The sequence below is a fragment of the Chenopodium quinoa genome, unplaced genomic scaffold (genome assembly GCF_001683475.1).
Source record: "Chenopodium quinoa cultivar QQ74 unplaced genomic scaffold, ASM168347v1, whole genome shotgun sequence".
In the NCBI taxonomy this organism is placed as follows: Eukaryota; Viridiplantae; Streptophyta; class Magnoliopsida; order Caryophyllales; family Amaranthaceae; genus Chenopodium; species Chenopodium quinoa.
In genome coordinates, this window is record NW_018742204.1 from 20,537,495 (window position 1) to 20,656,032 (window position 118,538).

General features: G+C 34.8%; 5 protein-coding genes and 1 long non-coding RNA gene across 9 annotated transcripts; 4 read left to right on the forward strand and 2 right to left on the reverse strand.

The window, feature by feature from the left end:
- Positions 1-7,531: 7,531 nt before the first annotated feature.
- On the reverse strand, positions 7,532-9,216 carry LOC110722475 (homeobox-leucine zipper protein HAT22-like). The gene is made up of 3 exons (XM_021901747.1): positions 8,652-9,216; positions 8,387-8,466; positions 7,532-8,283 (listed from the first exon to the last, which is right to left on the reverse strand). Exons 1-3 carry the CDS (start codon positions 9,096-9,098, stop codon positions 7,953-7,955), a joined length of 858 nt encoding a protein of 285 aa, XP_021757439.1. The 5' UTR covers positions 9,099-9,216; the 3' UTR covers positions 7,532-7,952.
- Positions 9,217-30,024: 20,808 nt separating this feature from the next.
- LOC110722482 lies at positions 30,025-34,668 on the forward strand. 3 transcript variants are annotated; one of them, XR_002511613.1, is made up of 5 exons: positions 30,025-30,227; positions 30,500-30,583; positions 30,929-31,002; positions 31,106-32,563; positions 34,365-34,668. It is a non-coding gene; the product is annotated as an uncharacterized LOC110722482 (long non-coding RNA). The 3 variants fall into 3 exon arrangements; XR_002511612.1 differs by having other exon boundaries at positions 34,372-34,668; XR_002511611.1 differs by having other exon boundaries at positions 30,032-30,227; positions 31,106-34,668.
- Positions 34,669-47,626: 12,958 nt separating this feature from the next.
- On the forward strand, positions 47,627-53,724 carry LOC110722493 (lysosomal Pro-X carboxypeptidase-like). The gene is made up of 10 exons (XM_021901762.1): positions 47,627-48,180; positions 49,208-49,394; positions 49,543-49,676; positions 49,773-49,885; positions 49,985-50,108; positions 51,309-51,458; positions 51,611-51,766; positions 52,759-52,838; positions 52,920-52,969; positions 53,220-53,724. The coding sequence occupies exons 1-10, from the start codon at positions 47,830-47,832 to the stop codon at positions 53,357-53,359; spliced, it is 1,485 nt and encodes a 494-aa protein (XP_021757454.1). The 5' UTR covers positions 47,627-47,829; the 3' UTR covers positions 53,360-53,724.
- A 1,385-nt stretch (positions 53,725-55,109) lies between these two features.
- Positions 55,110-62,487, forward strand: LOC110722501 (protein CROWDED NUCLEI 4-like). Of its 2 annotated transcripts, none has more exons than XM_021901777.1 (9): positions 55,110-55,828; positions 57,245-57,454; positions 57,539-57,792; positions 58,715-58,985; positions 59,083-59,166; positions 59,272-61,064; positions 61,256-61,490; positions 61,796-61,991; positions 62,108-62,487. In XM_021901777.1, the coding sequence occupies exons 1-8, from the start codon at positions 55,595-55,597 to the stop codon at positions 61,913-61,915; spliced, it is 3,201 nt and encodes a 1,066-aa protein (XP_021757469.1). In that variant the 5' UTR covers positions 55,110-55,594; the 3' UTR covers positions 61,916-61,991; positions 62,108-62,487. The 2 variants fall into 2 exon arrangements, with proteins under 2 accessions (XP_021757469.1, XP_021757465.1); XM_021901773.1 differs by having other exon boundaries at positions 55,119-55,828; positions 61,208-61,490.
- Positions 62,488-72,180: 9,693 nt separating this feature from the next.
- On the forward strand, positions 72,181-88,530 carry LOC110722530 (branched-chain amino acid aminotransferase 2, chloroplastic-like). The gene is made up of 10 exons (XM_021901801.1): positions 72,181-72,527; positions 72,759-72,844; positions 78,081-78,255; positions 82,586-82,762; positions 82,877-83,008; positions 83,099-83,197; positions 83,552-83,668; positions 84,595-84,690; positions 86,047-86,159; positions 88,228-88,530. The coding sequence occupies exons 1-10, from the start codon at positions 72,384-72,386 to the stop codon at positions 88,343-88,345; spliced, it is 1,257 nt and encodes a 418-aa protein (XP_021757493.1). The 5' UTR covers positions 72,181-72,383; the 3' UTR covers positions 88,346-88,530.
- A 445-nt stretch (positions 88,531-88,975) lies between these two features.
- On the reverse strand, positions 88,976-97,285 carry LOC110722522 (cytochrome P450 90B1-like). The gene is made up of 8 exons (XM_021901794.1): positions 96,735-97,285; positions 96,106-96,430; positions 95,821-95,973; positions 95,230-95,487; positions 95,040-95,132; positions 94,507-94,585; positions 94,233-94,342; positions 88,976-89,697 (listed from the first exon to the last, which is right to left on the reverse strand). Exons 1-8 carry the CDS (start codon positions 96,935-96,937, stop codon positions 89,434-89,436), a joined length of 1,485 nt encoding a protein of 494 aa, XP_021757486.1. The 5' UTR covers positions 96,938-97,285; the 3' UTR covers positions 88,976-89,433.
- Between the last annotated feature and the right edge of the window lie 21,253 nt (positions 97,286-118,538).

Sequence of the window (118,538 nt, forward strand, 5' to 3'; positions counted from 1 at the left end):
AGACTTGGTACAGGGGGATTCAGGAACGGTAATTGTTCCATCAAGAAATTCATACTTCCTTCTAGCTTCTAAAGCAGTCCGAATATCGGCCGCCCATTCATCATAATTATCACCGTTGAGCCGAGTTGGAGTGATATAGTCACCGGGTCTATCCTGAGGGCCGAGATAATAAGGTGAGTTTGTTCTATTTTAGGAGGTGGCGGCGGCGGCGGCGGTGTTTGATCACCGGCCATGATTTAAAAAAAAATTAAAATTGAAACCTTGCTCTTGATACCATGAAGAAATAGAAAGAAATAGAAAGATAATTGTTTGCCTTCTCATTAATCATCTTGGGAAATATATAGAGATACAATTCCAAGTCCTAGTATCATAAGATATCTTAGGATCTTTGGAAAAATAGAAAAGATAAATATAAGAAAAATATTCTAAATATTCTACCAAATCACAAAGATATGATATTATCTCAATACATCACCACAACTCTTTTTTTAAAAAAATAAAATAAAAAAATATAAATAATTACTCGTCGTATGTTCGCACCTTGTTAGACATCAACCCATTATATTCTCTCTAATTTGTCACACCTTCCTCCTACTTTCTACGGATTGCATCGCCCTTTTTTTGGGTGGTTTCTCTGTTGGTTCTTCCTACCACCAATAATATTTTCTCCATTCTTCAATTTATATAATCCGCCAATTTTTTAAAAAATTTATTTAGTACGTGTTTGGTCCAATTTTAATATTACGATAATAGCTTTATTCCGTTAAATGTTATGTGCAACTTTAGAATATTTTATAAGGAGTATCTCACAAACAATACCCCAAAATTAGGTAGACTCGGTAGTACTTAAGATATTTTATTACACGGTGCATAATTATTGTAAGAGAATACGAACAAAGTTAACGTATTTTGAATAATGAAATACGAATATTAACATAATTTCAAAATACATATAGAAGATAATGTTTAAACACTAATTAATACATCTTTTCAACCACATACTTAGGGCCTGTTCATATTTACTGAACTGAACTGAACTGATTTGAGCTGAACTGAACTGAACTGAATTGATTGGAGCTGAATTGAACTGAAAAATTAAAATGCATAAAACTGAACTGAACTGAACTGATTAGAGCTAAACTAAACTGAACTAAACTGATTGGAGCTGAACTGAACTGAACTGAACTGAACTGAAAATAAGTAAATATGAACAGGTCCTTATAATTAAGTATTTTAAAGATATATAGTCAAAACGTTTTTGGTAGAGACCGTAAAAGGCACCAAAAATGATTAAGTGTCCATTGAACAAAAAACTAAAATTAGATGGATAAAGACTTTAGGGTGTGTTATCTTTGCTTTAACTTATAACTTGATATACTAGCTCCCTTCGTCTCAAATTACTCGCAATGGTTTGACTTTTTTCACTATTCACACATCTTCCTTTGACCATCGCTTTTTAACTATTATACGAAAGGCAATGTAATCATGTAAGATGTTGTTGGATCTATTTTAATGTATACTCCGTAGCTTCTTAATATAAAATTTTATAACTTATTTAAATATATAATAAAAGATATCAATGGTCAAACATGTGCATCGATAAGCATGTCCGGTAAAAATATTACAACTAAACTGGGACAAAGGGAGTAGTCAATCAACCTCTGACTTTCATCTCGTAAATATACATAATTGGACATAATAAGCCCTGAAAACTATTTTAAGATTCGTAATAATGTGTAATTTATTGATATGTGATTTTCATTTAAAAAAAATTATTTATAAATATTTACTACTAAAAATAGCACATAAAATTATAAGGAATGTTCAAAACTTAATTTTTTTCTTCTGTGTTTTATTTTTTCAGATCTGAAATAAATAAAATGAAGGTGAATTAAACACAGTCTAAATATGGATAGAAGGATTTTTTTTTTTAAAGAAAGCAAGAAAATGAAGTTCAATATTATAAACAGAAGCAGCAAAAAAAAAAATCACACTAACACTTATGGTTTGTTCTATTCACTTTATTTTAGGTGTAATAAGTTTAGATAATTTAAGTCAAAGTTCAAATTGATCCAGTTCAGGAAAGATAATTTTTAATAAGGATTACAAAATAAAATTAAAATAAGTTTTAGTAACGCCTAATAAGTTCAAATAATTAAGTTTAGATATATAGTGAAAATTTGGTGAATAGATTACACCCTGGCCTTATATAGCACATTATTATTCCTAATAGAAAAATACAAGGCATTTCAAACGTATTACCATTATCGGCATTATGTATGTTTTTAAACGTAACGAGGGGTATATAATTAACTTTTTATATGCATAAACAAATTATATCATGAATTTAGAGCAGTATGTATCGTTGAATGGTCAAATAATACTATTGAATATTTAGTTGTATTTCCTTTGTTTCATAATAACAATCCCGTTTGGTTTTAATATATACTATTCATAAGATGGAAAATATTATTCTCAATATATAAAACATAACCCAGTTGTAAGGTTTACATCTTCCCAACCTTGAGGTTGTGTAATCAAACCATATTAGAGGTATTTGGGTGGGATTCATTTATCACCCCCAGCTCCCAAAGTACCTAGCTGCTCGGGGAAGACTTGTGAGAGGTTTCGACTCGATAGGACTCTTCGATCTCATTACCAAAAAAAATATGGATTTTATTTGATTCATCTCAATGAGTAAGTTTTTATTTTATTTATTTTTTTTTTTTTTGAAATGAATCTTAATGAGTAGTTTGTTAAAAAAAAAAATTATTAATTGTTTTTTATGAACATGAAATTAAAATATGTACATTCATTAGAACCATAGCACGTATATAGTCAAATGGAAATTAAAGATCATTGTGAAAGACTAAAACGGAGGTATCATGTTTGTTGTGGTATTATAGGTCTGATCCGATTTATTGAAAACAACTGAACTGAACTAAATTAATTGGACTGAACTGAACATAATTGTTTATTATGAGATAAAGAAATTAGAAACCAGACTAAATTGAAGTAAAAACAAGCTGAACAGAACAAGCTCTATATACACCATAAGTGGTACTTAAAATAAAATGGCATTCTAGGTATAATTACGGAGTACTTAATTAGAGTGTGCTCTTTACTATTCTTTTATTCACGTGATGGTAAGATCCACATCATTTTTTTTTCTCAATATTCCATATACTTTGCGCTGCTAACCTGCATTGTAATTTGTAAATATCCACAGATTGAATCTCATCAGACGTGTACCAAGTGTGAAGAACCCGTAAAACACGGTTGAAACATTTTATTACCGAATTAATTGTCAAATGTATTTCATGTTGACATGATCTCTTGACTACTACTCTCAGTACCATCCCAAATTCTCATTGATTTACCAATAAACTTTCCTTAAATTGTTCTTTTATTTCCTTCATTCATCAAGACAAAATCTGGTTATTAGACATGGTAGTCTAATGTAGTCTATTTATAATAGGGTTAGGGTCAAATATATAGGGTTCTTAATGGACATGATTTTTAATAGACAGGACTGTTATTGGGTAGGAATATGATCAATTTAGGGCTAAAATGTACTGTTTATCCAATTTAATACATAAAGAAATTAGACAATGTAAAAATAAAAATTATAAACATAATTTCGTATTCATATGTACTTAGCGCCTGTTCTGATTTACTAAACTGAGCTAAAGTGATTGGAGTCGAACTGAATTGTTTATGATAGAAGCAAATTAGGAACTGAATTGAACTGAACTGATTGGAGCTGAACTGAAATGAACTGAACTTAAGCTGAAGAGAGCAGACCCTTAGTTATGACTTTGTCCAATATTTATTTTAATTGATGATTTGCTAGCCCGCTAATTATTGACCGACCAGTGACCTACATCGGCATTGGTCTTATAAATTGCAATCCCTTTTAACTCAATACGCAGCAATCCTAACCCGACCCTCCCAATAACCAGGGGTAATCAAGACCCTACTAGGAAGATAAATCTTTTACTTTTACAACAAACTTTTTTTTTTTAGGATACTTACAAAATACTATGTATTTATTACTCAGCAATTCCTAGGTAATTAATTATTGACCATACTGTTATTTTTTTAAAAAAAAGTTATTGACCTTACTGTTGATTAATGAGAAGAATCATAGTTTTTTTTTTTTTTTTTTTTAAAATTTTTTTTTTATTTATTTATAGAGAACCATAAGGGTGGGGGTGAGAATCGATCTCAAAATATACTCTTATAATCGGAAGGAAAACTCTAACCATTTGAGCTATTCCTCATTCTCATAGATTTCTTATTTTATTAGTAATCCATATATTGTAGAAAATCATATTGAAAAGTTATAAATCTTAATGATATATCTTGTATGTACTCTAAATATATTACAAAGTAAATTATACTCGTATTGTTTCTATATAATACAATCATCGATTATAGCAAATCATTCAATAAACCATACTTCGGTAATTGATATTGCTCTAATAAATAATTACATATAAATTGATTTTATGGAGCTAGATTGAGATGGATTGAAAATAGTTACAATAACGGGTGCGGAAAAATTTGATTTGAATTGAATCGAATTAATATGAAAATTGAGAAGTTCACTATAAAGCCATGTTCACTTCAACTTGAATAAAAACTCCGTAATATTCAGTAAAAATAATTTCAGTTCAGCAAAAATAAGTTCAGTTGATCAGTAAAATAAAGTTCCCATTTCAATTTAAAAAAAAAATTAGTTCAGTAAAATTCAGTAACTTTATAAAAGAAATACAACAGAAAATCAGAAGAAAAAAAATAAAAAAAATAATTTTCGTTCAGCAAAATTAATTTCAGTTTCTGGTTAAATAGTTGAAGTTCACCAAAAATAGTTGAAGTTCACCAAAAATAATTTCAATTTAGCAACTAAAATCTTTTATGAAACTTATGCATGTTAAACATAATCCAATTTTTGCATCAAATAAATGACTGTATGAGTATAAAAAAAACTTTTTTTTACTTCTATTTCACTACTTCAATTTGTTATTTGTGTCTTGTCAAAATTTGATAACTTTGTTCTTTATAAATAAGACTCCGTTCACTTCATCGTATTTTTGTTGAACATAAATTATTGTATGTTTACTGATTTTTACTGAATTAAAATTATTTTACCGAATCAAAATTACTTTTGCTAAACTGAAATTATTTTTGCTGAATATTATTTTTGTAAGTTGTAATGAACGGGCCTAACATAGTGAAATAGGATTGTGTTATGTTTTCTTTTGCCGTGATGTGTAATTGGAATGACAACTTCTGCTTATTAGAGTACTATTTGTAACACAGTGAAGTAGCGTAAGTGGTTGGGATTAATAGGAGATTAAAAATATTTGTGAAAGTGTGATTAATTAAAGAGATATTGTACTAGTTAATAAAGTGAAAAAGATATATGCAGCTTTAAGAGCTGTATATAAGAACTTAAAAGTGAAAATAATTGACAATAAATAAACATGTAAATTGTCGATAAATTTCTAACTTAATACGGAGTACTAAAAAAAGGAAGTATATTAAATGCTGCATTTAGCATTATCCTTAATAGAATAATAACGGATACTTATCAAATAAAATAATATTATAATTATTATAAAGCACATAAAAAAGAAAATTATTGCGATTATATAATATGAAACGAAAAAAATACTACTCCGTTTCATATTATTTGCAACGATTAGACATTTTTCCCCAATACTTTATGTTAAATCGTTGCAAATAATATACTACCTCCGTTACAGGTTATGTGTAACGATTAGACATTTTTTCACTCCACTTTATGTCAAATCGTTGCACATAACCTGTAACGGAGGTAATAAAACGGAAGTAATACATGAGTGCAAATAGGAAACCTTGAATATTTTATTGACCGACATCTTATTGGCAGACAGTATAACAAGTTGGTCGCACTTCTGAATCATTTTTGGAACAACAAACCATTTGATTCAGACTTCTTAGGAACCCCGAGTGCCGTGATGTTTGTGTCGTGATTGCAAATTCTTGTTGTTTTTTCGTACACCGGCTATTCTAGTTCATATTCATTCATTCTTCTTTTATTTTGAACCTTTTTTCCATGGTAGCAACGCTAATTAGATTATATACACAGTACACACGGGTATAAATGAAGCTAAGGCCTAAGGGCAGTACATTTGTGTACCTGTAAGTATATTTCATAATGTAATTGATTGTACGTGTGGAAGACCATTACATTATGATAAATAAAAAACTAAATAATTTTTATTTTATCTTAGGGTCTGTTCTGATTGACTAAACTAAATTGAACTGAACTTATTGGAAGTGAACTAAATTAAACTAAACTGAACTGAATATTTTACGAGAGAAGGAAATTAAGAATTGAATTGAACTGAATATTTTACGAGAGAAGCAAATTAAAAACTGAACTTAACTAAATATTTTATGAGAACATAAAATAAAGAACTGAATTGAACTTATTAAAGCTGAACTAAACTAAAAATAATCTGAAGAGAACAAACCCTTACACCAGAATTAGTAAATTTGTGTACTTTTAGTGTATAGTGGATATCGTGCATTTGTGTTAATTTTTAAAAGTATGGTAAAAGTATTCCTTTTAATTTAGTAGAGTGACATATAAACAATTCAAACAAGCAACTTGTCTATGATATATGTACTTTGGGTAAAGATATTTCTAAACACTATTCATCGTTATCAAAAGAATTCTTGTTTTTCGGCCAGGAAGTAATATTAACATGTATATCTACGTAGACAAAATCAAAGTTTTTGAAAACCCTATGGTAGTTATCGTTAAAATAACTATCATTATGCTAATTTTTTATTGATTTATTATTAATTTATTTTTATGTCAAAATTAATCATAAATGTTTTTAAATTTTTATTTATTTATTTATTCATAATTAATTTATGATTTTTTCTATTTAAGTAATAATAAAAACTAAATTTGTAATTAATTAGGACAATTATAAAAAAAATCAAAATTAATAAATAAATTTTAATAATTAGATAAATGATTTAATATTAAAAAATCATCAAATTCAGCCAATAAAAATTAGTATAATGACGATCTTTTTTAACGATGACTACTATAAGAATTTTTAAAATTTTCATACCATGCCATTTTTTCGTAATTTTTTGAGCATGCAAAAGCGTAATTTTTCATCTATAAAGTTTTGGTGTAGTATTTAAAATTTGGGATCGAATTACGACACTTCCTTTTGTGCAATAGACACCTGTGAAAAGAAACTTAACAATTATAGAGTTGTTGGTCTTGAGGATCTAAAGAAGCTATTCTATGACGATGGAGACACAACGGTATGTACGTCAGAATCTAGCCAAACTGATTAGAAGTTGGAAGAAATTGAGATGTCAACAAAACAAACTTAGCCTCAAACTAAAGAAATAAAAGAACATAGTCGTTTCAACTACGACAATGATACAATTAATTATCGACAATCATCATAACAAACAACCATAATAATAATAATAATAATAACAATAATAATACTTTTATGATATAATATATATTATCGTCATGCAATATTTACAAAGATAAATACCAACAGACCCAACATCTGGATCAGTAAATTCTATTTCTGGAAATAAAAAAAATAAAATAAGGCTAAAATTTTTACACTACACCTTTTTTCTTCATTTTATTTTTTTTTTTGAATTTTCTTCTTTTTTTCCTATCTCGTTTTGAAACAAAAAAAAAATGAAAAAAAAAACCAAAAAACAAACAAACAAAATTATAATCCGGGACCGAGAAAAAGATCGGTCCACGGCAACCCACCCGGTGTGTTCACCTAATTAAACTTAGTTTTCCTATAACATAAAAATAAAACTAATTAAGATATAATATAAACCACTAAATAAATAATCTAAAACCTTGATTAATTAATTAATTAATATAATTTTTTGGAGAAATACTAATCAACAAGAAGAGGACGGATTTGTTGCTGAGGGTAAAAATGGGATTTACTAGGACAAAGAGTAAAAGCAGTCTTAGAAGCAGGCGTAGAATTAGTGGTAGGTGTCCCAGGAATTGTAGGGACACCAACACTCACACCGGCACCAATTTTTTCACAAGAAGGGCACATCGTCAGCGTTGCTGCTGGTAGGTGCATGTAAAATGGCTGTCCTAACTTCAATGCTTTTAGTTCTTGTAACTCTTTTTGAAGCCTTCTATTCTCATCTGTTAGTGTTTCACAGCATTTCTTTAGATACTCGCAGTCAACCTCTGTCTGCTTAAGTTTGGTCCTGCACGTTTCCGTAATAATAATGGATCGTATCAGCAAGGTCACTCTGCCACTTACAATACGTAATTATGATGGGTAATGAAAATTGAAAAATAAGTGCTTACCTTGCCCTACGGTTCTGGAACCAGACCTCGACCTGGCGCGGTCGTAGGTTCAATCGATCCGCTAAGGCCTGCTTTTGCTTCTGTAACAAAATTGAAAGAATAAAAATAAGTTCTAATTCAATTAATTTAAATCAAGAAAAAAAAAAAAAGTTGTTAGAAACGCTAATAGTTTGTAACAGGGGTAACCTGTTACGATTTACAGATTTTTTTTAGCGTTTAACAGGAAGGATTTTTAGAGACGAAAAGTTGTGAAATAAATAATTACCGAATTGAGGGTGCTCTGTTGCTTGAAACTCTCTTCAAGAAGAGCGGATTGATCTTTAGTAAGACGGAGTTTTTTCCTAGGAGTATTAGTGGGACCACAACCATCCTCTTCTTCATCACTAATTCTAGAAGATCCACGCTCAAGTTCCAAATCGTCAGAACTAGCAGACTCTCTCTCCCTCTTAACTGACACAACGTTAGAGAGAGAAGACGCCACGCTAACACTGCATGGCGGCTCTTGATCAACAAATACCTTCCTTTCAACGGCCGCCACTGCCGTCGTCGTCTGATACGTTTCGCCCAATAGGCTGAGCGTCAGGGACGGTTCGTGATCACACGACTTCGTCCCTGGCCCCAGTATCGGGTTCTTCGTCTTAGCAGAAGAAATAGATGAGAATCCTAATCCCAGAGTAAGAGTTTGTTCTTGATTATCTGAAGGGGAAACCATTTTAATTTTGTAGAGAGAGAAAATGAAGTGTGTTTTTTTTGTTTAAGAGAGAGAAAGTGGAGAAGTTGAGGAGGAAAAATGGAGGTGAAGAATGCTAAATAAGAAGACTTGGTGTGGGGGCGGATTGGGGTGGGTGGGTGGCTGTGATTAATAATACTATCAGTGAGGATTTTTTTTAATATTAAATATAGGTAAATATAAATATAAATATATAATGAAACTTTATAAATTAGTTTGGGATTTTTAAGGAGTAGACGAATCTGGTTCTTTATCTCTCTTACATAGGTTGACCATTTGAAACATGAGGCCCACCTTACCTTTTACCATCATTATTAATATACCAAACAAAACCATGAATACCCAACTCTAAAATTAAAATTAAAACAAGGAAGAAAATACAAATTACGAGTACCAAATTTTATACTGTACTCCATTTATTATCTTGTACTCCGTAATTGCAACAATCTACTACGGAGTCATAAGGTGATAAGGATTGCACCTTTTAGCTTTGAAATTAGGGGTTTAAGCTTCACTAGACTATTAGAGACATTGTACGAGTAGGGATCTCTTATATTTCCCCCACTTTCATAATCACTAACCCGCTTCACCAAAATAATAATCACTAACCTACAAATACCAGACTAAAAAACAGTGAGTATTGAGATATAACATATTTGTTTTTATTATACTTATTTGTAAATAGAGATGTAATAATATAAAAGCTAAAATGTTGCGATTAAAAGAAAAAAGAGGAAGCATTTTGTATTTCTTTGCCAAAAATAAGTACTCGAATGAACATTAAAATGCATATAAACTGGTATGTACATACGTGGATTGGATGGTTCACAAATCACATGGCGGTGGGAAAAACATCATGAGCAAGAGGTTGATTCGTCAGCTCATGAGTCTAGCTTTTTGTCTACCCTCTTAACATTTGGAAATTTACCAGTAAATTTTTTCATGTGTGTGTGTCCACTTTTTTTTTTGTTTTTTTGTTTTGGTATTTTTTCATGAATGCGTATTTTTTTAGGACTACGATTATTTATACACGACTGTATGCAATAGTTTGAGACATTTATTGTTATTTAATAACGTGAAATTCTTCATGTTCGATCTCAATTTATTAAATGAACCAACTTATTGATGATGTTATTGTAGGATCCCATAAGGAGTTTGTTTTCTTCGTACTAGTACTCCGTAGAAGGTGATTTTTATGTTTTACACTTGCATGAGAGTTTGTTTACTCATTTATGTTGATATATATACTCCGTATATAAAATAGTATTTCCTCCGTTTTTTTATTACTTGTAACACTTTCATAAAATGAAAATGTCATAATACTTACAACACAGTATAAATGGAAAATTTTTTGTTGAAAAGTTGTACTATTTCTCTTATTTAAGCACATGACCCACTAAATTATAATCCAAAAAACCTCTCACACTGTTTTAAAGTGTATTACATCATGTGAACCTCTCTTTTCTTAAATAGCGTAAAAAAGTGTGTGTTGTAACTATTAAAAAATGGAGATAGTATTAGGGTTTGTTCCAATTTATTGGAAACAACTAAATTGAACTGAATAAAGCTGAAATGAATTGTTTATGAGAGAAGAAAATTAAGAACTGAACTGATGAACTAATTAGAGTTGAATTAAAGTGAACTGAACTAAAATTAAGTTGAACAGAATAGGCCCTAAACGCCAAACGATTGAGTTTCACATTTGAAAATAGTACAATTGGCGATTAATTTTAGGAATTGAAAATTGTTTTTGATTGTAGGAATTGAAAATTGTTGAAAGTAAAATAAATTAGAGATAGTGAGATTTGTCAAGCAATGATTCAGTATGATGTTTAGTTCTTTGCTTACTCGTATTATTTAGTAACATGCTATATATGAAATGGATTTCGAAATCAATTATATATCTTTGGCTATTTTGATTAAATTGCTTTATTACCTTTTGTAACCTCTTCCTTAAACCATGTGCAAGGAGCTAGATATATGTTGCCGGCATTTTGAAATAGTACATACAATATAAGTATTACAAATTTACAATTAAAAAATAAAAGTAATTTCATTTCTTCCTTGATGGAGTTGACTCATTGTCCATATTCCATTTTATTTCACAGACATCTATTAATCATGAAAAACATACCTTCAACATGCTAAGAAAAAAGAGTCTTAAACCACTTGCAAGTTGCACATGCTATTATATACTAAGTACTACATGATGAGTGTGATAAATAAATGTTAGACCATCATCAATGTCATAATATAAGTATTTGAAACGTAAGAAGTAATACTAATCATAGAAATACTTAACTTGTAGATAAAAATAAACAAACAAAGAAAAAAAATATAGATTTTCCAAATCTAAAGAATTACCCTAGGCCACCGCCTTTTCACTATTTAGACCAAAATTAATGGGTTTTGTTTGTGCAAGTAGTAGTTAAGATAAGAGTAGTACTTAGTTTGTTCTACAATGTTATCAATTATATCCACGAAAACTTTTGCCTTTTTATGTTTGGATTTTGCCATGACTTTGTCCCTCATAAGGATTTTTTGTGATCTTTGCTTTTTGCCATAAACAGGGGCATTAATTGAGACTCCATGTTTCTTATGTTACATTAATAATTATTTTGACGATTTTGCTCTTTTGTGGGGTTTTATTATGTACTAGTGTTGATAGCTAGTTGTACTATACTTGATACATATAGGTGTCTTTAATGTGAGTACTTCAAACATTATATTGGTTGTATGATTCAATTATTTTGGGTGGTTTAATCTTATTATTTGCTATTGCTATTATTCTTCTTTATTGTTTAATACATGTTAAATTAAGTGGTTGTGTGGTAAGAAAACAATTTGGTAGTTATATGTAGTGACTATCTCTCTTAGCATGCTAATCCCTACCTCATGATACAATTATCAAGATATGATTAAGGCCCTGTTCTCTTCACCTTAAAAAAATAATATTAAGTAAAAATAATCTCAGTTCAGTAAAAATAAGTTCTGTTCAGTAAAATTAATTTCAATTCAGTAAAAATAATTTCAGTTCAGTAAAAATAATTTCAGTTCAGTAAAAATAATTTCAGTTCACTAAAATTCAGTTTTCTTAAAGAAGAATATCAGTAAAAATAATTTCAGTTCAGTAAAAATAATTTAAGTTCAATAAAATTAATTTCAGTTCAGTAAAATTAAGTTCAGTTCAGTAAAAATAATTTCAGTTCAGCAAAATTAAGGTGAATCAAACAGGGCCTAATTCAATGATTTGATTAAAAAGATCGAATTGAATCATAAAAAGTGAATATATAGCATGTTTATACAATATTAATGTCACATCGCTATGACAATTTTACAAGAAGGTCTTGTAACATATCGACATTTTGACTTCACATTAGCTGGCTTAATTAATTACTAAAAAACTTAATAATTAATTATGTAAAAATTCAATTCATTAATTTTGATCAAAATTTTAATAATTGGGTACATATCAATTATGCAAATCCACTAATAATTGGTCCACTCATAAGATGATTGTCAAGCCCTCACTCAAGGGCACCTACACAATGATCATAGAAGCTATGGGCAATTGGGCACTTGTATAGGTTATGTACTCACCTCTTGAGGAATGAGATCTAGCTAGTATATATGCATCACCATTAAAAATAGAACATTGTAGAGTCAAACATACACTTTGTAAAAATTTATTTATTTATTTTTGTATAAAAAAAAGGATTATCCTATCCCACTATATATATAGAATTACTAGACTACATATAAAATAAATGGCATAATAATTAGGTTACAGGAATTCAAGGTTAAGATCAAATGCTGGGGCCATAACATTATAAGAGTAGTGGGATCGGACAATGCCCACAAGTTTGTTGTCCACTTTATGAATGACAAACCACATGAACTGTCTCCCACACTTTAATTTGCTTGCTTTGTTCTTAAGAAGTTACAATAACCCTAATTTAAGTGGGTTCAATCCTATCTTTGCTTTCGTTATACTACTAGACTATTTGCCTAGCCTTGCCTAACTTTTTTATTCAATGCTTCAACTTCTCCTATTGGTTCATTTTTAGTATGTGTCTTTTTTCTTGGTACATTTGAGGTCCTTTTGCTAATAATTGATAGAAATCATTTTGATGTTAGATTCTACTAAGATTTTAAATATATGTGTATGTCACTCCACCATATTTATGTAATAATAAATGTTTTATTTATATATTTTCTTTGCTTCATCAAGATGTATTCTTACCGTGTATTTACCTTTTTGATAGAAAAGTGAAAAGTGTTTAATTTGAAAAATGAGTGCTATTAAATAGATAAAGTGGACTCATATGGTAGGATAAACTAAAAAGGAAGGTAAAAGGGGAAATTTTCTTTGTCATCTAAGGGATTAAAGTATATACATAAACATCTATGTGAAACATCATTAAATAAATTAAAAGGTAAAGCATTATCATGAAACGGAAAGAGTAAAAGAATACTTCTATAACATAAATTATAAAGTACTATGTATGACATTTACTATACTGGTACCACTAAAAAAAAAATTAACTCTGTGTTTTTTTTAAATTTTTTTTTTTTACAAATTATAGGTGAGATTTACTAAGCATTTTTTTTAATTCATGTATTAAGAGATTCAACCGAAAATGATTTCATCAAAATTCAACAAAAGACCTATTAATTTAAGAATACATTCACCAATTAATTTAATTGACATTCACAAGAAATTTTTTTTTGTATCATGGTAATGGATGTGCATCAATACACTACCAAGATGTTAAACCAATGGGTTGTTTGCGTTTACTATCTACCATGTAACAAAAGCAAAAAGTGACTGAAAATTATTTTATTTTGAAATAAAAAGGTATGCAGTAGAAAAAAAAATTATAGGTAAAAGAAACGATGGTGAGATTCAACTTCCAAACAGTGTATGTATTGTAATAACAATAATAAATAAATAAACAAACAAACAAATAATAATAAATTAATAATAATAATAATAATAATATGAATGAATTGATGCCAAGAATAGGATTCATTTGGATCTTTGCTTAACTAGAAAGTTTGATTAAAAGTGGGGCCAATTAGCTTTAATTTGTTATCTTCCCTCCTAAAAATTCAACAACAAATTAAATAATGCAGTGTCGGCTGTGTGCCTGATGATGATAATGATGAGAAGTTAGGTCACCAACACTACATGATAACCTAAATTATGTGCTATTTCTTTTTATTATCATAAATCAACAAAATCATGAGTAATGTGATTGTGATCTTTCAAAATTTATGACTAATCTTGCATAAATATATAAATGACTAATTATAATCGTAGAGATCCAATCAGATGCTAAAGTGATCAACGAGTCATCTATGAATATGCAAATGCACTTTCCACAACCTAAGTGTATGTATTGTATTATCCCTTTTAATTTTGTTTCCAAAAGAATATGCTTACCTTTATTTTTTATTTTTTTTTTTACTTTTGAGAAATTGTCTCTAGCTAATCTATTGCATTTATAATTAACCGGCAATCAAGTCATACAATAATAAAGTGTGGCCCTTTGGACCAAATTATTGCTCATTCAATGACAAACATGCTATCATGAATATGATGAGGAAGAGTGAATGAAAGTAATGTATAACCTTTTCTTTTCACTTATTTTCTTTTCATTTTTTCAATCAAAATAAGATGTTCAAAGGAGATTTTACTAGCGAATAATTTGGTTTGGTCTCATCTCAATTGATTTATGCTTAAATAAATTTCATTTTGACCTAATTATTATATTGATGTACAAAAAAAAATTATTGATCTAGTGAGATCTTTTTAGATTTGGTTAAACATTTACTTTCCAAACATATTTTATGTACTAATTTGTTCTTTATTATAATGCAATTATAGATATGTGTAAAATATTTATTAAACGAAAATTAGAACTTCATGTAAGAACTTTGGGTGGTTTAACCTAATTCAGAAATGTAAACTTAAAACAAGTTTTAAAATATGATGAAAAGACATGTCTATAATCTTATTGTGAAGAAAGATAAAACCTCTTGCGAACCAAGAAGAGAGATCATCTAGTTGCTAACTAATTAAATGGCTAGACCCTACACCCTGATCACACACAAATTTCCATGGAAAGGGACCAAGGCTTAACAATTTGACCATATCGGATCTAGCTTTATGGTAATGAACCCATTCTCACCTTGGACACGGTTTGACTGGCCTGACTATAAAAAACTTGTTTTCGAGCTTTATTGTATAGACCATCAAATTCACTACTTCTCTCATTTCTTTTAACCTATGTTGTTATTATTAATATGAATAAAAAATAGAGGGAATATTGTAAGAAATTAAAATTAAAATTGGTCATGATCTCAAAGAATAATGCTAGCATAATCCGAACAAAAAATTATACGGAATATTAATCATGATTAAAGTGATGTTAATTATTTATAATTATTAGTACAAATTTGATATCAAAATTGACCTACACTCCAATTATGAAATTCTCGACTTTAGAATTGTCAACTCCGAGGAAATTTAGGAAATCATTGATTAGGCATGAGATGATTATACAATCTTTACATGACCATAGAATAATATAATAATATTATTATAATATAATAATAACAAAATACAATAATGATGGATTGCTCCAAGGTCCTTGACTAAAAGGAGGGAGTCCTAGGGAACGAATAAATTCCATGATAAGTAAAGAAATAATAAAACTATATATTATAAAATAAAAACTATATAATATACATGGATCTATAATATTATGGTGATATGGCGTGCATGCGGAGGATGATGATAATAACAGAATATTATTATTATGTTGGGGTAGGTATTGTTCCAACTTTACGAGGCCATCAAACAATTATTGACTATTATGTTTGTCGAATCATTATTAATATTATTTGACATAGTCTCGGATAACACAACAAACAGTCAGCAAGACAATCAATAGTAATTATTATTATAATAATATGAAGATTTTATTATTTTAATTATTAATCAAACTTAATTATTGTTTAATTATCAAATTTGGAGATCAAAAAAGATTATGATTTTATATTATTTGATCAACACCTACTTAGATTTATGTTTCCTAGTTTATACGAAAATTTCAAAGTCCATTCGGGTAGGCCTTTAGGCAATCAATTAAGTTGATAGCTTAAGACCGTTGAAGGTTGATGAAATTGGAAATGACTATTACCTTTGACTTGTAGGAAATTCCATAAATTGACGAAATTGATATGGAAAGAGGGAATTTTAATTTGCTTGTCAAGATAGGTATATTATTATGTTTTATTTATTGCATTTTAATTTGTTGCAAATTAACGTAATTATCATTATCGACTTGCATACAACATAAAGTAACAATTTTTTTCTCCTTTAAAGTAAGCACGACTTAAATAAGTTTAATTTAGCCAATTAATATTAATTGAACAAGTGTACTCATTTAATTATAAACTAATATACAATATGAAATTATTTATTTCAAAATATGTGGGCAGAGTAATTAAATTATAATTTTATTTTTAAAAAGTTTGATCGAATTAGTTTTCAATATATAATGATAGTCATATATAGATTAATTTTAATGAAATAATAAAATAAAACCCAAGTAGGACTTTAAACTCAAGACAAATATGACTAAAAAATTCAAGTCCCTAAGCTAATTAAGAGTAGAATTTTTATTTTCCCATCACATAAATCATATCAAAAACAAAATAAAATAACTGAATCCAAATCCTTATCAAGATTTGAATATATAGTATGGTCGTATGGATAGTACCATAGCATATGGTTGGAATTCAAATCTTAATATTTACTCTTCTAGAAAGAATATATTATAATATAGCGACTTTAAAATAAAATACTAGGTATCCTTTACCTAATCAAAGGTACGTTGTATCATTAGTGACGAATGACGGCTATCCTCCAATCGATAATTCATCCATATTAGATGGAATACTCGTGTTGCTTGGAAATTTTGCAACCTGTCAACAAAGCACATGAGTGTAGACTTATTTATTTTGACGCTTTCTCATCTAATAACTATTTACAAGTATTCTTCAATTTTATTAATTTTTTAATATTTTTAATTTAAATTTTTTTTTTTTGATAAAATCTTTTAACCATAAATTAATTAATAATACGGAGTATCAAAAATATATACAAGTATTATTGTAATGCATTTGTGTTATATTAAAAGTACGGACAAGAATTAATACCAAAAAAAAAGGATAAGAAAACGTCAAAAATTACTTTTCACGAGGGAAAAACATGATTAACAAGAGAAGATAATGAAGAAAAAATTATTTGTTACTGTATAATTAAAGAGAAACAAGTAGTATGTATTTTATCATATACAAACCATTAAATTTAATACTAGTCCACATAAACTGATTGATGTTTTTAATATTTTTATTTACGACTATAAGGTTTAGGTGTACATTAATTCCTTCAAAATGATTGGCGTAGTACTCCGTAGTAGTTAAGGCCGTACCAATTGTAAGAATTGTGTAAATTGGAATTGACTTTGACGCACTTGGATTTGGTCAAAGGATATATGCCTTCAAAATGATGATTTGCAATAATTACTGACACTAGTCCAATTAGGTGCTGATTTGCTGAATAATCTAATTCTACCAAATTTGTATATACTGTACTTTAATTGAATAATTCAATTTGTATTTCTTTATATAATTTCTTTTTATTTATTTATTTATTTTTATTTTTTTACATTTCCGCGTAACCCATAGTAGAAGCAAGGACACCTAGAAAGATAATAATTTCAATATGGTGGTTCTTATGTCAATACCCACTCTAATCTGCCACCTTAAGAACACAACAAATTTTAAGATAATTTTATTTACAAATTCCATTGAATTAATGTCTTCCTCACTGCATAAATTTTGCAATAATTAGACTTATTCACACTCTTATTTGACCAGTATTATGATTTATATGTTCAAACAAATATGATCGTGTAACTTTATATAGCCTTTAATTATTGAAAATTAAAGATCTTAGTAGTTAAAGTTATGTATTATAAAACATAATATAATATTAGTATATTACACTTATAATTATTACTTTGTTCAAATATTAAAGGATCATACACAGGATGATTATTTCTTAAATTGGGATAGAAGAATATAAGAAATTGAATTTCTCTTTTAGAGCTGATGTTAATTTTTTTTTTAATGACATAATATGATTATTAGTAACAAATAATCCAGGACCACAATAAAGACGTTTTGCTAGTTGCGTAGCATTTTTCTCATTAAATGATGGGATGGTATAGGCCTATTGGTTGTTAGTACATTATGATTCTAAAAAATAAAGGAGTTGTATTATTCTTATCTATTACTTGTACAATAGTACGTTTCTTTCTCTAAATTTTTATGAACACAAAATTTAAATCAAATTAGACAAATTAATTAAAGAGTAATGTGTATAATACTCCCCCTTAGTAAATCAATTAGACAAATTAATTGAAGTGTAATGCGTATAATACTCCCCCTTAGTATGACATGCGTACGTAGAAACTATCAAAATCGGTATTTTTTAATCTCGTGATCGAATACATTTTTCATGTCTTATCGGAAGGTATTCAATGATTTTATAAATATATAATTAATGATTTTAATTTTACTTTCATTTTCAAAGCCAGGCCATTAATAATCATGAAGAACATCTTTGGATTAGAGTGATACTTTGATAATGTTTTAATTCCCTTTGATGTAACCTTTCTTTACTAAAATTGTGAATGCAATTTTATCTTCATACATTGCTGATTAGACTATTGCGATTGCAACCTTAATTGTCAAATTCAATTTGCATATATATGTTGAATCATTTATCATAACCACACATATATGTTTTATTTTGTCAATTAGTAGGTAAAAATATAAGACTTCCTTTTTTTGATGATATAGCCATCAACGTTTGCTCAAATTTGTCTACATTATTTTGATCTAATTACAATATCTTTACATGTGAACTATTGTACGTAGTTATGTACCTAAGCACATAAACTGACAAAGATGCAAAAATTGGCCATGTACTGCTTTGCATCAAAGCACTAAGTATGACACTTTGATGCCAGTAATATTACTCCGTATATCATACAAGTATGTATAACTTGATCGCTGAATATACAAACACCATGTGTAGATGACATTTAATTTGAAGAAAAAGGTCTAAAATTCTTCCTTTCTATGCACTTATTAGATAAAATCTTCAAGGTTACACTATACCTTTTTTTTTTTCTTTTTAATTCTCTCTACGTAATCTCTACGTATAGATTTATAAGCGGCAGAATTGAAACAAAGGGAGTATTTTATTATTCTATATCATTTATTCATGTCAATGATTGAAATTATTTTCCCATCAAATTATCGGCTATAATCATCCTCAATTCCTCATTCATATATTTATTGTCAGAATTTAAGTAAGACAGGACAATAAGATTGTTGTACAAGTTACAACAACTGTTGTGTCCCACTGTCCCATTTTTATTAAGAGAGGCCTAAATAATTAAGGAGTATTCTAATTTCTAAGACAATGTCGATCATAATAATTCCGTACATTGTAGATGATTATATTTTAACTTACTCTATCTCACAATATTTTTGTTATTAATATTGTTCTACATTTCTGTTTTCTTGCTTCTTTGAGTGTAATCGTTGAAATTATTTATATTTCTCAAAAAGTAGAGAGTCCCAACTCTGATCCCACCAATTATTGGTATGATGACATTTGAATATTTTTTGATAGGTGATGAGGTAAGTTGGTTGGCATATGATTATGGAGCGTAGAATTTGGCAATGATAGAGGATTTAGATCAATCAAAGTATAATTTTAAAAGTTAAATAACCATTACTTTATTCGTCTCTTTAAATTTGTCCTCTTATTATTATTATATTATTATTATTTTAGTGTTTGTAAGTAAATAATTACGAGTCTTTAATTAATTCATTACTTTACTCTCACATTCACTATTTTGAATTTAATTTTTTATTACCGTAATTAACAATTCTACACAGTTAAAATTTAGTACAACGACTATACTCTAATACGATAAATAAAAAGCAACAAAGAGAGTAATAACGTGAAGTAAGAATATAAGATAAGGTTTATCAACCCACCATCCTTTTTATTCCCCTTTCTCCTCCTAATTAGTAGCTAGATTGATTTTGTCCCCTTTACCCCACACCCAATCTTTACGGCCAGCCGACCATATTGTTTACTTTGTATGTATATGAATTTATTACTTACATTAATAATAAATCATCATGGTCTTATTATAACACCACTAAATATGGAAGAACAATTGTTGGGTCACACACTACATACTGTAGAAGTGCTTTAGCAATATAAATATATTTCATTGGATTGTATTTTACTACTTCAATTAGAGCGCGTTGTAGAATTTAGTCAAAACTCTAAACTAGCAATAATAGTGTGAATGCAATCTTTTTATGCCTACGAATCATTCAATTTTAAGCAGATAATGATTTTTAGTTTGTACTAGATTAAGCTCATCATTTGGTATAACTTACAATAATGGACTACTGTGGTATTTATTTATTTGCTTACTTATGTAGGTGTGTGCAAGTTAAGCTACGGAGTAGATGGGTTAGATTTGGATCGGATTATAGCATATGATATGCATCCACGAATTTATTTGAATTGGCGGTTTTTGAGTTTATTTAAAATTGATTTTTTAATTTCTTTTATAATACGTGTCGCATGCATAAATATTAAATATAAAGCATTTTTATTTAAAGTAGTTTAAACTTTAAATGTTACTCCCTGTGTTTCATAATATTAGTCCGATATGAAATCAATTACATAAAATAAGAAAAAAAAAATATATTTGGAATATAACATTAAAGTACAACATAATTCATAATTAATTTACCTTATTTCACTTTTTTGATTTTTTATTAGGAAAGCACAAGTCATAATTGCATAATTTAAGGTAAAAATTTCCTTACTTGGAGTCATGTCATCAATCCACAACCAATTAATTCCAAAAAAATCAAGTTATAAATGAAATATATTCAATATATGGGTAGATCTTTTTTAAACGCCCAAAATAGTATATGGGACTAACATTATGAAACGAAGGGAGTACTAACTTAGAATATATACCTATTGGGCTATTGAAGTTAAAATCTTACTCCGTATATATGAAAAAATGAATCTTGGTCACTTGCCTCGCTATTAGCTTAAGTAGTTGATTTGATATCATTCACATTTAGATAATCTTTTGTGAAAAATGAAAATCAGTTTAAAAATTAAATCTTTTTAGATGAATAGTTTGATTTTTGTATAGTTGTCAGTTTTGTAAATAAACAATTGTACGTATACATTTAGAATTTTTATGTGTCAATATGCTCTACCCTTTATTACCTATCAAAAAATTGAGTAAAAGATTATATTCCATTGATTTCATATTGTTGTTCATACTCTCTATACTGAGGATGTTTTTCTAATTAAAAATAAAAAAGAAAGATTTAACACATGTGTTTTAGAAAATTCTTCATATATTGTGATATTTGTGAATCTAATGTACCCTAAAAGAGGATGGATTGACAGAAAACAAACAACTGTACGTCCTGGGTTATTAGTAATAACATATATACGGTGGTATCATATACCATGTATGATTAATTGATTATGCATTCAAATTTTGCATTCCTATCTTCTTTCTATTTAACAGCAATAACAAAATTCATATACTTATTGGAAAATTGGAATCAATTCATAGAATACGCACTCCAAGATATTCTTTTATATGCAATTTTTTAACGGAGTATTTTTTAATTAGAATTGAAAATGTACTCCTACCAGAAAATGTAAAATGGATATAATCAATTTTACTTTGAGTAAGATACAAATCAATCACGTATTTCAGTAAAAGAAAGAAAAAAAAAAAAGAAAAAAAAGGCCATTTCTTATATACAACAAACCTTACCTTGTGTAACACACAAACAAAGCTACTCTGTATATTTTAATATTTATGTTTATGTAATGTAATTGCACCAAGATGAATGTTATGATTGTGCTAAAATTTGCAAAGTACAACCATTTATATATATGCACCATATTAAAAATCAAAGTTTTATTAGCTAAGAGCATTGTAATAATTAATAAAGTTATCAGCTCATTTTTTTTCGAGGAATTGGGGTAGAGATAAGTAGGTAGCTACCAATTAACTTACCGTAGTATTAAAAGTTACCGTCAAACAGAACCTATAATCCTAAGATACGTTCTATGAGTAGGGCTTGCCATGTACCTTCCTAAATAAAACTTGATCGATCGTTCCATACAAGTCAAAACCCCACTATACTATATTACGACTGGCTACCCAACAAGGCCACAATTAAGAAAGGCCCACGACCACGAGGCAGTCCCACAGTACATTAGGGGAAACAATGATTAGATAAACAAGAATTAGGAGAGACATCAGACATGTTCATCTGACGTACAAACAAACCACGACGAATTTATTTGACCAGGTACACCGATTTTATTTTAATTAAATAATCTTTTATCATAATTACCTCGGCTTTTATTTTGGACTCACTTATTATTTACGAGGTCAATCCAAAAAACTCTTACGATTTATTACTACTTATACACAAGTTAAACATTATCACGTAAGATTTTATTAGATATTTTCAACATGTAATATCTTATAGGTGAGTAAAATAGAAAATCCAGAGTAAAACCCTGTTATTTTGAGCTTATGAGCAGAATATAATAGTTTTCAGCGAAACAGAACAGAACAAACCACAACAGTTCAAAAGGACAGAGCCTAACCGAATATATAACGATCAATATAAAATTTTCAATATTATATTATGTAGTGATAGTGTTACGGTTCTTGAAATTAGGTGCAATGAATATATAATATGATCATGATCATATATTATATACAGTGAAAAAAATATGATCATATGATATGTGCATGGTTCCAATATGGGGGGCTCTTATTTTTTGGCCCCTTGAATGGGTGGCATACGGTTATGGCAATTATATGCTTAGTTAGTTGGATCACACCAAAGTATTCACATGCAATACTGGTGGAGGGGCTCTTAAAATCATGGCACCCCATTTTTTAATGTTCACTAATTTATATAATGTAGTCTATCTACTTCATATGTTTGTGACTTTGAGTCATGATCACACTTTCCTTCCATTAGGTTACGTGGCTATTACCATATTATTGGGACGTATATTTCATATTAATTGTCTTATTAAGGGTACGGTGTTAGATAAGGTTTCTTTTTAGAAATAATGGAAGTGTTTGGAAACTTGTCCATTTTTATAGTCGGTAAAATGTACTCAAACGGTTTTGAAGTGTATGCATCCAATATATTTTACACGAATTTTTAGTATTGATTGGCTGGATTTGATGGGTTGGTAAAATTGTCATTCAACTTGTTAATGAGGAGAAAGGAAAATACGTAGTAATAAAACTTGGGGACTATATATTAAGAACATAGATAATATTTTTAGGTACACTTATTTGCTTATAGAAAAATAAAAAAAAAATTAAGATCGGTATTACTCAAGTTGATGAGCGAATTGAATTGAACCAATCAGAAAATAAACATAATTATCATTGATTAATACTTCTCTAGTTTATGTGTCCCATTATTTGTTAGTTATTCCGATCCATATATAATATCCATGTAGTAAATTTGACTACGCGAAAAAAACTATAATGTACAACAGACAAACACTAGAAAAATCATCAACTTAATTTGCATAGACCAATCACAAAAATCATGCTATTAGTACGTCTCCATTAGAATTTATGTTCACTCCTTTGTAACTTTATGAAGAGGAGAGGGCAACCGGCCACCAACCCAGGGATGTTGTGGACTCCTACACAGCGCCACCACGGCCACACTCCGATCCTCCACGTACATTTCATATGTGTTGCTTAGCTTTTAGGTTGCAATAAAGTACATAAATGATGCATAGCCATCAAAGTATAGGTTGTAGGCAAAGTGTAGGACATTCCTCATAATCAAGATCAACAACTATCTATTCTAGTTTAATTTTTCTGATAGTAGAATTTTAAAATAAGACAGACATGATAATCTGATCAATCCACCACTGTCTACATTTAACCCTAACACTTTGAATAAAGTTGCCCTCCTCTTGGCTCATACATGTAGGACAATTGTGCAACGTAACGTAGGCTTTGCCACAACATTTAACTTGGTATTAAATTGAAGAATGATTGAATGAACCTAATTATTATGCATCGATCAATTTTTTTCTATCATAATTTAATCAGTTGTTTGGAAATAATAATTACACCGGTAGTCCCACGACCCACGATTTTAAATACTCCGGTAAGACTTACCCTTGTTCTCGTTGTTTGAGCTTTTATTAAGGATTTGACTTGTTCGAGCTTTGTTCACAAACATGCTCGCTTGCATTTTAAGTTTAAGCTAGAGGGCTTGAACGAACTTGATAAGTAGACGAGCCGTAATTCAGCATTAAAAACATGATTTCTTTCAAGTTTTAATTAATGCATTCACTATATTTTATACATAGTATAAAAGTTTTAATCTCTAGGAAAAAAAAAATGGCACGGTTCGGACTTGCAGAGTTTATTTTTATGCCTTTATAGGATGAAATATTTATTAAATTTCATAAATATGTACGAGTAAAAAAATATATAAATATACTTTTTAATATAATAGAGATTTTTCAAGCTTTAACCGAGTTATAATCGAGCATGAGCAACTGAGCAAGCTTAAAAACAAACTTAAAATTGCTGTTTACGAACATTGTCGAGCTGAACATGATATTGTACGAGCTTTATTCATTTATTTGACAAGCTTAAAATTTTTGTTCAACCTTGTTTGTTACTATAACAAATAACTGATAAGTTTTGACCGAACTTGTTCGTGAATGTATTAGGTCATTACTCCTGAGAAATAGACCAATAGTCCAATAGTTAGGCATGGAGGTTTACCAGCGACCACAAAGCAGGAAAGGTCGGAAGTAATGGCGCAGATTAAGGAGAGAGAATGTCGGCAGGTTCATTAAACTAAATGAGACGGTTTCCTACTTTCCTGCAATCATGCTTTAGCCTTTACCATAATTTGCCAGAATTGTGAAAGATTCAGCTTCAGTGTGAAATGTTTCTTACTCCATACTTTCTTTCCTTTTCAAACTCTTCCATGAGTTCCATCAAGTACACAACGTGTTAAGTTGATTTCTATGCATAAATATGATTATTATTTTTACATTTTAAATGTTGAAATTATTATAAAAAAATAAATAAAAATATTGTACATCGTATTTTAAACTATTCCATACTTTTTTTTTTTTTCCTTTGAACTAGTTTTATCGATCAACTTTCAAGAATAGTTTTGCCTCAAAAAAAAAAAAAAAAAGAGTTAAGTTATTGAAAATAAATTGGGCCTAAACAACGCATATCACGCTGTACACTAACGTGGACATAATTGTTACAAAGTTACAAGATAGCCCAGTTACAATAAAGCTATTAGTGTGGGCTTATCTAGCCATAGATATTGGGCCTTTTCGGGGTCCATTCATTTACACTTTGAAGTGTTTTTTCTGGTATTAAAACCAATCTTCCAAACTTCCCGAGTCCCAGCCCCGTTCCTGGAAATTTTTGGGCCCTAGGCATAATATAAGAAAAGGGACCCCTTAAATACGTAAACAAATTTTTTTATACGCAATAACTTTAAATAAAAGAATGACTTATATTATTTGAATAGTATGTCTCCATACACAAAACTAGAGTAATAATTTTGCATAATGTTTGGGTAATTGAATAAATATGAAATAGACAAACGGTGTAATTGAAAATTTTAATATTTTGGAGCAAATACTCATAGAATCCAGAAGATTAGAAGAAGAAGTGAAGAGGTTATATTGCATTGTCATCTCCACCTAATTGATATCTAAGTAATTTAATGTTAATTGCTAACTAAATGCAGTAATTATCCTTTTAAATAGTAGCTTTTTTCTAATGAGTTAAAACTACAGAGTAAAATTCTACAACTATACAATTTGATTTTTTTTTGGACCCCTTTCTGGCGTGGGCCCTAGGCGCTCGTACTCGAGGCCTACCCCCTCCGGACCGGCCCTACTGGCGAGTCCCATACCAAAGTTAGGTATGAATTCAATTGTTGGGATGGAATTATGTCTAATATACTTGGGAGTTGGGACTCCATCATACAGATTCATAATTACTCCAGTACCGGATTATAAGATTTAGATGTAAATACAATACCTGTTAAGGTCGTGCATGTTCTGTTCACCTAATTTTCACTTATTTCAAGTTGAAAAGGCTAAGTTAATAAAAAAAATGAGTTTTGATAAGAGATAATCAAGTTCAAATTACAACTAAAATAAGTTCAGGTAAGATAAGTTTAGGTAAGAGAAAAGCATGTGAATAGAAGTATCCCTAAAAGAAGACCATTGTTAATTTGTTATCATTAGGGATGTGGAATGGGTCATTGGGCATGAGGGTAGCATTGTAAGTTAAGAGATATCATGGGGCCATGAAGGCAACAACATAGTAGGGTTGCCCATGCGTAATACTAAATGAGTACCGTGAGGGGTCTAAACACAACGTTTTATTTTATTTTTTATTTTTTTAAAAAAATAGCAAAATAATACGAGTGTAGTGTTTAAATCATATGTCCATACTATATAAGGATTAATATAAAAATAACACAATGTTTTGCAAAACATTATATATTAGCAAAATAACATAAGGTTCAATCCAAAATAACACAATGTTATTATTTAAGCAAACTAAAATGACATAGAGCTTAATTATATAAAAATATAACACAATTTTTAAGTAGAATGGAAATTAAGTTAAACACAAGGTGATTCAAAATAACAAAGGTTTAATATTAATAAAATAAGGTAGAATATTTGTATTAAAATAATCAAAATATATTAGCAACAAACAACATCTAAAATTTGAAAATTGACAAGTTTTATGTAAAATAAATAAAATCGCATAAAGTTTAAGTTTAAAAAAAAATACAATAATAATGCAATATACTACCTCCGTTCCACTTTACTAGCAACTTTGATGATGATTGCGGAGGCCGAGGCAAAACTTTTAAGGGGTGAATTAGAAAAAGTAAGAGTATATAATTAGGAGAGTAAAATTGGAGGGAATTGTTGTGGTCCTTTTTTTGACTTTAGGAACCTAGTGTACTTTTGTGAATTTAGTGGGAAATTTCCACCCTTATTTCCTACCAGTGTAAGAAAGTAGTGGGAAAATTTTGTTCCCACTTTGTATCCCTCCCAAAATTTCCCTAAATTTCAAACTTTTTACCAAATTCCCCCAAAATTCAAATTTAGCAATTCAATTCAAACAAAATGCCCTATATAAAAGCTGGGCATCTCTTCCAGTTCCCCATTTTCAAAAGATCAGTTTCAAGGGAATTGGGGAGGGGGAAGGGGGAGGATAAATTCAAGTACGATACACGAGAAATTAGTTTAGTAAATCCAAAACACAGGCAGCCCTAGCAAATTACAACCATCTAAATCTAGATTAGTTAAATCCTAATTCCTAAAGTTGTGTTAGTAGATGCAGCTTCATTAATTACTGGAATAGGCTCTGTTGAAGACCTTCCAAAAACCACCAGCCGCCACTTCATCACCAAAAAACAATCCTGAAAAATAAAAAAGGGAAGGGACTCATGGAAGAGTTCATAGATGAACTAATGGACGAGTTTATTCAACAGCAGCAGCTCATGGAAGATGAATTAAATGAAGAACAATTCATCCATGAAGAGTATCAATGGTCGTCAGATTCAGATCAGGAACAAGACCAACAAAATGAAGATGATGATGCAGATGGATATGATGCAGATGATGATGCAAACCAAGAATTGCAACAGAACTATGTCAGAGCAAGCAGAGAGATGACAGTAGAACATAAAAGAGCAATTGTTGATGAGATTATGTTGCACATGGAGGGGGACTCACTACCAAGAGGCTTAGCCAATTTAGCAAGAAAACCTTAAGTGCACAAATCCACAACAACAAGGTGGTTTCAGGTAATAAAACACTCTCTAGCACAAGGTATTGTTGTTGATGTCAATACAAAAAAATTAGGCAGGACAGGACGCAAAGCAAAAGAATACACAGATGAGTTCATGACTTCAGTACCATTGTACAAAAGAACAACTGAAAAGGGATATGCTGCTGCACTTAAAATTCCCAAAACAGCATTGCATAGGCTTAGGCAGCAAGGCAGGCTCAGAACACACACAAGCACAAATCACCCAGCATTGACAGAGAAGCACAAAGTGTCAAGACTAAAATGGGTTTTAAGTCTGATTCACCCTATACCAGCTCTAGGGGACCCAACATTCACTGATTTGCAACAATGGATACATTTAGATGAGAAATGGTTCTACATTAATCCGGAAACAAGAACCTTTTACCTACTGACTACAGAAGAAGATCCATACAGGGCACAGCAATCAAGGAGGTTCAAGATCAAAGCAATGTTTATGGGAATGATAGGGAAGCCTCAATCACTTCCTCCCTCGTCATGCCTTCCGTCAAAAGATTAGATTTGATGCGTTTAGCGCCGGAGGAAGGCCCCTCTTCACGGTCGTGGGACTCTGGTGGCTTAACCACCTTAGAAACCTCCAAATCTACTGGGGTAGACTCCCCTGTAGCAGATCCGGTAGCAGACACCTCTACCTCAGTCACTGGAGAGCCAGAAACCCCAACAGCAACCACGAAACCCTCAGCCTTAGGAACCACCTCAGATGGTGGTTCATCACGGGCTGCAGCCTCAAAGACCACCACCTTCGGCGTCTCCTCCTCATCGCTGACATACTCAGCGAATTTTGCCCCCCCGGATCCGCTTCCTCGCAATCGCAGAAGCATGGCGACCAGGTTTCATGTTACCCGTTCCACGCTGGGGCTTGTAGGTGACGTACGCTCCCAGATCGGCTGCTAGAAGCACTAGATTCTAGGGTTTCATGGCAAGTTAGTTCTAGGTTTTTGTCGGTAGGAGAAGCCATTGAAGGATTTCACAAGTTGAAACAGAGAAAGGATGAAGAGAGGAACTCAGAAACAACAAACTAAAGAAGAGAGACAAAGAAAGAGGGAGGATGGTAATCTGCGAGTGAGGATTGGAGTGAGAAAATAAGAACTAGGGTTTGTGTGGGAGGGATTTATTCTGGAGAATTCTCCAATAAATGAACTCCACCCAATTCATCTGGTGAATTGAATGAGGAGCATTTAATTGAGGTAGTTAGGGAGTTGTTGAATTTGAAGGGTTGGGGTATAATTTTGGTGGGAATGATTTATTTAATTAATCAGTTTTGCTGTGTAATAAGATAAGGTTAGTAGTTTAATAAAGTTGAATTAAAAAAAAAGTAAGGGTGAAATGGTAAATTTGCCTTTAAAAATTTACTAAAAAGGGAAAGAAATGGGAAAGTTGTAAGTAATGTGGACCAGCCCAAAAAGAAAATAGTTACAAGTAAAATGGACCGGAGGTAGTATATTTTTCAAAAAAGATTAAAACAAAACGTGCTGATATCATCAATCCCTTAAAGTGTCCTACGTGTCAAGCTATCATTAAAATTTTTCCCTCCAAATTATTTATTTAAATTTTTTTTGCCCTTTCCTTTTACTTGTTAGATTTTAGGATTAAGTAGGTTTAAAACTAAGAATCACTAGTAGTAAAATACAAAAAGGCACCGAGCCATGGCCACCGATTTTTAAAAAACCGATGGGAAAAAAATGGGCGGGACTAGGCTTTTTATAATTGCCACCGGTTCAAACCGAACCGGTGGCATATGTTTTTAAGGCCACCTGTTCAAAACACGTGGCAATAATAAAAAACAAATTCGCCCCTCTATTTTCTTTCTCTTTCCGCGTTCTCAGCTCTTTCTCTTTCCTCTATCTCGCGTTCTCTCTTTCCTCTCTCCACCGTGCCGTCGTCCATTCCTCCCGCTTCCCTCTATTCATGTCCTAGCAACGGCGGCAGTGGCGCTAGGAGCTGATACAAACCCACCTCTCGTCGTTTCCCCCTCGCGAAATGATTTTCCCTGAAGGTTCGTGCGTTTTTCTTCTTTTCTCTGTAAATAATTTCATTATTTCGTGTTTTTTGAGTTTTCATTTTTGTCAAATTTACAATTTCATGTTTTCGAAAACCAAGGGTTTTATGGATTTCGATTTAATTCAATATTACTCCATAGAAATTGTTGAATTCCTTTCTCAATTACATGCAGCTTCGCAATTACTGAATTTTGACAACATTTCATTGTCAGATTTCTTAACACCATATAGATCTGTGTTTTTGTGCTTTTAAATTACTGATGTGCAGTGGAGCGAACCTGGGTACGGGATTTAACTCGGGTATTGAGGCCATGTGAAGGTTGGGTATGGTAATGAGTTTGATGACGATGAGGTAAAGGATGTTTCTTAATAATTTTTCTGCATTTTCGTGATAATCTGACCCTAATTACAGAAAAAATTGAACTTGATATGGGGCTTATCGATTTTGTCTTTGATCATGTATATTTATATAGGTTTGTTATCGTGAGATTTGATTTATATTTGTGATCAATGTTGAATTTTGGTTTGTCTATAAATCACTGAATTCTTAAGAAATAGATATGTAGGAACTCAATTTTGGTCGAACAATTTAAATTTGAAGTACTGTTTTTTGCTCGTGAGATCTGTCAATATTTTGTGTGTATAGTATTCGTTTGATTGTTATCTAATGGATTCATCCAAAACTCGAAATTATTAGGTGTTGAGCTTTTGTCTGACTCATACCCCTACAAGGAACTCTTCAATGGATGCCTTTGGGACGTAGATGGAAAGGTATGAATCTGTACAAATCTTTTCATTTCTTGCAAGTTTGTGAATTATGGTTTTCTGGGCTTGCAACTAATTGATGTGGTATTATGTGTTTATCTACTTGCAGTGGACTGTTAAAGGTGGTGTTGATGTCAACATTAGTGCCAACCCTTATGCTGAAAAATGGGTAAACGTCTCAAGGAATAAATAGTAATGTCTAAGGGGGTTGTATGAAGATATGTTGAATTCACTCAGATGTTACCAAGCTAAGGATTCTGTTCTGAATTTTAAATCTGCTGTTAATGTTCCTCTGTTGTCTCTGAATGAGGCTTTGTTTTGTTTGAAATCCTAAATCTGATGCAAGGTCTAAGGGGGTTGTTTTGTTTGAAATAATGATGATGATTTTGCTACTTGGATTTGAAAAAGATCTCGAAAAGATGCAATGTTTTATTGTTTTGGTTGTAATGATGATTTTGCAGCTCGAATTAGATAATATATCAATAGTTGTTGTCGTTAGCTACTTTTTTTCGGGAGCTATATATAGAGTGAGAGGGTGGGAGGTGGAGGTTTGGCTTCTACTTGAATTTTTTTCAAACTGATGAATATTGCACTTGTACATTAGCAGTATATGGAATGAAGTGCTCAAATGTGTTATGAGTCTCTTTCAACATTCTGTCAATTTGGGCCCTGTGATGTCTCTTGAATCTTTATTGCTCATAATGTGCAGTGGACATGTTTAGTTCTGCTTTGAAAAATTGAGTCTGCATGTCTAGCACCAGGTCTCCTTGTTTATTGGCTATTTAAAGATGTGTAGTGGCTGTCCCTTCCAGCCTTCCTGCTTTTTACATAAGAAATCATGAAATTTCTTTTGCCTTTTGTTTAGTTGTTTGTGCATGGATGGAGTTGCTAGTTACTTTCAATATCTAATCTCTTTGAAAGTGCACACCTGTCTTCTGCCCTTTTAATGCATAAATCCTAATGATCTGATGTACAGAATTTATCTTATGCATTATGCATATTTTATTTTTAATTATTTTACCCTCAGCTTGTAGATCCTAATGTTTTTAATTACTTTTACAAAATGCATATCCTTGACCTCTTTGAATTTTGATTAATAATTTACTTATCTTATGTTGAAGTTCCTGAGATTTGGTCACATTTCCTTTTCTTTGTATATATCTTAGACATGGCTAAATTAGACCTTTCTAGACTACCTTTGAGATGATTTCAATCATATTTTAGAACAAAGTTAATGATAGGTAAATTTAGAGAAGTTAAGTCCATTGAAATAGATTTTTAAAATCAAAAGTTAACATATATGTAGATGTATGCTTAGAGTATACAAATAGATCTTCCAGTTTCTTTTTTTTTTTTTTTTTTTTTTTTTTTGAATAATGATTTTCCAGTTTCTAATTTCATGTTTTTGATAATTTCTTAGGCTTTTTGTTTGTTGCTCTGATACTCCGTATCTTGCTTAGGGAAGTATCAATTATTGACAAGTATACTTTTCACACAGGTCAGAAAAAGACTTGGATTTTATGCTTGCTTCATTTAGCGATCACCAAATTTAATATCACTTCTGAAGGTACCTTAGTGGCTGTATATGTGTCATATTAGTGGTTTTGTATGGATTTATTTCGTGAAATTAATCAGTTTGAACCTTTATAATTATTGATTGTTGCCTCTTTGATTGTTTAAGTTGTTATTATTATGATATTTGGATGAAAAATCTCGATATTTGATGTTGTTTTGTCAATTTGTTGATATAATTTATGTGGGAAAATTTGTCCAGAGCTTATTATTAAATTTTGTATCTTTGATTGTTTTAGTTGCTATTAATTGATATTTAGATGAATTAGGAGTCGATTTTAGGAGACGATAAAGTTGGAGTGTTAGGTAATGAAATGCTTAATATGGAAAGTATTTTCTTGTTATTTTTCTCCATAATTCACGATTTGATGAATTCTCATTTATATTCTATGTTTTAGAAATATGGGATTCTAAAACTTTTTGTTTTGAGTTTGCAAGCATAGCTGCTGTTTGGGACTGAAATTATGCTGTTGATCGACTTGGTCCCCTGCAACCGACTTGAGTTCATTCGGGTTGTGGTGTTTTTTTGTGTGTTTGGTCTTGAGGATATAGATATTTTCTTCTCTTCCCATTCATGTACTCCTGCCATTCAGTGTGTCAGGTTTATAGTTCTGTATATTTAGGTGTTTGCGATTGCTTGTTTGATCAGTGGTTTTGGTGCGCGGTGCTTCATGATTGTAGCTTTTCAATCATTCTACAAAAAAGTAGATTTCATTAGCATGTGTCGTTGTAGCATGTTATTAAATTTGTATCTTTGATTGTTATAGTTGCTATTAAATTTGTATCTTTGATTTTTGTAGGTTCTATTAATTGAAATTTCACAATTAATCCTGCTTTTTTTTCGTATTCTATATCTTGATGCAAGTTTTTGGTGTTTTGATTATAAAATTTGTGGATGAAAGGATTTGGGTGTTACATATTCTGTCGAATTTAGCTGGTTTTGTTTTATTTTAGGCTTAAAGATTGTTGCTTTTTAATATGATCTGGATCATGTTTATTTTGCCTTACTTCGAGTATTTGATTGGTTATATATGGTTGAATTTGCTTTTTATTGGAAATATTCTGTGGTGCTAATTGTAAGGGGTCAAAATCAAATTAGTTTTCTGATAATTTTGACATTTGATGATGATATTTTTGTATTCTGCTGTTGTGATTGATTCTTTGTTATTATGCATTATTATTGATGCTGCTGCGATATGCCTATGTGGTGTGATTGTGAGATTTGATTATTTCTAAATACAATGCTGATGTGATGTGCCTATGTGGTGCCGATGTGTCTTATGTTTCTTAATTTTGAGTTTTGGTGAAAGAAGGGATCCTTAAGTATGATATGCATTTCTCTTGGTGCACTTGTGTTAATTGCTAATTTAAGCTACTTGCTTTTACTGCCCTTGCTGCCTGGTTTTGATATTATGATATATATATATATATATATACATTTAATTATGTGCTACAAATACTTGGCACTTTAAAAGAGATAAAGCACTCCCTCATGAGCATGTTTGAATTTGAGGTGCCAGCTTTTTATTCCCTTTCCTTTTTTTTTTTTGGTTTTTGTGTTGACTAGACAGTCATTTAAGTTCATAATAATGGAGTTTCCCAATCTAGGACAAGAAAAGGAGGGTGGGGTGAACCATATGAATGTAGAGAGTAAAATTTCAGTTTGTGTGTGTAAATTCTACTTAGCTGTGTTTATTGCAATATGCATGCATTCTGTATCATGCTACCTTTATTGTGAGTGTGGTGTAGTAAGGACTGTATACGAAGTATATATTAAGATCTGTTGCTTGAACAAGCTTGCAGGTCCACAAAGAGGGACAATTGCATTTATCGCTTGATTGGAGTGGTGGAGCATTCTAGATCAATGTCAGAGGAGGTGACAAAAGAGAAAATATACGAAGACTATTGGAAGATTTTATCTATACGCAAGGTTGCTGCTGCCTCGTAAGGCTGCTGCAGCTGCTGCCTCGCCAAGGCTGTTTCATTGGTGTGACTTTGCTTGTATTTAACAGTGACTAGTATTTTTTTTAAGTTTTTTGGACCAAAATTGTAATATTATAGCCTTTTTTAATGAAAATATGTAAGTATATATATATGTTAGTGTTTATATATCATTTTATGTGAAAAAAAAATAATTATTTTTTGGGCCATTTTTGCCACCGGTTTTGAACAGAACCGGTGCCAAAAATCCCTTTAAAAAAAGCGGGAATGGGTTTTTGCCACCGGTTAACTTGTGGCCATAATAAATATTACCACCGGTTAACCGGTGGCAATAATCATTTTTGCCACCGGTTTTGAACCGGTGGCCTTTCTTGGGGTTATTGCCACCCCCCAAATGACCACCGGTTCAGAACCGGTGGCTTAGGGGGGTTTTGAACCGGTGGCTAAGTGGTTTTTTTTCCTAGTGAATACGAAACTTGACTTTGGCATCAGTATTGTTGTATACTCATTACTATTTTTGAATCTTTTCAATGTACAACAATATTAGAGATTGATAGCTAATTATATACATTTTTTAAGCTTCCACTCTGAACATATAAGCTCAATGAAACCTTAAATATATTTTGTCTAACCATCATTTTAGAAAATTTTACATAACATTGTAGTAAATATTATTATAATGCAACAATAAATATAAACATTATAAAAAAAAAGGACTACGTACATGTTTATTTAATATTTATATACCAAATTTTAAAGCCAAGTTATTTTAAATTGATATCAATAACAAAATATATAAAAGAAATATAGAAAGATTACTTATCAACACTATACTAGTTATAAATAAAAGCACAATGTTTAGAAAAATAGCCTAATAATGGGTCATTTAGAGGTTCAAATGGACTCTGAATAGGCTCAAACTTAAGGGACCATTGTAGTTTGGGCTGAGAAACACGATGGTGATGTCGTATTTTCTAGAGTGAATTTTCTAGACGAGACGAAGACTCAAAAATTAAAATATGAGTTTGTATATTATAGTGTAGTGCCCTCCACAGAGTTTTAGAGTGCTTCGGAAGACACTAAAGTGTTCTTGTGTGAAATATTTTTAAATTAAGATGTTTAGAGGAATGATATTTATACTACATATATTATGATGAAACTGTGTAGAAACCTCCTTGTATAGATAACTTCTATAGAAGTAAGAATAATCTAAAAAAAAAAATTATGTGTAGAAGCCTCCATTAAAGAAATTAGGAGATGTTAGTTGTTTAGGGTAATTTTACCCCGCCACGTGGTCCAATCAGAGGACGACACGTGTCAGCCTCAAGATGGCCCAAGTGGACCAATCTCTGCTTGACACTTGTCGCTCTAGAAAATAAGGGAAAAAAGGGCGGCCTTCAGGCCCAAATCCCGAGAAGCCGCAAAGCGGCGCAGCCCACCATTGATTAGGGTACAGTGACCTAATCAGGGGCACAAATCCCAAAGACCCTATAAATAGGGAGATGACCCTCTTTTTGGGGACACGTTTTGATTATTTATTACACATTTACTCTTTGATAGAGACATCCTGAGCTTGGAATCTGAGTAGATCCCTACCTTAATTTCCGCACCTTTTTTTCTCCCTTCAAGTTCCTAACTTGTGCGTCGGAGGCGGAGCACCACCCATCTGGTGTCTCCGTTTGTTTTGCAGGTACAGCTCACCCCGAACCAGTCTTCGTGTTGTAACTCTCCCGAGGGACAAAAACACCCAAAACATTTGGCGTCCTCTGTGGGGAGAGTACCTCGAAGATGGTTCAAGAGTCTGTACCACCCCCTAACCGTCTGGGTGAAGACCCAGAAGTCTTGACAGACTATGAGGATGAAGATCCTCAGGTCGAAACCTTTACAGCTGAAGACGGCTCTCTCAGAATCAAGCGCATCCGGCCCAGAGAGACTCTGGAGCGGGGTGCCTCCCAGGCGGGTGCAAGTAGACCCCCTGGGCAGCCGGAAGGGGAAACCCAAACGACAGCTGGATCAACGCTTGTCACCCGGGACGAGCTCATGAGATTCATGACAAGTTTCAAGGGTGAAATTAAAGAACTGATCACCCAGAGCCGGGTTGGCCCAAGTAGAGGTCAGTCGGCCAAGAAGACTCCTCTGGAAAAGGGAAAGTCATTCAAGAATCGGCAGCCCACTCCTCATCCAAAGGAGAAGGCAGCCGGGACCACTGATTGGTCCAAAATTCTTCTCCACAAGGGGAATAACAATAACTCCCGCCGGACTCAACAGCCGATGAGAAGTAAAAAATCAACTCTTGATGCCCGGGAGATCATTAATCGGAAGAGAAACCAGTCGCTGTCTGAGTCGACTTCAAAGTCGAACTTTCCAGACAGCTTCAACAACACCTCTCCCGGGAATGCATCTTCCTTGCATGAGAGTCAGACAGGCGGTAATACCGTCCATTCTGGCCCTCACATGATTGGAGCTGTACCGTATGTGCCTACCCAGGCTTACGGACAGTATCCTCCTCACTTTATGCAGCTGGCTCTCTTTGGAGGTCAGGCGGCATGTCCAAATGTCCATCCATTGGGCTGGAAGCTTCGTCTGCTACGCCTGGGTGAACAACCTTCTGCGTTCACCCGGGAGATAACCGAGGCGGCTCAGCCGACCAAGGTTAAGAATGTGTTGGTTGGTACCTATGACGGTACCACCAATCCAGAAGACCACCTCATGGCTTACACCAACCTCATGTATCTGCAGGGGTTGGATGATGCCACTTGGTGTCGGTGCTTCCCGGCTACACTGAAGGGCATTGCCCAACAGTGGTTTGGCAACTTGCCGGCTCGGTCCATCGATAGTTTCAGGAAGCTCGCCTTCCTGTTTGCTTCCAACTTCTCAATGAACATCCCTGCTAAGAAAACAAGCCTTGATTTGAGCACTGTGAAGCAGGGAGAGAGAGAAGGGCTGCGCTCATATGTCAGGCGGTTCAATCTGATCAAAATTCAGATTCAAGGACTGTCTGACGAGGTAGCTTTTACAGACTTCTTCAAGGGTCTGAGAGACGGGTCGACCTTCAAGTTTGACCTAGTCAGAAAAGGAGCTTTCACCTTACAGGCGGCCCTGAGGGAGGCGAAAAGCTACATCCAGGCTACCGACCTCTGCTCGCCTGGTAGCCAGTCGGACTCTAAGAAGTCCGACAAACCGAAAGACAGCCAGTCTGCTCAACCGGCCAAAAATAAAGAAGAGAGCAAGAAAAGAAATCTGGGCGGTTAATGACTCTGACCAGCCGTCCCAGAAGAAAAAGAAAGAGTTTAAACCGTACGTCCCCAAGGATGAGTTTAACAAAGACTACAACTCCATCCTCATGGAGGTAAAGGACTGACTGTCCATTGAGAAGCCGAATCCTATGAAGAGTTCTGTCCAGTCACGGAACAAAAATAAATTATGTCAGTTCCCTGAGGAGGTCGGCCATGATACCAACGACTGCTTCAGTCTTCAACGGGCGTTGGACCGTCTAGCTGACAAAGGGCTGTTGAAGTCCTACATTTCTAAGTCCCCAGCCGGGGCAAAAAAGAAAAACAAGGGTCAGTCCTCCAAGACTACCCCCCAGCCTGCTACTAGCTCGGATACCGACAAGGAGCCGGTCTACACAATAGCATGCGGGTTTTCCTGCGGTGGCCCTACCATTCGGGGCACCAAGAGCCATCTTCGAAAGATGGACAAGGATGATGACGAGCAGGCGTTTGCAAGCACCTCCTTCCCAGACGTCTTGATTACTGAGAAGGATAGGGGCAGCGTCCGCCGTCCGCATGATGACCCGGTTGTCATTAAATGTAAGGTTGCCAACCAGCTGGTTGGAAGGATCCTTATTGACACCGGCAGCTCATTTGACATCATCAGCCTCCGGTGCCTGCAAAAGCTGAAATACAATGTCAGCAACATGCATCCGGTCACCCACCCCTTGGTTGGTTTTGGGGGTGGGATGGTCTACCCAGCTGGAAGAATTGACTTGCCCATCCGGCTGGGAGAGAAAGGCCAGGGACGACATATTGTCGTCAGATTCTTGGTCGTTGAGGAGTTGACTGCCTACAACATTATCCTTGGCCGGCCAACCCTCAACGTAGCCAAGGCAATAATCATCCCGTCTCTGATGCTCATCAAATATGAGAAGGATGACGGCTCTGTTGGTTCCTTGAATGGGGATCAGAAGACGGCCCGGGAGTGCTATCTCTCAGCCGTCAGGGGCACTGTGGCCCCAGGCGATCAGGAACCAATTGACCTTGACAATGTCAAGGATGCCGATCCAGCACTTGCCCCACCAGCAGCCGGAAAGAAAAGAAAGGCACCTCTGCTGGTGGAGGTGAAGAAGGAGAAAAAATAGCAATCACTGACCGGTGAACGGTCAGATGAGCTCCGTCCCCAACCGGCTAGTGAAAGCATTAATCTCGTTCTGGATGACAGCCGCCCGGAACGTACTGTAAAGGTTGGGACGGTCGCTCATGCTACTTTGGGTGCAGACTTGCACCTTCTGCTGAAGGAATTCAAAGACATTTTTGCCTTCGAAGTGGAAGAGATGCCGGGCGTCAGCTCGAATCTTGCCGTCCACAAGCTCGTCGTGGATCCTAAAAAGAAGCCCATCCGGCAAAAGAAAAGAAACCACGGTGAGGAAAAAAGTCAGGCGGCAGCTGCCGAAGTCAAAAAGCTGCTAGACGCCAGGTTCATCCGGCCTTGTAATTTTCCCGACTGGATGGCCAATGTGGTCCTTGTTAAGAAACCGAATGGGACCTGGCGCATGTGTGTTGATTACACAGACCTTAACAAGGCGTGTCCAAAGGACAGTTACCCGCTTCCAAAGATCGACAGTCTGGTCGATTCTACAGCCGATCACGCCTTGATGAGCTTCATGGATGCATACTCCGGCTTCCATCAGATACCCCTGTGGAAGAAAGATCAAGAGAAGACGGCCTTCGTCACTGATTAGGGGTTATTATGTTATACGGTGATGTCGTTTGGCTTGAAAAATGCGCCTGCCACTTTCCAACGGATGATTAATATGGTCTTCATTAATCAGATTGGGAGGAATGTGGAGGCGTGCATTGATGATATGATAGTCAAATCAAAGCTCTAGACGGATCACCTTGCTGATCTCCGAGAAACGTTCACCACCCTCAGGCGGCATAAGGTTATGTTAAATCCTAAGAAATGTGTCTTTGGTGTTGAGTCTGGGAAGTTTCTCGGATTCCTGATTGATCAAAGGGGGATAGAGGCTAACCCTGAAAAGATACAGGCGGTGATAGACATGAAGTCACCCCGTTCTGTCAAGGAAGTGCAGAGACTCACCGGCTGTTTGGCCGCCCTGGGGAGGTTCCTCAGCCGGTCAGGCGACAAGTGCCTCTACTTCTTGCAAGCAATCAGGAAGAAGACCAGATTTGAATGGGGGGATGATACTGAGACGACACTCCAGAGGTTGAAAGAGCACTTACATTCTCTACCTAGGTTGGTCAGTCCTTTACCTAGGGAGACGTTGTACATGTACTTAGCCGTCTCAGATCATGCCCTCAGTGTCGTTCTCCTTGCTGAGCGAGACGGCGTGCAACTCTCGGTTTACTTCATTAGCCATGTTCTTAAAAATGCTGAACTCCGGTATCCCATGGTTGAAAAATTTGGCCTTGCTCTGTATATGGCTTTCAAAAAATTGAAGCCCTACTTTCTGGCACATCCGGTAGTGATTTACACCGACCAGCCACTCAAGCGGCCAATGTCTACCTTGGACTCATCCGGGAGAATGTTGAAATGGGCTATTGAAATGCAAAGTCTTGAAATCACTTACGAACCAAGAAAGGCAGTGAAAGGTCAGGCGTTTGCCGACTTCATTGTTCAAATGACCCGTCCGGTGGCTCCGGATAATCTTGATCAAGTTTGGAAAGTGTATGTAGACGGGAGCTCTACAAAGAACGGCTGTGGTGCAGGCGTAATCTACGAGTCTCCTAAAGGGGACAGATTTGAGTATGCACTACGCTTCAAATTTTAGGCCTCTAACAATGAGGCAGAATATGAAGCCCTGCTAGCCGGCATTCGCATGTGTAAGGCGGCAGGGGCCATGAAAATTGACGCCTACTCTGATTCGCAATTGGTTGTTAGCCAGTATAAGGGAAGCTACGAGGCTACTCATCCGGCTATGATTAAATATCTTCAGGCAGTCAAAGAAGAGACCAAGGCACTTGAGGAATTCCGGCTGAAGCAGGTGCCTAGGTCGGAAAACAACCAGGCGGATGCATTGTCAAAGCTGGCATCTTCCGCCTGCCATGATACGCCTCGGTCAGTCTTTTGGGAAGTTCTTGAAAAGAGAAGCATCTATGAGGATCCCGTTGGAATTCTGGACCGAAGCTCTACCTGGATGGATGGCATCCGGGCCTATCTCTCAGACGGCACACTTCCTGATTCGCCACAGGAAGCAGCCGTCCTAAAAAAGCGAGCTGCAAGATTCGAGTTGAAAAATGGAGAACTCTTCAAGGCGGGGTTTCTGAAGCCTTTGTTGAAGTGTGTCACCCCAGAAAAGGGGAAAGAAGTTCTCGAAGACTTGCACTCGGGATTTTGCGCATCTCACATAGGCGGCAAGGCCCTAGCCGTCAGAGCCAAACGACACTATTTTTGGCCCACTCTTGAGGCAGACGCCAAGGAGTTGGTAAAGAAATGTGACAAGTGCCAAAAATTTGGTAAACTCATTTACCGTTCAGCTACTGATCTGACGGCCATCCACAGCCCAATCCCGTTTGCAAAATGGGGCATGGACATTCTAGGTCCTTACACGCCTGCTCCAGGCGGAAAACGCTACATCTTAGTGGCTGTGATTATTTCACTAAGTGGGTAGAAGCTGAGGCGGTTAAAAACATCAAAACCTCAGACGTGATTTCCTTCATCTGGAAAAACATTATCACCCGGTATGGGGTACCTATGTCTATGATGTTTGATAATGGTCCTCAGTTCGAGACGCCTCAGCTAAAAACTTGGTTGAGAGATCAGGGGATCTCAAGCTATTTTGCATCCGTTGGCCGGCCCCAATCAAACGGCCAAGTTGAAGCCTTCAATAAACTCATCTCAGACGGCATTAAGAAGTAAATAGAAAGAGTCGGTGGCTTATGGGCAGAAGAGTTAATCCATGTCCTATGGGCCATCCGGACAACAGCAAAGGGGGCAACCGGTGAAACCTCATTTCTCATGGTTTACGGTGCTGAAGTCGTCTTGCCCATCGAACATTACGAGCCGACTTTTAGAGTCATGCTATATGATGAAGAGGCAAACTAGGAAGCAATGCGCCTGGCATTGGATTCACTCCCAGAACGCAGAGGCAATGCCGCCTTGCGTCATGAGATTTACCGTCTGAGAATGACGAGAGCCTACAACAAAAAAGTACACAAGCGTCCTTTGAAAGTTGACGACTTAGTGTTACGAAAAATGGAGGCAACCGGTAGGGCCAATGAGCTGGGGAAGCTAACCCCAAATTGGGAAGGCCCCTACCGGATCTCTGAAGAAGTAAGGGACGAAACCTACCGCCTGGAAACTCCAGAAGGCAGGCGCCTGCCTAGAACTTGGAATGTAGACAATCTAAAAAAGTACTACTTCTGAGAATGTAAACTTTTTGTAAACAGTGAGTCAATTAATGAAGATTCAGACTTTGTTTGCAAAATTGAGTTATCGTTTGATTATCCATCCGGGTAATATCCATTTACCTAACTAAGTTCGATACTTAGTGAAGGTTTCATTTGTTTGACCGCCTGGGTAATACTCGGATCTCTTGTTTATTTAAGTTTAATACTTTGTTTATTCAACTGCTTGACTATCCGCCTGGGTAATACTCAGACGGATTCTCCATTTATCTAACTAAGTTTGATACTTAGTATGATCAAATATTTTCCTGTCCGTCTGGGTAATACCCAGACAGACTCGTTTGCTTAAAAAACTGAGTTCGATACTTAGTGTAAATTCAATACTTTGACTAAAAACTAAGCACAAAAACGTTTAGTGGCTATACAACCGATCCCAAACAAGACCAGAGGCAAAATGGCCGGATGGTTGCTCATTTTATAAAATCGCCTATCCCAACATGGACAAAAGCGTCCGGTGACACCCCTCCGGGTGAAATCGTCGCAGAGAACAGACTATTTGTCGGTTCTACGTACCCATGCAGACGACAAAGATTGAACGACCTAATTGGTCAACTCATATCCGTCTGACCAAAATGACCTGTGAAGAATGATCAAGTGGCCGAATACCGGATGCCATGGGGCATTAGTCGGTCACCGGCTGAAGTTTTCACTTAGGTTATCTATTCCAAAATTTCACTTCCCACACCAATTGGGGCAAAAGTTGTTCAATGGCTATGAAATCTCTACATAGACGGACAAACGTCGTCTGTGTAGTGACTGGAACGCTTGTCGGTGTACGGCTGTGCATTTGGTTTGGGGAAATCACTATTGTGATTAATTGACTTGCAAACATATCATGCTCTTTACAGCATCAGACGTTTTCAAGTCAATCAACCAACTCCACTTGAAACCAACCACACAGCCGTCCAGGGGCAAGGACAGCCGGACTATTGATTAGTTGGGCAAAAATGAAAAATTGCCGCATGCTTTTGATAAGTTAGGAAAAAATGAAAAATTAAAATTTTCACAAAAGAAAAATTCAGATGCAAAATGATCAAAACCGACTCAGTCGGTGCATTTAATAAAGTCAACCCAACCAAACGGTTGTAGTGGATTAAAATGTTAACCGGACCCCGTCCGGAAGAAAGAAATTGTTAATTAACACGGCTCCACAGCCGGTAAATACAAGGATACTCGGCACGCAGGCCGAAAAAAGCAAGTTTTGGCATACAACCGCTGAATAAAAGAAAAAATAAAAAAGCAGAGATTGGCACACTGCCGCTGAATGGTCACTTCTGGCCTGCAGACGGTGCCTCCTGGTCTTCCTTCTCCTCATCATCTGAGGGTATCTCCTGTGCTTCACTAGGACCAGGAAGCTCAGGCGAAGGCGGCTCGTTGACCCAAGATTCGAAAGAGGCAGGCTCTGGCTCACCTTGTTCCCTCAAGTACACCACGTCCTCGGCGTACCTGTGAGCCAGTGCCCAGACGCCATAATCCACGTTCGGATACAGGGCAGCCCAGGCGATCTTCATCCGGGCGTCATTGTCAGCGTCACTCTCAGCAACAAGGCGGTTTTGCTCCGCCTCCAGGGTTGCTGCAAAGTTTATCTGAGCCTGAGCAGTCTCCTTCTACAGCCTCTGAACCTTGGTCTTCAGTTTGGTTTTCTCTTCGGAAACACCTTTAAGTGTGCCAAGGTCCGTCTGGGCCTTCTTGAGCGCCTCACCAGCCTTTTTGGCGCTCTCGTCCGCCTTCCTTTGGGCCTCCTCCGCCTCCTTCTTAGCCGTCTCAGCATCCGACGTCCGCTGATTGGCCGTCTTCAGATCTGACTCCAGCTGCTAGATTCTAGACGCCTGTGTCATAATTATTGCTTTAGTTTCAAGTTCATTTACGATAGTCGAGTGTAAAGCAATATTATCAGCGTCTACGGCAGACTTCTTGGCCCTTTTTACCTCTTCCCGTTTGCGGGAATAAGGACGTTTGAGCCTGTCTACCCGCAGCATGGCCTGTAAAAAGTCAGGCGGTATAAGTATTGCAGGCGGGATAAAACACTTGGAAAAAAAAAATTGAATTGACAAGTTTCTTACCTCATCCAGAAGGGATAGAATGCGTTCAAGATTGAACGTCTCTATCCCAGGGATATTGTCCTTATCCCTCTTCCGGACGGCTTCCAACATGGCCTTGGCATGCTTCTGGACGTCTGGCCAGCGGGGAGATTGATCCGCACCACAATCAATACGTGATGAGTGCGAGACTAAGGCGACACCTGTTGGTTGTCGGCCGTCTGAAGATGACGTCTATTGAGAATGGGATTTCACCCGTAAAGGCCACCCCAGCTCAAGCGGAGATTCAAAAGGGTTCTTACCTTCAGAGCCAGCCAAGCGGGAACCGCTTACAGGCGTGGTGAACACCGCGGCTGCTGATAAGGGCTTGACAAGATCAAGGCATAGGTTGCCGCCTACCTTCTCGAGTCGCCCCGCTATCCGCATCAGCTGATACCCGACTGAGGCACCAGGAGTTGATGCAGAGGTGGATTTTTTGATTTTGTTGAGAACGGCACGGTTCTCCTCCCTAGCCCGTTTGAGTTGTTTCTCAAACGACTTTCCAACCTCACGTCCCTGCAAAAATAACCAAAGTTAAGGATTAGCATCCAGGAAAAATGATTTTAAAGGATCAATTTGTGAAAGGGTCAGGCGTGTGATACCTTGGCCTTGACCTCAGCCGCAGCCTTCTCCGCAAGATCTTTGCGGATGGTTGCAGAAGACCGTTTGGGAGTTTTCTCCGACTGCAACATGTTTAATGCTTCTTCTGCAAAAAGAAAGAAATTGGTTAATATCATAAATCAAATTCGATATAAAAATACTACAGACGGATATAAACTCAGGCGCATACGTTTTGTAAACATGTGCCCTAGCCCGCAGGCGGCTAGGAAACACTCATATCTGAACCAGGCGCTCTTGGGGATCCAGTTCTTGGGAACTTTTATTGTTTCCCCGGTTGACAGAGTTGCGTCTGTGAGGCCGAAAAAGTCTGCCTCAATTATCTTGTTAAAATCTTCCTTTGGGATCCGGGGAAGAGCGCACTTCCTGCCCAACAAGTCGGGCTTCTTATTGTACAGGCGGAATTCATAATTTTCCCGTCTGGTTGGGGCTGACATCAGGTAGAACCTGTGCTTCCAGCCATCGAACTTCGAGACCTTGTCCAAGGTCATCATATATTGAGGCTGCGTGGTTAGAGTGTACCACGCCCTCCAGCCGCCTGGGCTTCTACTAAGATAGTGCATAGTAGCAAAAGCCTCCCAGCTGGGGTTAATCCCCTGAAACTCGCAGGCGACAACATACCCCATAATGTTTGTCCAAGAGTTGGGGGTAAGTTTCCAGATTCCGAGGCCGTAGCCTCTCAAAATTGCCTTCACCGCCTGGTGAAGGGGAAAGCGGAGACCAGCCTTGAACGCCGCCTCATAACAGCCAAAATAGCTGTTAGCGTTCTGTTCATCGTTCTCCCAGGCGATGGTGCCATTCTCAGGCGGCACCCGGATTCTATACCCGTCTCCTAGCGGGTGTATTTGGGTAAAATTCTTTAAGTTCTCCTCCATTTGGATCCGGTCTTTGGAGGAGACGTGGATGTTGAAGGGATCATCCTTCTCGTTCCACTTTTTCCTTTCTTCCTCCTCGCTATCCGGAAGCGGGGGTAAGTCGTCACTACTCTCAGAGGTAGAGGCGGAGCTGTCGTTCTCCGTCTCCTCCTCACTTTGATTCAAGGGGGCAGAGGTGGCCTCGTCGCCGCCTTGGTCGCATTCCTCCAAGAAGGAATCAGCAGGAGTTGAAGGGGCGCGCGGAGGGGATCTCTCTAGAGCCGTCTGGTTTCCCTGACCAGACGTTTCTCCCTCAGGCGTTTGGCCGCCTGAGCCTTCGCTCTTGTAATTTGGATCAGTTTCCGTCTGCTTTATCCGAGCCATTGTGTCCTGCACAGACACGTAACTGGTCGGAATTTGAGGCAAAGGGTGGTCCCAACACCCCGAGACGGCACTCCCAGTCCTAGACTCAGCCGTCCCTGGTGACCGGATGGACTCTAACCTAGGTTGTGCCGTGTGTGTTGGTGATGCATCCATTTATTGCAAGAAATATGTACAAGCGGTGAAAAAAGAAAAAGAGCTGAAAGAGGCAGAGACGGTACCTTTTGAAGAGATATTTGAAACTAGGCGGGTCCGGCTGGGTCTGTGGAAGACGAGCTTTCTTGCTTGCGCCTGACTCAAACGGGTGACGTCTACTCTCTCAAAGTTCTCTCTAGAAATTTTTTTGTAAACGTACCAAAATTATGAGGGTAAACGACTATATATAGAGGGTAAAAACGGGGGCATTTCCGTAATTTACCCGGAAGGTGAAAGGTTACTCTTTAATGGTAAAATTACCGCCAATCGGAGCGTGACACATGTCACAAATGCCACGTGGCGTGCCACGTCACATCTGTGAGGGGAAAATGTTTAGGGTAATTTTACCCCGCCACGTGGTCCAATCAGAGGACGACACGTGTCAGCCTCAGGATGGCCCAAAGTGGACCAATCTCTGCTTGACACGTGTCGCTCTAGAAAATAAGGGAAAAAAGGGCGGCCTTCAGGCCCAAATCCCGAGAAGCCGCAAAGCGGCGCAGCCCACCATTGATTAGGGTACAGTGACCTAATCAGGGGCACAAATCCCAAAGACCCTATAAATAGGGAGATGACCCTCTTTTTTGGGACACGTTTTGATTATTTATTACACATTTACTCTTTGATAGAGACATCCTGAGCTTGGAATCCGAGTAGATCCCTACCTAAATTTCCGCACCTTTTTTCTCCCTTCAAGTTCTTAACTTGTGCGTCGGAGGCGGAGCACCACCCATCTGGTGTCTCCGTTTGTTTTGCAGGTACAGCTCACCCCGGACCAGTCTTCGTGTTGTAACTCTCCCGAGGGACAAAAACACCCAAAACATTTGGCGTCGTCTGTGGGGAGAGTACCTCGAAGATGGTTCAAGAGTCTGTACCACCCCCTAACCGTCTGGGTGAAGACCCAGAAGTCTTGACAGACTATGAGGATGAGGATCCTCAGGTCGAAACCTTTACAGCTGAAGACGACTCTCTCAGAATCAAGCGCATCCGGCCCAGAGAGACTCTGGAGCGGGGTGCCTCCCAGGCGGGTGCAAGTAGACCCCCTGGGCAGCCGGAAGGGGAAACCCAAACGGCAGCTGGATCAGCGCTTGTCACCCGGGACGAGCTTATGAGATTCATGACAAGTTTCAAGGGTGAAATTAAAGAACTGATCACCCAGAGCCGGGTTGGCCCAAGTAGAGGTCAGTCGACCAAGAAGACTCCTCTGGAAAAGGGAAAGTCAGTCAAGAATCGGCAGCCCACTCCTCATCCAAAGGAGAAGGCAGCCGGGACCATTGATTGGTCCAAAATTCTTCTCCACAAGGAGAATAACAATAACTTCCGCCGGACTCAACAACCGGTGAGAAGTAAAAAATCAACTCTTGATACCCGTCAAAATATTTCCAATGACAAAAAAGGATTCTACCAATAACTAAGGAAGTTGCTTAACGCTTCTTTCTTTATTTAGACATTGACCTCACCCAAACTTTTTACCTTTCTATAAATAACTCCATCATCAACCACTATAAAAACCCCACCACCACCGCACCAACCACCCCAACACTACCAAAAATGGCAACTTTCCGACAACACTTCATCCTTCTCCTCCTCCTCTGTATCATCACTTTCACTCAATCAGCTCCCCTGTTCTTGGGAAAATATGCCGAAAAACCCAATAAATTATCATCATACGAATATAAAACCCAGTATTTTACTCAACAACTTGATCATTTTAGTTTCCAAGATTCTGGGAAATTTTCACAACGTTATCTAATTAATATTGATAACTGGGTTGGAGCTCAGCGTAAAGGTCCCATCTTTATGTATTGTGGTAATGAAGGTGATATTGAATGGTTTGCTTCTAATTCTGGGTTTATTTGGGAAATTGCCCCTCGTTTTGGTGCCATGCTTCTCTTCCCTGAAGTATTTTCTTTCTCCTTTGACTTATCTATTTATGATTTTGACTATTTTGTGTAGTGATGAATTGGAATTAGTTGTTATTAATTCTTGGTTTTGAATTTGTTTTCTCTACCTAACTGTTGGGTTAAATTTGGATTTTTGTCGTTTTTGTTGGATAATGATATATTTAATAAATTGATAATAGTATTATTTTGCCTGCATATATCATGTTCTTAATATTGAATTGTAATTCTTGATGATGAAATCAACAAAATGAAGTAGCATTACTATTTCTGGTCCATATTATTTATCCTCACTTGTAATGTTGAAGTATTACTAGTAATTGACAATTTACAGTACTGATGTAAGTTATTTCGTAGTTGTGAGACTTGAATACCAATGCAATAGTGATAATCGCTACTTTAGGAAAGTACGGAGTAGTAAAAGACACATGCTCGTTCCTTTCAAATTTAGTCGTCACATTTTTAGTTAAACATAGCACTGTCAACATGATTATTGAATTTCGGATGAGGGAAATCTGTAGTCGTTATTGGAAACTCATAAATGTTTGCATGTAGAATGACACAAACACTTGTGACCATGTCTTGAATCATTCATATGTCGTATGAGATCATACAAAACAAGAGTTAAATTGAGGTTAAATATAGGCAGAACATGATTCTTTATGTCTTTAATTTGAGTTGATTTTTAAAAATTTTACTGCTCTTCCTGTTGCATATCAAATTCGGATTGATAATTACTAAGTAGCTCCTTGGCTTGTAACACAAATTAGATTCTTTTGCACATATGTGTCTTATATATTGTTGCCATGTATTATGTCAAAATGTTCAAGGAATTGGAGGTTTTGATCAAAGACTAGCTGTACTTGCTTACTTATGAGTTCGTAATTCTGTATGAACAGTCTTCCCAGGTTGAAGCAGATAATCGTATTCTTTATGATTGAAAATTGCATAAAAATATGTACTGATGTTCTTTTCTGAAGATTGATGTGATCAGTGTTAATCAATGATTGAAACTTTATATATGGCAGCATCGTTATTATGGAGAATCAATGCCTTATGGAAGCAAAGAGGAAGCATATAGAAATAGCTCTACCTTATCATATCTCACAGCAGAACAAGCAATTGCTGATTATGCTGTGTTGCTCCGGGAACTAAAGCAAAATTTGTCTGCTGAGGGTTGTCCTGTGGTATTGTTTGGTGGATCTTATGGAGGAAGTACGATGCTGGTCCCTTTCTTTTCTCTAAATTTGCATTAGTTTTCTGTGTTTTAGTTAGAATTTCAACAATTTACTTCTAGTGTCGGCCAAAACATAAAAGTTAGGCATTTATTATACTTACATTTATATATGAATGAATGTAACAGTGTTAGCTGCATGGATGAGGCTCAAGTATCCACATCTCACAGTTGGTGCTCTTGCTTCTTCAGCACCAATACTTCAATTTGAAGATATTGTGCCACCGGAGACATTTTATAACATAGTCTCCAACGATTTTAGAGTCCGTACTCTGTAGCCATTTCCTCTCTCAATATTTAGGTTATTAGGTACTTAATAGCATGAACCTTATGTTTGATGCAATTTACTCTCTCTACAGCGTGAAAGTATGAACTGTTTCAATACAATAAAGGAGTCATGGGGTGAGTTGCAATCTATGGGTGAGAATGCAGATGGCCTAAACCAGCTTACCAAAACATTCCATCTTTGTGGGTAATACAAGTTTTTTTTTTTTTGAATGTCCTTATCCACTTATAGAGATAAACTTTAGTTCTTTGCTTATTCGTGTTCTACTTATGTAATCTGAAATAGGGCACTGAAGACCAGTCAAGATCTTTCTGACTGGTTATCATCAGCCTATAGTTATCTAGCCATGGTAGATTACCCTTATCCTTCAGACTTCTTGATGCCTTTGCCTGGACATCCAATAAGAGAGGTTAGTCGGCTGCATTCTCTCTCTCTCTCTCTCTCTCTCTCTCTCTCTCTCTCTATCTCTATCTCTATCTCTATCTCTCCATTATGTAGCCCATTTTCTTCATGTCTTCAAAAGTTCAACTTATAGCTCGGAATTTTCTTATATTTTGAGATTATCTAAACTGCTTACTGACATAGGAATCTGTCTTTCATGTTCAAGGTAAGCTGTAATTTAATATTTCTGTTAATTTCCAACTTAATCAGTTCCATTTTTGAACCTCTAAGATTTTGCCAACCCAATGTGACAACAATTAATGTGGTCCTGAGCACCAAGTCTCTGAAGTGTTACTTGCTGATCAGTGGCTATTAGTAGTATTTTTACTTAAAATAGACACTCATTGCTTTTGATGAAAATATGTTATCTTTGAACTTTAAGAAATATATTGACAAATTAGATAGTCCTTCACTTTTTTTACTTTGGGGCAGAAAATTTTAAGCACTATAAATGCTAGCTAATTTAATGCAGGAATTTTGTGATGTTAGTTCTGACTTTTGTTGATGGACCACTGATGTGTATAATCTATGCATGTATGCTATTACCCATATTAGGCTAAAAGCCTTTTACTCAACTAGATAAAAGAAATTCCTTAATTTGTTTGGACTGAGGATGATATAGGGTTCTGACAAATATTTTGGTCCTATTATGTGTGTAGTGTGGGATGTTTGCTTTGTCTTCTACTTGGTTTTAATGACTTAAATCCTAAATTTCTGCTTAGTTTTACATGCAAGTGCGCTTAGCAGTATTTCTACTCCGTAAGTGACTTCCATGAAATCCTTTTGATTTTGTGCTTAGTTTTACATGCAAGTGCACTTGGCAGTATTTCTACTCCGTATTTGACTTCCATGAAATCCTTTTAGTAATAACTAAGAACAAGAGCAACCATCACCTAGTATGCATCCTGCTGCTGGCATGTCCAAATGTATGAAGCTCCTAATTGTCAATAACTCAATATAGTCAGACATCTGTTTCTGAGAGAAACATTTTCAAATTGTGAGCATAAATCTGGTAATCGCTTAGCAGTATACCTTCTCTCTTTCAATTTATATGAAGGCTTGACATGAAATTTCTATTGCTTTGTGAGCATACATCTGGTAATCGCTTATGCTTGACATGCTTGTAATAGTTGCTGCAGTAATTTACTTGTAATATTTTGCTTCTTAGGTTTGCAAAGGGATAGACAGTGCTGCTGATGGTACCAGTGTTCTAGATCGCATATTTTATGGAGTAAGTGTTTATTATAACTACACTGGGGCTGTTGACTGCTTCAAACTGGATGATGATCCTCATGGAATGAGTGGTTGGCAATGGCAGGTGCTGAATCCTCTTATACTTTGTACTTTTTATAAGAAAAATTGCAAGAGAGGGAAAATTAGTTAATGAAATAAAAAGTTCAAACGATGTTCAATCAGGCATAATGTGCAATCAATACATATATAAATTATCAGTGTGCTTCCTGTTTGTAGGCGTGTACAGAAATGGTAATGCCAATGTCTAGCAATCCTGAAAAAAGCATGTTTCCTATATTTAGCTTCAATAAAACTTATGAGGAAGAACGCTGCATGAGATCATATGGAGTCAAGCCACGATTCAGATGGATTACTACAGAATTTGGTGGACATGTAAGATTCCTTTTGATCTCTCTATGACTGCAAAATATATACTACCTCCGTTACAGGTTATGTGCAACGATTAGACATTTTCCCTCTCAGCTTTATGTCAAATCATTGCACATAACTTGTAACGGAGGTAGATTTTTTCAATGTACAAATCTTATGTCAAGTGTATTGGTTATGATTCCTTACATCTTTACGGAGGAACTGTTCATATCCCACTTCTTCAGAGATATTATATGCATATGTACCCCTTTTCAAATGCATTTCTTTATGTACTCCCTTGTAGAGGGGAAAAATGGGTGGGTGTGGACTCAAGTCTCAACTCAAAGAAAAATATAGACAGTTTCTTAAAATGGAAATAGGGCAAGTAAATTAGGATACCACAAAATGGAACATGGGGCAATTAAAATGGAATAGAGGTAGTATTTGATCTTGTTTGCAAGTTTAGATTCTGGAAAGGCTTTGGTCTGACTAGTACAAGTTAACACAAGTTATAGCATTTTAAGCTTGTTTAACACAATTTAGTATGGATAAGTTGGTTCTTTGCCATGTTAAGTTCTGCGTTCTTCTATTTATAAACAGGACTGTAAGCTAAACAACTAGCTGACTGAGCTGAGTGGACATATTTGTGAGTACTATTACTATTTTTTATTTATGTTAACTGATAGTTTCTAGCCACCCTACCAAACAGTGTCTGATATACGTAGTATGTTTGATTGATTGGTATATTTATTACATTGTCACTAACTAACAAGTTCTGCTGCTACAAATGGCTTTTTTGGAAAACAAAATTTGTTTTTGTAACTGCTTCAAGGACTTGATGGAATTGAAATGGAAATCAATACTCAATTAATTATATTTAAATTGATGTGTATTGTTGCCTTCATAGTATTTCTTGTGCTGGTGAATCATTGCTTTTATTATATGGCATGGTAGCTTCATGTGGCTCAGTGGCTGTATATGAATCTTAAGTGATGCCTGTTATTCACATTGTGAAGGATTTTAAGACTACCTGGAAAAACAGTGGGAGTAACATAATTTTTTCAAATGGACTATTGGATCCGTGGAGTGGTGGCAGGTAAGACCAATACAGTTTACGTGAACATAAGTTTCTCGACATTTTCCAATCTGATGATCATTATTCTCAACTCCCCTTCAGCGTTCTGCAAAATGTCTCAGAATCACTGATTGCCCTTGTTACAGAAGAAGGTAGCATGTTTCCTTTGTATTCTACTCGTAATTAATTACTTTCACCTTTTGAGACTTGCATTGTAGATTAGTTACATTATTATAGCTGTGTTTTGTCTAATGAATTTTCTGAGTTTCAGCAATACAGTCTAAATGAACATGATTTTTACTGATATCACCTATGTCTGCTGATGCTCAACACATAGATTTATAGTTTATCTTGGTTCTGTATAAGTAATCTTACTCTTATCATATTTAAATTGTGTATCAGGTGCACATCACCTAGATTTGCGAGCTTCAACTCCAAATGATCCTGATTGGCTGGTCCAACAAAGGACATCTGAGATTCGATTGATTAAAAGTTGGATTGATGACTACAACCAAGGGAAGGGCTCTGCTTTCAGTATCTAATTATTGTAGGATTCACATAACATCCTGAAAAAAGACTCACACCACTTTAACACGTACCAGTTCTTTCTCTTGGCTTCTGTCACACTCGTAACATAGTACTTCGTATGATGTATTAGTAATTCATGCTTTGTAAAAAGCACTGAATACATATTTGCCTCCAGAATCCAGATATACAACGTCTTGGACATTCTAATGATTGTTGATTGATGTATCAGTATACTGTGAATGTTCTAGAGACTTTGTCAAGAATTGTTTGTGATTAGTGATAATGTCATAAATGTACAAGCTTGTTAAACAAGCATCTAATTACTTTAACATATTGACAAACTTTTTAGTAACTGAATACAAGTTTATGCTAAATGCTATATTGGAAGTGTGGTGAGCCAAGCCTTTATTTTAAAACCAAAGACTCTTCTTTAGTCTGAAGCCTGAAAGACCTAATGACCTTATAGTACTACTACAACAGATTTCAACTAAATTCGTTTTGCAACTTGAATTTTGCATAAAGTGATTGTATCTATACAATGAAAGTCCCCCGAATCTAAAGATTTTTGCCCTGTTCGGCAAAACCAGTGATAGCGGTGATAGAGTAGTTGGTAGGTTTAAGAGTAGAGAGTAGCTGCCGATTATTAGTGGGTATGATTTAATTGTCAAAACAACGATTGATGGTACTCCGTATTTATTAGTGGGTATGAATATTTGAAAATTCTACCGTAAATGACACATACCGTTATGTACCACTAAAGCAACGTACCTTAATGTACCTTTAATAAATTTAATTAAATACGTAGTATGTTATTTTGCAATTTTTTAACACAGGTTGACTTTAGCTAAGATAATGAATTGCATTAATTCTTTGACTAGTGATTTAAGGATCTTATTTTTTTTTATCACGTCTTTCCATCCAAAATAAACAATGTATTGCACATCATGTAATATAGACTTTACTGACAATTTTTTTTCCTGATAGTGTTTTATTTTGTTCAAAACGCTAAACACTGTTCTATCTGGTGTTAGATATATATGTCCCATACTCTCATTAGTCCCATGTATTCTTGATCATATGCACTAACAAGGCAATAAAAATGTAGAATGTCAACTAGTATCCCAACTCTAATCTCTCATCTCTCCTAAATAATAGCCTCAATTATTGAGATTTTTAAAATGACTTATTGGCTTGTTTGGCATTGTTTTTTGTTTTCAGTTTTCAGTTTTTTTGAAAACAAAAAATCAAAAACAGGAAACAAGAAAAAGTTGTTTTCACTTTTCTGTTGTAAGATTTCAAAATTAGCATGATTTTAATAAGTTTGACTAATTTTTTATTCATTATATGACATATATCATACACTTTTAAAATACAAAAAACCAAAAAACTAAAAACTGCAAGGTAATTTCTTCCTTGATTCCTTAAATTTTTTTTTTAATTGATTTTATGTCATACATCCTAATTTCTTTACAAAAATCATATATTTTTTTTAAGACTACAAAAAAATTTATTTTATTTTTATTTTTTTTTTACAAAAATCATATTTTGGATCGCACCTAAAAAAAAAAAAATTTATTTCTTACATTTCCATGCATAAATATAAAATCTAAATTTGAAAGTCGTTATGCATATGGGCTCACAATAAGCAAATTGATTTGTTATACTAGTACTCCATAACAAGGAAGTAAATTAAAATTCAAAATGACCAAAAATATACCGAGAGAGAAAAGAAAAATATTGCCTAAAAAAAAAAAAAGAGAGAGAGAGAGAGAGAGAGAGAAAAGGCAAATTCCAGATCACTCTCCATAAGTATACAACAAAGTTTCCAAAACCAGGTTAAATTAAATTCACAATACCTGGACATAAAATAATCCTTTCTAATAATTAATTAATTACTCCATATAATTCAAGTCAACACTTTTTAATTATTACCCACTAAACCCTCCGCTAATCCCATTCAAATCATTTCAAAAATCAAATTATCCCACCACTAAACATGTTTACATGTTCCAAAAGGCGGGGTTAAATAAAAATCAAAAACACCCTCCCCTAATACGACGCCGTTTTCTCCTCTACCCTAAAACTAAACCCAAGAAAAAGCAAAACCATTCTCTCTCTCCTCCCTGTTCAAAATCATCATCATCTTCTTCAATAAAGTAAAGAAAAACACTCAGGAGAGAGAAACTTCTAGAGAGAGAAACTCAAGTAGTATAGTAGAAGGAATCTTTTCTAGGGTTTGGAATTTTTCAATGGCGAGTCCCCGGATTCCGGCGACTCCTTCGCCGGTCAATTTGAGGGCGATTACTATTACGCCGGGATCAAGGATTCTAGATGTTTCTTCTCCGGCGACTAATGGCCGGAATTCTGCTTTTTCCGATGAAGGGATCTGGAAGCGTCTTCGTGATTCTGGGTTTGATGAAGATTCTATTCGTCGTCGTGATAAAGCTGCTCTTATCGCTTATATAGCCAAACTTGAAGCTGAGGTTTGCCACTTTTTTTTTAATATAATTAATTTTGTTATTAATATTTTGTCGGTCCAATTTATTAATTTTTTGCTAAGTGCTAGAGTTAGTATTTGAATGTGCTAATTCTGACCCTTTTTTTTTTTGGATTTTTTTTGTAATTTTTGGATCTGGGTTATGTTATATGTTATCAAATGTTTGGTAGGAAGAAGTTCTGATTTTTAATTTAATTATTTACTCGTATTAATTGGTTGAGTAAATTTTGGTATGAGAATCTTGTTACTTGGGTTGCATGCCAACTTTAAAATTGGACATTTTGAATATTTGTGTTTCATAAAACTTTAATGTGTTATCGAGTCCAATTTTCTTCCTCTAGATTATTTCTGGGTTGGTGAGTTTTTGCAAGGTTTATGTTCCGGGTTATGTAGTTATTGTTGAGTGTATGTCGAATAACGAGTTTTTGAGGTAGTATCAACCGAGCCATCCCATTCTTTTAAATTACTTACTCCGTCCCTAAATGATAGGTTGCATTGATTGAAAGCCATTTTTATGAAATTTATAGGAATTTCATAATTATCCGTCTTTTTGGGTATCTTTACCTTGCCACAAGCTAAACTTAACAAACTATCTAATATTAGAAAGTGGAATATTAATTTGTAACTATCTAAATGAAAATTGTGGTCTATTACTTCATTACTTGTTGGGAGGGAATATTTCAATTGAAAAACTATTAAGAAAATTAGATATTACTAATTTCCAATGAAGTCATTTATTAAAAGATTTGACTAGTTAGTAGTTATGCAGCGACATTTGTTAAATACCAATAGTATGAATGAAGATAAATATAGAGAATGTGTTTAGGAGGGAATTTTAGGACAGTAACTATGTTTTATTGGCTCGTATTCTTTTTCTTGAGAATTTGAACTTGTTACACTTGAGTTATTGAGAGGAAACCTAGCGAGATAGACCAGGAGAGAGTAGTTATCCGGCCCATATATCATGAAGCGTAGGCAACATGATCGACTGTTAACTCCAATGATCCAATCTATGATGTTATGAGTTGGAATTGAAAACGCTATAATTTCAATGTGCTAATTTTTTACCATTGTACCTATTGAGAGAAATCATAATTTACACTGTGATGCCAAGTTAAAGGCTTAATCCAATATAGAGTGAATAGCTTGACGAAGAAATTCCTCCTGTTCATTGAAGACTAAAACCATATCTGTGATAAAGGATTGAAAGAGAAATCAATTTAATTAGAGCTTCAAATTAGTAAAGTTGATAAACTGGTGATGCTGATCAGAGGAATATAGGGCATGGTTAGAAGATGACAGCTATATAAGGAACAGGAAACTTATGTGGCTGGTAGCATTCTGTTAAATTTCTGTTTTATTTTATATGTTTAGAAGGCCTGATATGAGCAACTCCATTTAGGTTTATGAGCTTCAACACAACATGGGCCTTCTTATTTTGGAAAAGAAGGATTATGCTTCTAAGCATGACGAAGTTAGATTATCTGCGGATTCAGCTGAAGTAAATCATATGCGCAATCAAGCTGCATTATCATCGGCTTTAGCTGAAGCAAAGAGGCGAGAAGATAACCTCAAGAAGGCATTGGGAGTGGAAAAGGAATGCGTGGCAAATGTAAGTTTGTCACTTCTATTGTTTTCCTGTTTTCCTGTATATACTAATTCATATGCTAAAAAGGCTCTATCATCCTCCCTGCAGATTGAAAAAGCCTTGCATGAAATGCGCACTGAATGTGCTGAAGTGAAGGTTGCAGCAGAGAGTAAAATTGCTGAAGCTCACAGTATGTTTGAAGATGCTCAGAGAAAGTATGCTGAGGCTGAGGCAAAGCTACACTCTGCTGAATCTTTGCGAGATGAAGCAAGACGTAGTGAACGAGCTGCAGGAAGAAAACTTCAGGAGGTTGAATCTCGTGAAGATGATCTTCGCCGTAGAATGGCAGCTTTTAAATCTGAGTAAGGCCTTTTGTTTTTTTAAAAAATTTATTACCATTTTGCCTATAAGTATTACTACACAAATTTACCGTCTTCCCTAAATTCATTTTGGTTCCGCAATATGAATTCCTGTAGGCTATTATTTGGAAAAGAAAGTCGTTCAACTTGAAGTAATGTTTGATAGTATACCTAGTTCTGTATGTGAGGATCTGTCCCAAAGTCCGTGCTTTTTCTGAATGAAAACATTCTGCCATCACTATACCTCCTATCATGATCATCATAATAAAATGTGTTACTTAAAGTCTTGTATCCTAGATTCCTAATTATTTTTTAATTACTCAAAACTAGTGGAGTTTACCTTTAGGAAAATCCAGCGATATTATCTACCTTCTTCATTTTTACTTAATTGTCCTGGTTTCAAATTTAGTATTAAATCAGGTTGGCTGCATTTATGGTTCGTTTATATTCTGTACATTAATGCACAATTCAACTACTATTTTATTGCTACTTGCAACAGATGTTAATATAGAGAGAATACTAAAATAGTAACATTAAATGTAAAACTGTTAAGAAAAGTATATTGTTGGTTCTTGTTTTATGCTAAGTAGGCCTTGAGGTTCAGACCTTTTTTTTCGTGCAAGTATATATATTTAGATTTTTTTTTGTTGGTTTATGAACTGCCTTAAAGGAGCTCCTCTTTTTAAAGGGTGTTCATGAGAGTGTGGCTTGTGTAGGTTTGGGATATACGCTTTTTCCCATACTTTGCCAGCCTTGCCTCTAAACTTTGTTTAGGAAAAAAAAAAGTGTATTATGCTTAAAGTTTACCTGCAATGTACTTCGTATGTACGAGTTAGCTCTTATTCATATCTATAGGGAGTAGCTCATCTTTTGAGCTGTCTTTTGTGGAGAAGCAACTGAAAGTTCTGTCATATTTCTATGCTAGTTGTGATGCCAAGGAGAAAGAAATTATGCATGAAAGGCAATCACTGGTGGAGAGGCAGAAAGTTGTAAGTGAATCACAGAATAAGCTGCTTGATGGTCAAGCTTTGCTAAATCAGAGGGAAGCTGATATCCGTGGTAGGTCCCAAGCACTGAGAAGGACTGAGAAAGAGCTGGAGGATCAGAAAGAGAATATTGCTGCCGAATGGAAGAAATTAATGGAGCAAAAGTCCAGTTTGGAGCTAAATGCAGTTTCCCTTTCTGAACGAGAGAAGGTCATTGCATTTTTTTGACTGTTTGCCTTGTGTTTAATTATACTTGTATTATTGATTTAGTGGGCTATATGTTATTCATAGTTTTCTGTGCTTGCAGGCTGTCATTGAAAAGGAGGTATTATTAAACAAGAAAGAGCAAGATATGCTTATTTCACTAGAAAACCTTGCAAGCAAGGAACAGGTAATTTGCTGTCTTCCTATTGGTTTTGCTGTTGTTGAGATTAGTATGTAAAATTCAACAGTGAGATGCATTTCATCTGATGAGGTTGGTATTTGTATCCTGCAGATTGAAGTCCAAAAACTCATTGCTAAACAGGAGATTGATTTGAGACAAAGAAAGGAGGAATTTGAAGCAGAGTTGGTGGTGAAACAGAAACTGGCTGAAGAAGATATTGAGACAAAAAGGAGGGCCTGGGAGTTGCGTGAGTTGGATCTTAAGCAGCGGGAGGATATTATTTTAGAGAAGGAGCAAGATTTGGAGGTGCAAGCAAGGGTGATAGCTGATAAGGGTAAAGATTTAACGGAGAAGATAAGAGTTCTGGAAGAGAAGGAGAGTATTCTTCACAACTCTGAGAATGAGGTTGAGATAATGAAAAATTCTTTACTAAAAGAGAGGGAAGAGATTGATAATGCAAAGATTGACCTTGAGAAGTCTCTGCTTGATTTAGAAGAGAAGAAAAATCATATAGCTGATGCGGAAAAAAGTTTGGATCTCATGAAGAGTGAATCAAGTGAGCTTCTCATTTTAGAAACAAAACTGAAAGAGGAGATCGATTCAATCAGAGCTCAGAATCTGCAACTTGAGGCTGAAGCTGAGAGATTGAAGGTCGAGAAGGCAAAATTCGAGACGGAGTGGGAGGTTATTGATGAAAAGAGGGAGGAACTTCGAAGGGAAGAAGAACGCATAGCTGGGGAGAGACTGGTGATCTCCAAGTTTCTCAAAGATGAACGTGATAGCCTAAATTTGGAGAAAGAGGCTTTGCGTGAGCAATACAAACGGGATCTAGAATCACTTTCTCTTGATCGAGAAGCATTCCGGTGCGAGAGTCAGCGAGAACGTTCTGAGTGGTTCACCAAATTTCAGCAAGAACGTGCAGATTTCTTGCTGGAGGTTGAATGTCAGAAGAGAGAGTTGGAGGATTGTATCAATAAAAGGCGTGGAGATATTGAAAGCTACTTAAAAGAGAAGGAGAGTGCCTTTGAAGAAGAGAAAAAGAGAGAGCTTCAGTATATTAGGTCTTTGAAGGAAGATCTGATTATGGAACAAGAACGTGTTGCTTTAGCGTTGAAGAAGCTTGAAGCTGAGAAGTTAGAAATCAAATTGGACCGCGAGCAGAGAGACAAGGCTTGGGTAGAGATACAGAGTCTGATTGAAGAGCTTCAGATGCAACGACTTAAACTAAAGGAGCAGAGGGAATTGCTGCATGCAGATAGGGAAGAGATATCTTCTCAGATGGAACAACTTAAGAAACTAGAGGATGTGAAAGTCGATAGTGATAGACTTGTTGTGTCTCCCAGAAAGCAAATCTGTGCAGAGTCAACCCCTGAAGTACGTTTACGCATTCCTTCTATGGAGCCAAATCAGAAAGTCACAGCTGTGGAAGATGGGCAAGATACTGGGGGTGATTCACCACCTAGCTCTACTGTTTCCTGGTTGAAAAAATGTGCTACGTTGATATTCAAACCTTCACCTGACCATGTTCCATTGAAGCACAGGGAATCATCTTTGAACATGGAGTGTGAGGAAAGAAACTCAGGAATTTCAGCAAAAGAATTAATGAGCACTGATGACAAATCACAACAGGGAGTGCCTACAGAAAGTGCAGACCAGACTCCTAGAACTGCTTCAGAAGAGCCAAAAGTGATTCATGAAGTTCCTTCTGTGGATGAAGGTTTAACAGATCTGGAAGCAACAAAAGATGTGCATGAAAGCTCTGTCCCTCCTGCAGCAAGTGCTGGGCGAAAAAGAAGAGTTGATGACTCTGTTCCTGGAAAAAATGCTGTGCTTTTGAATGATGCGAAAGCTAATAAGAAGAGGCGGCAGCATCTTTCTGATGCTCCTGACAGTAATCCTCATTGGTATATGCTCTTTGCCATTTTAGCTACTTTCCCTTTAAAGGAACAGAAATTTTCTTGTAAAACCTACTTTATTTTATAGATTTTGTTTGTTAAATGATAGTTAGATGCTGATTATGTTATAAAATTTTGCCTTCTATATATAGTATGGAATTCAAGCAACCAAGTGCTGTTAATGATCAATTCATCATCAGTTCGTCGACACAATATACAAGTAAAGAGAATGAAGTTGAAGAAGGTGAAAAAAATTCTGAAGTCTCCCCAGAAATGACTGAATCTGGCAAATCTTATCATCACGCCAAGCAAATTGACTGTGATAAATCTGTACTGGTAGAGAATGAAGCATTCAGGTGTGTCATTCAGAAGCAAACTGTGGTACAGGAAGTCCTTATAATGGAGGATGTTGGAGAGGCAAAGCAGGTTCATGAGGTAACTCAAATTTAATTTGTGCAATTTTTGCTCATCATTCATTACTTGAGCAGATAATTGCTTTTTGTGTTCAAGAAATTCACTGCGTATTTGACTATTTGGCATCCATCTGTAGTAGCTTTGAGACATTTGTCTGTATAAAAAAAGCAATGCAATGCCTTCTATTTTCTGTTTCTAGTTGTATTTCTTTAGTGTGGACATTTTTACCTTGCTTTTTGCTACATTGCTTTGTTGGCTATTGAAAAGTAAAACAGAGTAAAAAAGTTACTAATTGCTTGATGGCTTTGGTGCCCTTTGTCATGCAGGAGGAAGATGCTACTGAGATAACAGAGCTTGAGAAGGAGGATCCTTCAAACGCCAAATTAGATAGTTCAGAAATTGTGCCGGAGAGAAGAACAAGGTCAAAGTCCAAGCAGAAATCATGAGCAGTTGGTTCTATCAACTGCTCCTGTGGTTATGCTCAAGTCTTCTGTGTTCTGGATGGCGGCATTTACATGCACAGTATGTGTCTTTTCTTTTCTGGTTCAAATGACTATTCCCTTTGTGTTTACATGCATTTACAAGGTATGATTTTACTCTATGTTATATATCTATTAAATTACAATTTTCGTTGACAGGTTTTAATTTGGAGCATGCTCAATCTAAGGGGTTGGGTGAGCTCTTTTGACCTAGGTCTGCAGTAATCTCGCTTGTGAGTTGACATATACATGTAAATGACTTAGATAATAGTGTGATTCAGGGTGTATTTAGTAGATTCTTGATATGATGTCTCGTATAGAGTGTTGGGACTTGTGTTACCATATGATTGGCAGGGTTGTTCAACCAATCGATTGTCAGAGCGTTTGTGCTGTGTAGTGGTGTGTATCAGGGAGCTTTTTTTTGCTGCCCTGCGGCTATGTTAGCTTCGGAGTATATTATTGGTTTTGGAAATGTTCATAACTAACGGATCATTTTTACTGAATGGTAATTTCAATCAAAATCTTGAGATTTTATGACATCTTCAATTCTTTGATGTCATTGGTTCATTTTAGTGTAGATATCATAAATTTTCACTCTAGCTTACATTTCCTTCCTGTATTTTGTTATCTATTTTTGGCTTTCTTTCGTTTCTATTTTTTAAGACGATTGACAGTTGCTGTATCACTACAAGTCTACAACCGTATACTGTCTAAGAAACTCAAAAGTAGAACCAGAGTTGCTATTTAGAACACTTGCCTAGTACAAAGCTACTACGTGCAGTGGCAAAGAAAATAAATGTCAAGACCAAATATTTTACGTGTAATTGATTGGATAGATTTGTCAATGCCAGCTCGTATGGAAGGTAGGAATTCAGAAAGGAATAGGAGAGGAGGAGAGGGGGTGCTTATGATGCAAGTTAAGTTCACGTTTGGGTAATTTGACTCAACCTGCTAATGTTTTGAGTCCGAGTTGATTCCCGTTTATAGGGTTGAGTTTGACTGAGTTGATCTCAGTCAAGTTTTGATAGAGTAAATCTTGAGTAACCTGCAATTTATCCCATCTGTTTTTTTTTTTTTTTTTTTTTTGTGGTGAGGAAAGGGCTCACTTGGATAGAATCTCTTTTAGGTTTTTTCGGCCCGGGTTATAACACTTTGGAAGTGGGGGAAAAGGCTAAGAGAATTTCCACCTCAAAGTGCCTCTTGTGAGTTAGATCCCACAACCTCATGCTGAGATACAAATATTGCTACTAGAAATTGGGGTTTGAATCAGACTATTAATAAGGTTAAATTACACATAATTTTTCTCACTAGTTTTCTTGTCTCAAAAGTACATCTAAATTTATGCTTTCTCTGGGCACTACTCTGTATTTATGTAAGTTATTTGTCACTTCTTTTTGTTTTGTCAGATTTGTTTAAGTTAATTAATTGAAAATTTGCAAATTGAATCATTTTTTAAAAATTGCAAATTACAGTCCAAAAGTTGTTATAAATCGTAAATTGCAATCTAATTCAAAATTTTCATCGGTTTGCGTGTTGATAAATGTTCGATTAAGGTTTTAGCGGTCGTTTTAGCTCTTAAGGGTCCAAATCAAGTTCGGAATGGGCAAAAAATTAACGTAAATGTCTTGTATTTACAGTAAAATGGCCCCTAAAACCTTAACTGGATATTTTTCGACATGTAAACCGATGAAAAAATTGAATTGAGCTGCAATTTATAAGATTTTTTGGGTTGTAATTTACAATTTTTTTAAATGAATGTTATTTATAAAATACAAACTTTAAATGGCTACGATTGGCAAATTTTCCTTAATTAACTAAGAAAAGTCATAAAATTAAAGTTTTTTATCCTCTCTCACTCTTTATACAAACTTGTAACTCGCTTGCTCTTAGAGCTGTCAATTCGGGTAAACGGGTTAGGTTTGGGTCAGGTAAGAGTGAGTTGGTCAGCTCGGGTCGGGTCAATTCAGATTAATTCCTTAACCTATCCAGGTCAGGTTTGGGTTGGGTCATGCTTCTTATCGGGTTTAGGTCGGGTATAGGTCGGGTTACATTCGGGTCGGGTGAACAATAGGTCAAGTCATATTCGGAGTCCGGTGTCGAAAAGCCTTGAGAATTTAGAAAATAAATCTCAGAGTCATATAATGTCATTTGGAACCATATATGATCATTATATGTTGTCATAAATGTTCGTGGTAGGCTTGACTGCTTGAGTTAATGAAATCGTTGCAAGTTGTAAATCGGTAAATTGGTCGTTTAAAGGCAAATTTGATGGTTCCACCCACCCAATTGGACTCCCGGAAGGTATTAGGGACTAAGGTAAACATTTCGGAAATTTTTATTTCCAGGCGAAAAAAAGTTAAAAAATTCCAAAATTGAAGTCTAATTTTCACGCTTTTTTAGAAATTTTGGAGGTTTCGGGCCCAATGTCGAAAAGTTTAGAAATTTTAGGGATTACGTTTCGGGGTCATATAATGTCGCTTAGAACCATATTTGATCATTATTTGTTGTCATAAATGTTCATTGTAGCAGGCTATGAAATCGATGTAAGTTGTAAACCGGTAACTCGGTTGTTTAAAGGCAAATTGGATGGTTACACCTAGCCAGGTGGACTCCCAGATGGTATTAGGGACCATTGTAAACATTATAGCAATTTTTAAATCCGGGCGAAAAAAAAGTCAAAAAATTCCAAAATTGAAGTCTAATATCCACGCATTTTTGCGAAATTTTGGAGATTTCGGGGCCCGGTGTCGAAAGTCTTGAAATTCTAGAGGATAAATCTCTGGGTCATATAATGCCGTTTGGAACCATATATGATCATTACATGTTGTCATAATTGTTCGTGGTAGGCTTGAGTTAATGAAGTCAATGCAAGTTGTAAATCGGTAAATTGGTTGTTTAAAGGCAAACTGGATGGTTCCACCCACCTAATTGGACTCCCGGAGGGTATTAGGGTCCATGGTTAACATTTAGACAATTTTTATTGTCGGGCGAAAAAAAGTTAAAAAATCCAAGCTTGAAGTCTAATATCCACGCTTTTTGAGAAATTTTGGGGATTTCAGGGCCCGATGTTTCTCTTGAAATTTTAGGAAATACATCTCGGGGTCATATAATGTCATTTAGAACCATATATGATCATTATTTATTGTCATAAGTGTTTGTGGTAGGCTTGAGTTAATGAAATCGGTGCAAGTTGTAAATATGTAAATTGGTCGTTTAAAGGCAAATTGGATGGTTCCACCCATCCAATTGGACTCCCGAGGGGGTATTAGGGTATATGGTTAACATTTCAGGAATTTTAAATTGTAGGCGAAAAAAAAGTGAAAAAATTCCAAAATTAAACACACGCATTTTGCGAAATTTTGGTGGTTTCGGAACCCGGTGTCGAAAAGTCTTAAAGTTCTATGGGATATATCTTGGGGTCATATAATGTCGTTTGGAACCATTTTTAATCATTATATGTTGTCATAAATTTTCATGGTAGGCTTGAGTTAATGAAATCAGTGCAAGTTGTAAACCGGTAAATAGCTATTTAAAGGCAAATTGGATAGTTCAACCCACCCAATTATACTCCCGGAGGATATTAGGGACCATAGTAAAAATTTTGGCAATTTTTATTTCCGAGCGAAAATAATTCAAAAAATTCCAAAATTAAAGGCTAATTATCCACGCTTTTAGAGAAATTTTGGAGGTTTCAGGGCCCAGTGTCGAAAATCCTAGAGATTTTAAGAGATACATTTCAGGGCCATATAATGCCGTTTGGAATCATATTAATCATTATATGTTGTCATAAATGTTCGTGGTAGGCTTGAGTTAATGAAATCGGTGCAGGTTGTAAACCGGTAAATTGGTCTTTTAAAGGCAAATTGGATGGTACCACCCACCCAATTGGACTCTAAGAGGGTATTAGAGACCATGATAAACATTTAGGTAATTTTTATTTGCAGGCGAAAAAAAGTCAAAAAATTCAAAAATTGAAAGCTAATATCCACCTTTTTGAGAAATTTTGGAGTCTTCGGGATCCGGTGCCTAAAAGTCTCGAAATCCTAGGGAATACATCTCAGGGTCATATAATGTCGTTTGGAACCATATGTGATCATTGTTTTTGTCATAAATGTTCGTAGTAGGCTTGAGTTAATGAAATCGGTGCAAGTTGTAAACCGGTAAATTGGTCGTTTAAAGGCAAATTGAATGGTTTCATCCACCCAATTGGACTCCTGGAGGGTATTAGGGATTAGGGTACATTTTGGCAATTTTTATTTCCAAGCGAAAAAAGTCAAAAAATTCCAAAATTGAAGGCTAATTCTACGCTTTTTGAGAAATTTCGAAGGTTTCGGGGTCCGGTGTTGAAAAGAAATGAGATTTTAGGGGATACATCTCGGGGTCATATAATGCCGTTAGAAACCATAAATGACCATTATATGTTTTCATAAATGTTCGTGGTAGGCTTGAGTTAATGAAATTAGTGCAAGTTGTAAACCGGTAAATTGGTCGTTTAAAGACATATGGATGGTTCCACCCAGCCAATTGGACTCCCGAAAGGTATTAAGGACCATGGTAAAAATTTCGGCAATTTTTATTTCTGGACGAAAAAACAGTCAAAAAATTCAAAAAGTTAAGGCTAATATCCACGTTTTTAAAGAAATTTTGGAGGTTTTGGGACCAGGTGTCGAAAAGACGTGAGATTTTAGGGAATACATCTCGGGGTTATATGACGTCGTTTGGAACCATATATGATAATTATATGTTGTCATAAATGTTCGTGGTAGGCTTGAGTTAATGAAATCGGTGCAAGTTATAAATCGGTAAATTGGACGTTTAAAGGCAAATTGTATGGTTCCACCCACCCAATTGGACTACCAGAGGGTATTAGGGACCATGTTAAACATTTCGCCAATTTTTATTTTCAGGCGAAAAAGTCAAAAAATTCCAAAATTGAAGGTTAATATCCACGTTTTTTGAGAAATTTTTTAGGTTTCGGGGCCGATGTCGAAAAGCTTTGATATTTTAGAGAATACATCTCAGGGTCATATAATAGTGTTTTAAACCACAAATGATCATTATATGCTGTCAAAAATGTTCGTGGTACGCTTGAGTTAATGAAATCGGTGCAACTTATAAACCGGTAAATTCGCCATTTAAAGGCAAATTGGATGGTTCCACCCACCTAATTAGACTCCCAGAGGGTATTAGGGACCATGGTAAAAATTTCGGCAATTTTTATTTATAAGCTAAAAAAGTTTTTTAAAAATCCAAAATTTAAGGCTGAAATTTTAGAGGTTTTGAGGTCCGGTGTCGAAAATCCTTGAGATTTTAGGGAATAATCTAGTGGTTATATAATGTCGTTTTGAACCACACATGATCATTATATGTTGTCATAAATGTTCGTGTTAGACTTGAGTTAAGGAAATTGGTGCAATTTGTAAACTAGTCAATTGATCGTTTATAGGCAAATTGGATGGTTCCACCCAGCTAATTGAATTATCGGAGGGTATTAGGGACCGTGGTAAACATTTCGGCGAAAGAAAGTCAAAAAATTCCAAAATTGAAGGCTAATATCCACGTTTTTTGAGAAATTTAGGATGTTTCGAGGCCCGGTGTCGAAAAGGTTTGCGATGTTGGGAATAAATCTCGGGGTCATATATATATGCCGTTTGGAACCATATATGATCATTATATGTTGTCATAAATGTTTGTGGTAACCTTGAGTTAATTAAATCGGTGCAAGATGTAAATCGGTTAATTGGTCGTTTAAAGGCAAATTGGATGATTCCACCCACTTAATATGACTCCCGGAGGTTATTAGAGACCATTGTAAACATTTCGGAAATTTTTATTTACAGGCGAAAAAAAGTCGTAAAATTCCAAACTTAAATGCTAATGTCCACGCTTTATTAAAATTTTTGGAGGTTTCGGAGCCTGGAGTCGAAAAGCCTTGATATTTTTGGGGATACATCTCAGAGTCATATAATGTCGTTTGGAACCATATATGATCATTATATGTTGTAATAAATGTTTGTAGTAGGCTTGAGTTAATGAAATCGGTGCAAATTGTAAACCGGTAAATTGACCGTTTAAGGCAAGTTGGATGGTTCCACCCACCCAATTGGAATCTCGATGGATACTAGGGAACATGGTAAACATTTCGAAACTTTTTATTTCAAGGTGAAAAAAATTCAAAAAAAATTCCAAAATTGAAGACTAATCCACGCATTTTGCGAAATTGTGAAGGTTTCAGGGCTTGGTGTTGAAAACTCTTAAAATTCTAGGGAATAAATCTCGGGGTCATATAATGTCGTTTGGAACCATATAAGATCATTATAAGATGTCATCAATGTTCGTGGTAGGCTTGAGTTAATGAAATCGGTGTAAGATATAAATCGGTAAATTGGCCGTTTAAAGGCAAGTTGGATGGTTCCACCCACCCAATTGGAATCCCGAAGGGTATTAGGGACTATGGTAAACATTTTGACAATTTTTATTTTCGAGCCAAAAAAAAGTCGAAAAATTCAAAAATTAAAGACTAATATCCACGCATTTTGCGAAATTTTGAAGGTTTCGGGGCTTAGTGTTGAAAAGTCTTGAAACTATATGGAATACACCTTGGGTCCATATATAATGCCATTTAGAACCATATATGATCATTTTATGTTGTCAATTTGTCATCAATGTTCGTGGTAGGCTTGAGTTAATGAAATCGGTGCAAGTTGTAAACCGGTATATTGGCCATTTAATGGAAAATTGGATGGTTCCACCAAGCCAATTGAACTTCCGGAGGGTATAAGGGACCATGGTAAAAATTTTGGCAATTTTTATTTGTGGGCGAAAAAAGTCAAAAAATAAATAAAATTATAGACTAATATCCACGCATTTTGCGAAATTTTGAAGGTTTCGGAGCTCAGGGTCGAAAAGTCTTGAAATTTTAGGAAATACATCTCGAGGTCATATAATGCCGTTTGGAACCATATATGATCATTATATGTTGTCATTAATGTTCGTGGTAGGCTTGAATTAATGAAATCTGTGCAAGTTGTAAACCGGTAAATTGGCTTTTTAAAGGCAAATTAGATGGTTTCACCCACCCAATTGGACTCCCGGAGGGTATTAGAGACCATGATAAACATTTCGACATTTTGCCGGCGAAAAAAGTCATAAAATTCAAAATATAAAAGCTAATATCAACGCTTTTTGAGAAATTTTTGAGGTTTCGGGGCCCGTTGTCGAAAAGCCTTGAGATTTTAGGGGATATATCTCAGGGTCATATAATGCCGTTTGGAACCATAAATAATTATTAAATGTTGTCATAAATGTTCGTGGCAGGCTTGAATTAATGAAATCGGTGAGAGTTGTAAATCGGTAAATAGGTCGTTTAAAGTCAAATTGGATAGTTCCACCTACCCAATTGGACTCTCAGTGGGTATTAGGGACTTGGGTAAACATTTCGATAATTTTTATTTCCAGGCGAAAAAAAAGTCAAAAAATTCAAAAATTGAAGGCTAATTATCAACGCTTTTTGAGAAATTTTGGAGTTTTCGAGGCCGGTGTCTAAAAGTTTTGTAATTATAGAGAGTACATCTCAGGGTCATATAATGTCGTTTGGAACCATATATGATCATTATTTTTTGTCATAAATATTCGTGGTAGGCTTGAGTTAATGAAATCAGTGCAGGTTGTAAATCGGTAAATTGGTCGTTTAAAGGCAAATTGGATGGTTCCACCAAGCCAATTGAACTCCCTGAGGGTATTAGGGACTATGGTAAACATTTTGGCAATTTTTATTTCCTAGAGAAATAAAGTAAAAAAATTCCAAAATTAAAGACTAATGTCCACGCATTTTGCGAAATTTTGAAGGTTTTGGGGCTCGATGTTGAAAATTCTTCAAGCTATAGGGAATACATCTCGGGGTCATATAGTACTATTTGGATCCATATGGGATCATTATATATTGTCATAAATGTTTGTGGTAGGCTTGAGTTAATGAAATCGGTGCAAGTAGTAAACTGATAAATTGGTCGTTTAAAGGCAAATTGGATGGTTTCACCCAGACAATTGGACTCCCGGAGGGTATTAGGGACCATGGTAAACATTTCGGCAATTTTTATTTTCGGGTAAAAATCAAAAAATTCCAAAATTGAAGGCTAATATCCACGCTTTTTGAGAAACTTTGGAGGTTTTGGGTAGAGATGTCAATTCAGGTAAACGGTTTGGGTTTAGGTCGGTAATAGTAAGTCGGGTCAATTCAGATTAATTCCATAACCTATGCGGGTCGGGTTTGGGTTGTGTCATGCTTTAGTCGGGTCACATTAGGTCATACTTCTTTTCGGGTTTGGGTCAGGTTTAGGTCGGTTATATTCAGGTCGGGTGCACAATAGGTCAGGTTTAATTCGGGCTTTCACGGGTTAAAACGGTTTAGGGTAATTCTCGGGTTCGATTCGGGTTCGGTTCAAGTCAATAATTTGTGAGTTAGAATTAGGTCGGGTCATTCTTGGGTTTGAGTTGGGTTTGGTTCAAGTCAATAATTTGCGGGTTATAATCAAGTCGAGTCATTTTCAAGTCGGGTCATTCTCGGGTTCAAGTCGGGTTTGGTTCAAGTCAATAGTGGGTTATAATCAGGTTGGGTCATTTCCAAGTCGGGTCATTCTCGGATTCAATTCGGGTTATGTTCAAATCAATAATTTGCAGGTTACAATCAGGTCGGGTCATTTCCAAATCAGGTTATATTTGGGTTCAACTAACTATAAATAGATAATTATCATTTTTATCAATCTAATTATTCCCTTTGACTATAATATATATATATATATATATATATATATATATATATATATATATATACTAGGGAACTATAGTCTATAATTTAGGAAGCTAATTATCTCCTTTGACAATACAACAAATATATACTATATTTAATTCTTAAATTTGAGGATGATGCTTCTTTCTTTTGCTGGCTTGGACCTACTTGGTCTCTCTAGACAAAATGCTTTGATCAACAATAATAAGGTGGTCTAAATTGCATTTAAGGTGATTTGAATTCGGGTCAGGAACAATTTCAGTTGAATTTAGATCGGGTCAATAATAGGTCGTGTTGATTTCGAGTCGGGTTAGTAACAGATCGGGTTGAATTTTTTGGTCAGGTTAGTAATAGGTCTGGTAAAATTCGGGTCGGGTCAATAACAAGTCAGGTTGAATTTGGGTCAAGTTAATAAGAAGTCGGGTTGATTTCGGGTCGGGTTTTAAATAGGTTGGGTTAAATTCGGGTCGGGTTGAATTTAGGTCAGGTTTGTAACAAGTCGGGTTAAATTTAGGTTTTGACGGGTTAAAACGGGTTTGGGTCAATTTTGGTTCAAGTTTGGTTCTGTTCAGGTCAATAATTTACAGGTTAAATTCGGGTCAGGTAATCTCCAGGTCAGTTCATGTTCGGGTTTGGGTCTCACATACTCGGGTCTACGGATGGCTTCAGGTCGGGTCAGGTCGGGTTTTGGTCACCATTTTTTCAGGTTCAGATGGTTCGGTTAATAATCGGGTTTGAGTCGGTATTTCAGGTCGGGTCAACTTTTAACAACTCTACTTGCTCCCTTTGTCTAGTACATCTTAGTGATCTTACACAAGTTTGTCACGCTTCTTTTAAAAAAAACCAACTTTGCTCTATGGGGCATTACGGAGGGGGCCCATTTTATCAACTTGATCAACTGACAAAATTGTAAAAACAAAAATATCCTAGTAATATGACATTTTCGTAAATATATTAGCAAATTGTGACTTTGTGATACCCATATTAAATACAAAGTTGTGTTATTTATAGTTTTGCTATTTTTGTTTTGAAGGTGATAAACTTGTACTTTCTCACGCAATAGAGGAATATTTAATAGCACCCTGTATAATCAAATTTTATGTTTTAATCATAAAAGTCAAATATGTTATGGATAGAGATACTTATGATTATCATTTTGTCAAACATGACTAGGCATTATCTAAAATTAGGCAATCCACCTAATTCGATAACAATTTATGGTATTTTAATTACTCCATTTATCCTAAACTTTACCAATTTCATTAACTATACAATGTTGTCCACTAAACAATACTCCGTACAATACTTAATTACTTACATAGAGTATAATACGAGTTGACCAAACAATACTTACGGCGTATAATACGAATATATACCAAACGTTGCTATACTTATGCAAGTACCTGCGTATGCGCTGATCTAATCACAAATTCACAAGAACATATAGTTAAATAATGTCTGAATGACCTCAATATACATACGTAATCTTGAGGTTAAGCTTAAGCATAAGAGAGTAGGTGATTCATATTTCATGCCATAAAAACCAAGGGTTTATGCAAATTTGGGCGAACATAGTTACCGTACTTATAAAAGGGGGCGCCAACACCGGAGTCGGAAACCCAGAAACTAAGCTCAAGAGAGAGAAAAATGGAGTCCATTTTCGCCCCCACCTTGACTCAAGCCACCTTTCTCTCTCCTCTTTCGCCGCCATCGAACGACGTTTCTAGCATCCCTAATCTCTCTCATTTCTCCTTCTCCGCTAGAAACTTCGCCGCTCCTTTCTCTCTCAAGGTTTCTCTACTTTCTCTCTCTTCAATTTCATTTCAATTGATTTTTTTTTTTTGATGTTTTTTCGATTTGTTTTGTGTTAATTTGATGGAATAGTACCGTGCTCTGATTTTCATTTTTTTTTGGTGTAATTTGTGTGAAATTTGAGGTTTTAATAATTGATTATTACAAGTAAAATGATGTAGTACGATTTTTAATTTTCATCAATTTTTTGGTGTTGAATTTGTTGAACAGGTTCAGAAGCAATTAGCTATTGCTCATAGCAATGGTCGAGCGATTAATTCGGCGAAATGCAATGCTACATTGTCAGATACTCTTAGGTATACCTTCGTTTTTTTTTTATATTTGTAGTTTTGCTTTGAGAAAACAGATAATTTGTACTTAATTAGGAAAATGAGGTTGTTTAGTAAAGTTTATAATTTGGAGTGAGAAAGTTACTTTTCTGCTGGAACTTTTGTGATTATTTTATACTATGTGGAATCGTAGTTATGATACTTTATTTTTCGTCGAATTTTGTTAATGACATGTGATGTTATAAATTATTAATCCTTTGGAATTTTCATTTTTTTTTGAAATTAAAGGAGGGAGAGAAGAGAGGGAGGGGGATGGAATATATTAAAGAAAAATTGAAAGGAATTTTTATTATCGTCGGAGATTTGGAGGCTATCTACATAGGGATGTCAACGGGGCGGGGCGGGGCGGATTTTGGCATTCCCATCCCCATCCCCGCCTCACATTTTCATCCCCATCCCCATCCCCATCCCCATGTCGGGTCTGAAAATAATCCCCGTCCCCGCCCCGGCGGGTCCAACTCTAAAACCACCCCCGCCCCATCCCCGTCCCCGCCCCATACCCGCCAAACCCCCACCCCATACCCGCCAAACCCCCGCCCCATCCCCGCCAATTCCCCGCCCCATACCCGCCAACTAAGTATTGAGAAAAGCAACTGTCTTTCAAGTTTCAAGTGTCAACTGAAACCCTGCAGACTCCATAGTAGACTAATGAAAAAGTAGCAGTGCATACAAATCCCATTAACTCAAATCCAACAAAAACCACTGCAAGATCAACCATTTTAAAAATAACCATTTTAAAAAAAAAAACACTAACTCCAAATTGTCCAAAGTCCAAATATTAAAAATAACTACAAGTCTACAAATATTCAAATACATAACAAGAAATTCATTAGGCCTTGAATTATTCGGTGCAAAGTCCACTTGTTCCAGAATCGATATCACATGTTTCAAATCCTTCCTCTAATTCTCCCACTAATTTAGCATATTCATCATCCTTAAATTCTCCACAATCTGCAAATACAATGTGAATTAATTAAAATAAATAAATAAATAATATTATTAATCAAATAAAATTTTAGCTATTTACTTTTAGAAGCAGCCCATATCCAATTTTGAGTACACATCAAAGCTTCTACAGCTTCCGGTAAAAGCCGACTACGATAAGGATTAAGAACCCGACCACTTGTGCTAAATGCGGACTCTGATGCAACAGTAGAAACAGGAATGCTCAATATATCTCGTGCTATTTGCTGAAGAATGGGATATGTGCCTCCATTTGTCTTCCACCAGTTAAGAATATCAAAATCTTGGACTAGAGGCACATTAGCAGCATCTAAATACTTATCCAAATCTGATATATCATGACTTGAGTCCTTATCTTGTTGTAAAAATTCAGCAAATTCTTGCATAAAGGTCTCTTCATTGGATTTGCTACTACTACCCAAATCAAAATCTTGTTGGTTGCTACTACCTTGAGTTTTACCCATCTTAGACCCATATTCATCAACCAATCTTCGTAGAAGATCACTAATTCTACGAACCTCAATTTCAAAGTCATGCTCATCAAAAATTTTTGCAAAATAAAAGCGAATAAGAGCCATTTTGTATCTAGGATCTAGTATTGTTGCCACTCCCATTAAGCCATTCACACTAGCCCAATACTTGTTATATTTTTGTAACATAATGTCGGCCATTTTCCTTACATAATCATGAGGAGATAAAAGCCAACCAGAAATAGCAATTCTCAAAGCACAAATTTTAGGAAAATAAAGATTGGCCGTAGGGTAATTTGTTCCTGAAAAACTAAGGGTAGTTTTACTAAACACTTCCAAATGTTCACATATTTTCTCAACTTTTTCCCAATCTTCAGGGGTCGGTGGATTCTTATATAAATTATTACGAGCACTTAAAACAACAAACACTTCTTTATAACTAGTAGCAATAGAAAGCATTTCATAAGTAGAATTCCACCGGGTTTTGCAATCAAGTGCTAACTTTCTACTACACTCAGGAGTTATTTGCTTAGCCACTTGTTCAAACCTTTGTACTCTCTTATCAGAAGCAGTCCAAAACACAACACTATCCCTAATTCTTTGAACACCATTTGATACCACAGCACTTAAACCATCTTGAACAATCAAATTTAATATGTGAGCACAACAACGCATATGAAAAAAATCACCTCGCAATAAAAGTGAGCCATATGGAAACACTCCTTTCAAAATTTCCATCATTGCATCATTAGTTGAACAATTATCCACGGTTATAGAAGACAACCTAAGATCAAGATTCCATGATTGAATGCTTTCTTTCAAAGCATCAGCAAGAACCTCAGCAGTATGAGGGGCGGGGACATATAAAAACCTACCAAAACCAATGAAAATAACATATATTATTTGTCTATTCAATACTATTGTGGATATATGGGCTCATTATTATCATCCATCATCACAACTTATAATTCTTATGATTTTAAAATTCACACAAAAAACTATAGCAATACAAAGACAACCAAAAAAAAATAAACAAGTTATAAGTAACCAGAAAACAATACCTTATGATCCGACTTTGCAACTTCCATGTATTATCAATAAAATGTGAGGTGACCGCCATATAACCTTTTCTCTGGTTGTCAGCTGTCCACATGTCAGTAGTTAAGGCAATCTTACCCTTTGCTTTCCTCAACAAGGTTGCAACATTCTCCTTCTCAAGCTCATATCTTTTCATAATATCTTTTCTAGTTGTGTTGCGAGACGGCACTTTAAATCCAGGTTGGAGTGTGTTGCTATATTTTCTAAAACCAATATGCTCAACCATGCTAATTGGATACTCATGCAAAATAATCATCTCTGCCAAGTCTCTTCTTCCATCTTCTTGGTGGAATTCGTAAGGAGCCAATGTCATCGTGTCATTCTTATCATTCAAGTTTTTTTTTGTACCAAACATTCTTGTTTGTCGAAGATCTTGACATACTCTCTTTGGACATATTTTTATATGATCTTTCAAATGAGTAGTTCCTGCTTTTGACCCACCAGCAAGTAGCTTGGAGCAATGGTTGCACTCAGCTTTTATCACATCCCCAACTCTCTTTCTCTTAAAATCAGACCACACTGCCGAAGTATGCCTACTAGTAATTGGTAGGAGAGAAGGATCGGAATTAGTCTCTAGAGGACTTTCATCATCATCTATTGCAATTGGAGTATTACTAGCGGAAGTGGGAACACTAGCGTTATTTGACATCTCAGACAAATTCTCCCCTGTAAAAATTAAATAAAGACAATTAATGCACTAGACATATTGACTACAGTATTGAACACATTTGACATCTCAGAAATTATCCACCCTTGAACACAACACTTGGCCCTCTCTAAGGTATCCAACGTCATTAGTGTAGTATCAAGAGACTTATTTTGTGATCACTCATCATTTGTTCAACAGCATATATAATTAATACTTCAAATTTTGTTTTGTAATCCAAACAACAGTAACATTCCAAACAAAGATTGTGGCATTGCACCAACATATTACATGTACGTACACACCATCAAACTAGTGATGGATCACTAATTAAACTGTTGCTGTTTTGCTACTCATATATACTCGATCCCTGGCCTTCTAAATAAGTCCCTTGACACAATTAAACCAATAATGAAGCAAATCATATGAACTTAGCTTACAATCACAACAACACCACACAAATGCAACAATTAGGAGTGTTTCAAGAATGAACCAAACCAAATTACAAATTAAAGTCACACCGAACAGAAATCAACGGCAACAAATGTTCTAATTTATAGCAAAGTACTAATGTAAAATTGTTAGAATGGTAATTTAAGGAGGTGTATATGAGCAATATGGCAATTGAAAAAAAAAAGTTCAATAATTGCATTAGATTGAAAGTATCATACAAATATAACACGAAACCCTAGCTCAATCAAATGAAATATTGAAAACCGCAATCGAACAAATCATAAATAAAAGACGATTCACATACTTTCAATCGAAAACCCAATTAAGAAATTCTTAATTGAACATATTGAATTAAGAAAACTCAAAGATAATAATGCGAAAACGTTTACCTAAATTGAATGAGTTGCAGCCTTGCAAGATCGAGGTTGAAGAAGAAGGATCGAAGAGATTTGATTGCAGACGAGGACCACGAGGTTGAAGAAGAAGGATCGAAGAGATTTGATTGCAGACGAGGACCACGAGGTTGAAGAAGAAGGATCGAAGAGATTTGATTGCAGACGAGGACCACGAGGTTGAAGAAGAAGGATCGAAGAGATTTGATTGCAGACGAGGACCACGAGGTTGAAGAAGAAGGATCGAAGAGAGGGGTTTGAGGCTTGAGGAATGAGGCAGTGAGAGGAGAGAGTGAGGCAGTGAGGCTAGGGTTTTTGTTTTGAGAAGAAGGTAAGTGGGTTTCGTGTCTTATGCGGGTATGGGGTGGGTATAAAGCGGGTATGGGTCGGGTATGGAGTGGGTCAGGCGGGGCGGGGCGGGTACGGGGTGGGTCAGGCGGGGCAGGGCGGGGCGGGTATGGGGCGGGTCTGGGCGGGGCGGGTATTACATAACAACCATCCCCGCCCCATCACCCATGGCGGGTATGGATTTTAGACCCATCCCCGCCCCGCGACCCGCCAAAGCTAGACCCATCCCCGCCCCATCGGGGCGGGGATGGGGCGGGTCTCCTACTAGACCCGCCCCAGTGACATCCCTATATCTACATCTCTAGACTTCAACTGGCACTTTTAGTGCGCCTCGTGCCTTTTGAAACAATGCACCAAGTTTGGGGAATGATTAATTGTACTAATGTAGGGTGCCTTATATTTTCCGAGAAGCCTTCTTTTATAATTTACAAGCATAGATTATATTGCACCTTGTACTTATTCCAAATCAACAACGTGAGTGTTTTATCTTAAGAATTGACTATGTGAGTGTGGACTGTGCGGTATTGTTTCTTTGTGCTGGTCTGCTGGATGATATGCGTATTGACAATAGTTTTTCCTTTTGGGCTAAATGACAGAGAGAGTGAGATATGAAGACTCAGTTTTTTTTTTTCTTTTTTTTGCCCATAAATGGAGGTTCTCTAAACAATACAAGTATATAAGTATACTTAAACTGAAAGCTAGAACTTCTACTAGCCACTTTTTACTCTTCTCTTATACAAGCAATTACTTGATGAATTTATAGTTTAGACAGTAACATTGATGATGATTGCCATGCATTAGTTTCGTTATACTAATCTTCATCACCTATGCAGCCAAACATCCCCATTAGCCGACATTGATTGGGACAACCTTGGATTTGGATTTTTGCCTACTGATTACATGTATGTTATGAAATGTGCTCGAGGTGAAAGCTTCTCAAAAGGTGAATTAAAGCGATATGGAAACATAGAAATGAGCCCTGCTGCTGGTATCTTAAATTATGGGCAGGTGGGTATTATTAACCCATTGCAATCTGTACTACGTTGCTATACAAGAATAAGGTTGTGTGTGCTATATTGTATGTTGATCTACCTTAAATTATGTCCCCGAACATTTGGAAATGAATTCTTATTGACTGAAGTCATTTGAATTTATTGATTGTAAAAATTTGACTATGCTGGTTTTATTTTTTCTATGAGCTTATAATTGATCATACCTGGCTGAAGATACAATTTGCAAGAAAGACACTAGTTGTGTGTGATCAGCTTAAGGATCAGTGGTGGTACGGTAACTTGTGAAGTACATTTTCAAGGCTATAACATTGGGGGTTTGAATGTTTGTCTTCTTCAACTGGTGTAGGCTTTGTTAGTAATTTTATAATGTCTATTTTCATTGAGTTCCATACCTAATGGTGCTTGAATACTTTGATATGTTGTTCTTTTTATGAACTTTAAGATTCTTTTAAATAGTATTAATTCTAATTAGCTTTGCTGGTTTTGGTCTAGTAAATTATAAGCAAGTGAAGACTGGTGTTTAACTAGCCAATTAGGGTTGTAGTACCTCCCATTGGCTTATATGATGATTTTAATTTGTCTTTGCTGTTGTGGGGTTCCTAGGAGTTTAGGACCATTGTTGTGTAGTGGGATAGGAATGCTGTTATTTTGGTGAAGGCTCATTGTTTATTATTCCAGGTTCCTCTTTATTTTGTTGAGGATGGGTGGTTGGTGAGGTTCCTTTTCTAATAGGCCTGCTTAAACCTCTCAATGATTCTTTTTTAAGTTTAATTGTTACTTATAGTAGAACTGGGATATGTGAGAGTGGTTTTTGTGCGGCCCATATTGGATTATTGCTGTAGTTTTTGTCTTTTTGTTTTAAATGCTTTGATTCATTTATCCATGATTGTGGACATCTGGTATACATGTTTATGTTGCTAGCTTGGTGTTGACTAATTTGTAACTTTTTGGTTTTTTTATTTTCCTAGTATATGAGGACTTTCTTAGGGACCGCTTGATATCATTTTGCAGATTTAGTTTTTTGTTATTCAATAACAGAAAAAAAGAATTTAGTTTTAAATTTTCAAAATTTTCACAACAAATTTTCAGATTTCCTTCAAATATGGAGAATGTATCATTTGTGCTTTCTGCTTTGTATGCTATAATTGTACTCAAATCAACGGCATTGACAATTATAGACATTTTAAAGTAATTGTTGTAGGAGCACCCTACCGTGAGATAAAAATTATCGCTGGCACTATTTATCTACTTTTGTTTGGCATGACAACTCTAATTGTATATTCTAATCTACTGCAAATACTCTTAACTTTCTAATCGGATAAAACATATTTATATAGTAAATTCAAAGAAGCATACAACCTAGAGATACTTTCATGTATAGATATTTACCTCTTGAAGGATTAAATGAAATTGACACCAAAATGTATCCACCGAGAAAATCAGCTGTAGTAGACCTGAAACAAGAGAGAGAGAGATAAAAAGAACTACAATCAAACAACTACAATTAAATAATCAGGGAAGTTGTATATTTTTGAGGAACTTGAAGTTTGTTTTTAAGAAGCCGATGTTATGGATGAGGTATATACAAATTAAGTCTTTTTTTTTAGATTATTTGTTTGGAGGAAGGACTGATTGTTAGAGCTGTTGGACAGGAAACAAGGCTTTAGTATGACTTCTTTAAGTAATTTTAATCTTAAAGTAGAAAGTATGAATCAGAAAATGAAAATTTTCAGAATTTGACATTAAAGTAAAAGAGTATGAATAGGATTCTTAGCTCTGTGGTGTTTGCTAGGAGGATCTTTAGGAAAGAGGCAGAGCATCCAAGGGTACATGGTTAGTGATCAAGATACCATTTTGGTGAGATTTCTTCTTTTCAAGGGTGTGTCTTAAGTGAGGCTTTTGGGGGATATTATCATTCCCTCTATTATTTTTGGGCCTATTGTTCTTTACAATTCTCACATTAGTATTGTTTGTGTTATTAAGACTAAGTCTACTTATACTTAGACCTCCCATGATGTTGATACACTTAATATTTAGTAGTTGTTGTCTTCTATACTATGCATGAAATAGTGATCAAGCTCTATTATATAGGCCTGATAGGGTTTAGGGATCTTTCTCCTGTCTTCTTGATAAATGTTTAAAAAGGCCCGCCAAGGCGCAAGGCGTTAGGGGTCATGCACTTATTTTGGTCTAGGCGAGACAATTTTGATGAGGCACATATAGGCGTGCCTAGGCGCACTATGGGGCAGCTTAGCGCTCTCCCCAAGGCACATAGTTTTTTTCAGAATTTTTTTTATTGTTTATTATATGCATTTCATTTCAATGAGGTGCACCTTAGGTGCAAGGAACTCTGAAATGCCTTGTGCGGCTTTAGCCTTTTTATACATTGGTCTTGATGGGCTAGAGGTTTTGCTGAACAGAGAAAGTTTGGGATGCTAGCTTGGTAGCTACCAGGTAGCTGATAAGGCTAGATAAAGTAGGCTAGAAGACGTTCTATGTAGTTTGGAATCTGTGACAGCTTATGACATTAGTTTTTCAATTTGTATGGATACGGTGATGGAGCTCTTTGCTGGTAGAGTTAGCAAATTTAAGGTTGCTTGTTACAATCTTTCTTTTGGGTCATGGTGGATGTGCGATCTTGAAAATGGTTAGGGAAGTGTTTGAAAAAGTGCCCAAGGCACTGTGGCGCCGGGGGGTAAGAGATTAACTTGTTCTCGGCAAGGCGTTTGTGTTTAGGCTCAGGTTAGGCACGTGAGGCGCAGCAAAAGCGCTTGAGCTGCACCCAAGGTGCATCTGAAGTTAACTTCTGCCATTAAAAAAAAAAAAAAAAAAAAAAAAAAAAATTTGAGGCGCACTTGTTCATATATTACGCCTCACTTCAAAAAGGTTCTCCGAGGCACGCCTAGGCACAGCAGAACCCATCTTGCTTTACCGTGCCTTGAGCTTTTTTATACATTGGGTTAGTGATAGTTTTCTTTCTCTCTTCCTTTTCACTTTAAATGCAATTCCATTGAATCTTAAGATATTTAAGAGTGAAGGAAGCTTAAGTTTTGGTTTTCAAGCTCTGTACTTTTTTATTATATTCATTGCATCATTCTCAACAGTCTCAAGTTTTAACAAACTTGCCACCTGAGCTACCTTTTATGTAACACACCTTCGTGAGCCTTTCCTTAATTACCCTTGGGAGTATGTTGGAAACACGTAGTCACGTCTTGCATATGTGATTGTGATTGGAGGCCTTGGACAAGTCATCACATCAAGCCTTAGCTTTATAGTAAATATTATTGTTCATCTAGATACCTTTTTGCTGTCTCCAGTCTTTCTTGACTTGACTTGACTTCAACTGATGTTCAGCATGACTGGGTTTTATTTCCTCAGTTTTTTTTAGAAATATATAATCCTTTGTGATCCCTTGGCTTTTATACATTGAAATTTCGTCAGTTAACCAGCAAAATTCCCAAAGTTTAAAGTCTTCTTTTTCTTTTTTTGGCTATGCGCCTTGACAAAGCTCCACCCTCAGATTTATCTTGGCCTAATTTTATTTTTTCCTTGGGATGTCTTTTAGATGTTAATTGTATGTAACTACTACTTCTATTAACAAATGTTGAAGCAATAACAATAAGCAGGAAATCAGAACTAGGGAAGAAGGAGGCTGATTGATTAATAAAGGTAAACTTTCTTACAAGGGTGGCTTGAGGCCACTGCTCTCTTAAGGTGGCTTTAGGTCACCAATCTCTTGATTCTAATACATCCAACAAGCTACCCAAGCCAAGTCCTTCTACCCCCTTTTTATATGTACAAGCAGCCAAAAAGAACAACAGACAAAAGCTGTCATAGATACGCCCACCCTTCTCACAATGCATCACTCAATTGTTGCGGCACTGAATTTGATGCTGCTCCATTACCTCTCCTCTTAACGGCTCCTGGTATCCTTTCCTGCTCCTCCTGGTATATGTAATGATGCCACGAGGCTGAGTATAATTTGTTACATTGTAGCATGATTGTCTCTAGCTTCCTTTCCTAAGATTTAACTCTTTCTTGTTTGTTATCAATCTTATCATGCCCTGCTGATATTTCAGAAGAGATTAAATTCAATCTTGATAAATCAGTCTCTCTTATTAGCCTCTTGAAATTGAGACTTGCTCAATCATCATACCACAAGCCACAAGGTGTCTTACTGTCTATATGTGGCTGATGTTTTTCTTTGATAGTATTGCCACCTTGTTTATTGGTTTTGTTATGTGATTTATGTGACCAGATGTTATGTTTTTTTATGACTTCACTTTTTGATACCTTGTATGCTCCTAAGTATTACATGTCTTCAGGGACTATTTGAAGGCTTAAAAGCTTACAGAACACAAGATGGTAATATTGTGCTTTTTCGTCCGGAAGAGAACGCGTTGCGGATGAGAGCTGGTGCAGAGAGGATGTGCATGGCTGCACCAACTGTTGAACAATTTCTGGAAGCTGTTAAAGAAATAGTTTTGGCAAATGAACGTTGGGTACTCCGCAGTTATTCTTTCTGTTACAAATCATGTGCTTGTACTATCATAGTTCAATTGTTCGATCTATTTATTCATTACCTTTAGCAAATTTTCTGGTATGTCTAATTTCAGATCCCCCCTACTGGTAAAGGTTCTTTATACATTAGGCCATTACTCATGGGTAGTGGTTCAGTTCTAGGGATTGCACCAGCCCCTGAATACACCTTTCTGATCTATGCATCACCTGTTGGTAACTACTTTAAGGTTAGTTGGTGATTCCCCATTTCCTAGAATTCATTTTTACCTGTATTGCTTACAGCATTCTATTTCTCACATGTTAGCCTTATATATCAGGAAGGCCTTGCACCCATAAATTTGGTGATTGAGACTGATTTTCACCGTGCTAGTCCTGGTGGAACTGGAGGAGTCAAAACTATTGGGAACTACGCAGCGGTAATACTGCTTTTTTTTTTTTTTTTTTTTCCTCTCACGCCTTCCCTCCCCAACACTCCAGTTAATTAATCCCCATGATTTATTGACATGACAAGATCTGGACTATTTGGAATTTTGGATAATTTTGTTGATTTTTTATAAGGGATGTGATATAGTCTTTTCAAATTTATAAAGTAATTGATTGATGAGCCTTCAGCAGCATTATATTCTGTCACTGATGCGTCTACTTTATGTACATTTCTTTGTAACTTGCAGGACTTAGAATGCTTACCAGTTAGATGGGCTAATCTGCTCCTGACGTGATATTGATTAATTTATTTTTCAATCACTTACCATTTGTAGCTATATTAACAGGTTCTGAAGGCTCATACTGCTGCTAAAGCCCAAGGTTATTCTGATGTACTATACCTGGACTGTGTACACAAAAAATACCTGGAGGAGGTGTCGTCTTGTAATGTATTTGTTGTGAAGGTATGCAGTCTGGAATACGTATGCTATTTTTGTTTTTTTTTTGGTTTTATCCTTTGTTCTTTTTGGAATGTTATTTTTTCTTTCCTATTTTTTTTTTTTTTTTTCTTAAAAGCTACCCTTGACTCCATTGGCTCCATCGTTTATGTGTGGAAAGTAGAACAAAACAAATGGAGAGAGTATTAAGCTGAGTGTACATTCTGACATTTCTCAGTTTTTCTGTCAAGCTTTTCCAACTTAGAAGTCATTGCATATATGTGATACTGTGAAGAGTGAAGAAGGTTTAGTCACTAACTCATATAATTCATTTATCTATATAGGTGCTGAAGGAGCAACAGTCATGTTATAAAATATAGCCAATAAGAACATTTGCTGCTAACTTAAAAGGATTCTTTACAAATGTACTAAGCCCATGTTTTATGACAATAAAATCAATTGCCACTAACTGAAGGAGCTGATTTCCCCGGAGTATAATATGTACTAAGAGCCCATGTTTTATGGCAAATCTTGTACAAATATTCTTTTTGTGTTTGTTTTTAATCCTCAATTTTTCTTTTCATTTAAATCATTGTGAAGAATCAATAAAAAATGGTAATTGGACTGACACATTTGTCCAAATCATAATGTGAAATAATTAAAATGGTTATGGGACTGATAAATTTTATCCAAAAACACATTAATTGTCGACACAAATTTGAACTCTTCAACCCATCTGACTTGAGGATGTTGCAAAAGCCCATCCCAAATGTCATGGAGCGTGTATGTTGCCTTTATGTTTGTTTGACATATTAATCCAATGATGTATCACCTGGTAAGCATTTTATGCTTTGTACTGATTTGTAGAGTGACCTTGATAGATTTGCTTTTATTCTAATTTTCTTTTATATTTGTGAAGTAACTGGTGAAATTGCCCTTGTTTTATTTTGCAGGATAATGTGATATCTACTCCTGCAATTAAGGGAACAATTCTGCCTGGCATTACGAGGAAAAGCATTATTGATATTGCTTGTAGCCTAGGTTTTGAGGTACTTATTCAATTTGGTTATGATCTTCCTGTTGTGTATGGCATCTTCTTTCTATTTTAGCCAATTATCGATGATTGGGCAGATGATGAAGTGTAATGACTATTACTCTTTGCGTTAATAAGCTTGAGATCTAAGGGCATGAATTATTGAGCATTGAGCATTTTCATACAAATATTCATTGTCTAGGTTGAAGAATAATACTTCCTTGGTTGACAATGATTCCATATGAAATTTGATTTTTCAATATGTACTGTTGTATCTTTTTGTTAAGGAAAATTTGCAAGAAAGAACCTTTTAAAATGACTTGTTTGTAAGAAAGGACCTTATATAAAAAAGTGACAGATTGAGACCTTACTTCAAAAAAAAGTTGTGAGATGGGACCTTATTTCGGGAAAAAAATCACAAATTGGGACCTTTTGATGGATTTTGGCGTGAAGAAGGTGGTTTTTGGGGGTCTGTAGGATTTCAGCGAGGTGGAGGTGGTATTCGGGGGTTTGTGTAGGATTTCGGCGAGGTGGAGGTGGTTTTCGAGGGTCAGGGTAAGATTTCGGCTTGGTGGATTGGTTTTCAGTGGTTCGGTGTGGGATTTGAGTGAGGTGGAGGTTGTTTTCGGGGGTCGGTGTGGGCTTTAGGCGAGGTGAGGTTGTTTTCAAGGGTCATGGTGGGATTTCGGCGAGGTGGAGGTGGTTTTTGGGGTCAGTGTGGGATTTAGGTGAGGTGGAGGTGGTTTTCAAGGGTTAGGGTGGGATTTCGGCGAGGTGGAGGTGGTTTTCGAGGGTCAATGGCCGGATTTTGTTAAAAGGTCCCATCTCACAATTTTTTTTTGAAATAAGGTCCTAATTTGCCACTTTTTATTTTTTTTTTTTTTTTTTTTTTTTTTTTTATATAAGGTTCTTTCTTACAAACAACTCACTATAAAAGGTCCTTTCTCGCAAATTTTCCTTTTTTTGATAAATTAAAGTATTGCTTGGAGATTATTGCTGATTTTACGGAGGAATGGGTGGCCAAGCAGTAGATGTTAATATAATTTGCTTGATCAAGTTTTTGGATATTTAAGGCTGCAATTAAAAGTTGTATATTGTGATGGCATAATTAATTATGTTGGACTGTAGAACATTTGTCATATCCTTTTTTTTTAAGGGTCGTTTGTCATATCCTTTCTCTCTTTGTTTTGTGTTATCGGATTAATGATATATTGTGATTGATTGCCTGTCCATAGTTGAATTTGTTCTCTTGTTTTAGGATATTTATCGAGGGATCAACTAACATTTCTCCAGTTCTGTAGATCAGTTGTCATGCTTTGCTAGTCATGTCATGTCTTTATGTTTCCGGCTAAATCTCAGTGGATTTATGTAGGTTGTGGAGCAGCTTGTGCCAGTGGATCAACTTCTCAGTGCTGATGAAGTATTTTGTACCGGCACAGCAGTGGTGGTATCGCCTGTTGGGAGCATTACACATAAGGGTAAAAGGTAACACTCACACCAATGTTTCAATCGCAGTATGATTTCATGACTAGGCGTAGAAATTGAGGGAGTAGCAATATGTTTTCATGGGTAATCTGCTAACACTAGAAATATAACTCTTAACCCCCCTCTTTTGTTAATTAATACGGAGTACTTTGTATATTTTAATCATTACCAAAAAACCAATGCAAGCAACGGTATACTGATGCCTGTTACAAAACTCAAAAACTCACAATATTTCACAATATTCACAACACACTATGGTAGTGGCATTAGTTTTCCTCCTAATTTCTAGAAAGGTTTTGGCTCTGGAAAGTCAGGAAACAATAGTGTAATGTGGAATGTGGATGGTGATCAGCTGATCACCCGTTGTTTCAACGATGATCTCATGGTTTCAGAGAGAGATCCACAAGAACACTGGAACCAACTGGCACTCTTATTTATTTTGTGTCAAAGACACAGGTTCTTGCAAAGCAGATGCAGCAAACTGATTCTGCTAAAAGTCTTTTGCAGTCTGCTACTGGCAGATTTCTTACTGCTGTTTGGCATAACCTCCTCAGTGCTAAAGCAGCTGCATCACCTTTTAGATACTTTCTACTTGAACGCCTTAATCCCATAAGTGGGGTCAGCTACGTGATCCAACTTGAGGACTTCCCATCCTAATACTACTCTCAATCATTGTGGCTCATGTATAGCGATGTAACAAAGTTTTACACTGGCTGTCACTGGCCTACTTAGCTTCTTATTTATTAAGGCTTGGGACTAATAGCGGGAAACCCACTGGTGGAGTTACCTTCTAGAGTTCTAGCCTCTAGGTACTAGTAAATATACAAAAGAGATCCTGCTAATTCAAATTCAACTCATTAAAAATAGCAATGTAGTTGCTTGCTCATTTTTTCACCGTTAACCAAACTCCAAACATCAGGGATTGTTTGATTATTCCAAATATTCTCCTCCATTGAATCTTGTTAATTTTTCCTTTAGTAGTAGATACTTGATTCGTTGTCTTTATGAGAATCCCTTTTACTGTAGTATATTGAAGTTACTATAGGTATACCTATACTAGTTGGTTTTCCCAAACTAAGTCTTTTCTCAACATTAAAAGCAATAAAAGAATAAGTAGCTCCCTAATCAAATAAAACTTAAATTGGGATAGAGTTAACAGACAATGTACTAGGCACCAAATCATTAGAGTTTTCTGCATCCTGTTGGTTTACATGGTACAACTTTCTTGCCGCACCATCCTTAATCCCACATGAACTTCCGTTTCCTCCCTTGTTGCCAGTTTATTGCATGGATTGATTCCCTTTAGTAAACCTTAACTTTGAAAGCCAATTTACATGATCAATCCAGAATATGTCTCCAATTTCTTAAGGACCTTTAAGATAATAACTGATCATAAGTTGTTTTCCAGGACTTGACATTCAAGCCTTAGCTCTTGCAGTAGTTTTACGAATTAGTGGCCCACATTTCCTAGTGGTGTAAGTCTCATGGAGGACAATGGGATCCTAAATATTAAAGAGGGACTCTCCTTTCTGTAATTAAATGCAATGTTTATAACATCAAACCCACTCAAAGCATATGTAACTCTTACTTAGGTTTGCTTCTAAATCTGAACTAGAGGATTCAGAAATTCCTGATGAATGATAACAGCTGCACAAATATGCTGTCGCCTCCAAATAAATGTAAATCCTCATAAAAATTAAGTAAGGCTCATTTAGCTTCCCCTGCCCATTCTCTTTTGGAGTGTTCCACCTGACGTGGATACATGAGCACCACTGCTTGATTGAAGAGTCCAAACATCCTTGGTACTAAGGAGTAAAGCTGTGAATCAGAAGCAATCTGAAAGCTTTACTACAAAGAATTCCCACACCTGGTTTCTTGGTAGTATAGTATTATATGTGAATTCAATAGCTATAAGCTGAAAATCAGGTTCTTGGAGTGGTTTAGTGGCATCTTATTTTTTGGATAATTGCACTGAATTATAAGCTGAAAATCAGGTTCTTAGATTGGTTTAGTGGCATCTTATCATTTTTTGGATAATTGCACCAAGTTACAATAATTTCGTCTACAGGACATCCTTTGGAGATGGTAAGGTTGGACGTGTGGCGCAGCAGCTTCATACTGCGCTTACTAGACTACAAATGGGTATTGCAGAAGATAATATGGACTGGATTGTCAAACTTAAGTGAAGATTGTTGTTGTTTTTTTTTTTTTTTTTTTTTTTTTTTTTTTTTTTTTTTTTGTTGTTGTTGTAACTCATTGTACACCATGCAAGGGGGGATACTATATGTTTCTTCAGCGTTAGTGTGGTAAATTGTCATTGTCTGGTTACATATTATCTATCAAGTTCCAAGCAAATTACTTGTTTTATTTATTTATTTTATTTTATTTTTTTTTAATGCAAAATGATCTGATGCCTACCTCCTTTTTGGATAATCTAAAATACACCATGTCTCATAAAGATCAGCAAGATGGTGAAAGTCTCTTAATTAGTTGTCCCAAATTATGGTTAAAGTTGTTTTAGAATGATGTGTAAGTGGTAATTATACCTTTAATTTGATGTTTCATACCTCTTAATCTGTCAACATCCCATAATTAAGCGCATTAAAGATTTTTATATGATTATAATATGAGTGATGTATAGGCATACTTACCATGCCCTTTTTGTTTGTGAAAATTGCTAGTCACTTATTTAATTCATCGAGTAGCTCCTTTATCTTGAAAGAAAACTGACCTTAAGTATATTAAAGTGTGCTAAACATGCAATTGCGCAACAACTTTCCTAAAGCCAACCATGAAAAGAGCAATATAAGATGATGTTGGGAGAATAATTATTACATAAATCAATCCTACTAGATAGAAGTCTAGAATACAATAGAGCATGTACAAATTAAAGTTTAAATAACCGTCAAGCTCCAATGTGGACGGCTTAATAATAATACAGTAATAATAATAATGATAATAAAGTTAAAAGGCATTTACAAAATCAGAAGGGGGAGCAATTAAACCAATTGGTCTTGCTTGTCTTTCTATGCTTCACCCATTATACATTGCTAATTCTTCTTTTGTAACATGAAGCTAGGCTACCAACATCAATCCCAACCCTACCCCCGAAAAAAAAGAAAAGAAAAAACCCAGTAATTACTACTAATCTGGGAAAATATGGACTTAATTTTTCTCCAATATATATGTATGTATAGATAAATATATTATCATTATTAATTTTTTTTTCTGTGCAAGATTTGGATGATAGGTTTAAGTTGGGAATTTGATGAACTCAGAGTCCAAAACTTAAGCGTTGAACTTGAATTGGTAATCCTTTGGGGAACTCGACGAATGGGTAAACAAAAGCTTGATCTTTCTCCGTTACTTTCCAATCGAAATTGATGACCAAATGGTGGATGAAAATTGCCATCTCTGTTCTAGCTAGTTCGGATCCTGGACATAGTCTTTGTCCTCCCCCAAATGGCATGAAAGTGTTTCCGCTAGTCGGGCTGGAGCTCGAGTTTGTGGCCGGTATGCCTCCCCGATTTACACCATTCTGAAAAGATGAAAACAACACATTAAAGATTATGCATGCATGGTCATAAAATAGTTGATGCAAATTATGCATGTTAATTGTGGATGATAAATTATTAGTTAGAATGTACTAAGAAATTGCATATATAAAATACACTTTGTAACTTGTCTCTTCTAAGGAAGAAATGTGACTTTAATACTTTGAATTGATCAAAATTCACAAGATTAGGTACATTGAATGGCAACCAACTCTTGCGATCTTTAAGTGAAGTACAATTTGAGAAAAATATTGACGAAGTACTACTATTCTAATAATTCTTTGACAAACATGCAACATTGCACCTTTTCTAATTTACTTTAATTTAGTACTCTTTAATGTTCTATTCCTTTACATTTATACTCTGTACTTTTTTTTATATATAATTAATTATCCTAATACTATGTACGGACAACTAGAATATCTTTTCAAAGGAAATGTTAAGGAAACTATGTCTAATGTGAAAGTATTTTGGAGAGACTATTGCATAATTCATAATTGCATTGTGTAACACTAATGTCCCACCTCCTATAATTATACCCACCCCTTCAATAAATACTAACTACTCTAGTAACAAGTGGTGGAAATATCAGTGCGGATTACACAATAATTTTCCTTGTACTAACTCAAAAAGGCTCGTATAACCCCAAAATCAACACCAAGTTATTATCCTAAGTAGTCTCATAAAGAAAGAGATGAGCAACCCTCCACAAAAGGGTTAATTTAACTACGTGAAAAACAAGACTTTAGATAACAACTTAGCCTTCAGATATTAACTCGTTCTATCAAATGAACAGGCCGTCATAACTCCAATATCAAAAGTATAGACATTAAGAACTTAGTGTAATTAGTAAAAGTTTAAGATCCAAAATGATTTTGGCTAACAAAAATCGTCATAAGGAATTGTACAGTATAAAAAAAAAGCCTATAACAATTGATGTATAATATGTGTATAATTGTTGTGTCCACTAAATCTAGGATAAGGTTTTTCAATTCTATAAATAATGATCAACTATGAACATGAACAACTGTAAAATGAATTAGGAGTTTTGTATTTTCCCTAAAACTAATAATTGAGCAGGGAGTAGAATTCATGAGATCATGCAATAAGATATCAAAGAATAATACGGAGTAATCAAAAGTAATGAACTTTTGTTGCATTATACAAAGTGTTTTTATTCTAATAAAAAAAGGGAAGAAATAAAACTTTCTGCTCCTTTTTCTTTATTTGAGCATCAAAAATGAATTGAAAAGGAAATTTGTTTATTATAAAAAAAGGAAAAATGTGATTTATTGCCATTTTGCAGGGGAGAAAATTCCTGGGGACCGACATCATGCTTTTGCGTTCCCGTTGAAAAAAGAAAAGACATGTTGCACGTGCAACCTACAGTCCCACTTCCACGTGGGGGAATTATCACTTTTGGACCACACCCCACTCACTCACTCACTTCACTTACTTAAATCACTTTCTCTCTCTTCTTTGGATGATGATGAGATGAGAGAGAAAATGTGGGGTTTGGTTAATCAAATCAAACCCCAACTTTCTCACAACCAAACCATCTAAACACAACCCTCCGTACCAGAGTGCTACACCCACGGGTTGATCACGACACTTCATACAGTGGGTCCTAATTAATCTTTTTCCCTATAACATTTGGTTTCTCAATTGGGAAAAAATATCAATTGGAGAACTAATTATGGCTGTTGTTCATTAGGCTTATGACTGTCTTTTTAAGGTCATTCCAGCATATATGTAAGATTAATTATGATGAAGGGTTTAAGGATGATTTTTAACCCTTAAATATATGTTACCCGCACTCTTCATTTCACCTCACGTACCCATATCAGACCCTCAACACTCGGATATGAGTATACATCCAAACCCTTCACTTTTAGTTCAAAATTATGAATTTTTTTTTTATAAAATAACCGAGTCAGATGCTTATACACATATCCGTGTCGAACATGGGTACCCGAGTCCAAGTAACATAACCTTAAACCCTTCATCATAATTAATCTTGTATATATGTCGAATTGACCTTAAAACATATGAATAGTAAGGGTTTAACATGATGAAAGGTTTAATGATTTTGTAAGTTAATTTAGTAAGAAATGAATATACTCAAATGCTTAGAAATTTTATTACTTTGTATGAAAAATGGAGTACTAAATAAGCTATTTCAACTTTTCAAGTGTCAATTTGATTTGGAGACTCATTAAAAAATTATGCACTTGTATAAAAGAAAGTTAGTACTCCATATCACCTATTCCTAATTCAGAATGTTAAAACAATAATGTTGATTGACAGACATAAACGAATCACGTACAGCTTACAAAAGAAGACAGAAAAAAAACAAAAAAAAAACTACTGGTGTTATATAGCTATCGAGACTCGAGAGTACACAAGTAAATAGTTGTATTAGTTGTTAAATGTGGAACTCAAGTTGAAAATTGACCAAACAAACAAAAACGTAGTGGTGCTCAGACTGCTCACCAAATATCTCATAACATTTATGACAATCAATTTAGTACTCCTTTCATTTTATTTGCCTATTTTATAATTTGTGGCTTATAATATCACTAACTGCAAAGTACAATATAGTGAAACAAAAGTACATGAACTATAAGAATCAAATTGTAAAATTTTCATTTCACTGAGGAATAGTGAGTTATCAAGAAACTATATACTTGTAAAGAAGTTATACATAGATAAATACTTTGATTAACATTGAAATAATATAAAATCAAATTAATAACATTTCCTTTTTATTGTATTTACAAATCCCCAAGTATACCCCTCTCACTCGGTTTATTGCTCTTATTTAGAATCTTTATGGAGACAAAAATGTCCAAAAACAAGAATAGTAAGACAATTTATTTCTTTAGATAACCAGACGTTAGTCTTATAATTTGTAACCATTAAATAGACCATTTATATTCAGCTACCCTGTTTAAGAAGCATGTCTTAGAACTGGTTCATATTTCATACCCGGGTGCAAACGGAAAGTAGGGCCGTCCTAAATGATCTTTCAATTTTCATAAATTAAATTTGCCCTAAACTTACATTTCACACACATGTTTAGGGGCATTGCTCTTTCATATGCGTGGTCCCCTTCCCTTATTTTGTCTCTAATCCTAAAACTGCTCTTATCGTCCCTAATCAAGATAAGTTTACAACTTTTAGTACTCTACCTCTCATTTAAAACTTCCCAAGCACAGTAAACTTACATATAATAAGATTATTTACTTAATATATAATAAGATTTCATAACTGAAACATTTGCTTCTTTTGATCTTCTAGTTGCTAGTCAATTTAATAACCCCAAACTTGTTTACCTAATTGTTAGCACACTGATCTATTTACTACTTACAATAATGTTTTATGTCACTTACAAGATAAACTTGAACTAGATTACAAGTACACATTTATCTTGTACTAGATCACAAGTACACATGTATAAACAAGTAAAGAGTAAACATCAACTGTGCAGCATCTAAGATAATGTACTTTTAACAAGCCTCTAGGCTGTACGTACGTCCCCTGATCCCCTCATTATCTCTTAATTTACTCTTACCGAGTTCAAAGTATATTTTTGGAATCGATTATTTTAAATAGACATTTAGGTTGTATGAATATAGAGAAAATTCAAACTTTATACATGTTATTCATGTCAAGTAATCGCCCTCTCGCTTTAAATGTTCTGTTTTTTCTTAAGAAAATGAGAAAGTTCCACTTGATGACTCCTAACACCTATGTTACTTGGACTCTTCATTTTACCTCTAGTACCCGTGTCGGACCCTCGACACTCGGACATAGATATGACACTTGAACACTTCATTTTAGTTCAAAATCATAGAAATTTTTCACAAAATAGCTGAGTCGAACACTTAGACGCGTACCCGTGTCGGATATGAATACCCGAGTCCAAGTAACATAACCTAACACTACTATAATATACAAACTACTAATCTTTGTCGACTTAATTCTTAAGTATCTTCATTTTTGAATTTCCTGATAAAAATCTACAATCTCTACATATTGGAAGTACAAGTGATTCATAAGAGGGACAACGAGAATTGGAAGAAAAACAGTTGGCAGTTATTTCATCACCTCTCACAAAAGCTTTGGATCCTCGTAGGGACAAGGAGGGAGAAGGTTTAGGGGTCAGGGAATAGCAACAACTCCTACCAGTTTGATTGCCTAGCCCATAGGATTAGGATACATGTCCCCAAAACTAGATAGGGCCCAATTCCCCTAAAAAATAAACCTTATTTTCGTATTTTCAACACATATAAATATGAATTAAAACGACTTATAGTTTGAATTAAAAAATATGTGTACTATTGTGCTCCGTAGATAGATAATAATATAATACGAGTACTTCTTGTTTAATGTACGGAGTACTACTTTACCAGAAATATACTAGAATTCTCAATGTATGTGTAAACATGGTTAAAAACGACATATATTGTGAACGGAATAGACGGTAAGGCGGAAAATAAAAGTAGGGAAAACTGACCTGCTGCCATCTCCAAGGGTTGAAGACATGAGGTTGGTCATAAAAGGCAGGATCCAAATGCACGGCTGCTAAAACCGGCAGCACTTTCCATCCACATGGAATGTCATAACCTTTACAACAGCAACATTACATTAATTAAACCACAGCAACATTACAATTAAATAAGATATCAACTTTCCGGCCGGCAAACTTCCCGTGAACCACCCAAAAAGTTTCCTCGAATAAATTATTAAAGTAAAACAGATATTAATTCATTAGTAGAGCTGACATTTACCTTTATACCGAACATCTTTAAGAGCCTTCCTATGCAGGAACCTTACTACATTGCCCAGCCTTAGTGTTTCGCTAATAACCTTCATTAATAAAAATACATTCAATATTGTTAATTATATACGATTAGTACCAATATTAATAATACTACCAGTGTTATTATTATTATTATTATTATTATTATTATTATTATGAACATGTACTTCTCATTAGTCACCACCTTCATTTGATCATTATTAATCAAAACCCCATAAAAGTTCTATTTTATGTTCCTAAATTTTGTATTGTTTCTCATAAACTCTAGTATAAATTAATTATTATTTAAACAATAAGGTTAAAAAAAATTTAAAATTAAAATATCATCAATATTATAAACGATGACTTAACAGGCTTAACCATGGTGTTAGACAGGATTTCCATATATTTCATGACGTAATGTTCAACAAATTTTTATGATTAAGAACTTAAAATATTACTTATATTTCATAGTGATTAAAATATTAAATAATACAGTTATACAGTCCTAAGAAGGCTTACACATTGAGTGAATTCCATTTTCTTGTAGTCATCCCAGTTCAACTCTTTCTCATCTGATTGCTGCTTAGCTCTGGCAATCATAAGGTGCTCTTCCTAAACATATTAAAACAAACAAATAAGCAAATGGGACCAAATTTTAAAGGCTGAATTACTCCATGATAATAATAATTTTTAGGAAAATAGGGCATACCCTTAATTGTTCAACAGCAGAAGGGGAGCCCTCCAAGAAAAAGATGGCTAATGCAATGGAAACAGAGGAAGTTTCATGTCCAGCAAACAGTAAACTCAAAATTAAGTCAAGTATTTGCTCTGTTGATAGATTGGAATACTTCAACACCCATCCAAGTAGATCATCTTCTTCAATATTTTCACTCCCATCATTCATCTTTTTCTTCTTCAACTTTTCCTCCATTTTCATCTCTATAAAATCTAGTATGGCTGTTCTTGACTGTCAATAAAATTTAGTAAATTGTTAATCATATAAGTATTAGTTTTCCTAATTTAGAAACTCAATTTTTGCATTTCACTAGAACAAATTTTACTATAAACAACCCATAATACCAAAAGTACCCTTGTGATATGGGAAATAATTTTGGCACTCCTATTAGTAAGTAGAGCACTGTAAAGTGAAAACTGTGCTCCCACAATGAAAATGCCAAAATTAAATTTTGGAGTGCCAAAATTATTTCCACTGTGATATATTAACAATTATGATTTCTGCACTCCTACCTCTACCTCCCCCCTCCCCCCAACAAAGATATTTTTTAGGACAATAATTTACCTTTAATGCCCTTCTATAAGGACTTCCTGGTAAATTGATAGGAGCTGATACCACACCTTTCATAAAATTAATATATTCCTTCTTTAGATGCTCTGTTTCAGCTTCCCCATGATCCAAACTCAGTATTTGCTTTGCCATCACATTGAATGTGAACTGCAAAACCCAAGATAAAAAAAAATGGTTTCATCCAGACAATCAATGTAAATGAGATAAAATAATTTTTTTTTTAAAAAAAAAAATAGAAAAAAAGAAAAAAGAAAATTCAAAGGTGCAGAAGAAAGATACCTTCTTAGCTTCATCTTGAGCAGAAAAGGTGCAATTCTCTTGCCAAGTTTTAAGAACAAGGACAGTCTGCCTCTCAACTTCTTTGATAAGATGTGCTTTAAGCCTACTGTGGCTCAAGAAATTGAGAGATATATTCCTCATATCTTTGTGTATCTCTCCATTCAAAACCAACATAGACCACTTTCCAAGTATCCCATCAATGCTACTTGGGTAGCTACTTTCAAACAACCTCCCTTCATTTTGAAAGATGAATCTATTCAGCCCAGCATCTGCTGATACAATTGTCGGTTCCCCAAACAAATTTGCCCTGTAAATCTTCCCAAACCTGCACAACTAATAAAACTTTAGAGAATTTGGGTGGATGAGACTACAATCTGCTTATTTGTATCTTACAAGTTTTATGGTGGTCTAGATGTATTCAATTTTGTTCTTAGGTAATCCAGAGTTCCTTTAACAGAGTGTATGAACCTATGAATATGAAACTAGGAATGCATGAACCTATGTAGGGAGAGTTCTAGCCTTGGTTGGGGCCTAGCCCGACTCGAATCAGAATTAGTCAGAGTCTAGTAAGCTCCTAATTACAGGTTGTAAACTAACAAAATATTAGAGCATATGGTCTTTTTCATTACCTTGCTATGTGTTGCTCCATGAATTTTCCAAGGGTGGTAGCTGGATGTGGCTTTAAGTAGCCAAAAGTTTCTCCAATAAAGGGTAAACCAGTGTTACCAGGAGGAAGATTTGGAAAGGGTTTCTTTCTCTTAAGGAAGCTGAGGGTCCAAGATAAAGCCAAAACAAATGGGAGAAGGTACAAGAAGAATTCTAAGTCAGACATTAGAGATTATGAAATAAGACTCAAAGCTTCAATGAAATTTGGGAAAGGAGTATATTTAATTTGTAAGCTTTTTGCTAATCTTCTCTCTTCCCAAATATGTGTTTGAAGAATGAGTCAACCTTGCAGTAAACAGCAAGACTGACAAGGGAGAAAGAAAAGAAGGTGGGTGTTTGAGGTTTGAATGGAAAAACAAAGAAGCAAAAACAATAACAAGACAAAGGAAGAGCAAATGTTTAATGAAAAACTTTGGAGCCAATAAGGGGGTTTATATAACCTGCTTTTTTGTCTTTTTAATGGCTAAATTAACTAAAGAAAAGGTAAAAGAAAATTAGAAATAAATAGAGAATTTACTGGTTTATTTTAAACAATAGAAAAAATAAGTATGACAAAGAACATCGATAATACATCTCCTTTGATCTACTTCACTACAAGATATTAGAGATATCAAGAGAGATGTTAGAGACATCAAAAGAGATCTCTCTTGATATCAATATTATTATCATATCCTTTAATTTTTGGTGTAATACGATATTATGTTATGTGAATATAATTGATATTTTGTAATCACTTATTATCTAGTTTGATTCTTGTAAATCATAGAGATTGTATTAGGATATCTTGTAACACTATAACCTTTTTTTTTTTTTTGGATATTAGGCTAATCCAGATTCTAGGCTCAATCCTAGATGGTTAGATTCTAGTCTCTTCCCAGTCGTTGCTGTGGAATTGTAACACTATATATAGTTGTATCCTATTATCAATATAATTAAGCTTTTTCATGCTCTCTTTTCGATATTCTCTTTCTCATAACTTTATCTCTATCACAAGACACTTTTAACACTATGGTTAATTAAAAAATAATAGCCTAATAGCCAATGGTGATCAAGCATTTAGCCATAACAGAGTATTGCTAAACGGACAAGTGGATGTACCTTTGCACGGGTGACGGCCAAATTAATGATAAGGAGGAGTTTATAATTATTTGAGGCTCTCAGACCTTATTAAATAACTTTTTGTATGTTGAATCAAAAATTTAATCTTTAGCTTAGCTTAGCTAGCAGGGGGCCAGTTTCCTCTCTGTATCTGATCTGAACATTCAAGTGCAATCAGGAGAGCAATGATTCCATGCAATTTAGATTTGCACTAAAGCTTCTATTTCAATTATTTTCATTAAAATAAATATATATAAATATAGTTTCGAAAATCTTATTCTGTACATGTTTTTATTTTATTTACATAGAAAACAAAAGATCAGTCCCAAAAAATGTACTCTGGTCTCAATTTTATTCTTTATATTATGGGATAATCTAAGATATATCAAAAATTATCACCAAAAATGCCACTCTTCTTTCACAGAAGTTTGATTGGGTTCCCTACCTTCCATTTTTGTTTGCTCCCACTTTCTTCATTTGATTTTTCATTGAAATTTTAGACAGACTCTGTTTGACCCCAAAAAATGATTGTGCGGTGGAACATCATATTTGTACTTGGTATTTGATTCTTGTTAAGTTTGATTTGTAATTGAAACGAAGAAGACACTAATTTGTTCCAATAAAACAATTGGAGATGCCAAACTCCCAACACCATATGATGAGCCTCTCAAAGCAGCCATACAACACTCAACAGGGTCCGGTGGAGGCCATGGATGATTAATATACTAGGTAGTTACAGACTTACAGTTTAGCAAATAGGTACACATAGATATAATAATAGATATTAAAAGGTGGACTAAGTTTACAATAGACTACACAACTTAATCAATATTTAACAATGCTAACAATGAGTCTATCTACCCTTATAGATATATAGATGCACAATCTTGCCGGTTTTAAGTTAGAGAAGAGCAACTATTTTGAGTGAAAGTGTTTCACCTTAATTTATTGCGAGACTTTGAAATTTATCTCTATAGAACAAAAATATACACTTATAAAATGAAAATCATGCTGTTTTCAAATTAAGTTATTGTGAAACTGCCTCATTAAATAATTTGATAATGGATAAATAGGACACTAGGTAGACATTTCAAATATTGTCTTCCCATCATTCTTTGGCACTACTCAGCCAAGCACCAGCTACTATGTACATGATGGAACACGATGAAAGTTACTGTAATTGTTTTCTTATGGGAAACGAAACCAGACAAAATGAGTTCTTTTCAGTGACATGATAAAATGAATTTGTTTGTATATAGAGTATAAAGATTAGTTTTTTTTTAAAAAAAAAAAAAAAGGTATTAAGAATAGTTAAAAATTTTAAGAAGTACCTCACAAAAACCCACAACAATAACAACAAAGTCTAAAATATATTTGAGGTCAGTGAATTGTTATAAGAAACCATCCCAAAAGAAAAAATAACAAGATTATCGATTGAACAAAAATTTGAATAAAAAACGTACAAAGTGAGAACCATAAATAGCATACAAATAAACTTTTAAGAGAGTTTTAAAACAATGGTAGGGATAAGAGAGGAAAAATATATGAGTAAAAACATAAAGATTTGAGAAAACTTAAACAAAGTAAATAAGCAAAGTTGGCAAAACATAAAGTACCTCTAGAAGGAAAAAATAATAATAATGGAGTACTAAATAATAATAATAAAATTTGGAATTTTTAATAAGTTATGAAATGTTTTACTTCCTTAAAAATTGTAATATCCTTTAAGTTTAGTTCTACCAAATATACTTCCTTATCTCTTTTTATTGGTTTAATATTAAATGACAATGGATTGTTTGGTTCGAGTCACACTCTAGGTGATGAGTCATTTAGTCATGTTTCAAGCTATTTCAAAGCATTTTTCATGTCCAAGTAGCTTATTATAACAATTTGCATTTATAACTTTTAAAATGGATTAGTCAATTGCAATATCAAACTTGAATGGAATTGTACAATACAGATATATTCAAATTGAATAATCAAGTAGTAAGCTTTACCATATCACACATTCACACCTACTAACAAATAAATCTTACTCCTATCTAATACTATAATTTTTTATTTTTCTTAAAAAAAAAAAAAAAAAAAAAAAAAAAAAAAAAAAAACCTATATAATCTCATTTAAATATAACAACCATGCTCCAAACTCACAAGTCCTTTTCAAAGATCTCAAACTAGTCTCTACTCTCTCTAGAGCCCTGAGAGCTAGAGTATCAATGATTAATATCATAGAAGTTGACATGGCACTCCCAAAATCGCATAACTACCTGGACTAGGGATGCTTAGCAAAATGATACTCGCAATTAGTGGCCACTAATTCTGAGATGGTTGATTGGCTGGTAAAGAAATCTATTATTTCTTTTATTTTTTTTTAAATGAGAGATTTGTAGATCTTAAATTATAATCACATTACACACTTACACAGCACTAATTTCCTCTATTATCTACAGTAATATATCATTATTATATGTCATGCTTATAAGCTAGAATATAAAAACCATTTGACTTTGCAATTTCATTTTTTTTTTTATTTTTCTATTTTAGTAAGGTAAACACTCACCTTAAGAGGATTTCCTCCCCTCTCCCATTAATACTCCTATGTTATGCACATTACTATTACATTCATCTTACAAATAAACTATGCTAAACAATACTGTTTTAAAAACCATCTAACTTTTGATTCTTCAATTCTTACCTATGCTAAAATTAACATTTCTAAAATGTAAGGTATATCTAACAATGTCTTCAATTCATCTAAAGATGAGCAATTAGGGTCTGTTCTCATTGATTGAACTGAGCTGAACTGAATTGAAATGAATATTTTATAAGAGAAGGAAATTAGGAACTGAACTGAACTGAGCTGAACTAAATTGAATTTCAACGTATGAGAACAGGCCCTTAGTGTAGGATAAAATTTAAAATCAGAGAGACATTCCACTAATTTTAATCCTCAATTTTTTTAGCACTAAGGTGTTGTTTGTTTGATAAGGGAATTTGTATTTCATGGGAATTAAATATCTATATCTAATTCCTAAGAATTGTCTAAACTTGTTTGATTAGGACGAACGAAGTTGTAAATCATGGGAATTTTGAGTTACATAGGGGGGTTAGGTAATTAACTTCCCATGCTTTGTGGAAAGCCACAATTCCCATGAATTGCAATTCTCCCATTTACACTTTTTATAGTCAACCAAACAACTCACTCATTTGCAAATTCCTATGATTTTCCACTTCCCCCATTTTATTTGTGCAACCAAACAAGCCCTAAAGATACATCCTTGGATACTATTTTCACATTCTCCTATAAGTCCCAAAAAAAGGTGAAGAGTCACACAACATAATTAGTCATGATAAGCTTAGCCCTATCATGAATTCCTTTTTTACCATAAAAATCACAAGAAACCTAATTAGGAAATACAAGATCAGATATCCTATGATGGCAATAGTATTATCAACCATTAAATTATGCTAATCTTATTAACTATGACATATACTTGGGGTATTAATTGAGTACAATTATCTTATAAATTATTTTTATTGTTACTTGTGAAATGGACCGTTTATTCTTAAATACTTATCTAATTAACTCAAATTTCATACTCCCTCCATCTCTTTATTAATGTTCACTTTCTATCATTTATTTCTCACATAATAAAGAGAAAGTGGACATTAATAAAGAGATGGAGGAAGTATAAAATAACTAATGAAAATAAATTTAATTATTTAAAGAGTAAACCCTACAATTCTTTAAAAACTTGTGATTTGATAGGTCAAAATTATTGATTTCAATACCACAAATTTTTGATAACCCTTTACAGCTAGGGGAAAATAATGAATCAATAATTGTCATAAAAATAAAGCAAAGAGCAAAGAAGAGAACTTCCAGAAATAATCATAGTCACCCAGCTTTGCCACAGAAGCAATCTAAAGCGGATGGCCAACTAAGATCCCTACATTGTTGGTCTTCACGTGGAATAACACTCTAATTGGCCGTCTAATTCTTCCAAGTTTTCTCTCTCCACCAAATCACATGCTTAGAGAGAGAGTGGGGGTGTTATGCTCAGTGGCCTATGACTAATAACCATCATATGTTCATCATATATATCCTCACCCAAATACCCAATATTAAACCCAGAGCATATAGTTCACCATCAAATGAAACATAACATACTCTGTCCGTGCCAAAATTAGAAAAATGTACTACATCTGAACCGTGTATCTCAGAGTAAAATTTAAGTACTTGTAGATGTATTTTAGGAAAATATTACTACCTCCGTCCCATAATATAATTTTTATTTATGTTTTTTCGCGGTATTTAAGAAATGTAGGGAAAAAGTGAATATAGTACATCAACAATTATAAACAAAAGTTAAGGGAGAAATTGAATGAAGTACATAAAAAAAAAAAAAAGGTGAAAAGTGCAATAATAGACGAAAGTTAGAGAAAGAAAGTGGAAAATTCAAGAATGATTTAGAAAGTACAATGAATAAAGTTAAAAAAATAAGAGTACAATGGTCTTTACATACTAGTCTAAAATAGAAACAAGAATAATATTTTAGATCTCCAAAATAGGAAAACAGAAACTATAAATCTATAACATGAGATGGAATGAGTATATACCACTATAGGTCATAGAGACATATAACCTATGTTACTCGGACACTTCATTTCACCTCACATACCGGTGTCGAAGCCTCGACACTTGGACATTGGTATGACACCCGAACTTTTAATTCAAAATCATGGAATTTTTTCACATAATAGCCGAGTCGGATACTTGAACACATACCCATGTTGAACATGGGTACTCGAGTCCAAGTAACATATCATATAACAAGCTAAATTTAAAGATTGACTATGTGTAAACATTAATTGTAGCAGTTTACGCATATTTTCAACATAAATTCTCAACTCTATACTATTTTTAAAAATCTATATTTTATTACACCATATTAATGAGGTTTTACCTTAAAACTTGAGGTTTTGGATACTCCAAGTAAAGTTGTCAATTTCAATTCCACCAGCTTATACAAGAAAAAAAAAACTCTTATATCCATATAGTGATAGTATAGATAAACAAAAAATTAAAAAGGTTACTATAAAAGTTTGAATGTTCTTAATACTCGTAAAAGGTACTCCCTCCGTTTTTTTTATATGCATCACTTTGGCAATTGCACTATTCATATACCATGGTTGACTTAATTTTTTCACCTCTAAAAAATGAATATATGTTATTATATTATATATCATTAGATTCGTCATAATGTCTAGTTTCATAATATAATTATGTTACAATTTTTACTAGTACACAATTAAAGATAATTATGGTCAAAGTAGCGTCTCGAAAATATACCGGTTAAACTGATGGATATAAAAAAAACAGAGGGAGTATCTCAATCAGTTGTTACAAATATAAAAGAATATCGAGATAATCAACATAATTTTATCCTAAAAAAGTTACCACCTAAATTTGCATATAAATGATGTAAAGAAGATGATGATTTCACAACATAAAGTATGATAAGTTATTTAGCAAATTAATGATGAAAGTTTTCATGCATTGACTTGCCATAAAATCAATTTAATTAAATTTTTTGAGTTAAATATATTAGTACCCGTATTTTGTATTAAAGAAATATCCAAAAATCAACAGATTTAATCGATTAAAATTACATTTAAAATAAAAAAGTAAAATTCTGATTTCAAGACAATGAAGAGACACTTGACTAGAACTTCATGAAAAAAAAAAAAAAGAGAGAGAGAGAGAAAAGAAAGAGAAAAGAGAAGAAAAAAAATGAATTGATTATTGCCTAACCACTCGTGCGGGTTGCCCAAAGATAGTGGCAGACCAATGATTGCAAATAGTAAAGTAAAATTTCTTTTCATTGCATGGGAAGCATTATCATATCCACGTGTGTTGACCACAATGCATGACGGCATGGGTCTTCGAGGCTAGAGTAAGTTAGAGCAAAAAAATTGGATAAAAAATTGGGAAAAAATTTATTACCCAACCACCACTTAAGGGTTGTACTTTAATGCATGGATCTTTAAGATCCGTTGCTTTACAACCCGATCTGATTAGACTCTCTAACATACTTTCGAGAATAAATTCAAAATTAGTATGATGACAAAAAAATTGGGTGTGACAAGCTTAATTAAGACTCAATTCTCTTAGACTTATTTTCAAATTAGTTTAATTTTAGTTCAATACGAAGTATAAATTACTCCCTCTGCTTTTTTAAGTTAACACCTTTCTATTATCATCACTGGCGGAGCCAGGATTTTCAAATTGGGGGGACAAATTATGGATATAATATAAAAGCGAAGACAGTTGCATTATAATGTATTTAATCCTGATATACCAAAGTACCAACAAGAATAGAAGTATAAGCAATCACATGATAATGCACTAACAGGATTATAAGCAAAGGATATCACAAAATCTAAAGTGTTGCACATAATGACACTTAATCAACAAAAACATAATAAAAGCAGAACCAAATATACTTGCCTAATGGAAGTCCATTTAATATGGGCAGCTCCCAAAGATTGTGTTTGTACATAAAAATGGCTAAATGTTGCTCCTTCACCGATGATCACCTCAAGAACATAATTAGTCCAATAACACTTGTTACCATCTCCACCTAAAAACACCTCAACTATACCCACCTCTCCTCCCTTCTATCAACACCAATACTCTCGGGTTCGAAACCGGCAACATATTCGACTCGGCATCACTCCCTTTCAGTGAGAAAGACCTCAAATTTAAAGGGGCATCAACTCGGCACCCTTCAGGCACATAAATAAAGATCAAATCAGGAGCACCAACCCCATTTAAAGACCAAAACAAATCCCCTTCAATATTTGACACAAATTCCGATACCCTTTTCAGAATATATAGCCTCAGAAAATAAGTAAAGTATGGGGAGAAAGAAAGGGTTATTGGGTTAACAATTAAAATTGCAAATTGGGGATTTCAAATTTTCAATTAGAAGAACAAATTAATATATTTAAGAGTTAAGACATACCTTTAGATGCAGCGAAGACCAGAAGATGACCGAGGCGGCGACTGGCGACTGACGGACGACCGACGACGATGAGGGGTTTGGCAGGCAGCGACCGAGCGACAGACAGGACTTTGGTTTTTTAATTTTGGTGACTGTCGAACGGAATTGAAGGCTGTCCGCTGTGCGCTGTCGTCTGTCGAACCTCGTCATTGGCCTCACTGCTGCGAACTGCCGGAGAACGGTGGACAGCGTCAGGCGACTCTGGCGAGGTGAGGGCGAATCGAAGAGAGAGAAATTAAAAATTGAAAAACTTAGGGTTTGGCTGCAAATGTCGCACAGAGCACTCTGTAATTGCTTTTTTTGTTTTTTTTTTAAATTTTTTTTTTTATTTTTTTTTTTAATTTTTTTTTTTTTTGAAAATGGGGGGACAAGTGTCCCCACTCGTCCCCTTCTAGCTCCGCCCCTGATTATCATGCTTGTCAACGTATGTTTTTAACGCTTAAAAACTTTAATTATCAACATTACGAAGTACTCCCTTCGTTTTTAAATAATTCCTCCATGCGCGGAGTTTTAGGAGAAATTGGAAAAAGTACTGTAATAAAATATGAAGGTAGTGGGGTGGGTGGAAGAATAAAAAATTATATACTTAAATTGCATACCTATACAAGGTTTCAAGTTTTGATCGATATTTGCGGAGCTCTTCCTGGGAATCCAATGGTTACGCTGGAAGAAGGACTAACAGTTATAACAGCAAAAGTAGTGGAGAGAATTGGAGGAAAGAGAGTATGAAATTAATAAAATATGATTTATGTTGGGTCCTTTAGGTGAGAGAAATTAATTAAATATTGTAAAAACTTTCCAAATAGGGAAATGGAGCAAGTATTTAAAAACAGCCGGCAAAAGCTAATGAGCGCCCCCGGGGCGTTAGATAAGAGAATTAAAGTGCAAATATTAGAGTAAAATTAACATTAATTACACCGAACGACGTGTGATTTTGTCATGAATTCCTAACTTAATACCATTTCAACCAATATAATTTATCCTTATCTAACGCCCTGGGGCGCTCGTTAGCAAGATCGTAATAAAATATATACATTGATGATTCAAAGAAAATCCCACATAACTATATTTTATCGTATATATAAATCACAAAAGCGAGTCAAAGTGTAAGTCTGTGAATAGTGTAAAACTCAAATGGTGTAAACTAAAAAAACCGAAAGAAATATTATTTTATTTAAATTCAATTTATTTACATTAAGTTTGGTCTACTTTTAGTTTTTTTTTTTAATCTACCTTAGCCCTAAAAAAAGGCATAACTACCTCTGTTTCTTAGCATTTACAACAAAGAAATTTTTTATATCTCACAAAAAATACCCTTTAGTTGCAAATAAAGTAAAAATGGTAAGAACACCTAAAAATGACTTTGAAGATAGTTTTAACAACCCTACACAAAGCCACACCAATTTCCAACACCTAATGTTTACAAATTTTCTTAGGGTCTGTTCTCTTCGGTTTAATTGTAGTTCAGTTCAGTTCTGTTCCTAACTTTCTTCTCTCATAAACAATCAGTTCAGTTCAGTTCAACTCAATTCCGTTCCTCATTTTCTTCTCTCATAAACAATCAGTTCAGTTCAGCTCGGTTTCATTCCTAATTTTCTTCACTCATAAACAATCAATTCAATTCAATTCAGCTCAGTTCCGTTCCTAATTTTCTTCTCCCATAAACAATCAGTTCAGCTCAGTTCCGTTCCTAATTTTCTTCTCTCATAAACAATCACTTCAGTTTCGTTCCTAATTTTCTTCTCTCATAAACAGACCCTTAGATATAACTTGAGCTTGTTCATAACTCACCAATGTACCACATACACAATATACCTCCTAGGCTCACACATATTAGCTCATTTAAAATCCTTAAAATTAAGCAAAGCTAGTAGACAAAATAGCACTAAATGTACGGTTTTACATGATAAAATTTGCCACAAACTTATCAAGAATAGGGGGTTCAATCTCAATCCCTGGGCCATCCTTAATTTCTACAACCCTATCAAAATGCGATTAGAATACCGATTCAATCAATGTCAAACAAGCAAACAAATATTTTGAATACTCAATTCAACCATCAATTTCTACAAAACAAAAAAAAAAAACTGAGATCAGCTATAAATAACTATTCTTAAAATCAACCAAAAAGCAAGCAAAAACGAAACAAGGCCATTATTAAACGATGCACACATGAAGCCATACGTGCCCCACTCCATGATAACAAATTCCAACGTAGGAAGGAAAGAACACGTATGGTATGACGATATATTGACCCTGCTCTCTTCTTTTCTTTTGGGAGGATATCCATAAAAACAATTATAGCTTTCTTCTGCTGCTGCTAGTACACTGTATATATATACATATACATACATAAAGGTGGTCAAACTTCTACAATGTCTAGGCCCCTTGGTTAGAGAGCCAAGGACGATCCTACAACTGCCTTAACATGTCCTTACACAACATTCAGCCCCTCGTTTAGCTCCACTCATTTTTGATGTGTTATCCCATATATTTAGACGACGAGTCTCCAAAAATTTGTCCTATATATGTATTAATAGATATCCTTACAAGATTTGCGTAATACCTTAGGCCATATAATTTCTCACTTATAACCTCATTTTAACTTTTAATCATTCTTCTCCTCAATATTGTCTCAACCCATGTCCCATATACCCTAACAAAATGTTTGGATAGAGAGAAATGGAAAGGAAAAGAAAGGATATATCTTTGGTAACAATATGTTTTAGAGTTAGTTGCGATCTATCTATAACAATAAACTGCACCTCATCAAAATCGCCTCACCTAAACCACAAAAGGCGCATGACCACAAAAATTCACTAATTAAAAAGGGAGAGTGGGAATGTAATTTTGAAATACCCAAAAAGAAAAAGCATGAATATAATTAAGGGACGGAGGGAGTAAATAAAAATCTAATTGAAGTACGAGTATTTCAAAATCAGTATGGGGAAAAATGATTGAAATTAGTGGTTCCTGGAAATTCCCAACACTAAAGGAGCAATTTTACTAATTACTAGCTTGACTATCAGAGTTGAAATTATAAATTAGATTAGTCAAGCAATATAATTTTATAAGCAAGTTAATTTGCTCGACAAAAAGCTAATCGGCAACTTAGCACTCAATTAACTAACCATTGAGACAAAAATGAATATATCTTAAAATCTTACGCAACATTATAAGCTACTTTGACAATAGCTTCTCATTGGAGATGCTAATTGAGTTAGCTGCATGATGTACTCCCTTCATTCTAGGAAGTTCAACTCGTTAATGGTAGACTTGTTTCTAGGAATCCGTGAAAAAAAAGTGAGCGGGTGTAAGAAAAAAGAGAGTAGAGTGAGAGATATGAGGTAAAGACAAAAGAATAGTGAGTGTAAGAAAATATTTACATAAAGAGACAATTTAAAAAGTAAAAAAAAGTGTAAATAGAGTTGGGTAATAGGATAAGATGATAACAGAAAAATATTGTGAAAAAAAAAAATGAGTTGAACTTTTTGAAATGGCTCAAAATAAATTATGAGTCAAACTTCTTGGAAACAAAGGGAGAATAATTACTTTTAATAATAACTTAATTCAATTAACATGGTATTTATCATGTCAACCGTGGGACAAAATCTCCACCATTTTCTATTTATTTCCTTTTAGCTACTGCAAACTGCAAATCTAAAATAACATGCCTCTATATTTGTCTTTTCTTCTAATTAAGTGAATGCAATCTCTTCCTTTTAATCAATTTACATTATGCATTCTCCAACCGCTAGACTGTTCTAATTCAGTCAAATGTTTTAGTAATTGGTATACTTCAGTAATGAGGTTAAACTACCTTCAGGTTTTATGCAGATAACTTCAACTGTATTATTAAAGACCCAAAATTCTCCAAATCTTACAGCTTATAAGAGCGGAAACATGTAATACAGACTCAACTTTCAACCTTCTTCTAACACATGAGAATTATACTACCATTTATCTCCAAACAAATCTACAGCAGATCATCCATGCACACGAAAGTCCATAATTTTAAAGGTTTAGGTTTACCCGTGAAAGTGAGAGTTATCCCAGGGTAAGTTATAATCTATATAATTCTTTAATGCAGAACAACCCATGAATGTGTAAGCAATCATCAAGTAATCAACAAAGCACACCCACAAACAACTATTTATACCATTTAAGCTAAAGTAAAAGAGCAAGAAGATATAGGATAATGTAATGAGTTTTATAGTTGCATCATAATGTATAGCTAATTGGATAATGGTTGAAAGGTTGTCATAGTATTCAAATCCAAACTAATTTAATCAAAGAGTGGCTAATTGTGAATCGGAACTTGATCACCAGAATCTATCACTCCAAATTCCAACAAACAAATAGATGTACATACTATTTGGATTCGATTTTTAAAAACAAAGTAATTAGAAATCTACACCCTTCTTGTAGATTAAGGTAATGGTAATTTAATGTGAGTAAATTTTAACTTGTATCTTTTCTGACTTGCCTAAACTTTTTATAACTTGTACCAAATTTGAGTCTCTTCAGTCCATTTTCATTGGATTACATATAATTGTATTTACATATTACATACTACCTCCGTTAACTATTATTTGCAACAAAAAGGTATTATTTGTGAGATATATTGCAAATTATAGTTAACGGAGGTAGTATATTACTTGAATTATTACTTTGTCATGATTTATACTCCATACTTCGCATATACGAGGTTAGAGTAAATTAATAGGTCTATAAAGACTTTTTGTAAGGCCTTGTTTACTTCACCTAAAAAAAATAATATTCAATAAAAGTAATTTCAATTCAGTAAAAAAAAAAATTAATTCAGTAAAAATAAGTTCAGTTCAACAAAAATAAGTTCAGTTCAGCAAAATTCAGTAACTATAAAGAAGAAATATAATAGAAAATCATTAAAAAAAATAAAAATAATTTCAAATCTGTAAAATTAGTTTCAGTTCATTTAAAATAATCAATTTAACAAAAACAAGGTGAAATGAATGAAGCCTAAGTAAATTTTAAATGAAAGAATGAAAAATATCCAATTTTCTTTTATTTAGATAGCAAAAATTTCAAAGGATTTTATAATACAATTTCTATATTACAAAAAGCTACAAATAACTATTTACAAATTATCAATCTTTAACTTTTTTATACAGTATGATACATGGGTCCCTCCTATCACAGGAGGTGGTGAGTCGCAACCCCGCCACTAGGAGTAGATGGAGGGACTAACCATTCCTCCACTCCTTGATCCTCAAATGGAGGGACTAACCATCCCTTTACTCCTTGATCCTCATATACCATAAAATCTAAGGTACACAATAAAGTTTTCTAATCCACTTCTTGTTTATTTACCGTTGCATGATAACCATATTTGCATTGATTATTAAGAGCCTTTTGGCATATCAATCCCTAGTGGTGGTTAAACCTTTATAATCATGCGGTCACTTACCCATTAAGTACGGAGTACCAACCTATAATTGTTGTTTCACACTCACCCAGAATTTCACTATAAGAGTCATTTACGGATAACCATATCTACGCATTTTCACTATAAGAGTCATTTACGGAATACCAACCTATAAATGTTGTTTCACACACCCAGAATTTCAAAATCCTCTCAGTTTATATATTACAATAGCTAGCTTGAATTTTTAAAAAGTACGGAGGTAGTACTCCACAGTAAATTTTGAACTGTGCACAGGTTCAAAGTTAGGGAAATTTTAAAGAGGGAGAAAAAACCCAAAGTAGTGAAAGGTTTGAATGAAAGTGGGACCAATACATAGTATGCAATATGCACACGCTCTTGAATAAGGAGGCCCCATAATAGTGAAGAGGTCATGAGTTATGATGATAACATCGCAAAGCCCCAAAAACAAAAGTCCCCCGTCACTTCAATCATTGCGCACGCGCTGATCTGAAGCCGCACAATCTTTCCAACGCACTGTCCCCAACGCCAACTACTTCTACTTATAACTTGCTTGACCCTTTCTACCCTTCGCCAACTTGTTAGTCCAAAATTCCATTTTCTTGGGTTTGTTCCTAGCCTTGGTTTTTTACAGTACCATCCTAAATATTTACTGCTACATACTAATGGTACAAATAAGGTACACTTCTTCAGATAGCCATCATTATTCTACTATCAATTTCTACTATCAACTTCTACTATCAACTTTGGTTAAGACCTATGACTATATGCTATACTGTACAAATCTAATTTTATAATATGATGTAATTATATAAATACAATGTATTATCTAAAGTTCTAAAGCACCATGTATAATACTTGTATGATGTAATCATATAATTTCAAAGTATTGTGTAAGATTGCAAGTTACACTATTAGATACAAACATTATCATGAGACTACAATAATAGTTTTTCCAAAGGTCAACTCTTGTGCAATTAGCTTCTTGCAGTCCATTTTACTCTAGGATCTATGAAATTTTGGCCTCTGCTCGAGCAGTGTAGGTCAGGTCCCAACTAAAATACTACGAGCCAGCATTGAGCAAGCCTAAGACCTGAACTGGTTAGCTCATTCCTTGTTCCACAACCTTTCAAGCGCTAGCTTAGGTTATAGGCCTGTATTGCTCGGCTTATGTTGCTCCTTTTAAGTTCAATGTATTGGTTTGGTTTGGTCTGAAATGGATAGCAACTGCAAGGTTTTTGGCCTGTGTTTAAGACTAGTATGCGAAGATAGAGAAAGGGAAGATAGTTTTTTCAATGGTTTTTTCTGCTTCTGAGATCAAGTATCATGAACAAGCATGAATAACAAAATGGGTTATTTTCACATGTTATGGTCCTAGAAAACCCAAGTCAAGCTCCATTCTGGAGAGACACAAAATGGCAAATATAGATTCCACAAAAAACACCTATTGGTGAATTTCCTCACTAGTATGCAAAGACAGACAAAGGGAAGAAATACTCTTTTTCAATTGTCTTTTTGTTTGTGAGGAGATTAATACAGTAATCATGAACAAGCATGAATAGAAAATTGGGTCAATTTTCACATGTTATGGGCTTATGGCCCTAGAAAATCCATGTCAAGCTCCAATCCGGAGAAACAAAATGACAAAGATATATAATATATTCCACAAAATACATTTCTTGGTGAAATTTCCTCATTAATATGTGAAGATAGAGAAAGAGAAGAAGTATATATTTATTTTTTCCAATAGTTCTTTTGCATGTGAAAAGATCAATTATCATGAACAAGCATGATTAGCAAAATTGGTCATTTTTCACGTGTTATGGCCTTTAAAACCCAAGTCAAACTCCATTTTTGAGAGAAACAGAATGGTAAAAATATTTTAAACAAAAAACACATTTCTTAGTGACTTAGTATTACAAAAAATTTTGAAAATTTTCTACTTTCTTGGAAGTATTTGGCTTTTTTTTTTTTATCTCCTGTATTCCTCAAGTAGTCTTGCCCTTCTAGAGATAGTAATGATTAATATACAGAACCATGAGTCCATGAACCAATATGTTTTGAGAACTTTATAAGAAATCTAATTCACATTAGAAAACTCAAGCATTTGGATCCTTACTCCAATGGACAGGACTAAGCCAATTGTCAGATCAACCCTATTACAAAAGAGTGAAAAGACATCATGTGAAACCTCTCTAATTGTTGCTGCTAAAAGGAACCTCTAGCACGGGGATACTCTATGAGGGACCAAATAAAGGAATCATCACTGGCAATCACCATATACGTGCGTCTCATCAACCCAACATTTGACTTATAAGACTAAACAAAGCAAAAGAGATTGAAGAGAAGGGATATGCTTTCTCTAATAGGTATTATATGTACATTTATCCTTTAGAATACTGGCTTAATTAAACGTAGAAGTGCCATCTAAATGAAAGATCTAATAATTCTATTAAAGAGAATCCAACTAATTGCCTAGCCGAGGGCGACATGTTAATGTTAGCTTTACACAAAGTCGAATTACAATTCTCTCATTGAGGATATTGAGGACATTTTTTTCCATATGTTACTTAGGCACCCATTTCCAACACTTAAAGAAAACTGAAGAGTATTGCCACGGATACGTGTACAAATGTTTTTAAAAATTTCTTTTGAGTTTGACCTAAAGTTCAAGGATCCTACATCTTGAGGAAAAAATGAAGAGTCCAGGTAACATAGTTTTTCCAATGTTAGTTGCCTAAATAATTACACATATAAACTTCTTTTCAATGAAAAAGGCTAATGTGCAATTAGTTTATAACTTAATTTTCTCCAGGGTAAGAAACAGTGAGTGGTAAAAATTTGTTGTAAAACTTAAATCTAAATGCAATTAAATTAACATTACTTGAATAGATGCCCAATCTCTCAGGCCCTCACACATCAACTCCTCCCCTGCGAAATGTGAGCAGGAGCAGAGAAGAAAAGGCTCCAGGTAAAAGACAGTTCCTAGTGTTTACACATTTGCCACAAAAAATAAAATAAAATAATCTAGGAACCTTAGGACAAAATTCTGGGATTATAGGAAGCAAGGAGATAATCTCTAAACCCCTATTGTCCTAAATTTCAACTATCCTATACAATATTTTAAGCATTTTGCTTGCAGGAAACCTTGAAAACTATAGCTTTCCTTGGCAATCATAGATACTTTGTCCTAACTTTTGAGCAGTTCTCCACTAAATGGTCTTAAAGTGTAGTCAAATCTATATAATGCCAAAGCAACGAGTCAAATTGAATCTATAGTACCAAACAAGGAATCAACAAGGTTGCAAAATCAAGCACAGCATGAACACATTGTACAAATAAGTGGAAAGAGGTCCCTATCAATGGAAGCACTTACTGGACCATAATAGAAGAACCATCATTGAGATGCACCACACTGGTGTCCTCTATGCCCATCATCAACCCAACAAAGGCCTACAAAGGTTGACAACGGGTCAAAAAAGAGAAAAGGAAGGGGTAACTTTGACCTTTTGGAAGCCCAAAATTCTCAATCAATTAAATCCAAATTTTACAAGTAGCATTCCATGCGTTTCATGCTGTTTCTTTCACATAATATATTAAACTTCACAGCACATAAAATATGATAGTTAAAAATAGCCATTAGAGCATACAAAAAGGGTACGATTAAAAAGAGAACCTTTTCAATCTGAGACATCAGACCTGGATTGTAGCTCACTAGCTTTTGCTTTCGGCTGCATCTTTCATTGAACAGGTCCCCACCAAATGTTGGCCGGTCGGAATTTGTACAGAGTATATCTACATTAATTGCAGGCAGACTTGCAATACTGGCAACAAATTTCAGTTAGGTTTAATCACATGCATAATAAAACAATCATAGTATCTCCAAAAAAAAGAGTTGCTTATATTACTATAGAGTAGCAAGTAAATTATTGTATGTTAATCTAAATTTAGTGGCAGAGCATAAACTAGCCCGAAAATTTCGGCCTTTTAAGCTATAGAGTAACTGATTGTTACTTTCTCCTATCAATAATGGGAAGGCGGGCTACTCAACCTGTGACAAGTAGCTCTCAAACCTCTAATAAAAAGCACAGACAAATATAATAAGCTGTTCTAGCTGGTATGGATAGGTACTGCATCACTATCTAAAAATGATAAGCATTATAGTATTATAGATAGCTCATCGCTGTAAAAGTAATACATGTTTCCTCCAAAACCAACACACGTATTCAATTTCAACCATCACTCCATGCAGAAAAATACAATTGATCTAGCATAATGAAACTTAGAGAACAAGCTTCTAAAAGTTTCATAATAGATAAGCTTTCCATGATTAAATTTACTGCAAAAAAAAGTTTCCTCAACATAGAAATCAATGGGTAAATTGCAGTGAACTCAGGCCTAGAATTAATTTCACTTCCAATAAAATAATACTGAAATAACGATGTCCTTAGAATCCTCCAAAAATATCGAATATTTCACTCCACTATGGCCAAGTACCTGTGTCAGTAGCAGCACTGCAGCAGCCAATTCCAATTTGGGAACCAGACAACCAGTGACCTCAACTGCTGATAAGTGTACCTGTAGGAGTAACTGTAATCATCAATACTTACCTTAAAAGAGCTTAAAAAGAGAAGGGGGAAAAAAAATTATTCCAAACCAAACAATCACACAGAAATCGAGTTGCTAGACTAGAACAGAAATCAGCGACAATAATCTAGAATTAGAAAATTTGGTCTTAGAACACACACAGAGCCTCAACTCCCATTCACAAAGATTGAAAGAGGGTATTTCATAGACAATAAATTGAAAAAACCACGAAAACTATTTCACAATTAGTAGAATTTAAAATGTATGCTGAATATTTCATTTAATTTGTAATTGTCCTGAAATGAATTTAGAGTAAGGTGACACCATCATCTTGTATATGCCAATATCAAACCCAAAAGAAAAGGTGAGGGAAGTTCCATATACATCAAACAAATATAGACATACATACACACTTGAATTTGGCAATGGCATAAGTTATCCACATGCCACTTGAAACCGGATACTAAAGTCAGATAACGGTGCTTGGTCTAGGTGTCCCGCAGCAAAATTATAAACTAAATTGCTTATGATTGATCCAAAGTGAAATGTCAAGTGTCCATATCCATGTCAGTGAAGAGTATCAGACAAGCGTATTTGGGGTAAAATAAGGAGTGGAGAAAAATGTAAATTCGTTAAGGGCCCTTCTAAGAAGTCCATAAACACAACATCTGACCATTCAAACATTGAAATTAACATGCTCCCTCCATCTAGAAACAACTGTTACAATATTCACGCAATTTATGCCGTTGATAATATTTTCAGCTAGGCCAATACAATCAAAGGTAAGGAAGTCACAAACTCTACCAGCAATTCATGTTGGGAGGTTGCTCTTAAAACAAGACATACAGCATTCATTGATTTAAACTCAAGCCAACTAAAACACCCTTCATCTTAAGAATAATTATGGTATGCAAACTCTGATCTGACTCAGAACCAAATAAACTTAAACCACTTGATGAAGTGGCCACACTTGTAAGAGCCTGACTGACTTAGTGCATATAAGAATGTATGACAGCTCCAAAACACAAGAGTAAGTCAATAATCAACCACTATCCTAAAAGAAAAATTTGTAGCTCCCTGGGACAAAAACTTCCACTATGAAGTTGTGTGTGAAGAATTATTAAGGAAAGGCAAATTCCACCTCACTCCAAACCATGGAGTATAAAGAAAAAAGAAATCCAACATGGTGAGTTCAGCCTAAATCAATCAATAGTGCCCAAAGTTTGGCAGAGTGCAACTTAGGTATTAAAATTATAAATAAAAGATCATGGATCTTTCCGGAGCTGGGAAGTTGCTAGGCCCCATCTGATTTCAGGTGTTCCATGTAATACATGAACAAAATTTTCATATAGTATCTTATCTCACCAGTTTAAAATATTATAGTATATTGAAATCAAATTTCTACATCAAATATTTATCTTGCCTTCAAATATACACAAGTACATAACTGCTACAGATACTGATGGGATCCGGTGCTTTTCAAATAGATACATAAGTCCATAAGATGCTATCAACTGGTGTCAAAAGTCCACTATACAACCATAAACTCCAAAAACAAAGGCGTACCTCTACCAACTTATTTGATATATGCTAACGGCAATACAAGTGTATTCCTTAAGCTAATCACATAGTTACCTTAATGATGCTCCCCATCCATCTAGAAGAGTCAAGAATTGACCAGGCAGGCATATTAAGACAAAGGGTCAAAGCATAATCAAATAACTTCCTTGCACAACGAAAATTCTTAGTTTGACTCTAATAAAGTATCATAAATGATTCATTTAGATATCATGTCATAAGACAGAGGCATGATAATAGGGATTTGTTCAATGACAACGTTAATATAGAAAACTCATTTTCACTGTACAAAAATGTAGATCATACTTAGCACATGCAAAGAAAGTCCTTGTTTCAAATATATTTGGCAAACATATGGTTGTTAATTGGAGAGTTAGAGGATAGTAGTAATTTGACCCTTGCATCCTAGTGAGAAGTCAAATCCCTTGGGCTCTTAATTCATTGTAATTCCTCCCATTTTCAAAATCAGTTGTCTGCTCTGCAAACTCTGTTGATTTGTTGCTTGGAATTTAGTTTAGATATCATATAGGCTCTATGAGTCATTCTCTATGGATTCAGCTCTACTCAGCCTGCTTCCTAATTAGTGGTCCAAGCTAGGTATTATCTTTTACATAGGTGTGACCATGTGACGACCACTGATTATTTTGGGGTCAAATGCAATAGAATTGCAACCAAATTCTTTCAATAAGAAAAATTCACAAGAATTTTAACTATATAAGGTATTTCCATAACAATCTGAACTCTGAGTTATTCAATAATAATCCCAAATTCCCAACTAAGGGAGAGTTATTCCCAATCCCAAAGTGAGCCAGTGACCTGAATAAAACAACCCAGACATGTATTGAGGCTACGTGGCATGCTATAAATCGGCTCATATTTATTTTGATCTGTTTTTCTGAAATCAACCATGCTTTCCATCCCTCCTAGTCTCCTACCCCTGGAATGCAAGGACCAGTTTCATACTTTCATTCCTTACAGTAACACAAACTTTGTGTTCCCTATCTCTCTATCTATTTCACAAATTCCAGTTTTGGATGAGAGTAGCTGTTTTGTTTCATGTGTAGTTTCATCTTATTTTGGTCAAAAGAGATTAGGATTTGAAATGGGAAATTTAGCAGTACCTTTATCACTTACTGATCATGGATATGTTGTTTTGGTAAAAAATTGGAAACATTTCAAGTCATAAAATCAGCTCTGTGGTCAGAATTGCTTCAGTAGTAAAGTCAAAGAGTTAGCTATTCATAGAGTCATGTCCAAGCTTTGATCAAAAATTCAAAATCCATTGTTATCTGGGTTCATACTTTTATTCTATCAGATATCAAGCCAACAATATATCAGCACTTTATGGGCATCTGATCTAAATATATAAAGCATCGCTTCAGCAAACATTATTAGTTTATAGCTGGTTTGGCAGGTGAACTGGTCTCTTGAGTTCATTTTCGGAAGACGAACCGCTTAACTATGATTATCCTAGAGTAACTCAAAATTGGGAATATTATGAGAAAACTACTTATAGCTGGGATAATTGCGGTGAATTTTTCCCTTTCAATATTACTCTTGCAAGTGCAAAGAAATTTATTACTTATATCCGAAAGCCAATTCAGTAATTTCTGCTTCATAGCAAATAAGCAGAGGCACAAAAAGACAATTGATTCAGCCAATTGATGTTTAAAGTTAAAACTTGCTCCTTGGAGAAATAGACAATTTCATTTAGATAAAGTATAGCTCACACTTCACAGGCACTATCTTAACTCTTAAATTTCGCCTATGATTCTAGTATCCCTATCCCATAAAACATGTCAATCATCTTTAATATATAACAATAGAAGAGGATAATTATTTGCAGATGACAAGACAAAAGCCAAGGAAAGATGAAAACAAACACTTCAGGCAGTTTAAGTTCGTCCAGTTTCCCTAGTGACTTAAGGGAAAAAAAAAAAAAAAAAAAAAAAAAAAAAAAAAAAAAAAAACCGGCATGCCATGTGTGTTCATCATGAGCAACAGAGCAAGTC

Excerpts from the sequence above, each read along its gene's own strand:
- LOC110722493 (XM_021901762.1), top strand. The coding sequence starts at position 47,830 with ATGGCAACTTTCCGACAACACTTCATCCTTCTCCTCCTCCTCTGTATC. Across the intron at positions 48,181-49,207 it reads CCATGCTTCTCTTCCCTGAA|CATCGTTATTATGGAGAATC; the intron begins GTATTTTCTTTC and ends TATATATGGCAG. Across the intron at positions 49,395-49,542 it reads TGGTGGATCTTATGGAGGAA|TGTTAGCTGCATGGATGAGG; the intron begins GTACGATGCTGG and ends TGAATGTAACAG.
- LOC110722475 (XM_021901747.1), bottom strand. The coding sequence starts at position 9,098 with ATGGTTTCCCCTTCAGATAATCAAGAACAAACTCTTACTCTGGGATTA. Across the intron at positions 8,467-8,651 it reads AACAGAGCACCCTCAATTCG|AAGCAAAAGCAGGCCTTAGC; the intron begins GTAATTATTTAT and ends ATTTTGTTACAG. Across the intron at positions 8,284-8,386 it reads TTCCAGAACCGTAGGGCAAG|GACCAAACTTAAGCAGACAG; the intron begins GTAAGCACTTAT and ends GGAAACGTGCAG.
- LOC110722522 (XM_021901794.1), bottom strand. The coding sequence starts at position 96,937 with ATGTCTGACTTAGAATTCTTCTTGTACCTTCTCCCATTTGTTTTGGCT. Across the intron at positions 95,974-96,105 it reads CTCAAGATGAAGCTAAGAAG|TTCACATTCAATGTGATGGC; the intron begins GTATCTTTCTTC and ends TGGGTTTTGCAG. Across the intron at positions 94,343-94,506 it reads TAAAGATGTTCGGTATAAAG|GTTATGACATTCCATGTGGA; the intron begins GTAAATGTCAGC and ends GCTGTTGTAAAG.
- LOC110722530 (XM_021901801.1), top strand. The coding sequence starts at position 72,384 with ATGGAGTCCATTTTCGCCCCCACCTTGACTCAAGCCACCTTTCTCTCT. Across the intron at positions 83,009-83,098 it reads CTGTTGGTAACTACTTTAAG|GAAGGCCTTGCACCCATAAA; the intron begins GTTAGTTGGTGA and ends CTTATATATCAG. Across the intron at positions 83,669-84,594 it reads GTAATGTATTTGTTGTGAAG|GATAATGTGATATCTACTCC; the intron begins GTATGCAGTCTG and ends TTTATTTTGCAG.
- LOC110722501 (XM_021901773.1), top strand. The coding sequence starts at position 55,595 with ATGGCGAGTCCCCGGATTCCGGCGACTCCTTCGCCGGTCAATTTGAGG. Across the intron at positions 55,829-57,244 it reads TAGCCAAACTTGAAGCTGAG|GTTTATGAGCTTCAACACAA; the intron begins GTTTGCCACTTT and ends AACTCCATTTAG. Across the intron at positions 57,793-58,714 it reads ATGGCAGCTTTTAAATCTGA|TTGTGATGCCAAGGAGAAAG; the intron begins GTAAGGCCTTTT and ends TTTCTATGCTAG.